General features: G+C 39.0%; 1 protein-coding gene across 1 annotated transcript; it reads left to right on the forward strand.

Annotated features, from left to right (window-relative positions):
* Positions 1-42,437: 42,437 nt before the first annotated feature.
* On the forward strand, positions 42,438-96,214 carry c9 (complement component 9). Its single transcript, XM_039750639.1, has 12 exons — positions 42,438-42,562; positions 48,165-48,279; positions 51,389-51,536; positions 61,772-61,919; positions 63,115-63,253; positions 69,352-69,567; positions 70,862-71,102; positions 76,164-76,292; positions 76,410-76,585; positions 85,071-85,299; positions 86,249-86,419; positions 96,065-96,214. The coding sequence occupies exons 1-11, from the start codon at positions 42,471-42,473 to the stop codon at positions 86,395-86,397; spliced, it is 1,782 nt and encodes a 593-aa protein (XP_039606573.1). The 5' UTR covers positions 42,438-42,470; the 3' UTR covers positions 86,398-86,419; positions 96,065-96,214.
* Positions 96,215-144,179: the final 47,965 nt, after the last annotated feature.

Below are 144,179 nucleotides of genomic sequence, written 5' to 3' on the forward strand. Positions count from 1 at the left end.
TAAGTACAAACAGTTCTACAAGGAGCAATTGATTGAGTGCATTTAAAGTTCTTGGGATTAAACTGTTTCTGAACCGCGAGGTCTGTACAGGAAAGGCTTTAAAACGTTTTGCAGTGGCTGAGACAGCGTGTCCTTAAAGCTGTCTACCGATAATTCTCTTTCCGATCAGCTGCTGCTGTGATTCACACTCAGATACAGTGATATAAATACTCCGAGTGCTGCAGTGAGAGAAATATGGAAAAAGATGATCCGCTGTGGCAACTCCTAACGGGAGGAGCTGAAAGAAGAAGAAGAAGAAGGAGAAGTGAGAGTAACAACGCTAAAGCAGTTATGGTATTTGGAATACTATGGCTGTTCCCTGGACCATTATATTGTTACGAGTTAATTACAATCAGATGCATTACACTCATAAACAATATGCGGTTAGTTTCTGTGTATTTATAAAGCCGCGTCATGAAAATAATGAGTAATCACACAGGAACAGTAGCATTGCTTTCACGCTGGGTGCCGCCAGTTTGCAAAACAGAGCAGAGAACTTGCGTACGACAAGGCATGAGGTACCGTGGAAAAGTGCGTGGCTTTACACCAAGTGTAGGTTTTATACATCGCGATTTGAACGTGGAAAAGTTCTTACGCAACATTTCTGTGCGTACGCACCGTTTATACATGAGGCCCCAGGTGTTTTCCAGCTTCTAAAACCAAAATGTGAAGCTTTGCTGTACTATTGTAAATAAATGCCTTCTAAACAACGAATGGCCATTTTATTAGGTACATCAACAAAATAGCCTCAATAACCTGATCAGAACATGTACTAATCAAAGTGTTGAAAGTGTAGCATAGGGTGCTGGCCTATAATGACTATAATTTTTCCAAATAGTGTGGTGGAGAGTAGGACCTTAGGGAATTTCAGATCCTGACTTGATGTTATTTTGGACAATCTAGGTGAATATTACAAATGAGTTTGTTGGGCTGAACGGCCTGTTCTTCTCACAACTTTAGTCATGTTCTAATGTAACTGTTATTGTGAATTATCACATATTGATAAACATAGTCCCTAGGTAGTCCAGGTTTTTAAGCTGAATTGATTTCTACGTCCTCTCAGTCATTGCAGATCATTCCTAGACTTCAAGGAGCTTTTTCTGTTGAAAAGGTCTACTCCTGCACTTTAATGACAGGTTGGACTAGTCTTGGAACACAGAGCAACTATAAAGGAAAGGACAAAGCAGACTCTTTTTTTAAAGGAGACTGTGCTCCTTTAATGTGGGAAGTGACATCATTTACATGTTCTACAACTCTTTGATAGCATCTGTGATTTTATATACTGTGGTCTGCTTCAAGAGAGGTCCACCAAGTCAACAAGCTATCGAAAAAGGAAGGATCACTCTCAATCTCATGGGGGTAATAACAAAGGGGAGAATAAAAGCAAAACTGATAGCCATTATAAATGATGTTGCACATCCTCTATCTGTCACATTAATACTAAGTAGCTATAGCCTACAAGTTATTCAGCAGAAGTGTCAAGGAACCCTACTGGAGCTCGTTTATAATAACCTCATAATACTGGTAGTTTCTTGTTCAGAAATGATATTTACAAGCTATTTTACGATGTGTGTGTAATCTCAAGATACAGATCAATGCTAGATAACTTTCTTGGCTTCAAAAATAGAAGTATTTGGTGATTTTTTAGGCTTTTGATGTTCCACAGGATCCATTATAAAACACCAAGATTGGCTACAGTATGTATTATTTAAATTTATAGAAAATGCTATATTTTAGAACCCAATTGCATATACATAATGCTTATTAAGAAATATCTTTGACTTGTAAAATACCAAACATATTCTTTAAATTGCTTTATAATGAACTAGCAAAATACCCGCGCTTCACAGCGGCGAAGTACTGCCTTTTTATTAAGAAGAAAAGTAAATCTTTTTAAGCTGAGGGAAAATATACCAATAATTATTTATTAAGGATCTCTTTGTATGCCATGTTGTCAGTTCGCCCCTCCGGTTGTAATATGACCAAGCTGTGCGCTGAGCTTACTCTTGAGCATGCAACGTACAGTTGGCCATGTGAACAGTAAGCTTGCCTCAAATCTCACAGCTTGGATTGCTGCTGTCATAATCGGTTTGAGTTTCATGGTTTGTTTCGATTACGTTAGTATTTGCAGGACTTGTTGTGTTGAAGTGACATTCTGAATCTGTCAAGCGTTCTAAGCATACGACAGGTTTCATTGATAACTTTGCATCCAGCTTTTGAGAGTTTAAACATTCATAAACATCAAAGTGTCCACTACTTAAACCGTCACCTGTGAATCCAAGATGTTTAAGAGGCATTGGCGGTGGTCCAAAGGTGTAAAATATTTGGCCATTTCGGTACACTTGAAAGCGACAACCGAAAAATTCAGCGGCAGCCATCAACTCACATGCAGAACCATAGGTGAAGGGCTTAAGCATTTCACTCTTCTAGTGCTCCTGTGTAGTATAATTATCTCCTGTACCGTCATCAGTCCACACCTTGAACCTGTCCCAGTCATTCAATACATAAGACACAATGTTCCTCATGATATCAAGAGTGAGCCTGATATGGCCGTGCAATATGTAACACAGAGAATGGAAAAGGCAGGTGCCATCTCCGGGCATGGAAACCACTCGGTAAGTGACAGTTCTTTGATCGATGGTGATCACCTCGATAGCCATGTTAATGGGGGTACGGTTGGAACGATAAAGGAAATGGGTACCTGAACAATGTAAAGTAAGTCTAAAATACCTACACAATAACTATAATCTCACCCTGGGGTGGTACTGAATACCTCATTAGAGCCGGCAAGGTGATCCTCAGACGTGCACGATATTTAGTGAAAATAAATCACCAGATGTGATATGTAACCGAGGTTATATAGCTTCCATTCACAGCTACCCAGTATCGTTTTTTTTGTAATTTTAAATAGATTGTAAGGTCTAAAAAGCCCATGGATATTTTGATATGCTTAATTTAAGTAGGTAACGGTGCCATTGCAGAAGTGAGAGGTAGTTAACACCGACACCCCTGCCATGTACATGGAATCTCCCCCAATGGAAAAGGGCATGTTAGTTTGGGCGCAGTCTCAGTTCTGTAATGACTGCTCTGAGGTGAGGGTTTTTTTTTTGGTTTCCTGTACTGTTTCATTTGTTAATTTAATAACATTTACCAAAATACTAAATGTAAATATATTTTGTATTAAAGAGCATTCAAGTGATGAGATTTGTATTACAGGTGTCCATTCTACAGTATTTAATGTTTTGAAAAGGTTTTTCTTTTATATATACAGTAGTTCTGTAATTGCTGTTTTGTGTTACAGCAAATTAAACAAACATGTCAGACAAAACCTTTTTTGTCCTCTGTCTTACAACTAAATCACAACACAGAGAGCTACCTGAGATGGAAGCTACATATATCTTCAACTAGGACAAGGCACTTGCTAGGTAACAGTGGAGGCAGTTTTCGCAGTGTGCTGAATTTTATTGAGTATGATGGTGGATTTTATTGTGTTTTCATGTTGAAAATATGTAGCAGTGATTTGATCTGCTGATGTGCTTTTAAGCGCTCAACAAATAAAATGGTATGGTATGGTATGGTATGATCAAGAGGTATTAATAGAATTGGTTTTACTAGTGTGGTAAAGATTACATGCATTAAGCAGCTGTACAACACAGAAGTTTGAATGAGGCTTTTATGGATCAGTATCCATTGTTTTCCACCCGAAAACAAAATAAAACTTCAAAATCTTTCCAGTCAGTTTTGTGTTTTGCATACAAAATTAATTTTAGTGCCAGTTTTGCAAAACTGTATGCAAATGAAAATGTACCTGTTTCTCTTGATCATCAATAATCACATTACAACAAGTAAAGCACAATCAAAAATAAACTCAATACAACATTTCCAAGAAAGAGTTAAGATAAATCAGATCATAGTCAACACTTAAACCCCCATCACTTCCTAATCTGGAGAACTGTAGAACAAAAAGCTCATTATAAAATAGCTTCTTGTGCAATTTAAAACACCAGTAAAAGAGAACAGAGGCAGAGACCCGAAAGACTTATTCTAGAATAACATATTTGTCACAGACTCAAAAAAATGTCATCATACCATGCATAGAAAATCTGATTTTTTCTGGCTTTAACTTAGTCTAATAAGATTCAGTTAGGAGCAGGAAATCACAGTAAGTAAATAGATAGATAGATAGATAGATAGATAGATAGATAGATAGATAGATAGATAGATAGATAGATAGATAGATAGATAGATAGATAGATAGATAGATACTTTATTAATCCCAAGGGGATATTCACATAATCCAGCAGCAGTATACTGATACAAAAAAAAATCAATATTAAATTAATAGTAATAAAAATGCATGTAAAAGCAGACAATAACTTTGAGAGGGGACTGGGCGGTCTCATGGTCTGGAATCCCTACAGATTTTATTTTTTCTCCAGCCGTCTGGAGTTTTTTTGTTTTTTCTGTCCCCCCTGGCCATTGAACCTTACTCTTATTCGATGTTAATGTTGATTTATTTTGTTTTATAATTATGTCTTTCATTTTTCTATTCTTTAATATGTAAAGCACTTTGAGCTACTGTTTGTATGAAAATGTGCTATATAAATAAATGTTGTTGTTGTTGTTGTTGAGTAATGTTAGCATTTACTCCCCCGGGTGGAACTGATGAGTCGCATAGTGTGGGGGAGGAACGATCTCCTCAGTCTGTCAGTGGAGCAGGACAGTGAAAGCAGTCTGTCGCTGAAGCTGCTTCTCTGCCTGGAGATGACACTGTTCAGTGGATATAGTGGATTCTTCATGATTGACAGGAGTTTGCTTAATGCCCGTCGCTCTGCTACAGATGTTAAACTGTCCAACTTTACTCCTACAATACAGCCTGCCTTCTTAACAAGTTTGTCCAGGCGTGAGGCATCCTTCATCTTTATGCAAGATCCCCCTCACACCAAGACATAGAAGAGGGCACTCGCCACAACCGTCTGGTAGAACATCTGAAGCATCTTATTGCAGATGTTGAAGGACGCCAACCTTCTAAGAAAGTATAGTCGGCTCTGACCTTTCTTACACAGAGCATCAGTATTGGTAGTCCAGTCCAATTTGTCATCCAGCTGCACTCCCAGGTATTTATAGGTCTGCACCCTCTGCACACAGTCACCTCTGATGATCACGGGGTCCATGAGGGGCCTGGGCCTCCTAAAATCCACCACCAGCTCCTTGGTCTTTCTGGTGTTCAGGTGTAAGTGATTTGAGTCGCACCATTTAACAAAGTCTTTGATTAGCTTCCTGTACTCCTCCTCCTGCCCACTCCTGATGCAGCCCACGATAGCAGTGTCATCAGCGAACTTTTGCACATGGCAGGACTCCGAGTCGTATTGGAAGTCTGATGTATATAGATTGAACAGGACCTGGAGAAAGTACAGTCCCCTGCGGCGCCCTGTATTGCTAAACACAATGTCAGACCTGCAGTTCCCAAGACGCACATATTGAGGTCTGTCTGTAAGATAGTCCACCATCCATGCCACCAGGTGTCAGTCTACTCACATCTCAGTCAGCTTGTCCCTAAGGAGCAGAGGTTTTTTATAGAGTTTATTACTACATAATCTTGTTCCATCTTGTACTGCCCTGAAAAATGCCATTAGAAGATTAAGATTAAGGAAATACCATTCCTATTGAGTTTTGGTGAATCCCAAAAGTTATGATCTAGCAAGATTGGTGTTAGATGATGTTGATCACAGTAGGGTCCGGTCCCTGGTATATTTTGATCCGTTTTAATTGAGTTGTATTTCAAAATATTTTGTACAGAATTGTTCTGAATAATAGAAATCAAATTCTTCCTTTGTATATTAACAGACAGGTCCTTTTCTCAGATTTGCCTAAGTTTGTGTAGAGGTTCAGACCCTGACCTTAACTGATAAAGCCTAGAAATACTGCCAATATTATACTCATTACTAGCCAAAATATATGTTAGTGTTAATGATAATGGGAAATTAGGCTGTTTCTTCTTACCTCAAACTTGTAATTAGAAAAAACTTAAAAATTGTTTTAGGAATTCCATATTTAAGTCATACTTACTGTAATCAAAGAATGCGAACACATATAAAAATCTTTGAGAGTAATTAGGTGAGTAGGATCGGCAAAATTTGTTGGGCTAAATAACCTGTTCTTGTCAAAATTAGCCTAATATTGTAATGTTTTAAAAGGGATTTGTTAATGTACTATATATATATATATACATATATTGTGGCGGGCAGCCGGGTCCCATACCCTTCTACATATGTTACTGGGGAGCAACCATGGGCTTTTCAGTACCTCCCCCGGGACGCTTGGTGACAGCCTCTCTGGCTGACGATGGTGCCTCAGTTTCCCTCAGGACTCCATGGGAGATGGAGTTCTCCACAGCCCAGCTGGAATCTGGGGTGGCCTCCAGGGGGTGCTGCATGGGTCCCTGAGCCAACTTGGACAACTCTACAGCCCCGCCTGGAAGTGCAATCAAAAGCAGGTGATCAAGCACCTGGAACACTTCTTGGTGGGCCACTACCACTCAGTAGCCAGAGTCGGGAACTGGAGGACGAAGCTAGATGGTGGTGCCAAGAAAAAGAGTGTTGTTGCTTGTGTTTTGTGCTTGGGACTGTGTTACGCCTGTGGGGTTCATGGGGAAGACATGCCCCACATTTGAAGAGAAATAAAGTCTTTTATTGTGTTTTACACGTGCCTCAGTGTGAGTCTGTGTCAGGTTGGGGACTATACAGCGTCCTAGTTCACTATATATATATATATATATATATGTATATGGGAAGAGTTTAAAAGAAAAGTAAGGTTTTGGAAAAATATTCATGTAAACCATATGAATTCTCCCAGCTAGACAGAGGTGAAGACTTGACCACCAATTAACATCTTGTTTGATGCTTCCTAATATGTTGCAAAAATTGTTCATACACTTCTTAAATTTCCTTGTGACTCTGACTCCCTATTGTCATTCATCAAATGGCTTTTCACCATATCTTGTTCTTTCTGCCTGGCATGTTTGCACAAGTCATTTTAATGCTCAGCGCATTCCCTTCAAGGTGGGCTCACTGTAAAGAAGAAGAAAGACAGCTATGTGGTTGGAGAGCATAGCAATTTGAATCAGTACTAAATATGATCATAGTGTATATAAAGAAGAATATCAACTACAAAATTAAGTTAAATGTAAACTAGAAACAGCCAATTATTTCTGAAAAAAAAAACATATAGAAGAATTTGAAAACTTTCCTACCATCCAGATAGCAACACATCACAAGCTGAACCAAGGGAGGCAGACAAAAAGGGTTGTGAGTTTCTTGAATTCCTCATGCATACCCCCACATGACAGTGAAGTAACACAGCTAGTTGGGGAGAGTGACAAAAGGAAGAAAGATAGGATGATAAAGAGCAGGGAGTACATTAGAAAAATGATTTGCGGTGGATTTTGGAATGAAACCTGAATCATAAGACTGAATCACTGTGGATGCATTGTTTCCAGTCCTTAGGGGTCCAGAAGAGGCTTTATTTTAGAGGCCTTATACCCCCATTTTGCCATGTCTATGATTCAAATTCTCAACATCATCAAGGAATGGTCTGACTGCTGCAGGAACCCCTTTAAAGGGAGCCTGGTGTGGAAGTGGCAGTAGCAGAGAGCTGGGCAGCGCCAGCTAAGGGTCACAGTTTAACTTCTGGGTCAGCAGAATTGACACAATAAAGGAAGATGACAAACAGATGACTTCTCTGTCTTCTACTGGAACCCTCTCCAGTGTTCCATTTTCCTTAGTCCTGATGGACTCAAACGAATAATTACATCCATGTTAATGGCTGTTTATTACAATCAATTTACTTTTTTAGAAGTAATATTAATCATAAAAACTGAAAAGTGAAATTATTCACCTGATATTGAATTTGCAGAAAAACACAGTGTTTGTGCTTCAACAATATTTGCAAAATAAATAGCATTTCACTTTTAGGAAAAATCATAACATTTGTACAATAAGAAACTCATTTAGGTCCTGTTTGAAAGTGTTTACATGCACTGATTTCACATGCATCTGCCTCTCATTTAAAGTTAAATAAAGATCTCTAGTAAAACAACAATCAACGCAAGCGTACATATCCAAAACTAAGATAAGGTCGTTGCTAGATGATGGTTGTTTTGGCAGTGGTGACTTTATGTGTGCCGAGTCTCCCTGTGGAGAAAACATAGTAATGTGCACAATTGTGCGCTTTGGTGTGTCTTTATATACAGCATATCACACTTATCAAAAACCTACTGCACACTTCCATGGGGATGTGAACGAGAGGCAGAAATACAACTGATTTTACCAGTGTGTTATGGATTACATGTGTTACATGGCTGCAAGAAAAGACACAGGTAAATATAGAATTGTAAATGAGGTTTAAGGAAGTAATAGTTCTTATTTTCCATTCAATTAGAAACTTTTATCATTTTTTAAAACATTTTTTATTGAGTTTTTCATTTCGTCATTGCTAAATCACCTGCAAAAGAAGTTTAGTGTCAGTTTTGCAAAACTTTCTTGTTTCATTCATCACTAATCATATACATATTATGGAATAAATATTTTCATGATAATAATTATATATTATTAAAATGTTTATTCAATTTATCCAACAATTAACAAACTTGGTTATTCATGGTTTTCTGAGCCCAGGACTGGTTTAACATAGCATCCCTAAATCCTACGAAAAAAATCGTAATGCTTGCTGCCTCTACTGATTGACACATTTGCCAAAGAAAGACATTGATGTAGAGGTGCGTAGGAAATTTAAGCGCTAATGGAGAGGTGCAAATGACTTTAAGGGCTGATGTAGAGGTGCAAAGGACTTTAAGGTGGCCCGGCATTACGACTTTTTTCGTAGGCTTCAAGGATTCTAGTGTTTAAGGAACGTGGCAAGACACAAACACTGGACAGAGCTTACTCACTTTAACTTGCATAAGGTTAGCTTAGAGAAGTCAAGTACCCAAATACATTGTCACAAGAATGGACAGGAGACATAAAAAGGTTTGGGGCAGCCACCCGTATATTATGCTCTGGCTGCGAAAGGGTTGGATTTTGTGGAGTTGTGTCTTGTTCAAAGTCCAAAACAGAACAGGGAGTGACATTATCATGGGTATCAGAACTGGAGGTGACATCATCATAGGCACTGGAACTGAAAGTGACGTCATCTGGGCAGGAAGTGACGTCATCACAGGCGCCGGAACCCTGTGGAATTTCCCTTTGAATGGTCTGCAGAGGATTGAGAGAAAAACTTAGTGCACCTTGCCACCCCCTGGTTAGACATGGAATTGTCACTATTCGAGCCCTTTAGCTGTCTCCCATGTGCACGTCCGTGGCAACACACATTTATGAGAAGTTGGAGGATAACTGTAGAAAAAGCCACACAGACACCACTGCATCCAGTGTTGCTAGAAGCTTTTACTCCAAACTATGCTAATTAGAAAACAGTTCCATAGTTAAAGATATCAATTAGATGGGGTGAAGTTTTGTAAGCTTCTTATAACATATATAACAGCCACAAGGAAATTCTTAAACATAAAGCAAATGCAATATGAAATAAATGTAAAGTCAACAGGAACTGCTTTAACAGTTGAGTTTGCAGTTTGGAGAGTGAAATTTAAAGCTGAGACAAAATATTGCAGTCATTTTTTTTGACTGCCCTGCTCCTGTATCTGAGTGTGTTTTGTGCATGTGGTCAAATTAGAGAAAAAGAGCACAGAGGTGGTCGAGAAGTCGAAGTGATGCAACAGGTGAGAAAGACTGCAGGAGAACTTTGTAAAATATAATTAGAACATTAGGACAAGGCAAGGCTCGCTAGTCCTGTTCACTTAATTCTTCCAAAATAACATTAAGTGGAGTTTTGAAAGGTCCCTAAAGTTCTACTGTCTACCACATTTCTTGGTAGGTTCTTCCAAGTGTCTGTCATTCTTTGTGTAAAGAAAAACTTCATAATGTTTGTGAGAAATTTACCCTAATAATAATAATAATAATAATAATACATGTTATTTATATAGCGCCTTTCCCATGCTAAGGCACTTCACATAATTTAAGAAAGAACGGCAGGGCATACAGTATATAGCATTGTACAAACCAGATAAATAAATAAAGAAGATTAAGACAGTGAATTCAGAGAAAAAGCCTAACAGACAACATTACTGATGGTCTAGCACAGACACACACAGGTTACATGAGCATCTTGACAGAGAGGTAAACTGAAAGAAGGGTAATAAAGTCAGGTAGAGCTAAACGCCTTCCTGAACAGATGAGTTTTGGTTTGTTTTTTAAAAGAATTCATGGAGTCAGCTGATCAAATTAATTTCGGTAGATCATTCCAGAGTCTGGGTGCTATACAGCTGAAGGCCCTGCTGTCACCCATGGAGTGTACATTAGTATGGGGTGCAACAAGATTGCCATAATAGGAGGATCTTAGTGGGCGGACAGGCACATAGTGATGGAGAAGGTCACTGATGTAGTTTGGCGCAAGGATATTTAAGGCTTTGTAGGTTATTAGTAGGATTTTATATTCGATTCTGTAAGACACAGGGAGCCAGTGAAGGTGGAGCAGGATGGGTATGATGTGCTCAGTGTTGCTGGTTCAAGTAAGGACTCTTGCAGCTGAGTTTTGAATAAGCTGGAGCTGTGATATAAGATTAGAAGGGGCCTGCCAGTAGGGAATTACACTAATCGATGCAGGATGTGATAAAGCATGGACAAGCTTCTCAGCATTAGAAAAGGAGAGGAAGGAGTGAACACGGGATATGTTACAGAGGTGAAAGTAAGAAAGTTTGTGATTTATGTGTGCAGAATAAGAAAGAGAGGAACAAAAATGACACCAAGATTCTTTGCAGTAGAGACAGGTCTGATGAGATCACCGCCAAGATGGACTGGGAAGGAGCTCATTTTATTAAGTTGCACTTTAATCAATAGATAGATAGATAGATAGATAGATACTTTATTAATCCAAAGGGGAAATTCACATAATCCAGCAGCAGTATACTGATACAAAGAAACAATATTAAATTAAATAGTAATAAAAATGAAAAAATGAAATAGCAGACAATAAGTTTGAGTAATGTAAGCATTTACTCCCCCAGGTGGAATTGAAGAGTCGCATAGTGTGGGGGAGGAACGATCTCCTCAGTCTGTCAGTGGAGCAGGACAGTGACAAAAGTCTGTCACTGAAGCTGCTCCTCTGCCTGGAGATGACACGGCTCAGTGGATGCAGTGGATTCTTCATGATTGACAGGAGTTTGCTTAATGCCCGTCACTCTGCCACAGATGTCAAACTGTCCAACTTTACTCCTACAATAGAGCCTGCCTTCTTAACAAGTTTGTCCAGGCGTGAGACGTCTTTCATCTTTATGCTGCCAACCCAGCACACCACCGCGTAGAAGAGGGCACTCGCCACAACCGTCTGGTAGAACATCTGCAGCATCTTACTGCAGATGCTGAAGGATGCCAACCTTCTAAGAAAGTATAGTCTGCTCTGACCTTTCTTACATAGAGCATCAGTATTGGCAGTCCAGTCCAATTTGTCAACCAGCTGCACTCCCAGATATTTATAGGTCTGCACCCTCTGCACACAGTCACCTCTGATGATCACAGGGTCCATGAGGGGCCTGGGCCTCCTAAAATCCACCACCAGCTCCTTGGTTTTGCTGGTGTTAAGATGTAAGTGGTTTGAGTCGCACCATTTAACAAAGACTTTGATTAGCTTTCTGTACTCCTCCTCCTGCCCACTCCTGATGCAGCCCACGATAGCAGTGTCATCAGCGACTTTTGCACGTGGCAGGACTCCGAGTCATATTGGAAGTCTGATGTATATAGATTGAACAGGACTGGAGAAAGTACAGTCTCCTGCGGCGCCCCTGTATTGCTGAACACAATGTCAGACCTGCAGTTCCCAAGACGCACATATTGAGGTCTGTCTGTAAGATAGTCCACAATCCATGCCACCAGGTGAGTCTACTCCCATCTCAGTCAGCTTGTCTCTAAGGAGCAGTGGTTGGATGGTGTTGAAGGCGCTAGAGAAGTCCAGAAACATAATTCTTACAGCACCACTGCCTCTGTCCAGGTGGGAGAGGGATCGGTGTAGCATATAGATGATGGCATCCTCCGCTCCCACCTTCTCCTGGTATGCAAACTGCAGAGGGTCGAGGGCGTGGCGGACCTGTGGCCTCAGGTGGTGAAGCAGCAGCCGCTCCATGGTCTTCATCAGATGTGATGTCAGAGCAACAGGCCGGAAGACATTTAGCTCACTAGGATGTGATACCTTTGGGACAGGGGTGATACAAGATGTTTTTCAAAGCATTGGGACTCTCCCCTGTTCCAGGCTCAGGTTGAAGATGCGCTGTAGAGGACTCCCCAGTTCCAACGCACAGGCCGTAAGCAGTTGTGGCGATACACTATCTGGACCCGCTGCTTTGCTGGCACGAAGTCTTTTCAGCTCTCTTCTCACACGGGCTGCTGTAATTGTGGGTGGGGTTGTCTCACCTATGTAGTACTCCGAGGTGAGAATGGGTTAGGGTGAGCAAACCTATTAAAGAAGTTGTTCATTTGGTTTGCTCTCTCAACGTCTGTCTCGATGTCGGCACCCCGCCTCGAGCTGTAGCCATTGATGATCTTCATCCCATCCCACACTTCCTTCATGCTGTTGTTCTGCAACTTCTGCTCCAGCTTTCTCCTGTACTGCTCTTTCGCCACCCTGAGCTGGACTTGGAGTTCCTTCTGCACGTGCTTGAGCTCATGCTGATCACCACCTTTAAAAGCCCTTTTCTTCTGGTTCAAAAGGCCCTTGATGTCACTTGCAATCCATGGCTTGTTGTTAGCATAGCAGCATACTGTTCTTACTGGAACTACAATGTCCATACAGAAGTTGATGTAATCAGTTGTGCATTCAACAGCCTCTTCAATGTTCTCACTATGTGACCCCAGCAATATATCCCAGCCTGTAGTTCCAAAGCAGTCTCTCAGAGCCTGCTCTGCCTCAGGGGACCACTTCCTGAATGAGCGTGTAGTTGTAGATAGCGCCCTCACTCTTGGTTTGTATTGAGGCTTGCAATTTGCAGGAGTTCAGTTTTGTTGCATTTTAATTTTAAACCCTAAACAGGTTTGCAACTGTGTCCCCATGTTCTTGATGAACTCATTTTAAAATAACAGTCTCGGTCCACTCTACTAATTCCATTCATAATTTTAAACGCTGAATGAGGAAGACATCAACATTGTACGGTATGATAGAAGTGTTCAGTTTTATTAGTAATAAATATAAGAGCTGACCAAAACAGAAAAAAGAAAACAAAACAACACAAGTATAAAGGAAGACTGAAAAGTAAAAAAAAGTGCCAGCAACTGGCAATATCTTGGCATATTCATAAAAGAGAATACAGGAAAAAAATCTTCTGCAGGTTTACAGCCATATTTATGTAGTAACTGAATGTATAAGATATTCATGTGTGTGTACAGTGAGCAAGTTGTTAACAAGGAGTTTTGTGTGCTCTCCAAGACAGGCCATTCCATCCTGAATTTTCAGTATCCCCCAGTAAAGTTGCCATTGTTAAAAGAAAAAAGTGGGACTCATTTATACACCCATACTAGATGGGATTTTTTTGTCCATCTTTGTTTTCTTCTTTTGTGCATTCTGTATATTATGGTATAAAAGATCATTTGTTGGGTTGGTTTCTAGCATTGTTAGGGGGTCTTTAGGCTGAGAATTTTTGCAGGACTTGACAACATCACTAAACACACAAATAGACTGAGACACTTCTTAATTTTGGGTTAAGATAGATGATTGAGTCAATAATCTTAAGGATATACAAACATGATCAGTGCCCCAAACATCTTACTACAGAAAAGCTGAAAGAGTTTGCCTGCTGGTAAAAAATGTGCTCAGACTGCCTTTCACATGACTTTATTTCTACTTGCTGTCTCAGATTCCTCATGGGTGGTCAGAGATCAAGTAGAAGGAACTAACAACACAAAGCAAATCTGAGCTTGCAAGATTTTCCTAACATCTGTGTAAATTCTAAACAAAATATTATTTTAAAAACAAGCACACACATAGTCTCTCACTATCAAAATGCACAATAAAGCTTTAAACAAAGAAGGAGACCATAGTTAAACTAATCCTTACACTTCACTTTTCACAGCTGAGGCAAGAAAATTTCCACAATTTATTTAGACATGCATTATTCTAAATGAAGGAGTAAAATAACAGTGACCTACAATTATGAGGCACACCTAACAATAGTATTACTGTATGTTAGTTTTAATTAAACAACAGATGACAGCTGCAAGATGTGGTTTTTCTTGCTTCCTTATCCGGAACCAGAGCTCCACTATTGGCACAAACCCAGTGAGACACAATGAGCTGAGGTAAGGCCCTGCTTTTGAACTCAAGCCTCCTAACAAGTCCACAAATATATTATGACTAGCTGACCACCTGGTACAGTCTGACAAGCGTTTGAATGGACACTGAGCAGACATAATCCTGGAAAAGGATTTATATAACCAGGACCCAACCAGCAAAATGCAAAGGATATCGGTTGTCACCAGTGATATGATCTGATGATCTGGTGCTATTTAACACAAGGTTATAGAGGAAGCCAGCTAAGGGACACCCCTATCATGTGCTATGACTTTAGTTGCATTTCGAAAAAAACTTCAAATATGTTAACTCTATTCTATTTAGAGGTTGTCCTCCGTAAGTATTGGGGCAAAGTTTTTTATTTTGTTAAGTAATTAAGATTTTATTTGAAAAGATGAAGATGAGGTAATTATACCAAGTATTAGAATGTTTTTATATTTCCGTCCATATGCTTTACCACATTATTGTAATCCTATTTTTTTGTGTCCCCACCACTCAGAGACAGTCAATCCATTCTGTAGGTGACCACCTAGGGCGCTGTCATCTGATGGACACCATTTACAAAAATTAAGGTGTTTGTGCTCCGGTCACTGAGGAAAAGGGTTGTAGAAGTATGATAGTGACGTCTACGAGATGTATACAAAGGGACGCATCTATGTTTCTGAATAGATGCCCCCTTCCCCTAATTACCGTGTTTCCCTGAAAATAAGACCTACTACCGAAAATAAGCCCTAGCATGATTTTCAGGCTACTCTGTAATATAAGCCCTACCCCAAAAATAAACCCTAGTCAAGATTGTCAGCTGAAAAGTAAGGCGCCTAAGGCCAGGTTTATACTTCACACGATGTGATGCCCAAAACATCCATTAAATTCCGAGCACACCTTGCCACAATATCTCTGAAAAGGTTGTTTAATGATTACATCCATCATTTCGGCGATGCGCCCATCTCTGCAGCATTGGCGCAAGGCAAAAACAAAATCTCTGGACGGGGCATCAGCTAATCGCAAGGTGAACACAAGCACACACACATACACTAACGTCATTGTTGCTTAACCAAATCCCCAAACCTTCATATCTTTGGATGGAAAACTGAGCACACTGTGGAAACCCACCAGGAAAACAAGCAAACTCCAGGCAGGGATCACAAGGGATGTGACACCCGCTACTGCTCTGCCACCGTGCCACCCTACATGTGTAACTATTAGCAGTGTTCATTATTTAAAGAAAGTTAACGATTTATCTGTAAATGTAAAATACATATTTTAATGATATTTCATCCTAAAAGTGATGTAAAGTATAAATCTAATAATTCAAAATGTGCAGAGAGATGGAATATTATAAATTTAACGTGTTCTGTGTGGCGATGCTGCTTGCCACTGCTGTCAATGCAGGAGGACGCCCCAGAAGCTCGTAGCGATTTAACAATGGTCGGTTTTAAGATGACGTTTACGACGGTCTGCTTAAATGATAAAGAAAAACTACGAGATTAAAGAGGACATTTCGAGTTTAAAGCTGACATTTCCACTTTCATCACAAAATAAACATTTTCATTATGTCCTTATTTTCTTTTTCTCTGTGTTTCAAATACCCCGCCATACATTCTGATGGTATTGTAAAGGTGCAAAAAAAAAACAGCACAGAAGATGGTATGTGAGAGTTTTAAAATGTATCGTGTCATTACTTTGGGGATTATTCCACGCTTGAATATCAAAGCAACATGAATACATTTGTATGTCTGCATTTTGGTTCACCACATCGAACCATTCATCAAACATTGAAGCATGCACATCGATCCTGGAGGATCCTAAAAGCGTAGCAAGAAATTCAGGCTGAAATTCAGGGTTTGAATGTGGAGAGTTATGACGATATTCCAGAAGATGACATGACGTATTTGGATACATGTATATTGTTATACATGAATAAATATAAGATATCCCCTGAAAATAAGCTGTAGTGCATCTTTTGGAGCAAAAATTAATATAAGACCCTGTCTTATTTTTGAAGAAACCCGGTACAATAATAATGAGTGGGCACCAATAACTAAAATAAACTCTCCTGGTCAGTGAACTCTGATGATAGTGGGTGGCATTTATTAAAGTGCTGACATCAAGGGGCACTTGCTCCTTAAATGAAAAGGGGTGCAATTGTGCTATTTAACAGGTGCATCGAGCTGTAATAACAATGACTACCTGCTATGGAAAACGAGAATCGACACCTATAATTCCCGCCCAGGGCTCCAAATAGACTCTGCCTGGCACTGCCACCACTTCATGAGCACATTTATGTCATCTTTTCTATAAAAGATGCTATTGATAATGTAAATGGCATGATATTAGTGAGTGTGAGTACACTGGGCTTCAGTTTGATTTGACTCTTTTTAAATACACCTGTCAGTGGCTTCCCTGAGAGTACTCCTGAGACCTGTGGGCAGTTTCTCAATTTCTTAATAATTAAAATCCTAACCATTTGATCCAGCATTATTCATCCAGGTCCTGGTCACTGTTTGCCAATACCAGCTCCCTTTAGCCCAGTGCATAGCTGTTTTACCTTTTTTTCAACCAATTTCCTCTTCTCAGGTAGCCGATATAGTCTTGCATATGAAAACTTCCAATTATCTGCTAGATATTTTACCCTCATGTATGTTTAAAAATACTTTCAGAGCCATGAGTCCAATGGTTTTGGCTATTATTAACAACTGCCTAAAATCAGGTATAATGCCAGTCAACATTAAACATTGTGAAAGAACAAGTCTCAAAACTCTTAAAAAAGGTTTGAGGCAGCCACCCGTATGTTGTTCCTAGCTGCAAAAGGATTAAATTCAACACAGCAATGTTGCTTGTTTGAGCTCCCACACTGAACTGATTTAGTTAGCCAAGATGGTGGATTTTATATTCTGTAACCCAGAAGGGACGTCAGTCTGGGTGCCGGAACAGGAATGACATCAGTCTGGGTGCCGGAACAGGAAGTGACGTCAGTCTGGGTGCCGGAACAGGAAGTGACATCAGGTCAGGCAGGCTTTCCCGTATTTGATCTGCAGAAATAACAGACAAAGGTTTAGAGCACCCCACCACCCCCTGTCCTGGCGGGTAATCGCCTCCACTTGGTCCATTTAGCTCGCTCCTAGTCGCACATGTGTGACAACATATAATTGTTCAGCCACTGCTAAAGAAGTCCACTGTTGATCTCACAGTTCTTTCAAACTACAGACCTATTTCTAAGCTTCTGTTTTTGTTCAGAATTATGGAAAAAATGGTTTCTTTACAGTAACTTTCATATCTGGAGGATAACAGTCTATGTCATGTGTTTCAATCAGGTTTTAAAAAAACTTCATGGTACAGAATCTGCTTTGTTGAAGTTGACAAATGATATTCTTTTAACCTTGGGCTCAGGTTCTTGGGCAGTCTTAGTTCTATTGGATCTTAGTGGTTCATTTGACACGGTGGACCAAGGCTTTCTGTTAAACTGGCTCGAGTATGAAGTCGACATTCAATGCTATGCATTGAAATGGTTTGAGACATACAGTAGATCTATGCCTGTTAGCATAGTAACTTCTCCCAGCCAGCATCTCTCATAATGGTGTTCCACAAGGTTTCATTTTGGCCCCTCTTTTATTTTATTTTCCTTATATCTGCTCCACCTGTGGAAGGTCTTTCAAAAACATGGTGTTGCTTACTATTGCTATGCTGACGATGCCCAACTATACCTCAAAATTAGACTTGACATCATTTCATTAGTAAAAAAAACTAATGGAGTGCCTTGATGATATTAAATACTACATGGCACAAAGATTCTATCAATTAAATGAAGATAAAATAAAGGTCACTATTTTTGGTCCTACCTCATCCACTGCTAAAATTGACACTCAGTTAGACTCTTTGCCAGTTTTGATAAACAAATTTCCATGGTAGTAAAGTCCAGTTTTTACCAACTGAGGCAAGTCTCAAAACTAAAAACTTTTTTCTCACTGAAGCACACTGACACTCACTGAAGGACGTGGAAACAGTCATTCACGCTTTTATCACAACTTGGCTAGACTATTGTAATTCCTTGTTTGTGGGATTGCACAATTCTGCCTTGTCACACCTTCAGTTGGTTCAGCTGGTCAAAATATGAAGCAGCTAGATTTTTAATGAACACTAGAAAAAAGATCACATCTCCCCTGTACTAGCCTCTGTTCACTGGCTACCAGTGAGATTTTGTGTTCATTTTAAAATGTTGTTGTTTGTTTTTAAAGCCCTGCATGGTCTTGATCCATAATACAGTGGTGTGAAAAACTATTTGCCCCCTTCCTGATTTCTTATTCTTTTGCATGTTTGTCACACAAAATGTTTTTGATCATCAAACACATTTAACCATTAGTCAAATATAACACAAGCAAACACAAAATGCAGTTTTTAAATGATGGTTTTTATTATTTAGGGAGAAAAAAAAATCCAAACCTACATGGCCCTGTGTGAAAAAGTAATTGCCCCCTGAACCTAATAACTGGTTGGGCCACCCTTAGCAGCAATAACTGCAATCAAGCGTTTGCAATAACTTGCAATGAGTCTTTTACAGCGCTCTGGAGGAATTTTGGCCCACTCATCTTTGCAGAATTGTTGTAATTCAGCTTTATTTGAGGGTTTTCTAGTATGAACCGCCTTTTTAAGGTCATGCCATAGCATCTCAATTGGATTCAGGTCAGGACTTTGACTAGGCCACTCCAAAGTCTTAAATTTTGTTTTTCTTCATCCATTCAGAGGTGGATTTGCTGGTGTGTTTTGGGTCATTGTCCTGTTGCAGCACCCAAGATCGCTTCAGCTTGAGTTGACGAACAGATGGCCGGACATTCTCCTTCAGGATTTTTTGGTAGAGAGTAGAATTCATGGTTCCATCTATCACAGCAAGCCTTCCAGGTCCTAAGCAGCAAAACAACCCCAGACCATCACACTACCACCACCATATTTTACTGTTGGTATGATGTTCTTTTCTGAAATGCTGTGTTCCTTTTACGCCAGATGTAACGGGACATTTGCCTTCCAAAAAGTTCAACTTTTGTCTCATCAGTCCACAAGGTATTTTCCCAAAAGCCTTGGCAATCATTGAGATGTTTCTTAGCAAAATTGAGACGAGCCTTAATGTTCTTTTTGCTTAACAGTGGTTTGCGTCTTGGAAATCTGCCATGCAGGCCTTTTTTGCCCAGTCTCTTTCTTATGGTGGAGTCGTGAACACTGACCTTAATTGAGGCAAGTGAGGCCTGCAGTTCTTTAGACGTTGTCCTGGGGTCTTTTGTGACCTCTCGGACGAGTCGTCTCTGCGCTCTTGGGGTAATTTTGGTCGGCCGGCCACTCCTGGGAAGGTTCACCACTGTTCCATGTTTTTGCCATTTGTGGATAATGGCTCTCACTGTGGTTCACTGGAGTCCCAAAGCTTTAGAAATGGCTTTATTACCTTTACCAGACTGATAGATCTCAATTACTTCTGTTCTCATTTGTTCCTGAATTTCTTTGGATCTTGGCATGATGTCTAGCTTTTGAGGTGCTTTTGGTCTACTTCTCTGTGTCAGGCAGCTCCTATTTAAGTGATTTCTTGATTGAAACAGGTGTGGCAGTAATCAGGCCTGGGGGTGGCTACGAAAATTGAACTCAGGTGTGATACACCACAGTTAGGTTATTTTTTAATGTTTGTGTTTACTTGCGTTATATTTGACTAATGGTTAAATGTGTTTGATGATCAGAAACATTTTGTGTTTGAATAAGAAATCAGGAAGGGGGCAAATAGTTTTTCACACCACTGTATATCTGTGATCTGCTTCATCCCCACTTGGCACTAAGGGAACTGAGGTAAATGTAAAATTTTGCGTGAAATATTGTATAAAAAAGCACACCTTTAAACACATTTACATTCCCTTTCTTTTAAAGGGCCAAAAAATGTCAAAGGAGCTCATAGGCCCAAACAATTCAAGGTCTTATTACTCAAAAACATGCATTGATGGAGTCACGTTCTTAGTAAGCCCCTTAGTTACCAGAGGTAACTGTGCATTTAATCACTGTGTGATTAAACAGTCACTTCACTACAGTGTATACAGTAACAGTCAAAAGAAAGTTTTCATGCAATGTTGGGCTTTCAAATGTAATCAGAGTGGCTGACAGCTCAGAAATGAAAATTAAACTATCACATTAACACTCCTAAAATAATATTCTTCTGTAAATGTGTAAGCCATCAGTGGGAGTAAGCTCTTTATAAGGAACATTGTGACCGCAAGATGCAACAATTTGTGCAAACCGGAATCATAGGCGTAACCATGGGGGTGGATTTTGAACTGGCATTTCCTCAATCTTTCATATACTTTATAACAGTTCCAACTGATTCGTCATAAATAGAATTTATGATTTATGTACTGTCTCATCCATCTATTGAAATTAATTCCTGGCCATGCACCTGACTGTAAGGTTTTGAAGAAGTGGTGAGCAGGGTTGGAAGAAGATGGGAATCCTCTATTTTTCTTTCACTGCTTTTTGATGTCTATGAAATACTCCTTATCCTTGGCAAGGGTAAACAATACAGTATGTACCCTGAACAAACAAGAAAAGTCATTGCAGTTTGTATTGGTTTTCTAAAAGGTTACTTGATGATTCACGTAGTAACCTAAAACATTGTTTCCCAACCAGGGTATTCTTACCACTGGGGATACATAAGCACTTACCTGGGGGTCCAAGGAAAGACTGTGGCTTAAATATACAAATGAGAGACTACTATCTATACTAATAAAAGGCAAAGCCCTCACTCACTCACTGACTCACTCACTGACTCATCACTAATTCTCCAACTTCCCGTGTGGGTGGAAGGCTGAAATTTGGCAGGTTCATTCCTTACAGCTTCCTTACAAAAGTTGGGCAGGTTTTATATCGAAATTCTACGAGTAATGGTCATAACTGGAAGCAGTTTTTCTCCATTTACTGTAATGGAGATGAGCTTCAACGCCGTGGGGGCGGAGTTTCGTGTGACATCATCACGCCTCCCACGTAATCACGCAGTACATAGAAAACCAGGAAGACCACAAAAAAGCGCTCAAGAAAACATGCATTATATAATTGAGAAGGCAGCGAAACAATAAGAAGCGAGCGAGTGACATATACAACCATATTCATGAGTTCTGCTACTGCGGAAACAAAGCACGATGTAAACCTACACTTTAAATTAAGTTCATAGACAGGCTGCGCTGGCGTTTGTAATTTAGTGCCTGCCCATATAAGGCCGTCCGTCAGCGGCAATCCAATAGCAAACTGCCACGGGTAAATATTCACGGGTGAAGGACTGTGCTTATGGAGAGGAAGATGAGATGGTCAGGGTGGTGTTTGACACAAACTCAGCGAAACTGCGAGAGAAAGTTTTAAGTGCCAGGACTAAGGTAACATTAAATAAAGCTATGGACATAGCACGAGATGGCACCAGCACAGCTGGGAACCTTCGATGCAAGTACACCGAGTGGCTCACGTGAACTGGCGCAGTGTACAGATAAAAGCAACAGTTCCAAAGAGCTGAACAAAACCGAATTACACAATTGAAAAGGCAGCAAAAAATATGAAGCGTCTGATAAGCATATTCATAAATGCAGCTACTGTGGAAACAAAGCACACGGTGGAAAAAGTCAATGTCCCGCTAAAGGAAGACAGTGTAAAAAACCCGTGCATGCAGTGTGTCAGGTCTCAGATAAAGAAGAAGACGAGCTGTTTATTGATGCAGTAAGAAACGAATCGATGAATGAAACCTGTCATCTTTACAGCGATTGACAAACACGGAATGTAACTTGAACACAACACATCCTACAAATACGAACCTGATTGAAAGAAATAATGATAATCAAATCCTTGATGACAGCAACACTCAGTAACACTCACAAAACAAATACTGTATATTGACAGTCATGTTACGTTATTTTTAAAATGTTCCCTTTTCTTTTTCTACCTTTTTTAACACACTACTTCTCCGCTGCGATACGCGGGTATATATATATATGTATATATATATAACCCGATCTACATACTCGAATAATGGATACTTTATTCGCCATCAATGATTGTTTTGGTAAAGCCATACTCAGTGTATTCATTAGATGAGCGGTAAAAAGTAAGAGCGAGGGAGGATGACTCATTGAGGCATGCAGGCTGTAGTCTTGGCGTCAACTCTATCTGAATTGCGCGATCACATTTGAAAAATATATCTTTTCAAGTTCTATTTAGTCCATATGTGTCAAACTCAAGGGCAGGGCCACATCCGGCCGTGTAATTATATCCGGCCCGCGAGATCATTTTATATACTGTATTATTGTTATTAAAGCCCGGATATATGAAGCGCTGGTAACACAATAAACTACAGATCCCATAATGCAGCGCTTCAGCTGCCTTGCCGAACACTTACCGCTTACTAGAGTTATTGCGCACTGAGTTTGCACGGCGCTTTGGTGACTTTGAAGAACAAAAAAAGTCCGCCTACATGCGGCTCGAACCTTGTGCATGTTTGGTAGCACATATCTGTGTGAGAAGCTCTTCTCAGTGATAAAGACTAACAAAACAGCACACAGGAGTCGCCTCACTGATGAGCACCTGCAATCCATCCTGAGAATCTCCACAACACAGAACCTCACAGCAAACAGAAATGAACTTGTGGCCAAAAAAAGATGCCAGGCATCCAGCTCTAAAATGACATATGAGCAAAGACAACTGAATGATTTGATTTGTTATTGCGTAAGAGCGGAGTCAACCGTTTTAACAAACAGCGTATTGCACTGATACTGAAATAGCTGTGTGTGTATATACTGTATGTAGATATGTATGTATATGTATATATATGTTTATATATGTGTGTGTGTATGTATGTATATATATATATATATATGTATTTGTGTGTATATATGTGTGTGTGTATGTATATATGTTTATGTGTGTGTGTGTATATATATATATATATCTCAACAACACTCATCACTCACAACAGTGACAAAACAATTACATTGACAATCAGGTTACGTTATTTTCAAAATGTTTCCTTTTCTTTTCATTGCTTCTTTAACACACTACTTCTCCGCTGCGAAGCGCGGGTATTTTGCTAGTTAATTATATTTGTGAAAAGAAGAAAAGAAAAATACCAAAAATTGCATGTTTACAGAGCAGTAAATTTTATATTGGTTAACAAGTATGGATGCCTTGGTTTGATGAGATGTGGGACCATGTCATGATCACTGACATCTGGAAGCGGATAGGAGTTGCATCAATCATGGAAAAGATGCATGAGGCAAGCCTACAATGGTATGGGCACGTCACCCACGGTGATGAGAACTCAATGACTAGAATGGCACTGCGCCCGCGAGGGAGACCGAAGACACGTTGGATGGACCGGATCAAGGAAGACATGAAAATCACTGGTGTCGCCCTGGAGTATGCTCTGGATCGCGCCAAATGGAGGAGATGTTGCAGATAAGCGGACTAACGCTAGGAAGAAGAAGAACAACAAGTATGGATGCAGTCCCACCGTAGCCACTATGTTTTATTTGTGGTGACATGCTAGTGTACAGTTCCAAGAAGTCATCCCAACTATAGCAGCACATAAGCACCAATCACCCATCCTGCATTGATAGGATGGGCATGTTTTTTCAAATGAACATTGTTAAAATTTATGTCAAGTCAAAATAAATTGATGAAAGCCATCTTAATCTGTACCGATGTTTGTGGCTAACTCAAAGAAACCTCATTCTGTAGTTACAGAACTCATTCTCCCTTCTAGCATAATTCTGGTGCAGATGATGATTGATAAAAAAAGCAGCCGATGCACTTAAAATGGTTCCAATATTGAGTAATACTAATTGTCATTGGATTGATGACATTGCCCTTAATATTGTTGGCCTTATGGTGGATAAACTGAAACAAGAAGGTCAGTTTGCATCGCAGTAATGCTAATCAACAGAAAATGCCCAAGGACATCTGATTGCATTTGTATGTTATGAAAAACAGTCTGACATAAAAGAGAATATTCTGTTTTGTAAGATACTTATGGGTAAGACTACTGGTGAATACAGTTTTAAAGTGACAGACTGTTTTTACCAAGGACAACAATCTGGATGTGCATTCACTTATGTACAGGGTGATTCTAATGGATGGAGCCCCAAGTTATGACGTCAGAAAAACAAGACTTGTACACTGGAACAATTACAGCAAAACATTGAAAAGGAAATTGCTGCCATCTCTCCTACAATGCTTGCAGATACCTTTGTCAATATGGAGCACGGTGTCGATCTGTGTTTGCAAGAAGAAGGTGTCCATTTTCAATACCGAATGTGATTGGATCATTTACACATCTGTCAAGGCGTGCACTGTGTTTATTTCATTTTATCGCTTCATTATTATGTGAGTAACACATCATAACTTAGGGCCCCACCCATTAGAATCTCCTTGTACTTAACGGGGCAATAGTGATGAAAGTTAGGGTGCATGGGCTGCTTGGGCTTGTCAGGATGGTAAGCCCAGACACAGAGTGGATGCACTGCATTAATAATCGGGAGACACTGGCCAGTAAAAGAATCAGCCCTGAGTTAAATACTGTTGTGAATGATGTGGCAAAACTGGTAAATTTCACTTAGTCTAGGCCCATAAACCACAAATTGTTTTAGTCTTTGACATAACAGTGGACCAATGCATGAAAAGCTACTACGTCATACTAATGTCTGATTGTTATCACAAAAGACTGGTCAGACTGTTTGAAATTCATGCAGAAGTATGTACTTTCCTGAAGGAACACGTTCACTCCACCCCTTGGTACACTTTATGAAGATTCAAAGTGGGTAGCATCAACCATATCATGCCAATGTGTTTTCCAAATTGAATGAACTCAGTTTATCACTACAAAGTATAAGCATACACAAATCCTGTACTACATGCTGACGTGATGAATAAGGAAGACTGAATTGTGTAAGAGAAAGTGTGAGGGTGGAGATGTGAACTCCTTTCCATTACTTGATGCATATCTTACCGTCACTGACACAGATACAGCTCTAGTAGTGAGAATAGTTCTAGCATATGTGTCCAAGCTTAAAAGTGAGCTTAACTCATATTTCAGCGACATCAAAGTAAGTTCTGCTAAACTGGACTGATTGGGTAATCCTTTCAGTCTGACAGCAGTCAGAACAACGAATGAATGTGACCTCAGACCGTGGGCTGAAGATGAAGCTTTAATAAAGACAAGGCACTGACACAGTTCTGGTGTGATATGGAAAAAGAAGGATCTGAGCTGGCCAAATATGCACTCAATGAACTTTCATCTTTTAGATCTTCCTACGTGTGTGAAATGACTTTCTCAGCTTTGACCAAAATCAAAAACCAAGCAAAGGAACAGCCTGCATATACAGTAGAGTCTCGCTTATCTTACCTTCGCTTATCCGACATTCCGTATTATCTGACGTCCCACCGGAAAAAGAAAAAAAAAATTATCAATCGGCAACAAGAACTGCAAGTTGCGAGCGTAGTCTATTTTTTGTTGCTCCCGACTCTACCGCAGCTAATTAAAGTGGAACCTCAGTTTGGGAGCATAATTCGTTCTGGAAATGTGCACACAGTCCAAAGCACTCGTACAGTATATCAATGCGAATTTCCTCATAAGAAATAATGGAAACTCAGATGATTCGTTCCACCACCCAAAACTATTCATATAAAAATGATTAATGCATAATATAAAGTAAAAATAAATAAAGCAAATTAACCTGCACTTTACCTTTGAAAAATCGTGGATGGTATGAGTGAGTTTCTAAACTCTTGTGGGATTCCACCCAACTGGACGACACGCGGAAGAGCGTCCCAAAGCAATCGCAGTCTCCCAGCACTGTAGCAGTTCGCCATAAAGGCCAATCCGAAAAGATCGCGGACATGCTATAAGCGCCTGCCATCGATGGGTGATACAAGGAACATTATAAATGCACAGAGTACAGTGTTACTTTCCCCCCGACCCTGCCTGACTGCTGTGTCTGTGTGTAGGAGAATGGCAGATCCCGCTAAAATAAATAACTGCGCTGTTGCTGTTTCAAGCTTAATAAAGCTGGTGTTGCTAAAAGTACTGAGACTCAGCTTCGAGTTTTCGGGTGCAAGACGGGGACTCGCACGTCACAGCACAAACACACACACACGCAGTCACAATGCTGTAGTAAACAGTATACGCTCGTACGGATGTTGACTATATGAGTGATGGAGTTAAGGCTCTAGAAACTGCAATTAATTACATTGAGCAACAAGAAGAAGCTACAGGAGTCGACATACTGATGCTGCAAAGATGGCGAGACTTGACAGCGAAGAAACGGCACTCGTCAGGAAAGCAGACTACGATGAAAAATGTCTTTAAAAATCATCACAAGAATGAATTTTTTAAGTACAGTACATACTGTATTTAACTCCAGACAATTTTTTAGTTAATTTATTCTGTTGTTTTGTTGTAAAACATGATTATTAGGTTCATAATGTGTAAAATTATAACATAGTTTGACGTTTAATAGGCTTTTACTTAACACCTGCCATTATCCAACATTTTCGCTTATCCGACGTTCTGCCGGCCCGTTTATGTTGGATAAGCAAGACTCTACTGTAGTGCTAAGAGCTAGAGAGTTCCTAAGTACTGTACAATGTTCCAAAAGAAAAGAAATTCAAAATTGGGAATCCATCAAACCCCAGCTAAGCAGGAAAGGACAAATGCTGGATTTTTATAAAAAAAAAAAAATAATAAAAAATGTTTACAAAAAGAAGCTCCACTCAGCCTGTGAAACGGTCACAGACCACTGACTTCACAGAAAGCCGATCTCACAAACCCAGTAATGTGTCATTTCTAATTCCATCATGTGTGTTTGAAATTTAGCTTCAGAGAGCCTCACCTCTAAATTTAAATTTTTAGGCTTTCAAGGGGTCCAACAGACCCCTAAGAGTCATCACGACAGCTTTGATATGACAAAACACTCATACAGTGCAGGAGTGACTGAAATGCCCTTCGAAGATACAACCTTTATTACAGAAAGCAGGTTTTGAAAATGGAGGGACCTTCAGGTAGGTGAGAGGAAACTGCAAAGAGACATTGCCAAAGCAATCAGGAACAAAATCACATACTGAGCTATTTGAGGGGCTCCTTAATTTGAGAAAGTAAGTAGTGTGTAAGACTCCATACTGTAAGTTGTATTTAGGCATTGTTGAAAAGTGCCTCACTATTTCATTTTACCTTCACATTTGTTCTTTTTAAAATTTCATTTCACACTGATAACTAAAAAAATAAATAAAAATTCCCAATTTAAAAAATATACCACACGCTGCAAAAGTGATTGATCATAATACAGGATATGCTTGGTCAATTAAATATAAAACAAAAATGCTGAAGAGATGCCAATGATTTCTATTGGAAATTGTATTTATTTTTATTTATGTGATATTTTGCTTGATTTCAACCTTGAATCCTATAGTATGCTTCTATAACTGATTCTATAACTAATCTGACCTATAAGTGATCTCGTTCAGATTACTGCTACCATTACCAGAACTCCAAGACATGTCATTTTTATTTTTAATTCCAGCAAATTTTGGTATTTTGATATACCACGTAATTTGATAACATTTTAGATTTAACCCCTCCATCTTTAATAACTGCAGTAGTTATTTCAGTGCAGGATCACAGGGACTTGAAGACTGACAGCAATGGATGCAATTTGCACTCACTCACACACACACACACGCATTCAGTCATAATGGACCAATTTAGATTCACCAGTCAACCTAGCCTGCATGTACATGAGGAAGAAAAACTGCAGTACATGAGAAAACTCATAGAAATATAAGCAGAACATACAAATGCCATGCAGAGCCACAGAGGCAGCCTTAAGGGTGTGAAGGGCCTAGGACTGAGCAACCCCATGCAGGGCCAGTTACGTCAAATGCTGTTACCGGTATGTGTGGACTGTACAAACTTGCACACGAATTTAATACAAAATATTGTTAACATACACCAGATTTTCTCATTACAGTATTAAGCTACATTTTTGCAAGATAACACGTGGACTTTATCAAAATATATCTGGAGAATATCACTTGACAAATCTGCTCAAATGGGACCTCAAAAGTGGGGCCCCCTTAGGCACGGGGCCAGGGGCAGTCTTCCCCCTTGCCAACCCCAAATGCCACTCTTGCAGATCCGAATAGGACCAGGGTTATAAAAACCAAGCATTACAGTGCCACCAGTGCAGAACATGTGTTAGCGCATCTCTCCATGCTCTAAGTAAATTCAGCGTCATGAGCGGGTTCTAAAAATGTATCTTAATTACAAATTATATTTTAATTAAAGCATTTTTATGTTTTTTGACCTATAATTATATGGAGGCTGTGTAACTAGTATAATGAAACTCTATTATTATACTAAAAATGCTCCTAAAATAACGACCTAATGTTAATGTTATATGTGATAATTACAGTTAAAGCATGGAATCGTAAAAAAGCAAGGATAAAAACAACACATTTTTGAAGGGCAACATTACAAATGTTATTTACTTAAGTAGATTTATCAAAGCATATTTAAGAAAGATGAGAATATTAGCCCCCAGTTTTTAAGACTTTTTTTTTAAACTCTAAGGACTTTAACCTACTTCTGTAACAAAACCTGAACTCCGTAATGCATAGCTTGAGTTCCCCCTGGTGGTGAGTTCAGGAATTACAGCTTGCTCTATGTCATTGAAGGATACATCAGTCCAAGTTAGTTCATGTCATTATAAACACTGTGCTGAAGATTTAGGTCAGTGCACAAAGACAATGCTGACCTTTGTAAAAAACATTCTTTGAAACTTTTTATGTAGAGAAAGAGATCAAGTGTGAATTAGTTCACAAGTTTTTACCTTGTGCTGACTTACGCAGGTTCAAAAAGTAAATAGATAGATTAGATAATTAAAAAAATAAGCATCACATTCCAACATTCACAATAAGGACATATCAAAAAATGTTTCCAAATATCTAGAATGACATCAGCTATATGAAGCAAAAAAAAAAAACTGACACAACAACTTGCTTCAAGTCAACATCCATAAAACATGTTCAATCATAATTTAAAAAGCTGTTACCGCACATCAGCTTTTATCGCTAAATTAAAAAACATTAAAGACAATAGGGAAGGAAATAAATTTCAAGCCTGTCCTCTGCCTCCCACTACTACTTTAAGTTCAAAACTCTGACAAGTGAACCGCAAATTAATTTTAAGCTCCCCTTCATGAACAGAACACAGTACCCCTTTAAGGCACCCATTACATTTTCAAACACTTCCATCGTATTCATCTGTTTATAATATTCAACTTCATTCTTATACTTGAATAGACATTCAACTTAAAAATAAAAGAAACATCAGTAGGTTCTGATCCACATTGCTTATTGTTACAGCTTTGCAAAATTACCAGCTTTTCTTCACTAAATAGAACGTTTAACATTGGCATCTTACGTCTTTTTTTATTACTGTATTTTGTACCAAAAATGAACATAACATCATTAAAATTTCCGATCAGTTTTGTACACAAATCTACAATGAAGTTGAAAAATATTCCTAGTCTTGTACAATACAAAAATAAATGAATAATTGTTTCTTTTTGTCTATAAAAAATACAGTTATCTTCTGTCTATTTACTTATTTTAAAAAATGGATTGGTGGCATCAATTCCATATACAGTTCTCCACAGCAAGTCAGTAGTTCTTTTATTACTAGGTGGCTTCGGTAGCTCCCTTCACTTAGGTCCCCTGTCATGGTGTGTCCAGAACAGGCATTAATGGAGTGAAATGAATCGCTTTGACACAGTTCTGATAAAGTTCCCTCTTTGATAAAGAATCAAACCCCACCACTGTTCCTTTTTAAAACTTAACAATTGAATGATTTGGAAGCAATGATAGGTATACAGCAGGGCAAACTTATTAGCAGTAAAGCTTATGGAGTCTTTTAGCATGTGATAGCCTTTAGCCATGGAGGAATGAAAATACCAAGTTATCCTGACTGACTCACCTTCTAGAAGAGAAGCTAAAACTTTAGCGTCAATAAATGACTTTCTTGTGTTGTCATAATCTATGACAGCTTCACTATCCGATGCTTAGAACTGAAATAAAGCAGTCGCTGTATGAAATAGGGCATGAAAAGATAGTGTTAAAATTTATAGGTTCACCTTGTAACCACCCAGACATGCCAAATTAATAGGACTACCCTGTAAAATGTTGGCACAGGTCTTCTTTCTTGGGCAACAGAGTTATGACTACTCTTCTGCAGCTCGATGGCAATACACCTTCTTATATATTTTCCATGAACACCAAGTTACACCTCTGCACCCTAAATCAATCTATCTATCTATCTATCTATCTATCTATCTATCTATCTATCTATCTATCTATCTATCTATCTATCTATCTATCTATCTATCTATCTATCTATCTATCTAAATGCCAGAATTTTGTATAGAATTCACTTGGAATCCCATCAGTTCTTGGTGTCTTCCCAGTAATTAAATCAATCAGTGCATCCTATAATTCCTGCTGGTTTATTTCAAAATCCAAATTTAGCTTGACCTTTTATGCAATGTTGGGTAATCTATCCAAATATTCAAAAATTGCTGAATTATTAATTAAATTATTCTTAAATAGTCAAGTAAAAACGCACAGCAAAGTTCCTGATCTCCTCCATAGTATTCCACTTGTAACATTCAGCATCATGCAGCTTGTGAATCGGTTTACTCTGGGACTCTTTCTTTTGTAAATTAAAGGAAAACTTTGAAGGTGTATCAAGGTGATTTAAAGTCTGAAAATGAGACTGCACTAAGGCATCTTGGGCATATAGCTCCAGGAGTTGAGAAAGTAATTGTTTTTGGATTTTAAAACAGCAAACATGTCTTCCTTAAAATGGTTTTCTAAAATGCTGTGTAGATTAGTAATGTCCTCCTCTAAACTCTTCATTTTGTATAAGCACCACTTGGTCACTTGCTGAGTGTACCTCAGACACATCCCACCATTGTCTAAGAGATGTAAATCTGGGCTTGGTTAGTGTCCACTGTCTCCAGAAAAACTCAAAAACACTTCAGCAGATGGAATTCTTCTAACAACGAGACATTAAAGTACCAAAGAGATTGTGAGAAAGACCTTTAGGGATAGTGACATTTATTCACACCAAAAAGCATTCAGACAAACCAACTGGACAAATATAAACATTTGTGATTGTGTCTAGCAGGTGACTCAAACAGTAAAAATGGTCTAAACACACCATCGAAATGCACCCTCCACCCCCCCTTTACCAAGGTGTACTATCTATCTGACAAAAATATATCTTGCAAAAATGTCCAGCAGATCCAACTGATCTAATAAGGTGTGTAAAGCTCATACAGACAGTGGATGTGGCTCAGCACCATGATGGTACAGTAGAAGATTTTCCTCCAACTAACAATATCTCCCCATTAACGTCCACCAACTTCCTCAAAACACTAAAAAAAAAAACAAATTCTGTCTCCTCCTTTAGTTATAGTGTAAGTGTTAATAAATACCAGATTTTGTTCCTTGTCTTTGAATTGAACTACTAACTAACTCCCAGTCACCACCTCACTAATGTTAGTAATTTGTAAGTTCACCATTTTTTAAGTATGGCAACCCCTGTGTGTGTGAGCCATGACTAAGGAAGGCCAGACCACCACCACCCATTCACACAACCAGTCAGGCTGATTCTTAACGCCAGTGTGAGTTTCTTGCCAGAAAGTTAACCTGACAAGCTTTGCTCTAACAATTACTATGACTCCACCGCTTTGTCCTGAGCTGCTCGTCTTTGCGAATTAAAGGAATCTGGCTTGTGTCACCTGCATGAGAGATGGCCAGGTTTCTGTTAGGCATAGTATCGTTGTCAATGTTGGGGTCTATAATGAATTTTACTAGCACCAGCACTTTGCCATTAAGAAATCTTAAGTTAAACAATGCAGTATTAGCTGAGCATGGGAAAGGCACTATATAAATAAAATGTCCATCCATCCATTTTCCAACCCGCTGAATCCGAATACAGGGTCACGGGGGTCTGCTGGAGCCAATCCCAGCCAACACAGGGCACAAGGCAGGAACCAATCCTGGGCAGGGTGCCAACCCACCACAGGACACACACAAACACACCAAGCACACACTAGGGCCAATTTAGAATCGCCAATCCACCTAACCTGCATGTCTTTGGATTGTGGGAGGAAACCCACACAGACACGGGAGAACATGCAAACTCCACGAGGGAGGACCCGGAAGTGAACCGGTCTCCTAACTGCGAGGCAGCAGCGCTACCACTGCGCCACCGTGCGCCCTTAAATAAAATGTGTTACTATTAAATTAAAAATCATCCTCAGAAACACAGTTGTTCACACTTAACTAATATAGTCATCCAGTCAAAGAGAATCTCTTTGGTTTGTGAAAAAAGCAGAAAAGATTGGTAAACAGCCAATTGAATACTTTGAAAAACATTCAAACTCCACACACAAAACTCCCAAGGTGGGGAATAATCTTAGTGTTTAAGCACTGAGATTACAATGCTTTATACTGAGCTGTAAATCATTTTACTTAATCAATAAAGACAAGGGATAAAAAAAACATAGTTTAAAAGCATTTCATTGAAGTTGCTACAAATGCAAGATGACACATTAGAGCAAAGTACAGTAACACAACTGCATTCCTTTGTATATACTGTATATTAAGTTAGCATGGCAAAGAAAAAGGCTGAAACAGCTGAGCTGCTTCCATATATTTTTGTTTTTTGACTTAATAAAACCATTACTCAGCTCAGTCATATATGTTGGAGAATTTTCAGGTAAAAAAGCACAAGTGAGATAAAGCATTGTAACATACTGTTTGAAAAGGTATAATAAATACTTTTTCAGGCAAGGAAGACTGAAGTCTTAGTTCAGGATAGTGGCGATGTTTTGCATGTTGATTAGCATATGCAAATTAGGAATCTTCCCATACTCTGTAAATGTGACAGAGCATGACAATAAATCTATAACCTAAATATTGGGATAACATGCAAACTCCACACACAGCCAACAGGGTTTATGTGAGGTGCAATTGTTGCTCATTGATATGAAGTGCATTAAACAGTAAATATCAGAAGATTTGGTGGCTTAGCAGTTAAGCAAATGCCTTGGACTTTGCATCCACTGAAGGCTGAAGCAATTGGTAAACATTCCTCTGATGTCCTCTCCACATGTTATGTAAATATTTGCTTCTCCCTTCCAGTAAGGTTTTATGTACAACATGGATTAACTATATATATATTTATTTTCCAAAAGATAAAAATATTTGCTGTGTGGCTTTGGGCTTGTTTGTCTCTTTCACATATTGAAGCTATAAAACTTGAATGTTTTGCCAGTCCTCTTAACTGCACATATTATGTTGTTGCTTTTCTTCAGGTTATACGATGACCTGGGGGTTACCATTGCTTCAGTTCACAGACCAGTCTCTCCCAATGTGAAGTTTACCCATTCTGTTCATCTTTTTAGTGGGTCCTCTGTTTTCCTCACAGATTCCAAAATTGTTAGTTTTAGTGGTTCCACTAAGTGGGCTCAGTGTGAGGGTCAGTGTGTGAGACTGATGTGGCAGCCTGTTAATCCATACCTCAGTGCTCCCAACCTTTTACCCACTGTTGCTGTGTTTGTCATTCCAGATCCCCCATAAGCTTTGTGGTGGAAAGCCACATCTGGAAGTGCTTCCAGAAACAGATGTGGGCATTCTGGGTTCCCTATAAAAGGGGCTGCCTCACTCCATATGAGGAGCCAGACTCAAGAGGAGGAGGATGAAGCTTTCTGGGAGTGGATTGAAGGCAGCAGACTAAGAAAGAGACAGGAAACGACTGGGTTTTGGTTTTGGTGCTGTATTGACTGTGTTGTAAGAGTGGGGAATGGGAGGAAATTGTTGCCCACGTGGAAAAGAAATAAATGTGTGAGCTGGACAGAACATTAGTCTTGTATCTGTGTTGGGTAGGGTAACTGATACGCCCCCTGGTCATCCACAGCTGACAGATACACTTAATCAGTAGTGTGTGCGACCCACGATTTGTGAGTTTGAGTGTGTGTGTGTGTGCACGTGCGTGTGAATGTGTGTGGTTTGGTCAGTTTTACTATAAAAACAGTTAAACACCCGTTATTTGTGAAGCAGGGATATTCTGATCATTTTGATCCCTGATCACTGATAAACATTCAGAAGAAACAGCACTATTCCAGTGTTTTCCTCCATAACATCCTTTCAGCAAACAGGGCTAATGTCCTTGATGAAACAGATCACCCTTTAATGAAATGCTGCCAATACAGAATAACAGAAATCACTGGGCGGCTTTCAGTCAATGATAAACCAGCGTCTGTTGAGGTGAAAAAAATGGGAGGTACTGCGGTTGCTATCAATGCTTCCTGGTAACTCAGCTTTTGAGAAGAATCTGTTTTATGGGGTGAAAAAATAGTCACCCTTGACAGATACGCTTAATCAGTAGTACGTGCGACCCACGATTTGTGAGTGTGTGTGTGTGTGAGTGTGTACGTGCTTGTGTGTGGTTTTGTCAGCTTTACTATAAAAACAATTAAACATCACTCATTTGTGAAGCGGGAATATTCTGGTCATTTTGATCCCTGATCAACATTTAAAAGAAACAGAGCAACTCCATAATATCCTTTCAGCAAATGGGAATGGGAAAGTTCCTTGCTGAAGCAGATCGTCCTTTATTGGAAATGCTGGCAATACCGAATAACAGATATCACCGGGGCGGCTCTTCACTGATGATAAACCAGCGTCTAATGAGGTGAAAAAATGGGAAGTACTGCGGTTACGATCAATGCTTTCCGGTAACTCGGCTTTTGAGAAGAATCTGTCATGGGAGGGACAAGAGGGAGTGAGTGAGGCGGGTGCATTGAGCCAGGACGTGACTGAGCGGGGCGAGGAGGCGGGTATCTGTGCGAGTGTTTTAAATAATGAAAGGAAAAAATGTTCTTTGAAATCGAGGACTCCCAACCAAGACGGCTTACGAAACAAAAAGCGAGAGACAGGCATATGCTACTTGTATAAAATATGCACAATAATGACGACAGTGTTGAAGCAATGATGAAGCAAAAGGGAAAAGCTAAACTTGGGTGGCCCCATTGTGCCTGCTCGTAAATCCCAACTGATGTACATATCTGAACGGATCTATCTGAACCAATATATGTATCTGAACAGATGTATCTGATGACAGATGGTGTTGTGGGGGATCTCCTCCCAGATCTGGACCAGGGCATCACTGAGCTCCTGGACAGTCTGAGGTGCAACCTGGTGGCATTGGATGGACCAAAACATAATGTCCCAGAGGTGTTCTATTGGATTTAGGTCAGGAAAGTATGGTGGCCAGTCAATGGTATCAGTTCCTTCATCCTCCAGGAACTGCCTGCATACTCTCACCACATGAGGCCAGGAATAGTCATGCACCAGGAGCCACTGTACCAGCATAGGGTCTGACAATGGGTCCAAGGATTTCATCCTGATACCTAATGGCAGCCAAGGTGCCTTTGTCAAGCCTGTAGCGGTCTGTGTGACCCTCCATGGATATGTCTCCCCAGACAATCATTAACCCACCACCAAACTGCTCATGCTGAATGATGTTACAGGCAGCATAATGTTCTCCATGGCTTCTCCAGACCCTTTCACTTCTGTCACGTGCTCAGGGTGAACCTGCTCTCATCTGTAAAAAGCACAGGGCACCAGTGGTGCATCTGCCAATTCTGGTATTTTATGGCAAATGCCAATCGAGCTGCATGCTGCTGGGCAGTGAGCTCAGGGCCCATTAGAGGACATGGGGCCCTTGGGTCACCCTCATGAAGTCTTTCTGGTTGTTTGGTCAGAGACATTCACACCAGTGGCCTGCTGGAGGTCATTTTGTAGGGCTTTGGCAGTGCTCATAATGTTCCTCCTTGCCCAAAGGAGCAGATACTGGTCCTGCTGATGGGTTATGGACCTTCTATGGCCCTCTCCAGCTCTCCTAGAGTAACTGCTTGTCTCCTAGAATCTCCTTCATGCCCTTGAGACTGTGCAGGGAGACACAGCAAACCTTCTGGCAATGATACGTATTGATGTGCCATCCTGGAGAAGTTGGACTACCTGTGCAACCTCTGTAGGGTCCAGGTATTGCCTCATGCTACCAGTAGTGACACTGACTGTAGCCAAATGCAAAACTAGTGAAGAAACAGTCAGAAAAGATGAGGAGGGAAAAATGTCAGTGGCCTCCACCTGTTAAACCATTCCTGTTTTGGGGGTCATCTCATTGTTGTCCCTCTAGTGCATCTGTTGTTAATTTCATTAACACCACAGCAGCTGAAACTGATTAACAACCCCCTCTGCTACTTAACTGACCAAATTAATATCCCATAAGTTTCATTGACTTTATGCTATACTCTGATTAAAAAGTGTTCCTTTAATTCTTTTGAGCAGTATATATACAGTATATCTAAACGTATGTATTAAAACCAATGTACTGTATATATTCAAACCAATGTATCCACACCGATATATATATCTGAACCAATGTATATATTTATGAACCAATCTTTTTTTCCTGAACTGCCCCTCATAATATATATATATATATATATATATATATATATATATATATATATCCATCCATCCATTTTCTAACCCGCTGAATCCGAATACAGGGTCATGAGAACGCAAATAGGAAAATATATATACAGTATATACTCAGCAAAAAAAAGAAACGTCCTCTGACTTTCAACTGTTTTTACTTTCAGTAAACTTAATGTGTAAATATTTGTATGAACACTAAAAGAGTCAAGACCATAAGACATAAACTAAAAATGTTTCACAATGTGTCCCTGAATGATGGGAGGCTCAAAATCAAAAGTACCAGTCAGTATCTGGTGTGGCCACCAGCTGCTTGAAGTACTGCAGTGCATCTCCTCCTCATGAACTGGACCAGATTTGTCAGTTCTTGCTGTGAGATGTTACCCCACTCTTCCACCAAGGAACCTGCAAGTTCCTGGACATTTTTGGGGGGAATGGCCCTAGCCCTCACCCTGCGATCCAACAGGTCCCAGACGTGCTCAATGGGATTGAGATCCGGGCTCTTCCACTGCGAGGATAATCAGCTGTCCTTCCTGTCTCCCTGTAGCGTTGTCTTAGGCGTCTCACAGTGCGGACATGGCAATTTATTGCCCTAGCCACATCAGCAGTCCTCATGCCTCCCTGCAGCATGCCTAATGCACGTTCACGCAGATGAGCAGGGACCCTGGGCATCTTTCTTTGGGTGTTTTTCACAGTCGGTAGACAAGTCTCTTTAGTGTCCTGTGTTTTTAGAACTGTGACCTTAAATGCCTACTTTGTGTAAGCTGTTAAGGTCTTAACGACCATTCCAAAGGTGCATGTTAATTAATTGATTATGGTTAATTGAACATGCATGGAAAACATTGTTTAAACCCTTTACAATGAAGATCTGTAAAGTTATTTGGATTTTTAAAACATTATTGTTGAAATACACAGTCCTGGAAAAAGGAACGTTTCTTTTTTTGCTGAGTATACTCCTGCTGAAGTCACATCATGGCAGCACATTGGTTAGTGCCTTCACCACTCAGCCGGGCTTCAGAGGCCTGAACCTGAATGCCAACCTGGTCATCTGTGATGAATGAAACAAGCAAATTTTTATTCATATGCGGTTTTGTGAAGCTGACACTAAAATTTGTTTCTCAGGTGATGTTGAAATTATGATACCTGAAACTCACCAAAAACAGTTTTTTTGAGGTTTCAACATTTTTTTACGGGCTGGTAAACAAGAATATTGCTCCATAAAGCCTTGTTTACACTATTTACACCATTGCGTAATGCATGTAATCTGACGCGCACCTGACAAATCAATTCCATTTACACCTCTGGTTGTCACATACAGTAGAGAATGTCAGAGATCTTCTTAATTTGACATGCTCCATATGTCATGTTTTCCATATGAAGACAGTCTAAAATTTCGAATACTTTACCAAAAGAGATATGCCAAACTAATACTGTGGAACATTTTAAGAAACTCCTAAAAATTTTGACTCCTTTTTTTCATAGTTGCATGTTAGTTTCACTTGTAATATATTTTATATACTGTGGTGAGTGGCTGGGGGTGCTACCCAGCCAGGACACCCAAGAGGACCGGAGGAGGGCTTACATCTCATCCCGACCACAAGGAGGTGACTGCCCTGGTGGCTTTGGGGATCACGGGAACGGAGCTTAAAAGCTCAACCCTATAGGGGCCCGTGATCACCGCCAGGGGGCGCCTCAATGCCTGAGGAGCCCTGGCCCTCAGCACTTCTGCGACACCCGGAAGTGCAGGGGGGAAGAAGACCAGGGACACCCAGAGTGCTTACGGGTGTGCAGCTGGTACTTCTGCCACACTGGAGAGTGGCACCTGGAGCACGGCCGGGTGTGTATACCTCCATTCGGGGGCTGGAGTCGGGAGAGCAGAGGACAAAGTCTTGGTCAAGAGGAGTGGAGGCGGCCTGAAGTACGAAGAGGCATTGTGTGAGGGCCTGGACTTTTGGGGGAGTTTTGGGGGTTGTGTGTGCACTATTGCAAATATTAGTTGTATATTAAACATGTGGTGGTGCTTTAAACATGTCTACCTGTCTGTGTCCGGGCCCTCGTCCACAATACATAGAAATATCATACACCTCTGGGATTTGCAGCCGTAATTAATCTATATGCTTCTCTGCTTTCTTTTCCAGTTTTTTTGTGGTGGTGTTTTGCACCTCTACCATCTCATGTAAGTTCTGTACAGCCACCTTAGATGTTGGAATAAAATTGATACACCAACTCACTACATCAAATCTTCTAGGAAAAAGCTTAAAAAAAACAGAAAAGAACTACTTAAGCACATTTATGATAGATAAAATGGCCGTTGGGGGCTGGGTGGTCTTTTGGACTTGGAACCCCTGAAGATTTAGTTTTTACTCCAGAATCTCGCCCCTTTTTTGTCCTCCTCAGGCATCTCACCATAACATCGGACTTATCATTAGAATCTGTATATAAGAGCTCTACTCTTTCTAATACGTGTATATTTGTACAGTGGAACCTCGGTTCACAACCATAATTTGTTCCAAAACTCTGGTCGTAACCTGATTTGGTCGTGACCCGAAGTAATTTCCCTCATAGGATTGTATGTAAATACAATTAATTTGTTCCAGACCGTACGAACTGTATGTAAATATATTTTCTTTAAAGATTTTTAAGCACAAAAATAGTTAATTATACCATAGAATGCATAGTGTAATAGTAAATTAATGTAAAACTAATGTAAAAACTTTGAATAACACTGAGACAAACACCCAGGCTCCCTGCTCAGCTGCTCTCTCGCTCTCTCTCTCAGCAGCACGTGAGCCTGTGCTTTCTCTCTCCTCTCCTCTCTCCTCTTTATTTATTTAGTTATTTATTTAAACTGGCCTTTTTGACAGGAGCTGTGGAGTCGCTATACCACAGGAGGAAGCTGGGTTGAGAAGAGGTTACAGTTTTGAGGGAGAGTCCCTCTGCGTGATGCACCGAGAGCAATGTACAGTACAGGGAGAGACTGAACACATGCGAAAATCATCGGCACGCAAAAACCGAAAGGGAAACTGGCTTCTTCGTATACCGAGTGTGTGGTCGTGAACAGATGCAAAAGTTTGGCAAACTTTTTAGTCGTAACCCGATTTGTACATGTTCCGAGATATTCGTGAATCGAGGTTCCACTGTATAATGTAAGTGTGTATTCATTAATTTTTAACTACAGTTTTCGTAATGTCACTTATTTATTGTTATTCTTATCTATTTTTAATTATCTTTTTCTCTGCTTGAAAAGCATTTTGAGCTACATTGTTTGTGTTAAAATGTGCTGTAGAAATAATTGTTCCATCGTTCACATTTCTCCCATTTTGTTTTACTACACAAGAAGCCGCTACCCACCCCGCCCCGCCCAGTCATTACCTAGCATGTACCCTTTCCTCTGTCTTGATTCCTGCAGAAGTGGTTGAGGTTGAATATATGCACATTTCAAGTGCCATGGAGTTTCAAGTGTCTTTTCTGTCTGCAGTTCATCTTTAGGATTGCAATCATCAAGATTGTCATAATTAGCACCAAACTATCAGAACATCCCTGGATTTTCAACAAAATGTCTACACATGAGAGGAAATGAATACTGTGATTTTTTAAACAGAAATCTTAAAAACTAAATGACAGGCAGATGCATGTGGAATGAATTCAAGTAAACACTTAAAGGCAGGACAGAACGTCTTTCTTCTTTTTTCAGTGGCACAACAAGTTTTGTTGCAAATTCAGTTTTGTGCAGATCATTTTGCTTATCATTACTGGTCACTGTTTATATGAACTATGCACATTCTCCTACGTGTATGTCACTATTTCTCATGGAAATCCAGTTTCCCTCCAATATCCAAGGACACATCTAATGTTGATTGCAAATTCTCAAATGGCCCTGTGTGATGGACTTATGTCTTGTTCAGAGCTGATCCTCACTTTGTGCTCAATGCCATCAAGATAGTCAGTAACTCTCCATGACCTCAAAAAGACTGTCAGATTTGAGAATGGATGGATAGATGACATAGACATGGCCTTTTTATAACTTCACTTTAACTTAATCCTGATACTCTGTATGTTCAGTTCATCATAATAACTATTAATGGTGGCTCTAACATCCGTACTGACCCCTACTCTCTCTCTCCTGTTTCTTTTTCCGGTTTCTTTGTGCTGGCCACCAACTCAAAGCATCATGATGCTCCAACAATAATGGATGGATTAAAAGCCAGAAGTCTACGTGTCCATCATCATCAAGTCCTTCCGTGAGAACCCTAAATCCAAAGAGGACTGTTTCATTTATGTTAGGTAGAATGCCCAGAGGGGACTGGGCGGTCTCATGGTCTGGAATCCCTACAGATTTTATTTTTTCTTCAGCCGTCTGGAGTTTTTTTGTTTTTTCTGTCCACCCTGGCCATTGGACCTTACTCTTATTCTATGTTAATTAATGTTGACTTTTTTTTATTTTTCTTACTGTGTCTTTTATTTTTCTATTCTTCATTATGTAAAGCACTTTGAGCTACTTTTTGTATGAAATTGTGCTATATAAATAAATGTTGTTGTTGTTGTTATAGATTGTTCATTTTTGGCAGCCTACTTGAAGCCTGCACACTCCAGGATTTGTGATTATCTATTTAAAATATACAATGCCACAAACCTTTTTCATCACACCAACCCCATTTTGTACATCTTCATTGCTAGCTACGACTAACATCAGGAAGAGGTGACGGGTAATGTCACTGGTGTCTTGATTTGTTGTGGCCTCATGAGCTTTTTCTTCCAGAATGGTAACAAGAGTTATTTCATCATTTTGGAGGTGGTTGCAAAATGCTTCAGTTTGAGTTAAAGTAGCTTATTTTTCCCTCTTCTTCCATTTTGTGTTAAAGTAGCTTTTCCCCTTCTCCTTCTTTATTTTCATGTTCTGCTGTGACACCATTTTGTTCAGCTTTGTGACTCCTATACTATCTAGAACACACTCCACATCACTCACTTTAGCCACTTCTCCTACATTTCAAATCTTCATCACTGTATTTGTATTCTCAGTCCATTATCTTTTACAACTCTACTAATTTAATTATTACAGCATATCAGCAGCATTTCCAGAAGACACAATAGAGTGAAAGGATCAGAATTCAGAACACCCAAGACAGTCTTTAGTTTGTCATTGTATACCTGTGTATTTCTGATGTTTCTTCAATGTGTTTTAGATTTTTTAATGCTTCTTTACCAGGCTTACACAACATTTCCTGTTTCATTCACCCTTCTGCTGTTAAAGACCACTCCATAGAGTGAAAATATAGTTTTGTCATTTAGGAAATTCCCAAAGATCTCCACATGAGCATAACCAGGAGGTATTTGTTGTACGTGTCTTCCCCCCATAGTGATTACTTTGTGTTAATCATTATGGTCTGCTTATCTATATATTGAGCAGCTTAGAGAGTTTTCGTCACATGCACTTCTGCAACATGAAGATCCTCATTGCAGTCAGTATTGCTCTTTGCATTTTGCATGGGGATATAGTTTCTTTTGCTGAAAATGAAGCGTAAGTACAATTTTTTAAAAATAATTTCTAGTTTTGTACAATGTATATTTTGAGGGCACTTAAAAAAATAAACTGATAATGAACTGATCTCTCAGGAAAAAAGAAGAGCATGTTAATGATGGGAATAAAATTGATGATATGCCTTATTTTTAACATTTCTTTAAAAATGTATTATGGTAATTAGTATAACATTACATTCTCATAGCTATTTACTACAATTCAGGGTTTTGGGATGAGCACTGGGCTCAAAGCAGGAAGTAGGTCATGGATATGATATCATTCCATAACAGAGCCCACCAACACAAAGCCAATTGGGAGTAGGAAATTAACAAGAAGTTTATCTTTTGGGAATGTGAGAGGAAAATCTATGCAGTCACAAGGAGGTAATGCATAGTCCACAATGCCAAGGTGTGAGATCTGAACCCCAGACACTGGATCTTTGAGGCAGTAGTATGTGAAAAACATGTCATATTTAAACCTATAATGTCAATTAATTCAATTCTGTTTTGTAATAAATTAAATATGAAGTGTGGATTGTTGTAGGTGATGCTGCTCTCCTACTTCAGACAGGGTGGTTTCTTACCAGTTTTAGTACTCCACCATCTACATCATTCTTGTCTGTGCAGATTGTGGTTCTTCTCTGGGTGGTTAGCTTCAGGGGACTGGCCTGGCGCAATCTCTACTGGTGCATTGTGTGTGCATTCACCTGTGCTCAGTACAGTTTGTCTTTGAGTACCTAAATATTCCTCCAGTATTCTAAATGTATGCAGGTTAGGTTATCCAGCAACTCAAAATTTCTCTTTCATTGAATGTACACCCATCCAGGGTTGGTAGTAACATCTGCAATGCTACATTTTAGTAAGCAGGTTTAGAAAATGAATGAAAGGAATATAAGAACAGAGCTATGATGCAACTGTATGCCTCACTGATGAGCCCAAATTAATATGAAACTGGTATAGGAACTCTTATACAGCTATTACTATTTCATTATTTTTTGAAGCCTCAGAAAAGTACAATTACAATTAATTTAGTTGTATTGATGTGATCTTTTGATTCAGTTTTTATATTATGGTGAATTTACATCATTTACAATACACATATATGACATGCGTTTTATTAAAATACACTTCAGTTTGTCCTTAATCTGCTTCTTAAAGTGTTTTTATTTACTTGAGACGTAACAAGATCTGCATCATTTGATCAAAGTGTACACTTTGGAATACATGCATGATTAATTTAGCAACTTAAAGAGGGTTAAGCCATTTAAGATATCTACCCTCAAATATTTATTATTTTACTATTCACTGAACAATCAAGGAGGAGGTGAAGAGGTTTAAGAACAGCAGGCAAACAAAGATTATGACTCAAGTATGTAAAATTCAGACAAATTTAAGATTCTAATCGGATAAGTAATTTCTTCCACATCAACAAGTGACAGGTAAATAAGCCACAGTTACATAAAGGTGAAATATTTTTTTTCCCCAAGGAGAAACACGGATGGATACATGACAGTATTACCTCTACTGCTAATATTACTACTACTGCAGTTATGTTTAATATGCACGTGAATGTCTTACTTTCTTTAGCAAATATTTGCAAAATGGTTTGCATTATGAGGATAATATACTAGAAATGTGCAGGAAAGGGAAACAGTGTACATTTTACAGACCAAGGGTCAGATTTATAAAACTTGCGTATGCATAAAAAGAGATCCGATATGTGTGTACATTAAGTTTCTATGCAAAACACATAATTTGTAAAAGAAAATGTGATGGGAGAACTGGTTTATATTTATATAGAGTAGGAAATTGCAGTCAAACCAGCCAAATGAGAAGAAAAGTCTATAATAGTTCATATCATCAAGTCGTTATTATAATATGCATTGACATGATAAATATATCAAACCTCAAAAGTGATGAACATGAAATACATACTGTATTTTAGTTCCCTTTAAAGAGGACCAATGCTACGTATTTATACTGAATAACTTTTTAAATTTTTTGTCAGTTTATAGCAGCTACTTGTTGTCAATTTCCAGAGAATTGGCCAGTACGTCAGGAATATCTTAGCTAACCTTCACTCCATCATGCCTGCTGTGCTGGAAGCCATTAACTGACTGATATGGCACTACATTCAGTTTCCATATAGTGTGAGTGTACATGCATAAAACATATGTTTTTGACACAATAAACAATCAAGAACATAAAAAGGCAATTTGTAGCATTGACTTCACTCATGGGCGGCATGGTGGTGCAGTGGTAGCGCTGCTGCCTCGCAGTTTGGAGACCCGGGTTCACTTCCCGGGTCCTCCCTGTGTGGAGTTTGCATGTTCTCCCGTGTCTGCGTGGGTTTCCTCTAGGTACTCTGGTTTCCTCCCACAGTCCAAAGACATGCAGGTTAGGTGGATTGGTGGGTCTACATTGGCCCAAGTGTGTGTGTCCTGCGCTGGGTTGGTGCCCTGCTTGGGATTGGTTCCTGCCTTGCGCCCTGTGTTGGCTGGGATTGGCTCCAGGAGACCCCTGTGTTTGGATTCAACGGGTTGGAAAATGGATGAATGGATGGACTTCACTAATATTGCAATATGGGCACCTAATGAGAATGACGCTGCTATTGTTAATCATAAGCAGTGACATTCCATTAACATACAAATTATCTGTGATGCCAAGATGAGACTGTCAAACATTGTGGCTGGGTCAACCCATGATTAATTTATCATAAGGGACAGTGGCATTTGGCAGATGACTTGCTGATGGTGCTGAACAAGATGGTTGGCTTGTTGCCAGTGTAACTGATTAAACCCTCTGGTTTTCCTAGGGCCTGTGGCATTGTAACAGCAATCACGTTGTTACATGTGACAGGTAGTAGTAGCTATTTGCTCAAACTCTGGCACCTTACACCTTTCCCTAATCCCGATAACGTGGTGCTACAATTATGCACAATCTTCTTGCTGTGTTCATATATGGAGCACACCACTCACCAAAGGCATGTGGTAGTGTCTCGATGTGTCAGGTGTGAGGCTGCCCTACCAGCCAATGAAGTTCTGCAGCATCATGACTGAATATGTATGAGGTTGATTAGCATAATGTATAGTTCTTATAAGGTGACAACCAGACAGAGTTCGACGTGGAAGATGAATGTGATTTATAAAGGGTAAATTGTGTAGAAATGTATATATGCTAAGTTTTATAAATCTAATTTTTTTGGTGTATGCATTTTCCTGCTTTGGTATATTCATACTTTCACACTCAAATCCACGCAGCGTTCTACAAATGAGACACCAGACCACATTTGCTATGAGCATAGTGTATATCTGTGGTGCCATCTCAAATCATAAACACAAATACCACAACTTTTATTTTCTTTCAGGATGTCATATGTATAGAAAACATAATAGATGCAGTCTTCAGCAAAGCCATTACTGTAGCCTGGGAGAACCAGCGTATAACACCCTGTCATAATCAGGGGATTCCATTAACGCTCTAGTGTTGATTATGCAGTAGCAGAGAAATATTCAGCTAAAATGTCTTTGTTTTGGAAGTAAATTGAAAATACACAAGTCAAGAACTTTGTTTTTTTCCTTTCCCTTATGAAAAAGAAATATATTACAATATACCCCAAATTATGTGGAAATATCTTTCAATATAATGCAACATTCAAATATATATTTTAAGATTATATTTAAAATACAAGAGAACCTATATTTTCCTCAACATATAATAACAGTAAAACAATCCAAATATATTTTATTTTGGACATACAGTATACTGTGTGTCCAGCCCTGTGTTTCTGAAAGATCTTTGTACCTGGAAAAAGCTAAACCAAATTTTCCCAATGATTCCAATTTACTTTGAACTCCCTGTAGCTCACGGAAAGCTGATCTCTCTACCAGCATATATAGGCTACAATTTACAAGCTTATTATTTATTTTCCTTGGTTAAAAATAGGTTTATAATACATGCTGAGTCACATTGTGATTTGATCTAAAACATATCTCAATATAAGAAGCACTTACTGTTTGAGATATCTATTAGCTGGTGTTTTCGGTGCCAGATTAATAAATGATCAAAACATACTGCAATATATATTGTACAGCATATTATAACTAGCATATATTGTATATTTAAAATATTTTGTTATAATTTTCTAAAATGTTTATTATAATATACAGGTATTCATAATATATTTGATGGATGGATGGAAGATGGATTAAGAATTGGGAACTATATTATAATATACTAAAAATGCAATCATTTACATGGTTTACCATACATTTCAATATGCACCAAGATATGATATATGCATCATTTTCTAACATATTTTAAAATGTATTCATACAGTTTAGGTAAATAGTATATTTTTTCAAAATATATTTTACATATATTTTATTTTTGTAAGGGTCCTGAGCTGAGATATGCTAAATGAAACATCATTAGCTAAAACGGCTATTTCATTATGTAATAAGGTAACCTACAGCACTGCAGTTCAGTTTACCTAAGGTAGGCAGCAGCAACCCGCTGAATCCGAAAACACGGTCACGGGGGTCTGCTGGAGCCAATTCCAGCCAACACAGGGCACAAGGCAGGAACCAATCCCGGGCAGGGTGCCAACCCACCGCAGGACACACACAAACACACCAAGCACACACTAGGGCCAATTTAGAATCGCCAATCCACCTAACCTGCAAGTCTTTGGACTGTGGGAGGAAACCGGAGCGCCCGGAGGAAACCCACGCAGACACGGGGAGAACATGCAAACTCCACGATGGGAGGACCCAGGAAGCGAACCCGGGTCTCCTAACTGCGAGGCAGCAGCGCTACCACTGCGCCACCGTGCCGCCCCCTAGCAATTATATTTTTTCTAAATTAATATTTGAACATACCCAATATTTACTTCTGTCAATCTCTCAAAATGTTCATTTTGAAGCGTTATGCAATTTCATGACTCTGTTCTTTCCAAATTCTGGTTGCTCTTCCTTTGAATAAGTTAGTCAGATCACAGAAAATTTACATTTCTTAAGAAAGTGTAATGGACAAAAGTTTGGGTCACACTTGTATCAGTTCTTGCCATAAATTCTGTTCACTGGAGAGTGGTTACATGGTGCCATTTGTCAGAGTTTCAAGTAACAATTCTGCTGTACTGAGTGTGCACGTTACAATGCTATTAGTATTACTACTGATGCTCACAGTATCATGAAACTTTTAGAGAATGTAGGACAGCATGGAAAATATGCAGCATTTTCAATATTACTGTGTATGGCAGGAGGCTAATTAAATTAGCAAGGTTCTTGATAAAGGTTTTGGAGTTGTACCTGAACACCTCCTTCAGACTGACCATGGCTGCTTTCATAGTATTGTTGTTATAATTGGCTAGGATCCCGTTCTTTATATTACAGGCTCAAACATCTTGACATTGAGCACATATCTGGCATTTTTGAACAGCTTAACATGCTTCAGAATGTCCAGAAAAAATAGCAGTCTTGTGATCTTTCTTTTAGCTATTACAATTTGCTTTGGACAAGCTCATATTATGCAACAGGTGTCAATTTTTGTAACTGTTCCATACTATAATTTGTAGTAAAAAACATAATAATTTTTCCTTGTAGGAAAGAAGAAGAACATTTTAGAAACAGAAGGGAAGTAAATAGTCTTGGATCTATAGACTGCAAAATGAGTCCATGGTCTCACTGGAGCAAGTGCTATCCATGCTCAGGCAAAAAAGTAAGTACATCAAGTTCATTACTTCCCTAAAAAACAGTAGAGCTTGGGTACTACTGCAAGACAATGTATGAATGAATCGATCAACCATACAACAGGTGCACAGCTTGCCATGCTAATGGACAGAGATATTGTCACAAGAACGAGACAAAAAACATCGTAAAGGTTTGGGGCAGCCATCCGTATAATATTCCTTGGCAGCAAATAGCAATAATAGTGAGATGATCACAAGACTGAGTCCAAAACAGAACTGATGATGTGGAGGTAAGATGGCGGCTTTAAAGGCCAGTGGAGGTAGTGGCGTCATCGGGGCCGGAACTGGGTGGGATTTCCCAAAAATGGTCTGCAAGGGATCGAGAAAGACAGTTAGTGCATCTCGCCACCCCCTGGTCTGGCCTGGATTTACTATTACTCAGGCCCTTTAGCTGTCTCCTATTAGTATGTGTGTGACAAGATCTAAAGAGTATCTAAGCAGTATGCATCTATTATAGAGCCCAAACGTTTTTCTTGTTGCATAAGAAGAAAAAAACATTTGAAGATTAGAACAATTTTGATGAGAACTGGTCGTTCAGCCCAACATACTTACTGATCCTATTCACCTAGATTCTCCAAAATAACCTGAAATCAATATTTTAAGTTCTCCAACGGCTTACACTCTGCTCCACTACTTGCTAAAAAGAATACAGGAAACTCTCAAACACAGTGCAGAATGTTAGGCCTCAGCCTGCATTTTTGTCCTCGCCGGTTTTCACAGTTGTGTTTCGTGTCTGTGTTGTTTAATTTTGTATGATTTATTTGTATTAATATATTTTTTGTTTATAATGCACCTTATTCTGTGTATGTGATGGGAATGGAGCATGGTCTAGATAATGTCCTTTGTTTTTGTGAGTGGCTTCTCAAGGAGCAGGGCTATCTGCCAATCGCTGCCAGGAACAGCCCTCCCATAATTCCTGGCAGTTCATTGAACACAGTTGGAGTGGAGGGTTATTGTAATTTTTGCTTTTGCTATTGTTTTATGATTCCCTGGATTTCAGAACCTGTGCTTTGTATTTAACTTCGTCTTTGGATTTCATATTGGGCCTATGTTTTTTGTTATTTCTAAACATCTGCTCTGTTTTCAAACTCAGTTTTGAATTATATATTGAGACTTTGTTTACTATCTATCACATTGCCTTTTCAGACATCTCGTTTGTGCTCTTCAAAGCTTTGGGGCTTGCCCTGCCTTTCTGCTAAAATGAACCTTTTATTTTATAAGGATTTCTCTTGTCCTTTGCGTTTCTAGCCCGGGTTTTTGAAGGTGTTTTCTCCCTTCAGCCTGCTTTGGGCTCTACAAAAATGTAACCTCTTCAAAAACTTCCTAAACCCACTCAGTTGTATTTGGATACTTGTGTGCACTCCAGGCAAATGTTGACATCCCACTTACCCTTTTCACTGATATAAGTGCTTGGGAAACCGTTCAGAGGTGCTTTGACACTTTCTGGAGGATCATTCTTACCTTCAGCAGCATTCTGAGGCACAATTTTATTTATAAATTCCAAAAGTTTCAAATCCTTTATTATAACTCTGGGGACATAACAACAGTTGAGTGATACATAAAATCAACAAAGAAAATGTATGATGTAGCGTAATGGAGTAACAGGATATTTTGTTAATATAGCCATGTCATAATTATTCAACCCCTATAATATTCCTGGTTTTAAAACATTCTACAAGTTTGCATGGCCTAAAGTGGTGTTAAAACATAATTAAGCCTTTGAAAACTCTATTATGATCTTTAATTTGCTCCAGCTTTGATACATAAATAAACCCCACCCATCAATATGTTCATATTTCCCATTATATAGTTATAGGAAATTAAAGTGAGGGCGGCACGTTGGCACAGTGGTAGCGCTGCTAGGAGACCTGGGTTCGCTTCCTGGGTCCTTTCTGCATGGTGTTTGCATGTTCTCCCTGTGGTTTCCTCCCACAGTCCAAAGACATGCAGGTTAGGTGCATTGGTGATTCTAAATTGTCCCTAGTGTGTGCTTGGTGTGTGAGTGTGTGTGTGTGCAAAACACAACACAAACGATGATGGAACTTCGTCAGCCAGAGGTCTTTTTTGCTCTACTAGTCACACCGTACTAGGCTCCTGATCAATTCTGAGATGGCACCTTTCTGGATCGCTGCTTTTTATGGTGAAATGACAGGAAGAGGCTTGGCATTTGCTCAAGATGTAACAGGTGGGTGCACATGCCCTCTGGGGTTATTATCCGGGCTGTGGATAAAGGAAAGGATACCGTTAGCGCCAGTGCCCCTTTTCATCTCGGGGTGATAATGCTGACCTCAGACAAGTTTGTCAGGGGACCCGTGGGCACACATGGATGATGATAAGTTGGATGAACTTTTACATCTCATGGCAAGTTCTGGTACTGCAGAGAGTCAGCTAAACCTTTCTATTTCAGACACTATTTTAATGCTAGATGGGGTAGGATGGGGGCAAGAGATTTATGTGAATCAGCAATGAAAAAAGGGAGCACACTGTAATTAAGACAAAAATGTGTTAACCACACTTTGACATATTATTTTCTTTTTTCTTTTTCTTTTTTAAAGCATTTTATTGAATTTATTAAAAGCAAATAACATGCCCTGCCTGGGGTTTGTTTCCTGCCTTGCACCCTGTGTTGGCTGGGATTGGCTCCAGCAGACCCCCCGTGACCCTGTAGTTAGGATAAAGCGGGTTGGATAATGGATGGATGGATGGAAATTAAAGTGTCAATTAGTGGTATCAAAAACAAAACAGAAACTAACTCTGGGCAGGATTCCCATCTATTACAGGAAACACTCATAAAAAATAAATTTCACCCACACTTAGGCACACACAGCAAAATTTGAATCGATTAGGAAAAAGTCTAAATTCCTTGAGAAAATGCTTGCTGCCGCAGGGAGATCATGGCTACTCCATGCACTTCCTTGACTGATAATTAAACCCAGGTTCCTATCGGTATGATTATGGAGCACTTTTCACTGACCCAGAATGCATTTATATTTTCAGTATAAGGGCTTTGATTTAAAAATTTTATGAAAGCCATTTCATAGTCACTTTCTTTGTTTTTTTTTCCACCACTGATTTTAGTTCCGCTCACGATCTATCATCGAATTTGGGCAGTTCAAAGGTTTAACCTGCAATCAACCTCTTGGTGACAGTGAACCATGCAAAACACCGGACATTTGTATTGAGGAGGTCCCACAGTGCAGTGCGGGACAGTTTACATGTGATTCAGGTAAGACATTAAACAATATCATCTATTCAATAGATCTGACAGTTCTACTACTGAACTGAACTTTCCAAGTTTTTGTTTTTGATGACACTCTGGCACCATGTCCAGGAATTGTCCGTGCTTTGCACCTTATGCTTGCTGGGATATTCTCCAGCTTCCATGTGAACCTGTTCAGGATACAGTGCATTTAGAAAAAGGATGGATGGATGCATATTTCTGATAAATAATATAGGAACACTGAGTTGAAAAAGAGATGCACCATCATCATGGTTGAGTTTTATTTGAAATATTTAAGCAAACACGGTTCTGAATATGCTTAGTTGCAAGGATGATGCAATTTGCTGATTTAAAGAATGAAACAGAAGCTGGGAGGTTAATATACAAGTATGATGCATTATGTAGATGTTGCTAAACACAATAGAGGACAATCTCCTCAAGTTAAGTGGGCGACAGCATAAGGGTTCATTAATACGGGGGATTACAAGCAGTGCGAGTGGAGAGCTTATAAGTAAGAGGAACACAAAGTTAGGAGAAAAGACAGAGAAAAGTAAAATTAACCTCATAGAAAGACAAATAGCAGGCAGCTGAGAGGGAAAAGGTGTAAAACAGCTGTAGGAGATCTTAGCGTTACCATTTAAGTTAAATTATTTCATTTTAAGAAAAAAAAAGGTTACGGCAATTTTACTAATCCCACATCAAATTTTAATAATGAGGCCAGTGCAATGCAAGTCCTGTTGGATGTTGGACTTTTTAGATGATGGTTTGGAAGAGCCAGTTGTCTATGAGGGCTACATCTGCAAGAGATGCCAGCTCATCCAGCACCTTGAGCTCAGGGTCACTGAACTGGAGGAGGAGTTGGCTGACCTGCATTGTAACAGAGAATTGGTGGACTTGACCCAGGTGTCCTTTAGAGAGATACTGTGCACCCTTAAGGTGGCACAAGAAGAGATTCCAGACCAGACAGATAGAAATAGGTAGGCCACGGTCACAAGGTGTAAGGTAAAGGGTGCACAATGTCCGGGTTCATCAACACCAGAATTAGAAGTGTCAAACTGTTATCATGTCTTTGCGGAGCTGGATGGTGTCTCTGATAATTCTAAAGTGGGAGGCAGGGATGAGGAGCCCCAATGGGCCACCTCAACACCAGTTCCCAGAAAGAGAGAGGTAGTGATAGTTGTGCTCCAGAGAGAGAGAGTCTCGCACGGTGTGTTGCCTTCTGGATGCACAGGTGGGAGACCTCCCTTGAAGGGTGGATAGGCTCTTGGCCAGAGTGGGGTTCGATCCAGTTGTCATTGTCCATGTTGGAACAAATGACATACATAAAGACAGTCTGTCAGTTCTGTGATCCAAATTCAAAGAGTTAGGTGCCAAGCTGAGGAGCAGAACTGACAAGGTAGTCTCCTCCGAAGTTCTGCTGTGCCACGCGCCAGTCCAGGTAAGACTGAGGAGATTAGAATGCTTAACGTGTGGCTCAAATCTTGGTGTAGTGTAGAAGGGTATAGGTTTATGGGGCATTGGGACTCCTTTTGGAACAGATGGGACCTGTTCTGCCGTGATGGGTTACATCTGAACTGAACGGGCACCAATGTATTGGGGAGGCGTATGTGTAGGCTAGTCGAGGATTGTTTAATCTAGGGAATGTGTGGGGGGGGCAGGGAGTTTAGGACAGGCCAGGTGTAGATCTATACATGGAGGAACAAACAACGGTATAGAAATAAAAATGCATAGTAATGTAAATTCTAAGCAAAAATTAAAATGTAGAATGAGTAACACATTAAAAATAGTTTGCCTTAATGCTAGAAGTATCAAAAATAAGATAAGTGAGTTGCAGTTGTATGTAGCGGAGCATAATTTTGATATTATAGCAATAATGGAAACCTGGCTAAATAACAAAGATGGGGATGAGTGTAACATAGAGGGATACACATTTTTTAGGGAGGATAGACAGAACAGAAAAGGAGGTGGGGTTGCTGTGTATGCCAAACAGAATTTAAATGTAAGTCCTCTTCAGTTGGATGATGAGCCCCATCTTACTGAGGACATGTGGTTTCGCCTGGAAAATATTAGGGAAAGAGGTCTTATTTTAGGAGTGTGTTATAGACCACCCAATTCAGACAGTAATTTCAACACACATCTTTTTAGTAATATCAAAAAGGCAAGTTTACAGGGAGATATTATAGTCATGGGGGACTTTAATTATCCAAATATTAACTGGGATAACCTTGCAGATGGAGGAGCACAAGAGCAGGAGTTTTCAGAAGTAATCAGTGACTGTTTTTTAACACAGCATGTTAAAGCGCCAACACGGGGTCAAGCCTGTCTGGATTTGGTATTCTTAATCAGGATAGAATTGAGGGTGTAGAGGTGATTGAACCACTAGGGTCAAGTGACCATAATATAATACAATTCTCAGTATTTTGTAAGAGTGCAGATGCAAAGACTAAAATTGTTAAGTTGAACTTTGGTAGGGCTAATTTTAACTAGATGTGACAATGACTAAGTAGGATACACTGGGATAAGCTTTTAAGTCTGGAGACAGTGTGACGATGTGGGTTCTGGCTCCACGCTCCCATGGCTGTTTGGGAACCCTTGAACCCAACACCGTCGATAATGAAACCGAGTGAGCCAGTCAATGGAGGCAAATTGAGCATCTGAGCAAGGGGATGGTTGAAAGTACAAAAGTGCTTTTATTAAAACAGTCAACAAAAAAACAGTGTTCCATAAATAGTGCAGTTTCAAATTCATTAAATAAATAATCCATAAAAAGAACGTGGAGTAAAACCAATAAATAGAAACACAACAATCCTTTAAAAACGAAGGTTAAAATCTTCTCCTGGAAGCAGACTTTAAAACAAAAAAACAAATCCGGTGCTTTTCTGTATGCGTCTCACCTGCTTATCCCGTATGGGCCAAGCAGCAGGCAAGACGCTCTCTACAGCTGCCCTCCTCAAACACACGCAAGACTGGAGACCTCCCGATCCCTGGCTTCGGTTTGGCTCTCATCCCAGCCTCGAGACTTGGAATCCTTGGTCTCCAGGACGCTCACACCAAGGACTGCCACTCCAAGCCTCCCGACTTCCGCTGCCTTTCTGCTGCCTTCTGCGGCTCGTCGCTTTCACCTTGGTCACTCCCGCTACCTGCTCGCTCAGCGGGAGCGACATCAACACAAACACGTGGGTGTCGGCCTAACACCCAGCTTCCATGCAGCTGCCCACGAGCGCTCGATCGCGCGCTCACCACACGCTCCGCGTGTCCGTCTCTCTCCTGCACCGCTTGCTTCCACGCTCCCTGTAACCTCCGTCCTCTCCTTTCCTTTCTCTCCGATCGATTCTCTCTTTCTTTCTCCCCAACCGACTTGCGCTTCTTTTAAAAACGTGAGGGGCCATCACAGCTGCAGCATTAGCCACGGGAGCAATCACGAATGTGGGCAGTTCCTCACCTGTGCACACGGTGAGAAACGCCCACATCGACGACTGCCCCGCGGCTCGCTACAACAACGCCCCCCTCACGAAGCCGCCTCGGTGCGATGATTATTTATTTAAAATCAATGGCCTTTTCTCCACGAGCTGTGGACCCATAACACCACAGACAGTAGAAGAGCAATGGAACAGGTTTAAAAATGTTTTACATGTAATGCAGGACAATACATACCTAAATTTGGAATTAATAGGAAATTTTAAAAAAGGTTACAAACACTCAGTACAAACTTCTGCACTGTAAATGCAATGTAAGACAAAGTGCCCATTCTGCTAGGCTTTAGTGGCCTACCAGGCATGTTAGGAAAGCAGATTTAACATGGATTCAGGCATCCAGCTGCACAAAACCCCCACTTGCATTCCAAACTAAGTGACTGAACTCCAGCTTGCACCATGACCTGTGTGGACTTCATCTGATAAGAAAGGAGTAAATCAGAGGTTACCCAACATCTCTCCAAAGGCTCCTCTGCACACCTCTTGAGCTTGGACTCAAGCAAGGATAAAGACTTATAATTCAAGGGATGACTGCTAAGATGGACAGAAGAGCTCATCTATTATAAGACAATGATTTTGTAACTGGAAATGACTCTACTCCAATGAGGAGAATGTTCAATCTTCCTTTAAAAACCACCTGCACCCCATCTCTCAAAAGAGAAGAAGCAAGGAGAATGGGAAGATGCGAAGAGAAGTTTGAAAAACTGGGAATGGAACACGCTGAAATTCTCTAGGGAATTGTAGGGGACTCTGGGACTCTTCCCAGGTACACTCTGTGCACATTCTCCAAAATGATTTTCTAAAATCTCTTAAACTAAAAACCTGTGAGCTGCCCTCTCCATAAGGAACTGAAAAAGTGAAATGTTCTTCTCTTTGTGGACCAGAAGCTGAGACCCAGTCTGTCAAGCCAAAGCTATGTACCAGTAGTCTGACGAGGCCTAGAAACCATGACTTCAAGAATGGAACTTCAGCACATAAACTGTTGGGCCAGAATGAGTAATGCCTTTTCCTTATGAAGTGGCAAAAGACATCAGAAGGCAGGATGAGGAAGCAGCAGCACAGCACTGACAATGCTGACACTGCAAAGAGAAAGAGTGCAATCCAACAAATGAAGAATCTTCCACTTAGAACTGGATCAACAACAAAGAATCAACTCCAAGAACGTCGAACATCATCTTTAAAGACTTGGTATTGGAAAACAATTTATCTATGCCAAGATAAAGCAGAGCTATGAATACCAGTAAACAGCCAGCCACTCAATGTTAAATGTTTGTCTGTCTAGTCTGTCCGTGTCCAGTCTTATATGTCAATATGTGTATGTATTTATCATACTTCTATAATCCTTGTGCTTATTAATAAATTGTATTCCTTAAAAATGTGCTTCAGTTATCTTGATATAAGTCTAAACTCTGGTGGTCTACAACTGAGAATTGTAACATAAATAAAGCAAGAGCCTTGGCAAATTTTTCAAGTATTTACCAGCATTGCAAAAAAGCAAAACTGATAATTAATTAACCAATTTAAAATTCACTCAATTCCTACATTTAACTTGCCTGTTTCTGGGTTGGTAAGTTAAAATTTCTGTTTCAAAATTTGACAGCAATATGTCATTTTTCTAAAGCTGAATACAAACAGGGCAATGAAAACAGCAGAGTATACCTTTGTTAACTTAAAGTCCATCCATCCATTTTCCAACCCGCTGAATCCGAATACAGGGTCACGGGGGTCTGCTGGAGCCAATCCCAGCCAACACAGGGCACAAGGCAGGAACCAATCCTGGGCAGGGTGCCAACCCACCGCAGGACACACACAAACACACCCACACACCAAGCACACACTAGGGCCAATTTAGTATCACCAATCCACCTAACCTGCATGTCTTTGGATTGTGGGAGGAAACCGGAGCGCCCGGAGGAAACCCACGCAGACACGGGAGAACATGCAAACTCCACGCAGCGAACTCGGGTCTCCTAACTGCGAGGCAGCAGCGCTACCACTGCGCCACCGTGCCGCCGTTAACTTAAAGTTCACAGGTAAAATCTTAAAAAAAATGCCTTTTTTAAAATCAAAAGTCACAAATATCAAGACTACAGGTAATGTAGATATCTATGTGCTTTCTTATCATCTTTCAAGTGCACCCTCTTTTGGTATACAAAAAACAAATGCCAATTATGAGACATTAACATTTAAATATGATCCCTTAATAAACCTACATAAACAGAAAATGGAAATAAATATTTTTTATAAACTCCCGTTTCTTAAATAATTTAAATGAAAAGTCCAAGAAGTGTATCATCATGACATGATCAACATCATAACTTGTAATGAAATTCAGATGCTTATATGGACGCACCATGAAACTCTCTTTTGGTTTGCCACCCAGAAGTAACTGACAAAAAGATACATTTGGAGGCTTATTAAATAAAATTTGCCACTTAAATGACACCCTACAACAACGTTAAATACAAAGAGAATACACTGTCTTCCTGTTTTCAAGCTAAGTTAAAATATTGCAACACTCTGGTCTTCACTTGAATCAACTACTCCACCCGCTCTCTTGGTAAGAGCTGCACTAAGACAGTGGTGTCAAGCTGCAGGTTTCAGTTTTGGCCACTTTCTTAATTAGTAATTAATTACTACTGCTGATGGACCTCACTTCTTTTGCCTTTATTTTAATTGATTTGTGTTTTAAGATTCAAAACCCTGTCTTGTTCCTTTCTGATAAATATTAATCTGTTCTGGTCCACAAAATATTTTGATCATGTTCCTGACCTTTAGGGGTTCTAAATCTCAATGAGCATGTCATTCACAATTAAGGCAAAATATGTCTTTTGCATAAGCAGTAACTGGTCTCTAATTTAAAAAGTGGCCTGAGTGAAAGCCTGCAACCACTGTGGGTACTCCAAGATCTGAGTTTGACACCCCTGTCCTAAGACAACAAGAACAAGCTGAATGTGAGCTGGATGTTGATCATTTTAATTACAATCAGCCTAAAATCAATTTGAAGTTTGTCCCAAATGTTTGAAAACACAGCATAAAAGTTTACTGCAAACAGCATAGACTGGCATGGCCAATTCCAATCCCGGAGAGCCACAGTGGCTGCAGGTTTTTATTCCAATCCAGTTGTTTAATTAGAAGCCAATCCAATTAAATAAGACCAATAACAGACCTTATTTAATTTCATAATATCTTAATGTTTTCTAACTCTACTATGTCAGTTCATTCTTAAATAATAGATTTTTTCTCCTTTTTAATGATACATGTGTCATCCAAATGATTTGAAGCCTAAAACAGAACAGTAATTTTCAGTTCTTCACTTTCTCTTCAGTTTCCTTCCGAGTACTTAACGAAAATTAAGACAAACTAGATGTAGAACTGCTATTTCCTTTGTCACTTGCATCTTATCTCTATCTTCTTATATAATAAGCTACCGTGGCTGTCCAGGATTTGAAATCACCTGTAGCTCGCAAACCGTTTCACCTATTGGCCTGAAATTTGGTACACATATACTACGTGACGTCTGCTATCCGCTTTCAGGGTGATGATTTTTATTACGCTTTATTTTTACTTTATTGTAGAATCAACTCTCGGCAGCGCGCAGAAGGGCGGCCGTGCAGAGCATGTGTATGTGCATCGTTCTCATTCCCTACCACCTTCGCGGTCACTTCCCCTACCTCTTCATATCTTTAATCACTCTTGAGGCAGATTGTTGTGCTTAAGTGAAAAATTAAGAAAAACGTACTAAGTAACTGCAACACAAAACTAACGTAATCAGTTTTAACGTGAAAAGATGCAGACGAAAGAAGAGAAGCAGTGGACCGCTAGGGTTGAGAAAAGAAGTTCTGCTCAGGAAGCAGCAAGCGCATCAACCTCTGAGCAAACGAATGCTAAACGTACAGAGAAAGAGGATGAAAACTAGGAATGCTCAAGTCAAGTGTATTCACTTATCGTGCAGTGTGCCGTTACTGGTATATACTGTATATATAATCCAGCTTCTGTCTGTCTGTATGTCTGTCCGCTTTTCATGAGAGAACAATTTCACAGATTTTTTTTTTATAATGAGAAATGAATATGCGGGCAAAAGAGTAATGGAAATACAAGTAAAAGGAATGCAAAGGTGGGAGGCTGAATCATAGGTGGGTGAATAAAGTAAAAGGCAATTTAAAAGAAAAGGGTCCAACTGTAGAGGTAGAGGTGTAGGACTGAGCTGTATGGAAAAGGTTGATCAGGCACTCAGACCCCACATAGAAGTGGTGAGAGGTGACGAGGAAGAAGCAGTAGTGTCAGTTTGTCTATTACCTCAAGTATACAGCGTTTGGTATAAGATTCTCAGCAGTCCTAATATTCAAGGTGTGCCGTCTTTCAGAATAAAAAATGTAATATATTGTACCTGCACTACGAAACACATTTCATAAATGATACATTGCAAACTTTGGCACTGGATACTCCCTGCACAGTGTTACTTCCAGAAGGAAAAAAATGGTTTATATTGCACAGATTCCTGCTATATTCTAAAGAACTTTTGAATGGCTCCTCAAAAAGTGTAGTTGATTTTTGTAATTTAAAGTAAACCAAGATACCCTTTTCTTATTTTACTAAGGTAGATGAGCTAGAATTCTTTCACCTGCGTAAGATAAGACAAGGTGCTACCAGTTCAGTGTACAAAATGATAATTATAAATGACAAAAAGCACTGGTAATATCTAAAAATATTTACTGACACCAAGGTCAGTATTCATTAAAACCAAGAAAGGAAGTGGCATGGGAAACTCAGTGTTAACTCATGTGCCACAGAATAGTTCCTGATCAATACCAGCCTGTTTTTTCCCTGAAGCCTCTCTTCTTGCTTTTGATAGGTGAATCTGACAGTAATCAACCTGAAACATATGGTTTCTCTTTTTCTGATGTTTCACTGCCTTGCATAGTTTGAGGAGTTTTCATCAAGGAGCGTTTATGCAATGTTTTCCTTGAATGACTTTCGATTTGGCAAGTGTTGCTACAAGTATGGACATCAGGATGGTACAATGATTAGTACCGGACTCTTTCAATTCCAGAATCTTGTGCTGAAATCCAGGCTCAGACATTATCATTGGTAGTCACAGTCACAGTGAGGCATTATGCAGGAGTATTGCTCTTGGAATAAAGGAGTCCTAGTCGTGTTTCTTGATGCACTTCTGCTGAATCACTCGTTGACTGACTAGTCCTCAATGTTAGTATGTTAGTAGACAGAGGATGTGGAGCATTGTTCAAAGTGGAACTCAGTTTTGTTTAAATTCTCTCCTTCGCTACTACCTCCAAGGGGTCCGGAGTTTGTAATATAATTGAACTTACTCTTTTAATTTTCTTGTTGACTTGTTGGACCTGTCTAGCACTGATGTTACCAGTCCAGCACACCACAGCACAGAAAATTGCACTGGCCATCACAGAGTTATAGAAGATGTAAAGGATATCACTTCACTAATTAAAGGAACACGGTCTCCTAAGGAAAAATAACCTGCTCTGCCCTTTCTTGTATACGGGGAAATTCACTTGAAAGAGGCTCAGAATATTCTGTTGTAACTCCCGTTATGATGAAGCACTTGGAACCAAAAAAATATGCTATATAACTTGACTTTATGTGTAACCGATTGCAATATATGCAATGCTAGAAGTAGTTTCAGTTTTCTGCCAGACACATTTCGAAGTGACGCTCCATGTTTCTGAACGGGGAATAGCAGCAATTTCATGTTAGATGTTTTCCTTCAGATCTTTCACAGTGCGATGCTTGTTCTGATAGACTTTTCCTTTGACCATACCCCAAAGGATGAAGTCTGTTGGTGTCAGGTCTGGCAACCGTGGTGGCCAAAGCTCCTTTGAAATGACCCTGTTGCCGAAAAAGGACTCAGTTTCTGCTATGCTTCTTGCCGATGTGTGACACATTGCTCCATCTTGCTGGAAGTAACCTTCTGTTCACTCATGATCATCCAGTTGATTCTGACATTGCTTAAACGAACTGGTTACCCAATAGGTTTGTACCATGAAGATGTGCTGCTCAATGCTGTACACCAAGATCCTGATGAGAAGTCGAGTGACTGAGTGAAGTGGAACGGACGGTATACACCCAGAAGTTGCAAACGGAGGTTAAATGTCGCAATGGCTGTCCGGTGCCTACCTCATTGTTCTGACGCTGGGGCATCCCAGCATATTCGAAGGTCCATATACTGAGGAGCACATTGTACATTGTTTCGTTCAGATTGCTTTGAACTAGCAAGAGTTATTGCAGAATATTTGGGGTCTCTTTCGAGTGAATCTTCCTGTAGTTCCTTTGTGTTCTGAGACCAGTTCAACCTGTCATTAATATGGAACCCCAAGTACTTGTAGGAGTTAATGGGTGACTCCAATTTAGCCATTTATGAGTGAGCATATGTGTGTATGTGAGAATGCCTTGTAATGAATGGGTGCCCCTTTCATTGTTGGTTCCTGTGGTACTACATATGCATTACAACCATAAACTGAAAAAAGCAAACACTATGATGGAAGAATATTACAAATATAAATGACATGAACCCAGATATTTTGGATTGTTTCTTGTATTTTTATTCTGCAAGAATTATTAAAGACATTACTATAAATAAGCATATGACAAAAAAAGTTAACTTGAGACCTAATTTAGACAATACATTTAAACGAAAATCCCTTTCACTTTATTTTTTTTAGATCATAACATTTTTCTTTTGCAATAAAAATATGAATGATTGCCTAATGACTTCTTATTATATTTAACACAAAGGACGTTGCATTAAGCAAAGATTGGAGTGCAATGGAGACAATGATTGTGGAGATTATTCTGATGAGAACTGTGATGAAGAAGCAAAAAAGCCTCCATGCCGCAATTTAGATATTGACGTCTCTGAACTTGGAAGAACAGCTGGATATGGGTGAGTTTTGGTAAATAAAAATGGAAAGCACCGATAGTTGAACGTTTTTAGGAAAAAATGGGAAAATGTAAGAAGTCTGGAAGGTTTATAAACCTCCCTCCAGTCTTGTAATAAAGAGATGTTCAGGAAACTGATAGATGGAGGCTAGGTGGTGGAATGTTTTTTATTGAGTTTGTCATTGATCAACACATGTTGCCCAAACTTGTTCAATGTGAGCAATATCTCCAAATGTTGACATTGTCAGTCTAACAGTAGTTTACAGTGAAGCACAAATGGCAATACAGAGAATAAAAGAAATTTGGCCTGTGAAATGTAGAAGAACAAGGGAATTAAAGGCAGATACTCTGCTTTTTAAAAGGGCTTTCTTCCTGACAGTGAGGTAAAGGTGTCATTTTTATTCTACAAAAATAGCATTAGAAACTAATCAATTCTTTGACTAATTAATCAGTAAGCAGTATACAGTATAAACCCATTAAGCATCTATCAATAAGACATTTAGGACCTTGGAAGAGAGTGGAAATTATGTTTTATAAGGCAAAAAAGACTTTTACCTGCCAGAATTAATAATTTTGTCCTAAATAAATGCAATAGAGTTTTTCTTTTTTGTCTAAATTAAAAGTGTTGGAGTTAGCATTAAAATAAATCATTAACATGTATGAAATTACTTGCGCAGTATTTTAGCGAAGAGTGAATTTTCCTTTCTCATTGCATTTAAACCGTATGATTTTAAATCAGTCATTTCAATAGGCTAGATTCACCTTTCTTGGCCACACCTATTACTAATACTTTTATTTGATTTGTGTCTTTGTTGAATTGCTTCTCCCTAGTGTGTGCTTGGTGTGTGAGTGTGTGTGTGTGTGCGTGCACCCTGCGGTAGGTTGGCGCCCTGCCCGGGGTTTGTTTCCTGCGTGGTGCCCTGTGTTGGCTGGGATTGGCTCCAACAGACCCCCGTGACACTGTAGTTAGGATAAAGCGGGTTGGATAATGGATGGATGGATGAATTCCTTCTGAATTTCAACATCTATAATCATATGTGCAGAGCTTTCTGTTTAAAAATAAAAACAAACTGGTTAAAAGACCAAGCCTCCCATTAGCTTGAACCTGTATAAACTGTAAAACCAACAATTAATATTTCTTTTTATTCTTGTTTTCATTTTAATCTATTCATTTTTCTTTTTTTTTTTTTGTTGAAAAGTATCAACATACTTGGAATGTCTCCCCGGTCCCTTCCTTTTGATAATGAGTTCTATAATGGAATCTGTGACAGAATAAGAGATGGAAACACTCGACAATATTTTCGAAAACCTTGGAACACTGCAACTCTATTGTATCAGGTATTTTATAATATTGTAGAATATAATGCTGTCTAGCTGTGTATGTTCTTTTTATTTAGTGAACTTTTACATTCTTTATTAAATAGCAATTAATCGTAAAGACTAATTTTGCATATACTGCATTCATTCTTGTTTAGGAGCTTATGCTTCAAGGTGAGGATAATCTTAAATCAACTTTGAACTGTAAAGCTAAATGAAATATTTTGAGACATGGTTGGTTCCCACATAGGTGATACATATTACATGCCATATAATATCAATAATATTTTGTTGATTAAATACAATTGCCAGTTGCACAATTTGAGTTTTTTGGAAGTTGTTTACCCCAGAGTAAATTGTGGTAATGTTAATTTATTGAATGATTATGGTTTCTGTGGAGCATTATTGATTTTTATTATGGTAATGTTTTGTGTTTCCCATGTTACCAATGTTTTTTTGGATGAGCGTCACAATTATAAGGTCCCATAATTAAGTCAGAAACCTTGTTCCTGGGAGCATAGTTCTCAGAAGTCACACATTTTGACATTGCAAACATGATGCTTTATAAGCTGATGCCACATGTCTTGTGACACCCAAGATTGTTACCACCCCCAAAAGACGATCGATTATCGATTTCACATAAGTGCCATACCAATGCATCATGACAAATGTACAAGTGCACAATAGTATTCACATTATAGTTAAACAGCAGCTACAAGGAGGAGTAGATGACTATAAGTGAAATATAATAAATGTCTGGTAAAGAAGCAAAATCCACTGATAAAACAGCAGATGGGGAAGCATGGTGGCGCAGTGGTAGCGCTGCTGAGTTTGCATGTTCTCCCCGCATGGGTTTCCTCCGGGTGCTCCAGTTTCCTCCCACAGTCCAAAGACATGCAAGTTAGGTGCATTGGCGATCCTAAATTGTGCTTGGTGTGTGTGTGTGTGTGTGCGTGCGTGCCCTGTGGTGGGCTGGCACCCTGCCCGGGGTTTGTTCCTGCCTTGCACCCTGTGTTGGCTGGGATTGGCTCCAGAAGGCCCCCATGACCCTGTGTTAACATATAGCGGGTTGGATAATGGATGGATAGATGGAAGACAGCAGATTTTAACGATACTCAAAACGTATTTCGTTCCTATAGACCTTTACAGTATTGCCATTTGTGATCTTATTTGCTACTGGTTTACTCTTTTCATGTGCATTACCAGTTGTTCAGTACAGAGAGACAGAGACAGTGAGACCAGTGAAACAGGCCTAGAGGAATATTTTGAGATGATCAAGTATTTGAACCACTCCACGTAGTACACTCTTAAAATAAAAGTGCCAGAGGAATTCTTCAGAGTGATGCCACAGGGGAACTATTTTTGGTTCCGAAAAGACCTATCAACATGACGGTTCCAGAAAGAAACTTTATATGTTTAGATCTGAAACCGGCTCCATACAGTAAATATCCATGAATAGATAGTAACAGGTTTGTGAAATACCACTGGGTCATGATTTTGAAAGGATTCTCATTGTATGGCTGCACTCAGATCCTAATCTGGGATCCTGGGTTGCTTTGTCATGTGGTGGGTACAGCAATACACTCTTTATCAGCGCATGTTCCTAACACCTCTCTCTCTCTCTTAGTGTGCTGTTAGGCAGCCTACCAAACCTTCAACATTTCAGGTTTTTTTTCTACATATTAGGAAGTTTTTCAAAGCACAAATAATCAACTTCATATGCAAAGAACCCATCCCGTAATGAAATGGTGCTTGATCCAGCAATGTTGTTATGAGGAATCACACAACCCAATAAAGAACCATAAAGTGACATTAAAGATGTTATTTTTCAGAGTGTGCAATAGGGCTTAAGACACAAATAGTAAAGCCCAAAAAGGTACTAGGGTTTGGTTTTATTTAGTATTAGCAAAATACCCGCGCTTCGCAGCGGAGAAGTAGTGTGTTAAAGAAGTAATGAAAAAGAAAAGAAAACATTTTAAAAATAACGTAACATGATTGTCAAAGTAATTGTTTTGTCACTGTTGTGAGTGATAAGTGTTGCTGTCATATATATATATATATATATATATATATATATATATACACACACACATATAAACATATATATATACATATCCACACATATATACATATAGACATATACACATATATACAGTATATACACACACACATATATACATACATATATATACATATATATATATATATACATAAACACACACATTTATAAACATATATATACATATACATACATATCTACATATATACATACACACACACACACACACATATATATATATACACATATATACACATACATACACTCTTTGGAGTGCGAGCAACTGTTGCGGTGGGTGGCAGAATGCATCAAGGAAGAAAAATGAAAAACATTATTTGTACAAAATCTTAATTTATTTATCCATTCCTAAATAATTAAATGGGCAGGCTATTTCGTATCAGTGCAATACGCTGTTTGTTAAAACGGATAACTCCTGCTCTTACGTGCAAGTCTGTGTGGATATTATGAACTATCGTATCTGTTCAAGTTCTATTTCAATTTTAAATAGAAGGAATTTTTATTTAGTCGACAGAAATATCTTTGGTAGGAATGGAAGTTAAATGTAGGCATCATTGCATAAATTTTTCTTCACCATACAAATGCAAAGAGTAAATTCGCCTTACATTCCAACCAAATGCGAACTCAGTGCGCAGTGCCATCAGTTTATCAGCAAAGTGTGTATTTGGGAACACCGTAGTGCCGACTTGGTTCAACATTACTTGGCAACAGGGAAAATAGGGCAAGTTGCACTGCTGCATTTGTGTCTCCCATAAAAGCAGCTTCACTTGAAATCACTTTGTGATTTTGCACGGGTAAAAACGTCTGCTGAAGTGTCAGATTCTTATTTAATTCTTCTGCTTTCTGTATCTTGTGCATTGCATTTAGGTCTTTCAGGTTATCTTGATGTTTTGTCTCATAGTGCCGTCTTAGATTAAATTCTGTAATTACAGCCACATTAGCTCCACAAATGAGACACACGGGTTTACCGGCAATGTCAGTAAACATATACTCAGCCTCCCATCGGTTTTTAAAGGTTCTATTTTCAGAATCAACTTTTCTCTTTGGCATCGTGTGGGCTAGCTTCACAATAACTTGCAGCATCATAAGCTAGACTTGATTAACGCGGTAAGTGTTCGGCAAGGCAGCTGAAGCGCTGCATTATGGGATCTGTAGTTTATTGTGTTACCAGCGCTTCATATACCCGGCTTTAATAACAATAATACAGTATATAAAATGATCTCGGGCGGATATAATTACACGGGCGGATGTGGCCCGCGGCCCTTGAGTTTGACACATATGGACTAAATAGAACTTGAAAAGATATATTTTTTCGAATGTGATCGCACAATTCATATCGACTTGACGTGCACTACAGTACAGTACATCGAGCAGCGAAGGCTTTACCATTGCGCCACGGCGTGTGGTTTATCTATTTAAGTGTATGCAGATCGAGGTATATATATACTGTACATATATATATACCCGCACTTCACAGTGGAGAAGTAGTGTGTTAAAGAAGTTATGAAAAACAAAAAGGGAACATTTTAAAAATAACATGAGTGTCAATATACAGTAATTGTTTTGTGAGTGTTAGGAGTGTTGCTGTCATCAAGGATTTGATTATCATTATTTCTTTCAATCAGGCTCGTATTTGTAGGATGTGTTCAAGTTACATTCCGTGTTTGTCAATCGTTGTAAAGATAAGAGGTTTCATTCATCGATTCGTTTCTTACTGCATCAATAAACAGCTCGTCTTCCTCTTTATCTGAGACGTGACACACTGCATGCACGCGTTTTTTTTTACACTGTCTTCCTTTAGCGGGACATTGACTTTTTCCACCATGTGCTTTGTTTCCGCAGTAGCTGCACTTATGAATATGCTTGTATGTATCACACGCTTCATATTGTTTTGCTGCCTTTTTAATTGTGTAATTCAGTTTTTGTTCAGCACTCTTTGGAACTGTTGCTTTTTGTCTGTGCACTGCGTCATTTCACATGAGCCGCTCGGTGTTCATGCATCGAACGTTCCCAGCTGTGCTGGTGCCATCTCGTGCGATGTCCACGGCTGTATTTAATGTTAGACCCGGCACTTAAAAGTTTCTCTCGCAGTTTTGCCGAGTTTGTGCCAAACACCACCCTGACCATCTCATCTTCCTCTGCATAAGCACAGTACTTCACCCGTGAATATTTAGCGCCAGTGTTTCTATTGGTTGCCGCTGACGGACGGCCTTATATGGGCAGACACTAAATTACATGGTTAAGCACAGTTCTGGCAGTGGAGGCAGAAAAGGTTCGTTTCTGATATTGGCTGAGGAGAGATAAGAACTGGGGAGCAGATGTGTTGTGAGGACTCCATGATTTGCTAATTGGAGCTAAAGAACCATGCTGTGGACACAGAGCAGGTTTAACATCTGGAAGAAATACATCCTGAGGCCAATGTGGTGATGTGCCTTAGTGGCATTACCAGCCATTAAATAAATTTAGCTTTGTGTCCTCTGAAGTGTGAAGAGTGGCAGTAGTTTTGTTGGGCATAAAGGATTTACAAAGTGCAGAGGGACGACTTCGCTGACAATATGAGCGGCAGTTCTCACGTAGAGTGGAAAGGCGGCTCTGCCATTGGCGTTGTCTGTCTTCCACTCGTGCGCGTGCTTCCTGCGATCTCAAAAACACTAGAAGAGTGAGAGAAAGGGCGAAGTGTCATAGTATCAGCTTAGAAATGGGGTCCCATATCGGCAGTTGTCTGGACAGTAGCTTGGGGAAGCAAAGAAAAAAGAGGGGCTTACTTTCACTTTTGGGAGAAGTGCAGTACTGCTCCCATTTTTATAATAAATTTTGTGGGACATGAGACAGCACTCTTTATAGACGCGCCCATGTCGTGGAGGGATGACGTTTAGCGCTTAATTGGCCGAATACAAAAGGTAATTTCTGGCCTCTAGAGGGTGTTCTCTGGCTAGATCTTGTTGAGAGAGAGGTACTTGGTAGAACACCGTCTTGAATTTACAAAGCACTATTGCTTGTTACGGAAGCGTATTAGGGTCCGTAGCTTGTGCCTTGATATTTTGTAAATATTTTTTCTTCTTAAGTAAATATCTCTGCTTTGTTGAGTAGCTTTGGTGGAGGTATTTGGGTTGTGGTAAATGGTGCACTGTTTGTTTTTGTATATGCACTTTTTTCTTTTTCTATATTTTGAATATTCTTGCTTTTGGTAAACCCTGTATTATACACTATTTGGAGGAGCTGCTTCCTGACTTGGATTACTGTGGAGCAAGACAGCTTTATTTTTGATTTTTGTGTATATATGGGTTTCATTAATTTGTGTGCAATTTTCTTTTTTGTTTGGTACTTTTAGTCAGCACTGTAAATACTCTAAATAGTCATCATTTTTGGGCCACGATTTATAACTGTTTTGTGTGTCCTTTGTGGTATTGGACTGTGTATTGATATATATTTGCCATAGGACATTATTTTTGTTTTTCTTTATTTGCACCTGTAAACAAAATTTCACTTTATTTTGGCAAAAACCCAACCCTATTGTGTCCATGTCTCCCTGTCTTACACCATCATCCTGGTCACGCTTGGTCCCACATACTAGACACCTCGATTGTAGGCTGGTGTCCCTCAATTCCCACTACCCAGGGTATCACAGCCAGTAGCATGGGGAAAATCTCTGCTCCTGCCCTGCCACCAGATCATGTTCCAGGATTACAGGGGTGAAACATTAATGAAAGGTGGTTCCTAACTGTTGCCCTGCAGGCGGGCCAAAAGTACAGCTTGACAAAACTATAAATAAAATTATAATTACCTGTATATTTGAACTAGTCTACAACATTACACAAATGTAGTTTGAATTTTAGCAGAAATCACTGGATCTTCAGCTAATTTGTAGCTGCCGTTCCGACAGTAAGTTTATCATTTACCTATTCGAATAATTTACAGTCAGAGGGATTTGATGATGAGATAAATTACTGATATTAGTTTGCTGGTTTGCTTCTCGGTAGCTAAGTATCTGTCTTTTTACAAAATTTAAAGATGTAACAATAATTCATATCTCATTTCACAGACTCAAGTGGATGATTCATTTACTCAAGAAATATATGAAGATACGACTTCATTGGTTAAGGATATTTTACAGAAATCTAGTCACTCATTTAACATTGGATTATCTTTCAAATTTGAACCAACAGAGAACTTAAAATCAAATTCAACAGCTAACATCAACTTCAACTACAATAAATCTGAAAGCTTGAGAACATTTGAGCAGTACACCAATTCTAAGGTACGTTCACAGACACCGGAGATGGATCAGAGAATAACTGTTTTGCTTAAAATAAATCCAGAAAATGATATCTAAATATTTTGAGAAATAAAAGGGATCATATCATCACACAGTATGTTTTCTGGTTATTCCAATAATCATACAAATTTTAATTGTCCTCAAAGATATTTAACATATCTGTTATAAATCAGCTTGAATTAGCAGACCAGAGAATTCCACAATTGGCAGCTCCGCCATTGGAGGCCCATTTCCTTTACAGATGAGAACAGGTTCACAGTGAACATATGTGACAGACATGAAAAAGTCTGAATGAATGTTATGCAGCCTGCAACATCATCCAGCACGACCAGTTTGGCAATGAGCGTGTGATGATCTAGGGATCCATTTCCTTAGTGGGTTGCACAGACCTCCAAAGTGTTAGGCAATGGTACCCTTCTTACTGCTGTTAGGTACAGGGATGAAATCCTCACAGCCTTTGTCAGATCTTACACTGTGCAGTGGGACCAGGGTTCCTCCTGGTGCAGGACAATGCCTGGCCTCATGCAGCCAGACTGTGTAGGCAGTTCCTGGATGATGAAGACATTCATGCTATTGACAGGCTCTCACGTTCCCCAGACCTGAATCCAACTGTAATGCCACAGACTGCCCAGGAGCTCACTGATGCCCTGATCCAGGTCTGGGAAGAGACCCCCCAGGACACCATCTACTATCTCATCAAGAGCATGCCCAGATGTTGTCGAAAGTGTATGTAATCGCATGGGGGCTATATACACTACTGATTCACATTACGAGTTGCCGTGATGAAATTCATGCAAGTTGGATCAGCCTGTGACTTCAATTTTTGTCTTTGACCTTTAGTGTGAATGTTGAATCCTCAGTGGGATGATGATTTCAGTTTCCATTGACCTTTGTTACATCATTTTTTTCTTAACAAATTTTACAGTTTTACTCAGTAAAGATTTTCCACTTGAATATTTCGTTCATCAAGATCTGTTCTGTGATATAAGTGTTCCCTTAAGTTTTTGAGGTGTATATTTATTTATAGTGGGTTGGCGCCCAGCCTGGGATTGGTTCCTGCCTTGCGCCCTGTGTTGGTTGGGATTGGCTCCAGCAGACCCCCGTGACCCTGTGTTCAGATTCAACAGGTTGGAAAATGGATGGATGAATGGATATTTATTGCCCTTGCTTTTTTTTTTCTTTAAGTTCTAGGCATGTAGCAGATACACATGTGATGTTAACTAATTACATAAATGTGTCAATAAATGAATTACCATGAATTTCTTTTAATTTCCAGAACAAGGCATTTCTGAGGGTGAAAGGAAACATTCAGCTAGGAACATTCCGTATACGGACCCGCGAACCTATGTTAACAGACACATTTGTAGAGGACTTAAAATATCTTCCACCGGGATATGAAAAAGGAGAGTACTTCCGTTTCTTTGAAGACTATGGCACACATTATGCTAGCTCAGGAAAGGCTGGAGGCCATTATGATCTTGTCTATGTGTTGGACACAGAAAAGATGAAACAATTCAGTAAGTGTTTTTTTTTAAATACACAGCTGCATCATATTTTAAAGTGAATGTGTATATATATATATACTGAGTATACTTTATACATAAAATATATGTTGTCATACCTTGCATAACTGAAAAACCTTTATGACAATAACAATTCAGTACATTTATGGTCATTACAGTGTTTGGATTTAATAATCTTCATGTGGGAAAAGGCTGACTCACATAAATAAGTAGATCCGAATAATGCAGTCAAGGAGGTAGCACATTTCCTCATGTTTGGATGCTTTTCCTCTGAGTCCAAGAGCCCCAGACTTCAGCTGAATATCATCCTGTAGTCAAAATCTCATCCTCCACTATAGAGGAGTTTTAGGTGAAACAGTGTTACAATTTTTGATGAGAGTGAATCAACCTCAACATCTTCTCTAAATGGATGGCACTTAAATGTACCAATTGGCTCAAGTAAAGCTGAGTCCTGAAACCGTCTGTGAAAGTCTGACAGGCAATTTTCAATCTGTCAGTATGCTGTCAATTTGCACTCACGCCTTCCATTGCGTCTCCAGCTCTAATGCGAGGTTTTGGATGTTCCCAAAATCAAGGTGCTGCAGCTTTGAGGACAGATGTTGTATTTTTTGTTTGAATGCATTAACTGAGCTAATCATATTGACCATGGAGTTCTCTTCTCCTTGTATCTGTAAATTAAACTCATTCAATATGTTGGTCAGATCGGAAAAAAATGTCAAGTCTAGCGGCAATTGATCGTTATTAAGTTGCTTGTATTCTGCATATTTAATGACAAGGAGAAACTCCTTTTTCTCCAGCCAGTGGTCTTGAAATCTCAGCAAGAATTTCTCCCTAGCCATCTGTCTCGATGAAGGCAGCTTTTATCATCTCTCCTTCTTGGAAGGAATTCTTATTCTTAACGATCGAGTGACTCACCCGGAATGATGCTTTGGTGTGTCTGCCTTTGCTTTTAGCAATTGAATTTAGCCAAGTGAAAAATGACGGCTGTCCGATTAACTGTGATTTTAGTTCCCTGTCCTTTCTCTTTCTCAGAACGCTTTTCGGAAGGAAGTCAGTTTCGTAGTTTTTATGAACAGTTTGAAAGTGCCTTTCCACATTTTCCTTCTTTGGAATAGCAATGATAGATTGACAGATCAGACAAACGCACTTCGATTGTGACATTGTGAGAGAAAAAAATCCTCTTCCAATTCCACATCCAGCCCATACCCTCCCCAAACAATTTTTTTTTTAAATCCCTTCTTTAGTCGATATAAATTGGAAGGCTAATTAGATCACAGCCGGAGTTTTGCAGTAGCTCACGCAATTGATCGTGCGTGTGGGATGACCAGTGTGTTAGAAGAAAAGAGATCTCAGACTGGCTGCCCTGTATGCCAATCAAGTGGCAAATGCCATAGAAGGATATATGATAGACTAACGTTTAAAAATTTTTTTTTGAATGCAACGCAATCTACCTGCACTACCTTTCCGATCGATCGCGATCAACACATTGGGCACCCCTTATCTAGTATACAGCCCTTTGTTTGGTTAATCGAATATATAATTTTAAAAGTTTTTTTTTTTCTTTGGAATTGTTTCAATTTCATTATTTGTACTTTTACTATAATACTGTAGCAGGGCTACAGTGTTTTCAATGTTTGTACTGAGTGCGTTTTATTTCCATCGTCCCGTTTGCTGTTTATAATGTGTGCGGCAGTGGATGTCGTCCCCGTAAATACAGGGGGGACAGATGATGGAGAGAGACCACAGCCCCAAGATGGAAAGCACCTGTTTACAATCAATCAATTACTATATAAACAATCAGGAGGGAACAGAGGGGAGAAAGGAGAAAGACGGAGATTACATTTTCATGACAACGAACCAACTTTACCTGCTGTTTTCCACATCGCACTTTTGTACCAGTTTTCAATTCAATCATCACCAGAGACCGTGGGGTTGGACTACATTATCCACCACACACCGAGGATTCACGGTGAGGTTGTTCCATTTTTTCCGGGAAATTCAAACACATCACTTATCTGTTGATCAGTCATCCATATTCAGGACAGTTGTATACTCCGACTCAAGTTCACTGTCATTGGCATTTTCCTTATTCATTCATTGTTATTAGTGTTTTGTGTTTGTTATATGTTACTGGGACAAGAGAGGGTTTGTTATTGTATGTATGGTGTCACGTTGTTGCTTTGGTGGAGGGATATACATACAGTAGGACCTTGGTTCACGACCATAATTCGTTCCAAAACTCCGGTCGTAAACCGATTTGGTCTTGAACAAAAGCAACTTCCCCCATAGGACTGTATGTAAATACAATTAATCCGTTCCAGACCATACAAACTGTATGTAAATATATATATTTTTTAAGTTTTTAAGCACAAATATAGTTAATTAAACCATAGAATGCACAGCATAATAGTAAACTAAATGTAAAAACATTGAATAACACTGAGAAAACCTTGAACAACAGAGAAAACTAACACTGCAATAGTTTGCGCTATAGCGCTACTAACCGCCAGCTAAAAGCACTTTTTAAATGAGTTTTAAGCACAGGGAAAAAAATTCACATTTGAAAAAATCCGTAATTTAATAAACCACCAAGAAAAATAACATTGCAACAATGCACGCTACGAACAGATCGCTGGAAACAGAAGTGAAAACAAAATCAAGCCCAGTGCATTCTTTAACTGCCTTCCTACCTTAATGCGTCCAGCTCTCTCTGGCACTGCCTCTGTGTGTGTGTGTGTGCGCCTCTCTCGCACTGTCTGACCTCACTGCGCTGCCTGTGTGTGTGAGCACTGCCTGTGTGTGTGTGTGTCGCGCTCTCTCTCTTGCTCTCTCTCTCTCTTTTGCTTGCTGCACAGGAAATGCACAGGGAGAGACTGAACATGTACAAACTGAAAGGGAAACTGGCTTGTTCGTATACCGAGTGTGTGGTGGTGAACCGAGGCAAAAGTTTGGCGAACTTTTTAGTCGTAAACCGAGTTGTACATGTACCGGGACGTTCGTGAACCGAGGTTCCACTGTATCTATATATATATACTTATTTTCTACGTATGTAATTTGCATTTTTTGTTATTGTTTCATTTAATATATTTATCCACCTATTTTTACCTATCTGCTTTTGTGTGCTTATGTTTAAACCGTCGATTGTGGGGAAAATTTTATTTGTTACAGGTACGGCTTGGTATTTATAGATTAGCCTCAGTAATTTATCCAGGCCACAGGTCTTGGAAGTGTAGCTGCTGGCTGGGTAAGGGGTCGGCCGTTGCAAAGTTTCATTAAAAACAATATTTGGAGTTACCTTTTCTTCAAGATCGCATTGAATTTTGATTCCGTTTTTGGAGATACATTGTGACAACGCAACGTATAACTGCCTGTGAGTGAATATCATTTCTTTTTCTCTAATAATCTGACTTTTTCTAGTGTTTGTCCCTGTGATTTGTTGAACAATAACTATTCTCACGGGAAACTGCAAACATTTTAATACGAATGGTATATCAAGATCTCCTTTTGTGTGTAATGTTATTTGCAGAATATATACTACATTACCTTTCTTGTCACCTGTTAAAATTTGCATCATTTCTCCATGATCATAAATATACAACTGACCAAATTGTGTTTTCTTTGAAATTAAACTTGCTTTAACTGTTGCGTGACCACAGATTCTCATAGCGTATGGTCCATTATTGTGTAAATCTATGTTTTGTGCATTGAATGATGAGAAGGCGAAAAGATTATTGTAGACTCGTATTTTGCCTGTAGTGATTTGTGGATTCTGCGGTGGGCTGGAGCAATGCCCAGGGTTTGTTCCTGCCTTACACCCTGTGCTGGCTGGGATTGGCTCCAGCAGATCCCCATGACCCTGTGTTTGGATATAGCGCGTTGTGAAATGACTGACTGACTGACTGTGGATTTCACTTTCCTCAAACATCAAATCTTTTAATTCTCTTGGATAAGCCTCCTCATTGTGTAGAAACACTACTTTTCCCTGATGGCAACACGAATTAGACGATCTACAAGTCTCTGACTTGAACTTCAAAGCCTTACAATATTTTCATACTTCTGACATATCACCTATGTCCATATATTCAATCTCTAATAATTTCTCTTTTTTAGCACTAATGCAATCTTTATCTGCTATTATATTATGTAACTTGCTCTGTATGTATATCACACCTACTTTTTTTTATGTCTTTTGAATACCACTGTTTTGATTATCTCTAACCTGCTCTGCATGTGTTTCGCCCATTCATTTTTGAACCTCTTTATGACGTTTTCCTTTGTTTTCTACTCTTTGCCTTTTATTTCTGACCTCGCTTTGTCCTGCTATTGTTTCAAATACACCTGGTCCTGATGATTAGTTTCCTTTTGTTTGCAATAATGCAATCTTTACTATGTTTTTTTTTTTGATACTATAGCAACCTCTGTGTCCGGCTCAAAAAGAGAAGTTAAAAAAAACAGACTGACGTAATAAAGTCTCACAAAAGTTTTACTTGAACAATCGCCGACTTCGTAACCCCAAATAGAACTTTCTAGCACCCTCTCCAACTCCCCCCGCCCCCCCACTGCATCAATCAATACCCTGCTGTCTGTCTTCCGTTCTGTACTCCGCCCTCCGTCAATCGGACCTAACAGTCATTTAAAAAAAAAAGGCTTCAACCTGGCTGGGACGCTACAATATTTTCAAATTTTACTGCTTTCATATTCTTTACCTTTCTCTGCATGTGTATCGCGTCATATTATACAAAGTTATTGTCTGTTTTACCTGAATTTTTATCGCTCTTTAATTTGATATTGTTTTTTATCAGTATGCTGCTGCTGGAGTATGTGAATTTCCCCTTGCGATTAATAAAGTATCTATCTATCTATCTATCTATCTATCTATCTATCTATCTATCTATCTATCTATCTATCTATCTATCTATCTATCACCTTATTGCTATAATAGGATGTGCAAAATGTTTAAAAATGTTTTTGAAGCCTCTTTGGACTCATTTCATAGCAACAGCAAATGATCATCCTGAAATATCCTGTCTAAGTTTATGATTTAATTTATTTCAGAAACTGAAACAAAAGAAGTTGTTGAATGTCTTGGATACGGTCTTGGTTTGAATGTAGACAAGATCTCATCTGATTTATTAAAATTTCATGGAGAACATTGCCCCCATAAAGATAAGATCTACGCAGAAGGTAAGTTGGCCATTTCTTATATTCACTGATTATCAAGTACTTGTTCCTGTGTCACCCTGCTAACTTCAAGGACATTCCTCCTGTTGTCGACTTACATATCTATTGATCAAATTACAGGGTCACACAATACATCAGCAATCATTGGTGATATAGTTTCTTTAGTCCAAGGTGGCACTGTAGAATTTGCAGCAAGTTTCAACTCGAAATTAAAAGAGAAATTTGTGGTAGATATGGAGACCTATGTGAACTGGGCTAAATCCCTTAATGATGGACCAGTATTGACAGAAACTACAGTAAGTGATTATTTCTTCAATAAGTATCTTTAAAGTTATTTTGCTTTCTGATGACATAATGTCCTAAAACCCACTTCATCCAACTCTGGGCCATGGTGACTGGAGCCAGCCTAGGTAGCATTATCTGCAAAACAGGAATCGGCCTTAAATGGATCACAAGGCTCACTCTCATACAAACCTGGACATTTACAAGTTAATTCAACATGCACACACATCTTTGGGGTGTGGGAGAAAAACGAGAACACCTGGCGAAAAGCCCTCAAAGGCAGGTGGAAATTGCACAAATTCCTCACAGCAACCAAGTTCAGGGTTTAAATACAGAAGCACAAACCACTGCATCTTGATACTGAAAACAATATACAAAATAGTGCTCCATATAAACAAAAATACCTTTCCTTCTTTCAATTGCTGGTAGATCCCTTAATTCCAAATCTTTATGAAATGGCAAAAGACACAATCTTAAACATGCAGCATTAATTCGAAGTAGGTTTGATGGTGGGGGGTCTCTACCTGATATGGTGTACCACCACTGGGCGTTCAACCTTTGTCATTTCTCGTCCTGGCGGTCCCTTCCCTCTCCTCCTCCATCATGGTTGCATATTGAATCCTCCATTGTTGCTCCTCACTGTCAAGCAGGTATTCTACTTGCTTCATTGAAATTGCAGAACTATATGCATTCCCTTGGCCCTCTTGTCTCCTATGTAGTCCTCATTTGGCATCATGTGGAGAGACATACTGGTGCAGCAGGGAAATGGCATACTCCCAGCCCTATTTTTCATAACCATGCCCTCTGTTTACCCTGTAGGTAGGCTGCAGGAATTAGTGAACTTGATGGCAAATTAAATGATGCTTGGCTCCTGTAATAATAAATCTCTTCAGTTACATTTCCTCTTCCTTTCTCATGTTTTGTCTTATATTTACAAATTCTTTCATTGTTCAAAACAAATAGTATCTCTCTTTCTTCTGTTCTTTCTACTCATCATTTTGACTCTTTATTTTGCTCATTCTCCCTTTCTAAATGCCCAATCTCTAGCCTTTATACTGTATTGTGTAACTCAGTCTTTTAACCTTTCCTCTCAATTTCAGTTTGGCTCAGTGACTACTATCTTTCCTCTACTCGTCCTGCTTGGATAAACATATTTCTAATGTGAAACGTTGACCCTGAAATCTTAATTATCAACAAACCCAATTAAGGCTTGTTAATAAACTTTATCCTACTCCCCGTAATCACTAATCTGATGGATCTTGAACTTGATCCTGATTGTCATTTTTGCATATTGGGAGCCCAAGGCACTTTCCCCACATCTTCGGGTTCTGCCATCCTGTTTTTGTTTTTTTTTTTCCCATTTGGACCTTTATATCTCACTCCTTGTTTTTTCCCCTCTTTGTTGATATACCACTATTACCTGAAACAGTAATCCCTTTTGGTTTGACCTCAATTCATCTCATATTATATATATAAACAGAACCTTATCTGTTTAGGCGGTTTTACTGCTAAACTTTTACTTGCTTCATAATGAAAATCCATTAAGTGTTATGAGCAGTTCACTATATTTTAAAATACATGTTTCTAAGCAAAAACATGGGTTTCTATTACTTTGGATCATTTCCATGTGGTTACCTTAAATTATAATGTTTCTAGAACATAGTGACTATTTTGCTGTACTGCAGCATTATTTTGTTTTGAATATGCGTACCAAACATCACAGTGTCTTACATCACCAGCATGATTCCTTTAATACTGGTGTGACAGTTCACTCAGTATCATTGATCTGGATATAAACACAATAAAACATTGTGCAAATTTCTCTTGTAAATTTCTGGTTTTTGATCTAACAATATTCCCACTGACTTTACTGTCTGATTAGCAAATAGGCTTGGTGGCAAAACTTTCATCTTCTATGGTTTGTCTTGTTTCTAATTTTGACTACATTTCATCTCCAGGGGCCTCATGTATAAACCGTGCGTACTCACAATGTATAACACCTAAACTTGGCATAAAGCAATGCACATTTTCATGCTAGCTCAAACCCTGGCGTACGCAAGTTCTCCACTCAGTTTTGCAAACTGGTGGCACCCAGCTTCAAAGCAGTGCTTTTGTTCAAGTGTGATTTCCCTTTCTTTTTTAGATGCACATCTCTGATGTGGCTTTATAAATACACTGAAATTAACCGCATATTGTTTATTAGTTTAAGGCATCTGATTGTAATTAACCTGTAACAATATAATGGTCCATGGAATAGCCAAACTATTCCAAATACCATAGCTGCTTTAGTGTTGTTCCTCTCAATGAACCACTCAGACTATTTTATCTGAGTGTGTAATCACAGCTTTACATTAGCTGATTGGAAAGAGAATTATCGGTATACAGCTTCATAGCACACGCTGCCATGCTGTCTATTGAACTACTCTCATATGGCAAACACTTCAGAGCTTTTCCTGTAGGGACATTACCGTTCTGAAACAGTTTCATCCCAACAACTATAAACGCACTCAATCAGTCCATCAAGTGCTCCTTGTAGAACTGTTTGTACCTATAAGTGCAATTACCTCACTGTAAACTTGCACTACAGTTATAATATTGCACAACCTGCGCCACTTTATAAAGCGTGTATTTACATATGATGATGATATCATTTTTAATGCAGCAAAATATGTTTATTACATTATACAGAAAATGTTAACATCATTTAAAAAAATCTATATTGTTAATAATTAAAAATGTGAGGACACGGTGTCGCAGTGCTAGCTAGTTCGGGGATTGTCTCTGCCTCGCGCTGTATTCTTGCTGGTTCTCGCTTGATACTGGAAGAATAGATGAATAGAATAATTAAACATGTACTATGAAGATATTTCAATGTTCCTTAAGTTTTGAAGAATCAGCGTTCTAAGCTTACAGATGGCTTAACATCTACTACAGAGCTGATTGTGTGGCGATTGGGTACTTGGAGAAAGAAAAGAGAGGACAGGAATTGGAGGTTAGTACATTTTAAAGAGACAGTACTGCTGCAATAAATTATTTCATTGAAGGTCGCACACGGGGCAGCAAGCATCTTACGGGAGGCAGGAACAATCTCTGGACGGGGCACCAGCTCGTCACTATCACTGTGCCACCGTGTTCCCATGTTTATTAACATGCTTTAACTCCAATCATTATGAAAATGATATCAAGTATATGTCTCAGTATTTTAATTACTCAAAGAGCTGTAATATCATGAATATAATACATTCTGTGTCTTGTCGGAGGAAAAGAAAGCCTGTTTAAGCACATAGTGATTCACACACATAGAGCACATAGATGTACACATGCAAAACAAAGCATTTAAAGTGCTACTTTAGTTACGATGGGATTTGAGAAACTCGTGAATTAAATGATTTAAAGATGAAGTTTATGATCTACTTTAATGACAAAATAAACTACATGATTAAAGTGGAAATTTCGAAATTAAAGTTGACATTTCAAGCTTTTTTCTCAATGTGTCCCTATTTTTTTTTCTTTTCTCTGTACCCTAATAAGCTTAGACGGTGAGCAACAACTCGCCTTTTCATGACGAGTTGGATATCTGACAACTTCTTCTTTTATTCAGGCACTGTGTGACTTCCTTTTGTTGTTTATACCACGTTATAGTACATTTTTCCTTGCCTCCACTTGGTATTCGCTGAAATTCTTCTATTTTCCTGCATGCTTTTGCCATTGCCTTTTCACAGAATGCTGAGCTTAAGGGCTATTTATATTGATTTGCATATTCAAAGAGGCGTAATTCTGGGAGGAGCTGGGTTGGGGCAGCAGGCACGTGCACGTGCATTACTTTTCACGCTGACCGGGATTTATGGAGTGGAAGAACGTGGAATTTGGCAAGTGCACAGATTTATGCATCTGGATTTTTTTGTCCATATGCACATTTCCACTTTTATCCTTACACCATGTTTTAGTGTGAATTCTATGCACGGTGTTATGCATGAGGCCCCTGTTCCTCTTCCAGCCTTCATTCAGAATTCTGAGACTATCATTTAGATGTAAGCACAAGTATTTTCTACCTTCCTGGCATTGCTGCCTGTTGCATCTCCACTGGTGGCATCAGGTCAGCTGCAGGGTCATCAGCTGGGAGCCACCGTTTGCAGATATTTCACCCCTTTAAACCCAGAACACCTACAGGTGGTGGGGCATCTCCCTACCACACCCTTCAGCTGACCTTAAAATCCTTGCATTTTTCCTTCTGAGCCACAGCCAGAAACTCTCTTGGTTTGCCTCCACAGACAGCTCCTTAAGTGTCTTCTTCTGTCTGGACCTAGGGATTCTGAGTGCCTTCAGAAATTATTGGGTGGGTTTTCCAAAAAAGCCTCTGCAGCCAAACTCTACTGAGCAAGTAGATGTCTCCCAACCTGTTTCTGTGCATATCGTGGACAGCTCACTGTACTTCTTCCTCTCAAAGGATTCCTGCATACCTTCCTCCCATGGATGAGGAGCTCTACTATGACCACTGCCCTGGCAGAGTTGAACCACAGGAAGTTACCTGGTCATAGGGAAGTTGTGGCAGTCTCACATGGTAATATCAGCTGTTGGTCCAGGTCCAGTTTCATGTTCCACTCGTACCCAGGTGCCAGGAGAAACCACTGCTTCTGGTTGGTGTTTTGTGGGCTGGCTCCACAAAATAACAAAGAGTGTGGCTTTCAGAAATAACCCACAAAACAGGTTTCACCTCTTTGAAGCCTGGTACCAGGAAAATGGAAGGCTATAAGCCTCAGTAGGCCCCAAAATAGAGGTCATCTTTTAAAATGCAAAGGGAATTGTCAGGAGTATCAAAAGCTTGAAGTAAATCTCTCCAAAAGAAGAAATGTCAAACACCTGGCTGACGGTAGACCCATGTCCACAACAAATCTTTACAGAATTGAAGATTTATTAATCAAATAAAGCCAATCCTCAGCAAAAAAGTCTTAAGTTAGCTGGGATTCTTCCTCTGGGTGGAGTTAAAATTAATTTTGTATGAACTTTCTGTTCATTTTTGTTTGCCTTGTTTGTATTAATATTATTGATCACTTAGTTTCTGTGTATATTCTATTGTGTTCCTTATGTTTTGTGGGTGGTTCCTCAACAGTTGGGGCCACCTGTTAATCACCTTCAAGCGACTGCCCTTAGCCCTTGTAAAAGAATAGACTCGACACACTTAAAAAGGTTTGGGGCAGCCACCCGTATATTATTCCTGGCTGCAAAAGATTCTTGCAGTAGTACAGAGATGTTCTCAATACCGAGTCCAAAACAGAACTGTCGATGGTTTGTCAAGATGGTGGTTTTAAGGGATTGGACAGGAAGTGACGTAAGGGAACCGGAAGTGTTGTTCTTCAGATGTCAGAGTAGGTGCTGGAAGTGATATCCTTCTGGGCGTCAGAACCAGAAGTGACGTCATCTGTTCTAAATCAGACAGGTTTTCCCGCGGCTAGTCTGTAGAGATAACAGGAGAAGGTTTAGTGCACCCCGCCACCCCCTGATCTGGTGTGGAATTACTTTTGCTTGGACCATACAACGCCTTTCTAGTCGTACTGTATGTGTGTGACACCCTATAAAGGCTAGTAAAATCCACAGTCAGTCCCTTGCAATTAACTGAATGCGCTGGCATTGGTGAGCACTTTGGTGATTTGTTGCTTTTTTTTCATAATTGATTTGTTGGACTTAACCTCTATGCTTTGTTCTTTGATCATTCTTGGGATTTATTTATTGACACTTGGCTCTGAATTACCTACTTTTTGACGATGGCTCCTTCCGCTTCTTTTGTGGTAAATCTTTTATTAATAAAGATGTTGTGTTTTTCCCTGTCATTACTAGCCAGGGTTGAAAAATTCCTCCATTTCCCACTCTAGTGACCAAGTCCAGCCCCGCTGACAGAAAATCTTGGAACCCTTACAATTATGGCTGAGCAACTGGGCCCCCTGGCTCCGTACTACAATAAATTTGCCTCCCCAAGTTGATCAAGTGATGCTATACTCAAGTTTAACGTCACATTGAAATTTTGCGCAACCGTAAATAAATTTATGTAATACTGTATATTGCATGTCATGTCTCATGATGCGTGGAGGGTCTAGTAGCTCTGAATAAAATTACTAACAGAGTCAAAGTGTCTTTTTGCAACATTTTTATTTCTGTATGTGTATATCATGATATGATATCAATGATCACAGCGCCCACCTTTGGACCTTAACATTTGTGTCATACACGTTATTGACGTCAATCACCTCATTTTTCAAATGATGTGACAGACTCTTTGAATATTTTGTATTCTAAATTTGCACAAGAGGCTGAGATCTCCTCCGTGCTCATGCTCCTAAAGTTAAAAATTGGACAAAAAAGGCGACATATATTATTTAGGCTTTCAAAACACTCGGACAATTCTGAAATTAAAGAATCCATCATAACATTAAACGTGCCTCTTCTGAATTTTGCATCTGGATCTTGGGATTCCTGATCATCTGCTTCTGTGTCAGAGCCATTGGACTCTAAAAAAAGACTTTTTTGTCTTTTGCAGCACCAACACCGACCTGATTTGAACACTGTAGGGATTTCCATTTCATCTGCTGCAGCATTAGCTTAGTGCAAGAGAGCCTCCCATTGCTCGGGGCCCCTGACAGGTGTCATGGTTGCCTACCCTTGGCGGTGGCTCTGCCAAGTCCTAAAATACCTCAAAAATGCCTACTGGGGAGGGGAGCCACCACACCCCTGGCTAGTCATGAAAAAGTCAAACACAGGATCTTTATAAATAAAAGAGTTATTGTCACAATTTGCTCTGTGGCACAAAAAGCTATGAGGACCAGAAAAGGCACAAAAAGAGTCACCTTCAAAAATTAGACAATTCAGAAGCAAAAAAGACCAATACACAAATCACAAAAATGATCAAAAAACAGAGAACAGAGGTAAAAAATTCAGCAAATTCAAAAGGAAGCAATAAATTACCAGAGAACTCACCAATGCCAGAGCCATCAACAAAACACCAGGGACTGTGAGTTTCCTCAACATTTATAGGGCAGTGGGCAGTCCTTTAAAGATGACGGACAGGTGGCCTTGTCTCTTGGAGAGCCACACGCAAAAAACAAGAAATACAATAAAAATGCATAGGTACATAGAAACTAAATAAATAAATGCATTTGATCCACAGCCAGGGGAGGGACCCTTTCTGAAACATAACATGTTGAAAAACTCTTTACCCAAAATCATAATCCTTTAAACCGTAGCAGAAAGTCAGAAAAAATAGTAAATCCATCCATCCATCCATCCATTATATAACCTGCTATATCCTAACTACAGGGTTACTGGGGTCTGCTGGAGCCAATCCCAGCCAACACATGGTACAAAGCAGGAAACAAACCCGGGGCAGGGCGCCAGCCCACCGCAGAATAGTAAATCTAAAGAAGCAAAAATCAAAAGAAGAACTCATCAGTCCTCCATGCATATTCATTGAATAGTGAGGAACTGCATTTCCCATCAGCCTTTATAGGATAGCCCTGCCACTTTGGGAACCGCCCACCTCAAAATACAAAAAACATCATCGAACAAATCTAAGCATAAACAAACTAATTAATTTAAAAAACCAATATAAAATACATATTTACAGAAAAAAAGTAAAAAACTTTATTAACATAAATGATTGTAACAAATGAATCAATAAAAACAAAACAAGACATTTAAACATAAACCAGAGAATAAACTCATTCTCAGCTAACACATAAAAGTGAATGTTACTGTTAATTCATTGCTTCTTGACTCAGGATGGGGTGGATGGAATGAATCATCAGGGTATCGAATCTGTTATAAATGTTCTTTACAATTATGTTTAATTTACTATATTGGAATTGATCACAAAAAAAACACCTTTTCATAAAAATCCAAAATGTTCATATAAATGCATGATTCATTTTCTTCATTCCAACATTTTGTATATCACTTATCTCAATACAGGGTCTTTATAGGCTGTAGTCTGTTCTGGCAAGCTATGGTTATGAAGCAGCCACCAGCCATGGATTGGGCGCCAGTCCATCATAGGATACTGCCCTCAGCCACCCTAGTCATATTTAGAGTCACCATTTAACCTAACCTGTATATTTTATGAATGTGGGAAGAAGCCAACGTTTTAAGAGGACATCCACTCAGTAATAACATGAAATACTAAGACAATGGGTGACATTAACCCATAACTCAGTAGTCACCAGGTTGCTTGCTCTCATTCCTCAATCTCTAACATATGACAGGCTTGTTTGTGTGTTGCGAAATGGATGGTGGGTTTGTGTGTCTAACAGGAAAAGCCTAATGCAAAGTTTCGTCTCCAGTATTTAGTGGCTGCCACTTTAAAACTGACTTTAAATTAGGTGAGGTAAACTACAGTATCATTGATCTAATGAATTCAATGGAACCCAGTGACCCATCTATTAAATATGCAATACTACAGTGCCCAATAACTGATTAAATATCATTGTGTTTTTTTTTTTTTTTCCTAAACAGCCATCTCCAATTTACACTTTGCTGCCACCTGATATGCCGCATTTCTCTGAAAAGAAGGCAAACATTCAGCGAGCTCTGGATGACTACATAGCAGAGTACAGTGTGTGCAAGTGCAGGCCATGCAAGAATGGAGGCACAGCCACATTGGTGAATGGTGAATGCATCTGTCTCTGCACTTTTCATTATAAGGGAATTGCATGTGAAATTAAGAAACCTGAAGTCCCAAAAGGTAGGCTACTAAATTGTGGAATAATCAATCAATCTCACGTGTCTGTCTGTCTGTCTGTCTGTCTGTATTAAACAACTTGGTTAACAGTACACTGATTTTAATTAAATTTGGTCCACTTATTTGTCAAGATAATTTGTCAGGTGTAGCAAAGGCGCTATATAGGCACTGACCAGACACAGACTGAAACCAGAGGCACGTATAAAAGCAAGTGAACTTTTATTTTTCTTCACCTGTGGGGCATGTGTCCCATAGCCACAACACAGTCACAAAAGCACCAAAACACCCAAAACACCACACTCTTCTTCTTTGCACCACCACTCTTCCCAGCAAGCATTGTCCTCCTCCTCCCAACTCAGGCTCTCGGAGTGGTGGCTGCTGGCCCCCTTTTATAGTTCACCTGGAAGTTCTTCAGGTGCTTGACCATCTGCCTCCAATTGCACCTCCAGGTGTGGCTGAACTACGGTCCAGACAGGCCCAACAGGGCTGGGGAGAACTTCATCGCCCATGGAGCCCTGCGGGTATCTTAGGCACCACAGTCACCCAGGGGGGCTGCCACCAAGTCGTCCGGGGGAGGTACTGTGCAGCCCATGCTTGCTCCCCTGGCACATACACAGAAGGGGCATCCCGTCCGTCACACAGGAAAGTTCTGTTCTCATTGAGAGAGCTTAATATCACAATTTGAAAAACTCCCAATTAAAAAGCAATTTAAAACATACCTTAATCACTGAATAAAAGAACAAAAAATTAAAAGTGCTTAAATTTTGAAAACAGTTAATTAAGCCCCTGAAAACACCTGAAATTATGCCATACATACATTTTCAAATTCCTTTAAATTGTAATGTACTTTTCCTCATCTTCATTATTGACCTTGAAATTCCTTTTTCATATAATTAACCATGTGGTTGATGCCAGGTCTTTATACAGTAAAAACTCTGTTGTTGACCTTTAGATTCTCCAAATGTCCAAATGGGAAACTGGAACTGTTGGTCTAACTGGTCTGAATGCAAAGGTAGTCAACACACACGCTCTCGCACCTGCAACTCGGGAGGATTTGGAGGCACTTGTAACGGTGAAAGTGTTATGTCTGAATACTGTTAAAGACAACATTTCTGCTTGAAAGGTAAGATCATTTTTATGTCCAGAAGGGTAGCATTGATAAAAGAAACCATGTGCTGACAAAACAGTGTTAGAGCTGTTAGAATCATCACATTAATGCTCCGCTCAGTTGCAGACTTGAGTGCCGTCTACGTGTATTTAGCTTGTTTTTGTTTACATCTGTTTACATTTCTATAATGGAGTCTGGTTTCTTCCCATAACCCAAACTTTACCAAGAAAGGCAATGTATGAAGAAGTACTAGAAAGGTATGTTGAAAGTAAGTGGTGTGAAATGAAACTCCTTGACACCACAAAAAAAATTGGGGGCAGCCTCTCCGTATACTTGGAGTATGGCTGAAAAATGGCAAAGTAGCAACTGAAGGTCTGTAGAGTCCAACACAGAACTGAAAAAAAACAAAGATTATGGCAGTTTATAAGGTCAATCGGGTAAGTGATATCATCAGGCAAGGAACCGGAAGCGATGTCATAAACCCCCCGGGACTGGAAGTAATGTCATCTGAGTCGGAAGTGACATCATCGGGCCCAGAACCAAAAGTTGTGTCCTCAACTCCAGGCAGAATTTCCCGGTTTTTCATCTTCAGGGATAAAAGAGAAAAGATTAGTGTACTCTGCCACCCCTTGGCCCAGCGTGGAATTACCTTCTTTTAAGCCCTTTAGCTGCCTTCCATGTGCACGTGTGTGACAGTGGTTACATATAAGTGTTGCCTTTAATACAATTAACCAATTAATCTCTTGTTGTGTATAAATTATTCTAAGACCTATTTGGTGATAATGGTTCTACATTGTATCTTGAAAAAAAGAGTATGAGAAACATGGATGCTCTATGGGGCATATTTAGTAGAAGTGTCCATGAAGAAGACTGGAGAACTTGATGGTGTTTCACAAGATGTACTGGTCCAAATATTTTGTAAAAATGGAAATACATAAACAGTTAGGGAGAAAGTGATAGCAAAAGCATAAAGCCCATGAAGATGGCATCCGTGTAAGGACTGGAGTCAAATCAGGATCATTTGTCTCCAAATCACAGTCAACAGATGAAAAAGGCAGTGTAACCAGTAGAAACAGGCAGGAATGCTGTGGTCTGTTTGTGATACAGAAACCTTTATACAGATGGATCTCACATTACGATGGTCTCAATTTATCACAATTCCATAGTTATGAACAAGCAAATAAAAACCCCAGATTTTTATTTTCCAATGAATTTTCATTTATTTACATGCAGTGATTTTTCTTTTAATTTAGTAATGAAGGAATCTAGTTTTGCTGTAAATGAACATGTAACAGACAGGTGAGGAATAGTACACTACAGTATGCCTTGCTTCACCATTTTCAAACACTCCCTGAATGTAATTGGCAGCTCCTCAATAAGCCCCATTACAGATAAGCTGTTAGAGCAGCAGCCGTCCATTGAGCTTGGTGGTTGAATCTTTTGTTTGTAATTCCCTAGGTGTGCATCCCAGCATACTGTTTCATTAAGCACAGCTGCTGGCAGTGGGAGCTGGCATTCTAACAAATCCCTCAGCACATGTCACAAAATCGCCAGTTAGTGGTAGGTTTTCATGCCATCATTAGTCGTTTTCTAACTCAATGAATTACCGTCTCATTATCAGATCTGCGGGATGTTTAAGCATAAAATTGTGATTCACATTAGTTTAAATTATTTGCAGTTCCTGATTTAAAGTACAGTAATATTGTTTCAATGTCGTTTAATTAACAAGTCTGAAAGGTTTTTCTGCAAAATAATTAACGTGTTAAGCCTTTTTGCTGATATTTCCACTTTTGTACATTTTCTGTGCAAGTTCCAGCTTACGTACAAAGTTAGGTTAGAAATGTCCACAGGAACAGAACTCATTCGTAACTTGTCACCCACCTGTACTTCATGTAAAAGTGCACATTAATGGGTAAATTGATTCCAAACCCTGAGGAGAAGTCGACTGAACTGTAGAAAAATAGTCATCTTGTTAAGTGAGTCACACAGTAAATGTTTTCAGTCCTGAATGCTTGTTACACACAGTGTTGTGATTCTGCTGTTGTGCAGGGTGAATTTTTCCTGCATTGGCTTAGGTGCACTGGCAAAGTAAATCCAAATAAGTGTAAAGTATTTTGAATGGTTGCATTCCTTTCTTGTAGAAGCACTACTATCCTTATCTTTGAGGAATATTCCAGGATCATAAATATAGAGAACATTCCTTGTATCATGAATAATTCGATATTCCTTTACAAAAAAAAAAAGAACCAAAAATCCACCCATCCATCCATTTTCCAACCCGCTGAATCCGAACACAGGGTCACGGGGGTCTGCTGGAGCCAATCCCAGCCAACACAGGGCACAAGGCAGGAACCAATCCTGGGCAGGGTGCCAACCCACCGCAGGACACACACAAACACACCCACAAACCAAGCACACACTTGGGCCAATTTAGAATCGCCAATCCACCTAACCTGCATGTCTTTGGATTGTGGGAGGAAACCCACGCAGACACGGGGAGAACATGCAAACTCCACGCAGGGAGGACACGGGAAGCAAACCCAGGTCTCCTACCTGCGAGGCAGCAGCGCTACCACTGCGCCACCGTGCTGCCAAAAAAAAAAAAGAACCAAAAATGCTAATGTTTAATGTTTAAAATTACTAAATCTAAAACAGTAGTCTGAACAGAGTAGCGGTTGATGTAAAAATTCCATGAAATCTGTACACAACCCAAATGGATGAGATAAGTGTAAACTAATCCACAAAACCGAATCAAAATTTTAAATAAAAAAGAAAATACCTTGAAAAGAACATACCAGACAACCCAGTCTTCTCTGGGTAAATAAAGAGTCTTTCCTTTGAAGTAAACTACGGACAATGACTGAATATGTGGCTTGCTTTTAAATAAGACGGCCACCATGATAGCAAAAACATGAGATTTCATAGTGATCATACTCAAACTGATGTAGCTGATGATGTCGTCATCGTGTGGCACAAATGAATAAAAATGATGAAATATACTAAAAGTATATTTAAATGTATCAAAATGATATGATCTCCAACAAAACAAGCTTTCTTGTCTCCAGAGCTTGAGTTTACTGAGCACTTTTGAAAGATTCGGGAGTGATCAATGAAACAGCATTTTTTACCATCATCGCCAAGGCAAAACACACACAGTATTTCCCTTGGATGAATTTGGTTGCATTCCTCTAATACTGTATAGAGTTCCAGACACCTACAGAATTTGTGCCAAGTTGTACTGGTGGCTCAATGTTACTCCACATCCTATTAAGACAATCTGCTTCAACACTTCATTTTTTTCAGTTACCCATACAAAAAAAGCATATTAGATCACTCGAGTATTGGGAAACATTTTCTTTACAGGAGACATTGTGTTTTGTCAAATATACCCGAGAATATATATAAGAACTCTGGAAATCAATACACTTCTTCCTTACAACTACTACACAAGTCAACGGAGTTTCGCAAAATATATTTTAAATGGCCTTAACACTTTCTATATGAGTGGCGTTTCTGCATTAAGAGCTAGCGGGCAGAGCCTCAGCGGATGTGCAAAACAAGTAATAAGCTTCTATATAATTTCTCACTTACTCTGTCACCTGGTTGCAAACCCGTGTCTACATTAGATGCAATGTTTTGTAAGGCATCATATCGCTCACTGTCGATTAAGTCAGTGTGGCTTACAGATTTTTCTTCCATGAAATTTAGGTCTTAAAATTATTTCATTGGTTTCAAGGAAACCTTATCATCAACAAACTAAATTTAAATTTACTGACCAATTATGTGTTACCCCCGGTAAATAATATGCTTTAGGATTGTCATCTGATCCAAATTGTCACTTTTGCTCCCTGAACACCTCAGGTACATTTATGCACATATTTTGTGAAGGTTCCATGTTTAGGTTTTGGTCTTAATACCAAACTCTCTATGAGCATCCCTTTGCTTCCCCACATTTTCCTACTTCTAGACTTTCCTTCACTTCATTTGTCTATTATGCATTAGGGACAATTGCTAGCAAAATTGCCCCGGCTTCTTGCTGGAAATCACCTGATTCTTTTCTGGTCTGTAAATCCCCCTTTCTTGTTGACTGCAGCAAAGATCAGTGTTTTCATGACTTTCTTATATTGATAAATGGATGGATGCGGTACAACTTGTCCAAGCTCGGATGCACCCAGGTCCTGGCCGCAACCCTAATCTATAGCTTCTTATTTCTTTAATGCGGTTGATGCTGTGCTGTTTGCTCACTTGCTAGTTCTCATGGGCTCCTTTATTCTTTTGTTGCCACTATTAATGTACCAGGGTTAGGCTGTGTTATGGACCAAGCATGGGGTTTTGTTTTATCATAAGGATGGCTTGTGTTTGTTTTGTATTCCAATATAAATTTGAGCACTGTTAGAGACGGATGGTAGCTCAACCCGGCTGGGACGCCCTAGTTATGGAAGGAAGGTGGGAAGACAGCTTCTTTAGGGCACTGCCTCCCCCGAGACGCTAGATGGCATCTTCCAGCGGTGCCCCAGATTCCCGCAGGGCAATATGGGACTTGGTGTTCTTTATCTCAGCCTTGTTAGGTGCCGTGGGTACCACCAGGAGGTGCTGTGGAGGACTTATATGGGACAAGGTTTTCGCCTAACCTATAAGTACTGGCAGACCACGTGGGTGGAAGAACGGAAGCACTTCTGTGTTGGATTATATATAAAAGGGACCACCATAAACCCAGTTGAGGAGCTAGAGTTGGGTAGATGGTGGACAAAACTTGCTGGGAGGAGCAGAGGAGGAAAAAAGAAAGAGAAAGAAAGAATAATTTGTCTGCTTTATTGCCTGTTTTACTTGTGGCTGTGGTGGTGGAGAGCATTGTGAACAGTCTGACTAAATAAACAGGCTTGTTGTGATGTTAACCTGTGTCCGCAGGGTCTGTGTGTTGGGATTGAGGAGCGACAGTGCCCTCTAGTGTCCACAGCACAAATAAACTAATGTAATTTAAATTGTTATCGAGATGTTCATAACAACCTACAACTTTGCCTTCTTAAGCATTTTTCTTCAAGTTTCCTCTCAGATGTTTAAATTTCTCATCTCAGAAAGTATTGCCTCTTGTAGTATGTGAAATATCTTCATGCTGGGTGCTGCAAGCCTGTTTCTGGTTCATGGGACTAGCTCTATTATCCCTGTAATTTTTTCAATTTACCCTTGGATGTATTTGCAGCCTGAACTTTACTGTTTGACAATGCGGTTTAAAAGCTTCTGCTCCTATTTTTCAGCGTTAAAATAAGGACCTTTTTTTCTCCTTTTTTTATATTCTACATTTGCACTTCTGGTTCAAACCTTTCATTTAATCCCTTAAAGGTAGTCACAGTAATATAAAAAAAAGAAATCCGATCATTGCATCTGCTTGATATTATATATCTATATTATATTTTATATTATATATTATTATTATATTATTATTATATTATTATATCTTATATATCTATATTATATCTGCTTGATATATCTGCATGATATTATGCTAATCAGAACAGGACTGAGCAGCATCTTGATCTTCATCCTCAGCTAAAGATAAGTGCCTGATGGTGATTAATATGAAAAAGCCACCATGGAAGTCATGCATGTGCTTCTTCTACTTTGTGGTATTGTATGTAGTATCATATGTAGAAAATTGTTTTTTCTACAATTTGCTGTCCTTGTGCTCTTCAACAAACACCTAATCACACGATGGTTAGTGCCACACCAGGCAGAGTCTTATGTTTGAGTCATGCATGTAGTTTGTGTGTCCTTTCTATGTTATTGTAGCTTGTCCTTTTCTCACCACAAAGCCTTTTCATTCTAAAATTGACATCTTATTGTTTCAGTTTAGCCAGTTTATAGTCAATAGATTTTTTTCTGAGCAGCAGGTGGTGGCGAGTCTGAAGCTTTTTTTTTAATAGCATTTAAATATTGTGACGTATGGCCAGGGCCAATGCCCGGCCAGGACGCCCCTTCTGTATATGTTCCAGGGGAGCAAGCATGGGCTGCACAGTACCTCCCCCGGACCACTTGGTGGCAGCCCCCCTGGGTGACTATGGTGCCTCAGATACCCGCAGGACTCCATGAGAGATGGAGTTCTCCACCACTCTGGGAGCCAGTGTCAGGAGCAGGGAGACAAAGCTGTCAAGGAGGAGTGGAGGACTTGAAGAGTTTATTTGTGCTTGTGACTTGTGGTTTTATAGGACTGTGTTTTGGCTGAGGGACACAGGGAAGACATGGGTCCCCAGCTGAAGAAGTAAAATAAATTCTTTTGGTTTATTTTAACGCGCCTCTGTTGTCAGTCTGTGTCGGGTTGGGCACATATATAGCGCCTTATTACAATATATATGGCTGTCAGAGGATGATAATATCAGAGGGTATCACTGTGATGTGATGTCAGTCGAGACAGACTGGGCACCAAAATCCCACTGATCAATTATTTTGTGATGCAAACAGTGTGGAGCTGGCACGTTTTACTGGTCATTAGCAACAGACAGATGTTAATGTTAAAGAAGAGTGGACTCACATGGTAAAATTATGGTTTCACCTGAATTTTCACACAAAAAATGCTACCATTCTGGATACTGTTGTGTACATCATACATCACTTGCATGAAAATGTGGTATATAAATAAAAGCTGTTGTTGTTGTTGTACTCACCATTTGAAAAAATGCAGTACCATGGTACTGGCTGGTTTTCTATTCATTTAAAATAATATAAACCAAAACATTTATCACCTATATCACTAAGGCTCATAATGTCCTTTAAAAAATATGGATGCTCATGTAGGAGGCCTTCCAGCTCAAAATATGTACTTTTATTTCCATGTTAAATGGAAGTTTGCTGAAGGGGTCAAAAATTCTTTATCAAATTAAGTTAAATTTCTGGGTCTACAATGTTTACAACATCAAGAAAAGTTGATTTTAGCATGTTGTCAGTATGCTTGGTTGGGCGTGTATATGCCACTGTGTAAATTGAAAATGATGTGGTTTGTTGCGTAGAGCTCCTGGATGATTATATCCCAGCAATGACAGAACATTTTAGAACAAGTGGTTTCCACCTTGAATGGTGAGGCCTATGAATGAACGTATCTTCTTCAAACAGTGCGTATCATGTTTATCTTGTAGGCCAAATGTTATTGGTTTTGGTCAAGTTTGGTCTAATACTTATTTCCATATTCTTCAAAAACAGTTTGACCTATGTTCACTGCTAACTGCCATAGTCTGCTCTGTTTAGTCATAGGACAAGGCTTATTGATTTCCAAAATTTTTTGCACAAGATATTTTCATTTATATAATTTATTTAAATATATATTTACTAGGGGGTTCGCCCCCTTGCTCGCTTCACTCACTAACTCCCCTGGCCTGTGCTACGCACCAGCCACATTGCATCTCTGCCACTTGCGTTGGGTTGAACGCACCCCAATGAGATTTGCTCGTTCCTCCGAAACCCCCTCTTAAATGGTGATATAATGGGAAACAAATACAGTTTTTTTTTTACTTCCTCTTTGCTCGATCAGCTGCTGGCTTGCTGCTGCTGCCGTGCCACATGATCTGCACCTCACCCAGTGCTTCAAACAATTAAAAGCCTGTACATCATCTGTCCTACTCTTTGTCTTTTATTTCCGGGCCGGGCATAGTTAAAACCCGGCACAAAGTCTCGTCTCGTGGAACGTGAGTTCTTGGTATTTTTAAGTTTATAATTTAAAAACGGAATAAAAATCTGAAAATCTAACAACATAAAATTAAAGTTCGATAAATTCTGAAAAAATTATACCAAACATATATATGTAGGTTTTAAAATAAGGCTTTTAAATAATTAAAATCTTGACATTTTTAGGCTTAGTATTTTATATATACATAGAGTAGATGTACACACTGAAGCATACACACATGCATACACTCATAAAATGTATAAGTAAATTTAGTTGACAGCTTGTTTGCTCTACCAGAACACATGCTGGATGATAAAGAGAAAGAAATTAATTCACACAAACACACACATTTAGATCTGTAAAGGTTGACATGGACAGAGGCATTAAGTCACCCTTGTGCCAAACTATATATCTATGCAGCTTTTTCATTTCAGTTGGGCCAATATGTTTAGTAATAAATATTACTGAACTTGTTCATTTGATTCACTTTTCTGTTTCTTTTTACTCTAGTTTGATTTGTGTACATAATAAATATTTAAATGTATTTGATGCTATATCATTAAACAGTACAATCGGTTGTAATGTAGTATAAAACCTTCCATTGAAAAATTTCTTGTGGTATCACTAAAGTGTAATTTGGATGGCAAATTTCTTACCGATTATCGATTATTTTTTTTAAGTATTATATCCCATCCTGGTCACTGTTTAGAGTTTGAATGTTCTCGGTTTTCTTGTGGGTTTTGTTCGCTTCCCAAAAATGTGTGTATTAGGTTAATTGTCATCTTTAATTTGGTGTTTTATTGGTAAGTATGTGTATAAACAGGAGAATGTTCATAGTGGTTCCTGACTCTTGACCAATTCCAGTGGGATAATTTCTGGTTGTTTATAAGTTTGTTTGACCATTATTGCTATGCAAATAAAACAAACTAACCAAAGAATTGTTTTGTCTGTTTGGTTCCCAATTTCTCACTACTGTAAGTGTGCATAATGAAGTTTCAATAAATGTGTGCTTTCTGCAGCACTGCTTATCACTCCAATGATTAGAACATGGAACAGGCCAGAAGCGTGAACTTTGACTAGTAAGGGTTTAACAAAAGAATGTTTCTTCATTTTCAATAAAAAAAAAAAAACATGTCTGCCTATCTACACTGATTTGCATAAGATAACAAAAACATAAATATAATTTTTCACTGCCATGCAGGATGCAGGATGGCCCAGTGGTTAGTTTTCTGCCTCATAAATCTAGCATTCTGAGTTCAAACTGTGCCCCTGGTTGTTATCTGTATGGAGTTTTCTCTGTGTCTGTGCTGTATTCTCCTCTGGGTACTCCAAAGACCTGTGTGTTAGAATAATGGGTAATTCTAAACTGACTCTGTGTGGGCCCTGAAATGGAGTGTCGCCCTGTCTTGGACTAGCTCCTGCATAGCACCCAAATCAATCCAATTCCAGTGAGGTTACAGCCCTTGGAGAGCCTTGTCCACTTTAATGATTCTGCCACCATGTTCTCTAGCTCTTCCTTTTGAGTTTCCTGAAATCAACCTCTAATTTCTCCAGCAGGTACCTTCTTAGACACTTCTGCTGCCTTGTTGGTTACTATTTTTTAGTCTCTTAAGGGATGCACCCAATGCTGCCAGAGTAGCTTCCAGTTCAACTCAGATTACACTGGTTTGAGGATGGTATCTTATGTTGCTTGTATCCATTAGTTGCACATTAATAAGCACAGTTTCTCCATCTGTGGGTGTGAACTTGCAGCATCTGTTATATTTGCATATCACCACTGACTGTGCTTTAATTTGTTTCTCTGCAAAAAAAGGGAACAAAACTCAGTTTCTTTAAACGATTGAAACAAGGACTGGAATTTGGAGGTTAACTCAAATAATCTTTGCTGAGCTGGTAGTTTTTGCTGTGAACAGTCGTCACCTTCTATTGCATAAAAAATCAGACACACAATACTTGCTACATGTTTTTAGTTTGCTTTTTTTAATTATTTTTTTTTTTCCAAACAGAATTACTGTACATCTTCAAGACAGAAAAAGAAACACAAGGATAATGAAATCAGGAGTCATCAACAAAAACCAAAGCTAATTTTTTTAAAATAATAAATAGATATACGTTGTGTCTGTTTTTGTCAGGTAATAAAAAAGTACCCAAATTAACTGTTTTCCTTGTTTTTTTATATATACACTAGGTGGCTCTGCCCCCTGCTCACTTCGCTCGCCAACCCCCGGGTTTGGTCCTCTAATAATACAATTTAAAGTGTCTTTTTTTTATGGGAATTGTTACATGTGCATTTTGTCCACTTTTGATAATGCAACATATAACTGGCCGTGAGTGAATATTATTTCAATAAAAATAAGACTTTCTGATAAAACAATCTACTTATGAAAGTGGGAGTATCCAGAGCTGATGTAGCTGGTGGCATTGTTCTCAAGAAGCTGTGGATTTCTGACTATTGTGGATTGCACGTCATTGTAAGAAATAAATCTGGCCGTCGTTAGTTCTGGATATTGACATTGCATCATGATATAACTGTTGCAATGCTCTCGGACTAACTTGATATGATGATGGTAATATTACTGCTTTACCTATTTTGAATTTGTCTGAACTATTGATATTTGAATTTTGAACGTCATCAATGAGACCTTGCATATGTTCCGTTCTAAGTTTAGCTTGATTTAATTTAATAAAGAAGAGACGATTAGCTGTGACTTTAATATACGAATTAATAATGTAATGTTGCGATAGAGATGATAGAAGTGGGTTAAATACATGGGAACGCATCGGTAATTTTGACCCGAACTATTGTGTGGGTGCTATTCATTTTGCTGAATGCGTTTGTTTCATATTGTACGACCATCCTGTTTCACCATCTGGGAAAAGCAAAGGAAAAAGTAAAGGGTCAGTATGTGGTTATGAATTTGACATAAATGATAAAGCATGCTTTGCCTTTGGATATACACAAATATCTATTCTGTCTTTGATATCTACGTCTTTCGAAAGTATTATCGCTGACAGTTCTGCACATATGGGTTTATTATAAATGCAACTGTGATCTTTCAGATTCATATAGACATCAAAAAATGTCTTTGTCTGTGTGTTGCTGCTTAATCTTTTGTAAAGTGCGCTACGTTTTGGACGTATGGATTTGTATCCATTATTGACTGTATAATTTCTATTTTGATCATTTAACTGTTTTGATTCTATGTTGCATCGCTTCTCCGTGATCATAAAGATACACCTGACCAAATTGTATTTTTTTCGAAATTACACTTAGCGTAGCTGTAATTGTTGTGCGAACACAGATTCTGATAGCATATGGTCCATTATTGTGTAAATCAACATTTTGTGCATTGAATGATCATGAACATGAAAACATTATTGTAGACGCATATATTTTGTCTGTAGTGTTTTTGGATTTCGCTTTCAACAAACAACGAATCTTTTAATTCTTGCGGAAATGCCTCTTCATTGGGAACAAGCATTACTTTTCCCTGATGGCAACTAGACGTAGACGATCAACAAGTGTCCGACTTAAACTTTAAAGCCTTACAATATCTACATACTTCCGACATATCACCTATGTCCATATATTCAATCTCTTTTTGCTGTTCTGTTATTTCACCTAGTAATGATTTCCGTTTGTTTGCGCGAATGCCATCTTTATTCTCTTTTTTCACACTTTCGAATTTTAGTACTGTCATATTTTTGAACTTGCTCTGCATGCGTGTCATGCTAAGGTTTTTTGTGAGCCTTTTAAATTCCACTACTGTCATAATCTGTAACCTGCTCTGCATGTGTATTGTGCAAACGTTTTTGAACGTCTTTATGAAGTTCTACTGTGTCTTTTACTCTTTTGTCTTTTATTTCTGACTCCATTTGGACCTGCACAGTTTTCAATTCCACTTGTTCCGGGCTGATTATTACTTTCCTTGCCTAGGTCACCGTCTCACGGGAACATGCTTCCAATAGATGTCAGTATGACGTGACTTGACCGTGTCGCGGGAAGTGAAAGTGTCTCTGTCTCTCTTCAAAAGATCATGCCTCATCACAAGATTTTTTTTATAATAGATATATATATATATTTTTTTTTTCAAGCTCTTTACCTCATGTTAAACACTACTAGAATGTGTGTATAAAGGAGATGTACCTGAAGACATAACCTTACAGGGGAATCACAACAATCAATATGTAAAGTGACAACTTTACAAATGTAATAGTATGTATTTCATTTCAGTATAATAATAAACTTTTTGTGCAAGATATTCTATTTCTAAATGGTCAGTAGGTAGCAAAGGAACACAGCATCATATTGCTTTTGTTAGAAAACATTAGGAATTGTAATTTTTCCAGGATCAGGTCATTCAGCCCAGGAATCTTGCCAATCCTGTCCATTTCATTTCTCCAAAATAACATTGCATCCAGCTATGAAGTTCCCTAAAGTTCTGCTCTTCACCACACTACCTGGTATTTCATTCCATGTGTCTATGTTTCTTTGTATGAAAGAAAAACTTTCTAATGTTTGTGTGAAATTTGTACTTAACAATATTCAAACTTTGTCCCAGGGTTCTTGTTGAAGAATTTGAAAGTAACAGCTGGGATTTGCTGTATTTTGCTGTTTTTTAACACTTCAATCATTTCACCTCATAATCTCTGTTGGTAAAGGTTCAGCTCCTTCAATCTGTCCTCATAGCTCATACCTCTCTATCTTGGAATCAGGCTAGTCACTCTCCTCTGGACTTTCTCTAGCGCTTAGTCTTTATTGCAATATGGAGACCAGAACTGCTTACAATACTCCAAGTGAGGCCTTGCTAGTGCATTATATATCGTAATACATATCCTCCACACATCATATTATATAACCTAACATCCTATTAGCCATTTTCATCGCTTCTGTACGTGGTCTGCATGTAATTAATTATTTATGTAGGCACAGGAAGGAAACAAAACCTCAAAGGAGAAAGCTTATGCTTTGGTCACACTGGTGTGCTTCCATCACTTGCTGGTCTATTTCTCTGTTGCTTCAGGAGACCAGAAGGGCTGATGCTACTGGCACTCTTCTGGGTCATGGTCCTTATGGCAGTAGATGACAAATAGCAAGTTTACAGTGTTAACTCAATATCCTTCCCCAGTGCCTCCTATAATCCAGTTTTTGTAAGGCTGGTGACTTGGCTCCATGTATGACACTTAAATTTAAGAAGGTGATCCCTAATATTGCCTAATTGAGATGGGTGTCTGTAGGTGAGTTTGGGATGCACAGGCAGAAGGCAGATGAAGGGCAGACCTCTGAAAGTAAGAAGTCAAGAGGACCTGAGTGGGAGGATTTCCGTACATTTATGGATGTAGGGGTGTTTTTTAATTTAAACTTTATAGCAAGCTTTACTTTGATCAATGGAACTCTGTCAGCATGCCACAAAGAGGTGCTCTGTTAATATATAAATATTGGAACTGAAAGAGGAACAAATGAGGATATACAGCACAATAACGGAAGAGACCTAGTGTACATTCACGATAGAAAGAGATAGTATGTTAATGGGAAAGGACCAAAAGATGTGACATATTCAAATCTGTGACAAATTTGTTATCAGAAAGTCAGACAAATCTTTTGCCAAAACCAAAATGATACCTAAAATCAGGGTCAGAAAAAACAAAGCTTGCATCTTTTGCCAGAAGCAGCAGTCAAAGGCATATGCACAGCAATTTGTTTTCTTTAAACTCAAATAACTTGGGAAGTAATTGCTGCAACCTTTTTATGTAGCAACATGAGACAGAATGGCGGCACCCATTGAGGTGGAATGAATTGAACACTGATCACCTATAATAACTAACAAAAACAATTCTCTCCCTCACCTTGTGTACCTCCTGCAATCAGCTCTAGCTTGTCTTGTTCCATGCATTCAAGTTAACAATACACTTCTTCCTTATCCTAAGCCAGAAAGAGTATGGTCTAAAACAGGGGCTTAAGAGCTGACCAGGAACCACTTCCATCCTCGGGATTAATTATGTAGCTCATGTTGATTGCAAATGTAGACAGAAACACAGAGTCAAAGTCTTTGAATTCCTTGTTAATCCTATCCCAATGGAATGTCAAACTAATTTGGCCAATTTCACTTCAACCAGTTTCTTAATGAGAAGCCAGTTCGTGCTGTTAATTAAAGCCATTATTGAATATCATGACTTGTTGCTGCTCTCATTCTGCAACAACAGACTGTTGATTTTCTGTTTTATGTAAGACCACCGTCAAGATGTTTTGGTGACGTGAGCAGACCAACATGACTTAGACCTTCACCTTTTTTTATTTTCAGGTTAGTTTCTTATGTTTTGTGTCTCATTATTGTTTGGCTGCTCATTCAGGAAAAAGAAACAACTAAGGTGTCTGAGTCACGTCAATTAAAACTAAGGCAAAATAAGTTAATCAGCAGTAAAAACGACTCACTAATTAAGAAGATGGTTAGAATGAAAACCTGCAGCCACTACAGCCCACTCAGATCACAGTTGGATACCCCTGATTTAGATGATATCTTTAGAGAGGAGAAAATCTAGGTCGTATGAATGACCAGACATTGCAGAGTTAAAACACTAACAAGCCATGGAATTTAAAAAAGATTTGTTATTTGCAGGAATGTTTTCTAATTAAGCGGCTGAGGTAGAATTAAAACCTGCAACCACTGCAGCCCCCCAGGACCGACGTTGCTTAACCCTGCTGTATGTGAAGCAAATTTTGCATTATTTTAATCTCACATTTCTCAGTCAACAGATGTCAACTGACAAGGATCAAAGTCTTGATTTCAAATTCCAGTCCAGTCAACATTTTTGCACATCTTTCCCATGTGTATGTGGATTTTATCTGGGTACTGCAGTTTTCTCTGTGAGAGAAAACTTATCTATATACTCTGCTCCCATATCTATTGTGACACTAGAGTGTGCTGTTGCTCCTCTATCCCAACAGACAGACATCCAGGACACCAGGTAAAATTACTAAAATGTATTTTAATTCCTTTGTCTTTTTTATAAATAGTGCCTCTAAGCACCCCAGCCACCATACAAAGGCAAGTAATAATAATAAATACAATAATTTTACGCAATTCTCTCCTCTGTACCTCCAAGCAAGCTCTGTCTTCTACCTCCCAACTCTAGCTCGCTTGCTGGGTTTACAGCAGTCCTTTATATAGTCCTTGACTCGGAAGTGCTTCTCCTCTTCCATTCACGTTATTTGCCAGCACTTCCAGGTCAGATAGAGAACTTGCTTTTTCTTCAGGCTGGAAGTACTTCGGGACTTCCGCACCTGTGACTTTGGAGTACTTTCAGGTTATGTAGAAAGTAGAGACTCCCGGGTCTCCATGCAGTGTCTCCTGGCAGCACCCACGGTACCTGGCAGGGCTGTGAAGCTGAACTCCAGATCCAATGGTGCCCTATGGGAATCCAGGGCACCGCTATGCTGCAGGGAAGCCGCCATCCAGTGTCCTAGGGGAGGCAGTGTCCCAAAGCAGCTGTCTTCCCCTATCCTTTCATTCTTTGGGCGTCCAGGCCGGGTTGAGCTGCCAAATAGCGTCCATCACACTATGTTTGTGTAGCACCTTCAATTTTCTGTGATATAGTGCCTTTCATTATATTTCTATTGTGAGGGGAACTCATATGCTCATGTTTGCTGATGCTCTAGTAATAAGTACTTTTATTTTATTATGAATTTTTTATGTATCAATTAAAGACCTTTTAGAAGCTTATGAGGCACCTTTCCCTGTACTGGTGCCTATTTACTTTTGTGTGTGGGAATGAAAAACCAGGAGCAAACTGTTATCACCTAATCAAGAGCCACATACGTCGTTGTTTACTTGCCAATATATAAGTAGGGACTCAGTTCTTCAGGTTAGTAGAAAGAGGAAGCATAATGCAGGTGCACACTTTGCTTCTTCTTCACAATGCTGTGTGGGATATTTGAGATTCTTGCTTAAAGATAAGAAACCATATGAAAGAATAAATATTATATTAACAAATCCATTGTGAGCCCTCAAGTCTGAATTTTTCTTCAACCTAAAGTCTTGCAGGTTAGGATGACTGGCAGCTTTTAATTAACTGTGTAAGAATTTTTTTGTGTTTGTATGATCTCAACAGACATTGAATCCAATGTTATAAAATACCATAAGTATTACCAATAAGTGAGACCAGGAAGTGTGTTATATCTGCATCACAAGATCTGGATGCAACAAGAGAGCTGGACACATTTGGAAGTTCTGATTTGATATACTATATAGTCAAATAGCCCTTCTAGTATGGCCTTGAAGAAGGGGCTGAAGATTCCAAAATGTGATGGTTTAGAAATTGAAGTTTAGTATTTGTAAATGTGTGGCCTCAAATTTTATAGCAGAGTGGATGCCAGCAAGACATTTTTGTTATAAAATCAGAGGTTATTGAAATTTGGAGGATTATAAATTGTTTATTGAAAGAACAGGGGGATGTTTATAGAGCAGAGATACTAATGAACGTAATGCGTATTTTATATATGCAACAGTAGGCAGTGTGATGTGGTAAGGCTTTGGACTGTAAACCTTGAGGTTGTGTGTTCAGATCTCATTACTGACACTATTTCACCATTAACAAGTCACTTCTACTGCCTGTACTTCAATTGAAAAGAAGCAAAAAGAAATGTAAACAGTTGTATCCCTTAAATATTGTTAAGTCACCTTACACACACATTCGGTGTTGACTTTTTTGTAGTGTTTAAGCAGATAAACTATATCAGTGATTCCAGTCTGTCGAAACTAATACTAAACATTGTTACAGTAAACCCTCGTTTATCGCGGTGAATCCGTTCCAGACTCTACCACGATAAATGCAATTTCCGCAAAGTAGGATTCTTCATTTATAAATTGAATATTTTCGCAGTTAGAGCATAGAATACCTGTTTATGACCTTCTAAATACGTTTTTTAACATTATTAGAGCTCTCTAGACATGAAATAACACCCTTTAGTCAAAAGTTGACAAGAACATGACAAGACAGAGATGACAGTTCCGTCTCACAATTAAAAGAATGTATCTTCCTCTTCAAAGGCGTGCGCGTCAGGAGCAGAGAATGTCAGAAAGAGAGAGAGAGAGAGACAGAGAGTGAGAAAAGCAAAGAATCAAAAATCAATAGGGCTGTTCGGGCTTTTAAGTATGTGAAGCACCACCGAACAAAGCAGCTGCAAGGAAGGGAGCAATGTGAAGGTAGTCTTTCAGCATTTTTTAGAGGAGCATCTGTATCCTCTAGGCCAGTGTGCGAACAGCCCCTCTGCTCACACCGCCTCTATCAGGAGCAGAGAATGTCAGAGAGAGTGAGAGACAGAGAAAAGCAAACAATCAAAAATCAATACATGCTGTTCGGGCTTTCAAGTATGCAAAGCACCGTGCAGGAAAAATATTGTATATCATTGAGGAGTTTTATTTAATACGTAATACATGCTCTGATTGGGTAGCTTCTCAGCCATCTGCCCTTAGCGTTCCTTGTATGAAATCAACTGGGCAAACCAACTGAGGAAGCGTGTACCATAAATTAAAAGACCCATTGTCCTCAAAAATCTGCGAACCAGAGAAAAATTCGTGATATATATTTAGATATGCTTACATTTAAAATCCTCGATGGAGTGAAGCCGCAAAAGTCGAAGCGCAATATAGCGAGGGATCACTGTATATACATATTTATTTTATATTTTTATCAGTATCAGCTGCTGTTTTGTTTGTTAGGATTTTTTTGGTAGTGTTATAATTTACGGGCTGCCTATGGGAAGATTATGTTACTGTTATGTAACAAAACCTTAACAAGCTTTGAATTTGCTGTTGATAAGACTTACAAAGCACCATTAACAACATTGTTACAGAACAATTCCTTAAGAAAGGCATGTTCATGTTCAATAGCAACATGCTCACCATAACAAGCTCCTAAAGCCCCTACTGTAAACTGTAACTTTTTAATATTTAAAATGGACTCCCTAATGGGAAAAATCCTTAACAGGTTTCAAGGATTTTTTAAATAGATTTTGCAATAAATAGCTTGTGACATTATACTACCATCTTGTGACTTGGGAAACTGAAAACATCTCTCTATTATAAAAAAAAATCCTGGGAGGGAGACTTGGGAGACGAGACGTGATCTTCTCGGAAGACAATTTGGTGTCTCATGAGAGACACTTTAACATCACGCGAGACAAGGCAGTGAGACAACATTTAAAACATGTTCACGGACATCTAACCTAGCAGTTGTTGGAATGCTTTTGGAAGACAGACATCATGTAATCCCAGCTCTTAAAACAACAACAAGCGACAAGCAGAACACACAACGCGAGAGGTAGAGACGCAAAGTGGCAAAAGGACAGCTGCTGTACAGGCTTTTAAATGATCGACGCGCAGCGCAATAAGCAGAACACGCAGTGCGCCAGAAGCAGCAGCAATAAGCCAACAGATGATCCAACCGCTTCTCCTTAGCATGCGTTCAACTGCCCCCTCCCTTTTGCAACGCGAGCAGCATTATACATCCTGCGAGACACATTTAACCATGCCCGAGGCCGGAAATAAAGGACAAGTATTGTTTTTACAAATGTTTTAAAGTAAAAGTGAAAATAATGCAAATGTAATAATTCCCATGAAAATAACAATCTCTTTAAATTGTATATCCTGTAACCTAAACCCGGGGGTAGGCGAGCAAAGTGAGCAGGGGGCGGAGCCCCCTAGTATTAATAAGATTTCTCCTATTTTAGATTTCTTTGATCCAGCTGGTTGCATACAGTGTTTATAACCCTGATGTCTTCAATATATAACACTAAAAAATGAGCAGTGGCTTTTTTGGAATGCCAGTTCTGATAAAGCTGAACCAGGATGTGTGTATATGTGTGCAGACTTGCCAAATGTTAACATGAAATTACTTAACTAATGATATTGTCCCTCTTTTTCTAATGATTACTGAGACTTATAACTTTTTTTTTATTATTTGTGCCTGAAAAACTCAGTCAAACAATGGGATTCTGGTGTCTGGTCTGTCTCAACTGGCATCAGATCAATGTGACTTCATCATTATCTAAAATAATGCAGCCATGTAAATTTTAATGATATGTAAACTGGGAGTGTCACAATCACTCACTGCGCAGGAAAATATATTGGCTATGAACTGCCTAAACTGAAACAGCAACATCTCAAGTTTAGATTTGAAATGTTTTGAGGTGAAAAAGATAAGACCACAATAGCATGAGAAGAACACATGGACTACAGCCACTGCACGACTTGAACGCAAGGCTCTGGGGCTCTCTGGTGTAGCACTAACCATCGTGTGTGGCCAGAAGTTTGTTGTACAGCATGAAACCAGCAAGCAACTTACCACACCAAGACGCTGCTCTTCTTTGAAACAAAGGATTCATACTGCTGGCTTCTTTTGCACTACGTGGTGTACATGTAAGTCAGTTTTGGTAGCTTCTTCAAATTTAGTGCTTTTAAAAGGTCCTCCTTCTTGGGGGTAGAAGATCACAATGTCATATATGTCTTGTGCTCAATGCACTGCTTGACATTGCTCTGCTTTCTTTAATTATTGTGGCAACCAATAACTAAATAACAAATACATGTTTCTGGACTTTTTGTAAACTCTTACTCTGTCTTGCATAGACTTACCTGTGAAAAGGTAAAAGGTTTTAATACTTAGAATAAGGACCTATAGCCTTCAGGCTCCATCACTAAACTGGAAAGGTCAGGTTGCACATGCACAAACATCCAAATATAAACTGAGAACACTGCAGGGCCAATTGGTCCAGGCCCTTAAACAGAAACAGACTTACAATAGCCCAGCATGAAGACAATTGTAACAGCAATATTTTTTCCAGATAAGAAATGTCATTAAGCATATGATGATAATTGGAAACGATCTGTATTAAAAAGAAAAAGATAGTAATAGTTATTTATTTTATACTATTTATATATAATATTTTATTTATTATACAAACATTTTAATTAGAAGTTAAATTACTGAGAAAAGCATATTTCTTTATTTTGCAGTGTCTGTTCTGCTCCACTGGCTCTTAATACAAAACACAGACAATGAGCAGTCAAAAACAAAACAAAAACAAACTTCATTAATTAGTATTAGCATTTGCATGAATGAGAAAATTTAAAAAGTTGTACCATCTTCCATGCATCCTGGGTTCAAATTCCAGCAGCCCAAAGAAGTACAGTTGGATTAATTGGAATTCCTCCTGTGAGAGTTAAGTGTGGGTCCCATGATGGACTGGTGCTCTGTCTCTGGGCTGTTTCTTGCTTTGCACCGAGTGCTGCCATGATATTATAAAGGCCTTTGCAGCCCTAAAATGAATTAAAAGGGTGCAAGCGTGTGATGAGATGACAACTATTTGCCACTGTGTAAAAGGACATCTCTGGTGGAGAAGAAGGGTCACTCGTTTCTTAGTAGCTTCACTTAAAAGTAAATACAAACAATGTCTGTAATGTGATGAAGGCTTAAATTGTGCCCTTCTCTCTGTGACATTGTTGTAGCTTCCTAAAAAAGAACCAACAATTTATAGAAATACACTCGCAACAGAGCATTACTGCTATTTTTGTCATCGGTATCAGAAAATAGGAAGTAGCTAATATATCTGTTAGTGTAAGGAAATTACGTATATTTTAAAAAAAAGAGCATAAAGTCTTCAAACAAGAAAAGTGAAGTTACACAATGGTGATATTCTGCAATTTTATACTTCTTTTAATTCTCTTGACTAGTGTGGCAGAATAACATTTGCAGGCAACTCAAATCTGGAGGACAATTCCAAGCAAACAAGTCCAAAATATACAGAATATTTAATTAATGGAACAAGGAATGGTTAGTTCTGGAAAACAGACTGCGGTTGGCTGGCACCCTGCCCAGGGTTTGTTTCCTGCCTTGCGCCCTATGTTGGCTGGGATTGGCTCCAGAAGACCCCATGACCCTGTAGTTAGAATATAACGGGTTGGATAATGAATGGATGAATGGATGGATGGAAAACAGGCCGAAATCCAACAGGCAAATGAAAGGCTGCGTCAAGAAGTACAACTTGAACTTCGACAGGTGCTGGGTAAAATTGAAGAGCGCATTGAGAAAAACTCGGTTAAACTGAGCACGCTTGCTGATCAATTGGAGCATCTTAGTGAGACATTCACGAATCGGATCGAAATAGCCGAACATCTAGCTGCCAGTGCCGAGGAAAGAGCAGTAAATGTCAGTTCGGAATGTAAAAAACTTGGAGACAGACTGGCTGCTTTAGAAGATGGGAGTAGAAGGTATAATGTCAGAATTGAAGGCCTGCCGGAGAATCGAAAGTTTAAACCCTGTGAAATTCGAACTGAACTTTTTCTAAAATAATCGGGGCGACTTTAAAGCAGAATCTGAGATAGCAGCGCTTACACGACGCTGATCAAACACCGTCAGACCCCGACCAAGATCTTTTATAGTTCATTTTGAACGATTATCATTTAAGTTAGAGGTGATGGAACTCCTCAGAAAAAGGAAGATATTATATATGAAAATTGCCACATTCGTCTTCCCTGACTTCTCTCCAGCAACAGCTATCAAACGCCGCCTTCTATAATATTAAACAGCTGCTACGCAAGCCAATGTCAAATACGGCCTCCTGTATCCGGCAAAACTGAAAGTGGAATGGCAGGGTCATTTCTATGTCTTCGCTAGCAAGGAGGAGGCAGAAAATGAATTAAGAAAGCTGATCCCGGACTATTCTGATACATAATTGTGAGTCATGGCGGTAAATGATAAAGCTAGGATTAATAATCTACTGTCTGATCTATTTGTTTTAAAATACGGGTTTTTATCAGCATATATTCTCATATTCTTATATTATTATTACTTATTATTACTTATCATTACTTAGTATTACTAGGGCTAAATGTTTATGTTTTATTGTGCTTAATTACGTTTTCCTCCTCTTTTTTCTTTTCTAATTATTTCATGTGTACCCTAAATGAGACTGTTCAATATCATACCCTTGGTTTGCTGTTATTGCTATTACTGCATTAAGACTTGTTATGCTTGTTTTGGACACATCTTTAACACCATCACCTGGGTTTATTATCTGGGGATATCATCTTAATGCACTAAAATTGCTGAAGATATATATATATATATAGTGCAAGATTCTTTTCTTTTTTTTTTTTTTTCCTCTTTTAAAGACTATATTGGTAACAGATATCTCTATCTTTTAACCTTAAAGCGCCACTGCATGGGGGCTTGATGTGCTTTGGACGTGCTCTGTCTCTGGGTATGTCAGAGGACTGGGACTGCATGAAGTGGGTTTTAGCCTCACCTGGGGAGGCAAAAAGGAGGGTGGGGGTTAAGGGGAAGAGAAAGAGATCAGGATTGATCTATATCTAATCTATCATCTCAATCTTTATAATTATAACTATCAACGTAATAATAAGCTGCATGGCAACAACTCTTGGGGGAATAGGAAATTAAGACCTAAACTATTTCACTTCCAGTTAAGACTATAATATGACACCAAAAACTCAGAATCAGTGTCTCCATGATGGGACAGTTAACTTCGTAAGCTGGAATGTTAAAGGCCTGAATCACGAATTAAAGAGAAAGAAAGTACTTTCTCACCTAACAGGTCTAAATGCTAAAATAGTATTTTTACAGGAAACCCACTTACTAAGTAAGGATCAGTTCCGCTGCAAAAGACTGGACTGGCCAAATGTTCCATTCTAGTTTTACAAAGAAAACTAGAGGGTGGGAATTCTCATACATAGAACAGTACCATTTGTAGCATCAGATGTAGTATTGGATCCTGAAGGGAGATATGTGATGGTCATGGGAGACTTATCTAACTGTAAAATGATTTTGATAAATGTTTATGCACCTAATGTTGATGATAAGGAATTTATACAAAATTTATTTGCATCCATTCCCAATCTGAACACTCATAAACTTATAATGGCTGGGGACTTTAATTGTGTTCTAAATCCACTTTTAGATAAGACTTCCTCCACAGGGGGAACAGCAACTAACACCGCAAAGATAATTACAAAGTTTATAACTGATCACAACTTATCAGATCCCTGGAGGTTTTAAACCCAAATTCAAGAACATATTCTTTCTACTCACCAGTACATCATTGCTACTCAAGGATTGATTACTTCTTTATAGATAATAACTTCTTGCCTAAGATTAAATCTTGTAAATACGATGCTATTGTTATTTCAGACCATGCTCGATGATCTTGGAGCTGAAATTACTAAGCCCCATACACTCACCCAGCAGATGGCGCCTCAATCCGCTTCTATTAGCTGACGAGAATTGTACTGAATTTATATCCAAACAAATTGAATTCTTTCTAGAGACAAATACATCCCCTGAGATCTCTGCAGGAATACTCTGGGAAACTCTTAAGGCCTTCTTAAGAGGACAGATTATCTCATATCTTTCCCACAGAAATAAATCCGCGAAGAAAGTAGCAGAGATAAAAAGCGAAATTACTAAAATAGATGAAGAACATGCCAGACTACCAAGCGAGACTCTACATAAGAGGAGGCAGGCTCTACATTCAGAATTAAACCTCTTGACAACTAAAGAAACCGAACAACTAATTTACAAATCCAGACATCATTATTATGAACATGGAGAGAAAGCTAATAAGCTTTTAGCGCAACAAATTCACAAGCAAGATGTACGCAACGCAATCTCGTAATTACTAACACTAACGGAGATAAAATCATCGAACACAAAAATATAATGTACACTTTTAGAGACTACTATAAATCCCTATATACTACTGAGTTTAAAGAAGACAATATACAATCTAATGCATTTCTGGATAAATTACAGATACCACAAATTGACGCTTTTAGTGTGGAGGAACTCGATAAACCTCTGTCATTATCAGAATTACTGGATGCTATAAAGTCACTCCAAGGTGGAAAAGCAGCAGGCCCTGACGGCTACCCTGCAGAGTTTTACAAGAAATTCTCCGCTCAGCTAGCTCCCTCCTATTAGCAACATTTACAGAAGCCAGAGATAACCAATCTCTTCCACAAACCTTTCGCCAAGCACTAATCACTGTCTTTCCAAAACAAAATAAGGACTTATTACAATGTGCATCATACAGACCAATTTCACTTCTGAATAACGACGTTAAAATACTCTCTAAAATCATAGCTAGAAGGATGGAGAAAGTGCTCCCTCAGTAATATCACAAGACCAAACTGGATTTATTAGGGGCCGACACTTATCTTCAAATCTTCGACGCCTGTTTAATGTAATATACTCACCAACTAAATCAAACACCCCAGAAATATTATTATCATTGGATGCAGAAAAGCATTCGACATGATTGAATGGAAATACCTTTTACTATTTTGGAGAAGTTTGGGTTTGGCCCGAACATTTGTGCATGGATTAAATTACTGTATACTAACCCAGAAGCTTCAGTTTGCATCAATAACATTTGCTCAGACTACTTTAAACTAGAACGTGGCACAAGACAAGGATGCCCTTTGTCACCACTGTTGTTTGCAATTGCCATTGAACCACTGGCAATACATTGTCGAAATACTGATCAGATAAAGGGGATTAGCAGAGAAGGACTGGAACAGAAAATCTCATTATATGCAGATGACATGGTACTGTATATATCGGACCCAGAAAATTCTGTGCCTGCAGTCTTAGCAGCACTCACAGAATTTCAAAAGCTCTCTGGTCTCAGAATTAATCTGAATAAAAGTGTACTCTTTCCGTGAATTCGCAAGCATATAATATTAGATTAGACACCCTTCCTTTTATCATTGCAGAACAGTTTAAATACCTCGGGTAAACATCACAAGTAAACATAAAGCTCTTATCAACAAAATTTCGTCGTCTGCATGGAAAAAATTAAACAAGACTTGCATAGATGGTCAACCCTTCATCTCACACTAGCTGGAAGAATTAACACTGTTAAGATGAATATTCTTCCTAAGCTCCTTTTTATTTCAAAACATACCAATATACATTAATAAATCGTTCTTTAAGCAATTAGATTCAACAATAACCTCATTTATTTGGAATTCTAAACATCCACGCATCAAAAGAGCGACCCTACAAAGACAAAAGGCAGAAGGGCATGGCTCTACCTAACTTCCAGTTTTATTACTGGGCGCAAATATACAGTCGATAAGAACCTGGACACAAATAGAAGAACATACACAGGCATGGACCGCAATAGAAGTAAAATCCTGCAGTACTTCTTTGTATTCCTTGCTTTGTGCTCCAATAAACACACGCTATCGGCAATACACTAATAACCCAATTGTGCTCCACTCACTTAGAATCTGGAACCAATGTAGAAAGCATTTTAAGACGGAGAAGCTTCTTTCTGTGGCACCCTGCAAAAGAACCACCTCTTTCAACCCTCACAAACATATGCAGTTTTAATATCTGGAAAAATTTGGAATTAACTTGCTTAGAGATCTTTATATAGACAACGCCTTTGCATCCTATGAACAATTACATTCCAAATTTAACATTCCAGCTACAAATTTCTTTCACTATCTTCAAATCAGGAACTTTGTTAAACAGAACCTTCCAGATTTTCCTCATCTTGCACCCTCATCCACGCTGGAAAAATTATTGCTCAATTTCAAGGAGTTAGACTCCATCTCTACAATATATAAAATCCTTTTACAATCCCTTCCTTTCAAAGATCCAAGAGGACACTGGGAAAATGACCTCTCAATTAATATATCAGAAAAGGAGTGGAAAGTAGCAATGCAGAGAATTCACTCAAGCTCCATATGCAAAGCATACAATTATACAACTCAAAATTATATATCGAGCACATCTGTCTCGACTAAAACTCTCCAAAATGTTTCCAGGGCATGATCCAACCTGCGAACGTTGCAACCAAGCCCCAGCCTCACTAGGTCACATGTTCTGGGCCTGCACCAAATTAACATTATTCTGGACAAAAATTTTAATTACCTCTCAGACAGTCTTGGACTCACAATCCCTCCTAACCCATTAACAGCTGTGTTTGGGGTTCTTCCAGAGGGTCTTAAAGTGGAGAAAGACAAACAAATTGTGATTGCATTCACTACACTGTTGGCACGCAGACTTATTCTGATAAACTGGAAGAACCCAAACTCTCCTCTTTTAAGTCAGTGGGAAACTGATGTGTTATATTATTTAAAATTGGAAAAATCAAATACTCAGTTAGAGGATCTGTGCAGACTTTTTTCAAAACATGGCAGGATCTAATCAGTAATATTTTGAAATGATTTTATAAAGCACAGAGAATTTGTTGATTTAGGTATTTTTACAAGCCTTAAATTTTACACCGTTTGGCTTGCTCTCTCTCTCAAGGGTGGGGATCGATCTGTTCTTAGCATAATTCTTTTTTTTGTAAAAACTTGATTGCTATGTATTGATTGTAATAAAATTAATAAATAAAAAAAAAAGAAAACAGGCCGAAAAAGGTGCAATACTGCTTTCCTAATGGGCGTTTTCTCTGATGGGCTCGCATATGCCTACCAGTTGAGCCTTTGCCAAAATGATTGAAGCTACACTAGTTAAACCCTTTCAAATCTGAGCCTGGTGTTTCTTCTAGGATAGTAAGTAAAACTACTTCTGGGGTCAAAGATGCTCTACAAATATCAGATCCACCAGGTCACAGTGCCCTCTAGCTGCCCCTGGAAACACTTCTCAGGATTTGTCAAAGGTACCCTCTCTGGCAGCTCCTTGTTCTTGAAATTTGTGCTTGGCTCCTCCTATCATTGTCTGTTACCATGCAACATTACTCTGGTGTTGATGGTAGGAGGAAATCCGATGTCACATTACACAACTTACAGTTGTGAGTTAAGTCAGATTTATGTTGTGTTACTGGATCATGTAAATTTAAATGACAGGAGATCACTTGACATGTCATATTTATGGATTGTTTTCCCCTTCCAGCACAATCATGCTTAACCCTTTTTGTGACAACTAATAGCCTGCTTTCTGACAGAGCCCATGCTGTATAAAGGGTTAGCAGGTATTGTGAGTCCAGCCATAATTTCAGCCCTTTTTTTCAGTCTCTCGTGGTACGTAAAACAAGAAACATCAGCTTCAAATGAACTTCTCTTCTGTTTGTCCATTCCAGAAGATCCATATTCCTTATTCCTCATTACTGCATTATATATATTGTGTTTCTGGCTGAGCATTCAATGGTTCTCAGACCTCACATGTACACAGATACTGCCCCTTCAACTAAAGAAAATATCAATCAGAGTGAGTTGCAGTCTAGATGAAAGTCAGTCGCTGGGCATGTCACATTATGCAATCAACTTCATGGCGGTGTGCCTGTTGACTGCTTCCAACCCGCTACGATTAAGTAAATGAAACTATAACTGAAAATAACTGGAATGGTCATGTAATGTGACACAGCCTTAAGAGGAATAAAAGAAGGAGCTTCACAGACACTCTTCACTTTAGCATTGTGCTTAAGTGTTCTGCAATAATCTTTAATGAAGTGCCTGTTGTATTTTGGAGAATTTAGTGATTTTTAATCTTTTACTTGTGATTTTCTGTTAACCTACTTGGATACTTGGGTCACAATAGTTTTACTCCTTTAGCCAGGCCACTTTTGAAACAGGCTCATCCCGTTCTTCACCAAAAACCAATGTTTAAGCTGCCAGCTGCTTTTTGCAGGGAAGGATGCTGTGCAGCAGTTCTGTGGTTTTGCTTTCTCTTCTTGTGCCAAGAGGCTGTACTGCACCTGCCTCTGTGGGTGTGACGAGCCAGGAAGAGCCTGGTAACACTGCATTACTAATCACATTCTTTCTGTTAAATGAATATTTCTGGTCTTCCTACCTTCTGTACCGTACTGTGTACCTGCCATCCACTTTTACCAATTGAGATACGCTGTTATGAGCAGGTTAACAGATCAAAGGATGCTAAAAAGAAATTTTGGGGCATTAGCCAGGCTACCCTGTTTACACTCTCAAAACAACAAAACAAATAGTGCCCTTGGCACACAAATAACTATGGCTTCCTTTCAGCCTATTGGTAACATAATACAGTATTTCTTCCATGGGAGATCTGTCCTTGTTGAGGGCCACTTCCAAAAAAATATTACCTTCCATGGACAACCTGTCTTTATAGTCTATGGGATGGAAGGGGTGGAGTCTACTCTGGGAGCTGTGGGTGGTGCTAGGTGTTCTCTGTGGTGGAAAGAGAAGATACAGTTAGCACCCAGCAACCCCATCATCCCAGAGTGGTAACACTTACCTTATAAGGAGCCAGGAAGGTGATTCAGAGGTGCAAATGCATGACACTATATTTTAAAAAGCAAAGACCAGGATAAAATCAGACACTAAAATTCATTTAGTGGCTGAATACAGTTTTTATTTGGGTTCAAAACCCCAAAATATTTCTGCCTAAAGACTTGTTCACATCTCAGATGCATAATGTACACTAAAAATGTATTCTATTTATGTCACTCATTCACATTAGCTTGTGAATTTAGTCCAAAAATGAAGATAAACATGAGCAAGTACAAAAAGTAATAAGAACAGCAGGGTTTGGTAGGAAGCCACTTCTCATGTTTCAACCAGGGTTCCACTCTGGTGGAGGTTAAAAAAACTAATTTAACCAATTTTTTTTTATTTTTTAATGATAACTGTGTTGATTATTAAGTTCCTACATGTCAAAGTACCTTCTGCAATGTTACTTGCGTTTTGTGGGTGGTTTCCCAAAAGGCAGGACTATCAGCCCATCACCACAAATGAGACAAACATGAGGAAAATCCATAGTCCCTTGCGGTTCATTGTGAATGCACTCATGGTGGTGGTGAGTTCTTTTTTGTCAATTGCTTTTTTATTCTTGTGATTTACTGGATTTCTGTGACCTCTCACTCTGTCATTTGACCATTCTTTGCATTTTGTATTAGAGCTTTGATTGATTTTTTGTTTCACTATTTTGACGGTATTGCCTTTTATGTATTTTGTGCTCTTCATAGCTTTAATGTTTCAGACATTTTTAAAAGAAATCTTTTATTTATAAAGATACTATGCTTGGCATTTTCTGTCTTGCCTGGGTTTGACATTTTTCCCTCCTGTATTGGCATTTTGAATAATTTCGGGGCTCTGTGTGCTTAGGAACATTCTAGTTCATAACAACGCAAGACTGAAAAAATTAATATTCTAGCAAAAACTGAAACCAAAGCCAAAAGATAGTTTCAAAGTCAAAAATCCTGGGTGTCTTATCCCCTATTACCAATACTGAAATTTGAGTTTTAGATTTGATATTCAATGAGAACACCAAAAAAAGTGCCACCATTTTATGTAAGGTTCACAAAACAACATTACACCTTATGATCCCAGCTATTTCATGATTGGCCGTGAACATTGAAATTAAAAACAATATGGCCATGCAAAAAATGAAAATGAAAATAAATTAATTCCATATATTATTCAAAATCATAGTGCTAGAATAATATGATACTGAATGATGACTTCACTGAAACAATGCTAAAATTTTTAAAATTAAAAAGGAAGAACTAGAAAGCAAAGGAATGTAAAGATTCTCAAAGCATGCCTAAAACAATGGAAAACAAACACAAGGAAAAAAATATAACAAATTAAAATATAAAAAATAAACAAAATAATCCAACCTTATGCCAAAAGTTTTTAACACTAAAGATTAGAGGCATATTGCTATGTTGGTGTGGCTGCTGAGAAACGAGTCATGGGGTTTATCTCTGTCACGTGGTCTCCGTGAAGGTACACTAAAGGTTTGATTGTTGAAAGGACAAATGGTTCATTGTCTCAGGTTGTTCAGCCTTGTGTCCTAACTATCCTGTTTTCTAGGGCTCTTAAACAAACAGTAAATCCATGTGAACACCTTAGCTACAAGTTGGAGAAAACGAAGCTACCCGATTTGTCCGAGTTGTGAGTTAACACTGACCTTTCACCTTAGCCAGTCATATAATATACTGTAACTAACTGTCCCCTGCAGCTCCGCCCATGTAGTAGTGAAACAGGACAAATCAATTAAAAAAAATTTAATTCTGGCCAAGTGGAAGTGGTACACTCCAACGTCAAACGTTGGCACTGTATCTGATCGTGTTCAGCTTCGACGGGAGAGTGTCCCCCATGTGGGGAAAAAAGCACGTGGCCGTGATATCTCTGCCAATCAGCAGCTGCACTCTAAAACACATAGCTCTGATCTCTCTCTCTCAAAAATGTCAAATGTTACTCATTAACTAATCTGTAGATGATAACGTCTGTTGAACAAACATGTATCGCTAGCTAAGCGGATTCAAGATACGCTCCAACACATGGCGAGAGTAAGAGGAGGCTGACACATGAGGGAGGAGGGCCCCGCCCTGTCTCTCTCGGATTTGCACAAATGAATCGGTGCTGCATGCGAACTATGATACTTAGCGTGATGAGAGAAGTCACAAAATGAACCAGAATGTTCAAGCAAATTATAGAAAAAAACCCAATCAAAATCCATTAAGCAGCTCTCTTGTGAAAAGCGGACAGACAGACATACAGACAGGCAGACAACTGTTGGATATTATATATATATAGAGATAATGTAGCCTGTTCAACCAGAAATGCAATTTTTTTGGTTGAATTGCATGTGGAGTTAAGTAATACACATGTAATTTGTTTATTTCTCTCTTTATTTTTGTTTCCATGACCAAGTAATAAATCAACAACAATCTTGCACTTCCTTGAATAATTCCAACTGAACTCACTGAAGTGAGAAGGTGAAATAACACAACTCATAGCTCTGCATAGTCGCATAAATCTGCAGATACTGCATCAGTACTATATTGGCCTTAAGTCATTTTAAAAAGTAGTTAAAGAAGGTGACATGAAACAATTTCAGTCTTGAAGGAACAGTCAAAAACATTGTTTCTGATTTGCTGTTTTGCATACTAGCCTCAGACTTTCTTGACTGCAACTCTCTTGAATAGAATCTGACCATATGCAAAGTAGGTGCGTAGGGAGTGGAGGGAATCAGGATGAAATAAACAATGAATACTTTGGTTTGGAAATTAAAGGTTAAATATGGTTGAATGAACCTAAAAGGGCAAAGCAGGAGTATTACCAACAGACAGGAAATACTTGAATACTGTAAATTTAAGAGGCCAACAGAGAAATGCTAGGCAAGAACATAGTTGAAACAAATTACAAACCAAAACATTCTACACTGATTTATATTTCTTTCCTCTAACTAATACTAGTACAAGTAGAAAAGTTGCTGTTACAAATTTGATTCAGTTCTATGATACTAAATGCTGAAATGTTTTATGGACTGAACAAAATGACCAAATATGTCACATGACTTATATGACAGGCATCAACCTCTAATCAACCTCTAATCAATATGGCTGCTGCATTGCAACTAAATCAAAATGACTTGGATTGCAACAAAGAAATAATTCAAGATGGTGCTGCGAAAATGTCACCATTATAAGGTAAATAATAATAAACAACGCTCCATAACATAGCATTCCGTATTCAACTGAATCTAATTTAGAATCGCTTGGCACAAAGGAAAAAAACAACACCCGTCAGAGTGCTACTTGATCACAGGTACCATTCACACAGGGCCGGATCAGAGTCACCTAACCTGTATGTCTTTGGGGATATGGGAGGAAAGCTATAGTACTGAAAGGAAAACCCATGGTCACAAACACATTCCTAGGAGACAACTTCAGGGCTTATTAACTTGTAATTCCACCCCGAGCCAAGGGTTGCCGCTGCCTTGTAACGCCTCTCCTCACCTTTCCTCTGCAGATCGAAAAACCAACATCTCGAAGGCATGTGACATCACTTCTGGGTCCTAGGGTCCTGAACCTGCCCCTTCTGCCTCACAGACTTAATAACTGGCACCATCGCCATCTTTCTCAAGTCTAATGATAGACTGGAGAAGACATTACGCACAATACATGTTAATTTGTGTTAATTATTTTGATCTTTAATATACGGGGTTTGCTTGAGGGTGTTCCAACCCTTTATCTTTGTGCTGTGTTTCTTTTACACCACACAGAAACTGGAAGAATCTGTACAAATCTATATGGATAATTTAAACTCTCTGTACTACTATGCCATATGCTATAAAGTGTGTAACATTAAATAGTTAAAAAATGGCTGAAAATGAATGACAGTAATCTATTAATGCAATTGTTCAAAGCAAACCTGGATCACTTTGTGGATGTTAAGTGCATCAAGTGCCCTCAGTCTTAATTACTCTCACAGCGATGAGGATTTCTAGAGAATAAAAACCAGTTGCAATTCAAATTTTTGACTGGAAAGACTCTTTATAACAGGCTGTCATGGTACACTGTGTGGTAGCTTGGCTGTGAGTAATTCTTTTTTTTCTTTTGATAACTAGTAAATGTATCTGTTTACCCATTACTCAAACAACCAAATGATGAGGAAATAAGGGTGTCACTCTACACAGTTATCTGTCTATTAACCAATCAGAATTAATTTTGACATATTTCAACATAAATATTTATAACTCCTAGGCAAAACTAAATGGAGGGAGTCGGGTGAAGAGGTGTTGGCCAGTTTAGGTGTCGGCACCTCTCTGACACTAAAAATAAGAAACTGAATTCACACATCAATTTCTTCAGGTTTCTAGCCACAGATGCTATCAGATAGACCTTTAAAAGTCCTGCCCTTCTGCATAATTCTTAAAGAAGTGCCAGTAAACACCATTAATGTCAACTGTTAGAAAAGTCAGCTGTTAAAGTATATAAAGTTACAATCAGGTGAAACGGTAAGTACACCCCATGAAATGTTTTTTCTTTTTTAACATATGTGGAAATATCAAGATTTGATCTTCATTTAAATAGAATCTATAAATAAAGGTAATAAAAATGTGATATAATATAACAAGCAACAGGCAAATTTGGATGTTTAGTCTGTTGTATAATTTAAATACATTTTAATTCAGATTTCACTTGTGGAAAGAGAAAGTACACACATATACATCAAATATGCAAAATTTGAATCAGGAGCACCAGATTAAGGAAACTCTTGTCTGAGCCTGTCCTCTTATTTAACCCTCAGACATTTAGTTTAGATTGCTCTTTGTTGTTGAAGTGTGTGTTATTGCCATTCCAAGATCAAACAAGCTCTCTGAGGCCTTCAGAAAGAAGGTTAAAGATAACTAAAAGTCTGAGAAATGATTTAAAAATATCTACAAACAACTGAAATCAACCATTCCAATGTCTAGAAGACCATCTACAAGTGAAGAAGATTTCAAATGACTGTCAATTTGTCCAGGCCAGAACGCCCAAGCAAGTTCAGCCCAAGAGAAGAACACAAGATACTGAAAGTTACTAAGAACCCTGGAATTTCATAACAGGACCTACAGTTAGTTTTTGCCATTGTTGATGTCAAAGTACGTGAGTCTACCATTTGAAAAAGGTTGCACAAATTAGATCTACATGGTAGTTGTGCCATGAGGAAAACTTTACTGTGCAGAAAGAACATCAGGGCAAGACTAAAGTTTGCCTGTGAACACCTAAGCAAAGAAAAGGACTTCTGGTACAACGTCCTCTTGACAGACAAGGTAAAGGTAGAGTTTTTTGGTCACAGTACCAGAGGACATGTTTGTCAAAACCAGTATTTGACCAAAATAATCTGAAACCAATTGTTGAGCATGGGGGAAAATGTTATAGTTTAGGGCTGCTTTACTGCATCAGGACCTGGGCATCTCACCATCATAGACTCCACTATGATTTCTTCATTGTAGCAAAGTGTGCTTGAGGTCAATGTGAGACCATCTGTCAGAAAACTAAATTTGAATTGAAAGTGGACCTTGCAATATGACAATAACAGGTCAGGTCAGGTCATGGAGCTACATGGGTACAGTGTGTGGCTATACCCACAACATGATGAAACAGCTCGAGATCCTAGTTTGGCAAGGGGCAGACACAGTTCCATCCCCCAGAAATGACCATGTATCTGCCACAGCCAGGTGTTACATGGGTGTCTTCTTGGCCTGGTCCAGCCACTTGAGTCCTCAACAATGAGAATCCTGCGAGCCCGATCACCCTTGGGGAATCGTGCCACACAACTGTAATGCTGTAACTAACGCTCCCTCACAATGCAGGTAATGTGCCTCATTCGGGACTCCTTCAGTAACCGCTCATTCAACACAAAGTCAAACCATCAGTACCCAAGGAATTTCCGGAGAGACACAGTACCAAAGGAGTCCAGTCTTCGTCTCAGGTCACTGGATAGCATCCATGTCTCACAACCATATAGCAAGGCAGGAAGCACCGGGACTCTAAAGGACCTTCGTCCTTTTGCATAAGTTTCAGGAGCACCACACACCCCATTCCAGCGACCTCATGACCCCCAATGCTGTCCCAATCCGTCTACAGACTTCACAGGAAGAGTCACCAGAGACATGAATGTCACTGCCAAGGTAAGTAAACCTCTCAACAAGGTCAACACATTCTCCGCAAACAGACGCACTGCTGATGGCTATGCCCAAGAGGTCATTAAAGGCCTGGATCTTGGTTTTTATCCAGGAAAGCCGCAAGCCCAGATACTCAGACTCCAAGTGCAGTCTCTTGAGAGCCCTGATCAGAGCCTCCATTCACTCCATGAAGATGATAGGATTGTCAGGAAAGTCAAGATCAATGAATCTTTCTTTGCCAACAGATGCCCCCTAGCTGCTGGACCCATGACCTTGCCCAACACCCAGTCCAGGCAAGCATTAAACAGAGTAGAAGCAAGAACACACCACTGATGAACCACAGAATCGTCTGGGAAAAACACAAAGGTTTGGCCTCCACTTTGCACAGTACTCACAGTACCAGTGTACCAGCTGGCCATTATATCCAACAACTTTGGGGGGAACCCATGAAGTCTCAGGATGTCCCACAGGGCAGCTCAATCAACTGGGTCAAACGCTTTATGCAACTTGACAAAGGGTGCAAAGAAACTCAATATTTGCATTTGTTTAATGAGAACCCTCAGTACCACGATGCAGTCATAAAACCAGACTGCTCCGGTCACTGGTAGGTGAGCAAGTGATCATGGATCTTATTTAGGATAACTCTAACATGTTATCTGAGAGCAGTGTTAACCCCCTGTATTTGCCACAATCCAGGCAATCACTATTCCCTTTCCAGATAGGGATGACAAGTCTTGTATTCCAATCAGTGGGGATAATGCCTGTCTTCCAAATGGAAGCAAAGATTGCTTGCCATGCAATGAGGACAGATGCACCACCAGCTGGGAGAAGTTTACCCCGGATACTACCAATCCCTGCAGCCTTCCCTGCCCTTAGCTGGTTCACCACCTCTGCAATCTCAGTGGGATTGGGTGTTTCACAGCTAATTGGAGGATCAGTCTCAAGAACCGTGGACCCAGAGATGTCCAACATCCTAGCCGAATGATCAACTTTAAACATTTGCTCAAAGTAGCCAGCTCTGCGAATCATATTGGCAGCGTCATCCATAAAGAACATTCCATCACTTGCCCTGACTGTGACTCTCCGAGGAACAGATATCGATAAGTTGTGATCAATTACAAACCGTGTAATTGTTTTTGCAGTGTTACATGTCTTTGCCTCTTTGGCAGGGAACCTAGCTAGGTCTGGATTTAAAACACAATTAAAGTCAGCATCCATTATAATTTTATGAGTGTTCACATTGGGGATGGGTGCAAATATGTTTTGGATGAAGTCCCTATCATCCACATTGGGTGCATAGATATTTATCTAAATCACTTTACAGTTAAATAAATTACCAATGACGATCACAATTTACCCTTCAGGATCAGATTCTTCATCTGATACTGCAAATGAGATTGTTCTATATATAAGAATTCCCACACCTCTAGTTTTCTTTGTAAAGCTGGAATGTAATATTTGGCCAGACCAGTCTTTGTGCAGCTGAAATTGATCCTTGCTTAATAAGTGGGTCTCCTGTACAAATGCTATTTTAGCGTTTAGACCTGTTAGGTGAGAGAATACATTCTCTTTAATTTGTAATTGAGACCTTTAACATTCCAGCTCAAGCGAGGAACAGATTTCGGATGTATGTAATGCTTTGATTCCTCTTTAAGCAGGACATGGGTCACTAGACTATAGATGGTGTGTCACTTTCTCACAGATTCCTCTAACAAGTTTGCTCAGTGGGCCCTAAAGCATCTCCTTCCTACTGCCAACACCTTTAGGGCAGGGAAATCACCCAAAAGCATTTTAAAGTTTCTCTTCACAACTTCCCTGTTATTTCACCATGTTTAATATCTGTTAAGTTCTCCAATGTACCTCCTCCTCACTATCTTTACACCGATTTGACATTTGAAGACTTTGGGTGTCCTTCTATGTGACTGAAAAACTCATCCTGTGATCCGTGTGATGCATCTTTCACTTTCCACAGCACAAAATTGTGCTAAAGCATTGAGCTTTTTAGATTTTCACCATTCCACATCCATATAATGTAATAACAATGTTCTGAAAGATGTTTAAACCAAAACAAGATCATGGGGTACCAGGAGCTGGCCAATCTGATACTATCAGGAAAACAGGGATATCCAGAGGAATATCCGAGCAAGCATGGAGAGAAAGAGAACACTTTACATAGACAATGACTAGGCAAGGCTTTGAAGCGGGAATACTCTTTGCCAGCAATGACAAGATAAGCATTTAGGCTAGTTATGTATAAAGACTGGGCTTAGTTATAAACTTTGAATATTTCAAAATTTCTCATGTGTCATTTATTACTTAAAACATACCAGATAACATCAAATAACATTTTCAAAAGTCACTTAATGCAAGTCAAAGTCATGGAGGCCCAGTATCTATACAAATGGTGCTGGACAAAAGAAGGAAACCAACCTGGAATGAAATTCTAGTGTATCACAGTGCCAGCTCATGTACATAATCAGTTTAGAATTGGCATGTGTTGTGACTGATTCATTCTATTTTAAGAAGAATCAAATACTGTAGGTCAGAATAGTTACACAAGTACGGCTTGTGAAGCTACTTGAGGTAGCAACATTATTTATGTTCAGCAGGGGGTGCTACAAATACAGTCTTAGGTAAGCAAAGACCCTAATGTTATTAAAACTAGACCTCCTATAACCACTAAAGGACAGTATTGGACATACCTTCAAGGTTGCTGGAAAATAACCAAACTGACACTTCTAGGCATATCTCAGTGACATGGGGCATGTTCAGGAACATCTGTGGGTGTTCCTCAAAGGGTCAACTGCAGCATTTCGATGAACATTGGGTAAGCCAAAAGTGATCACAGCTTTAAGACCTTTCCTGTCAGTTTGACACGATGCTTGAAGGAGGCAGCTGGACAAGAAATCCCAGAGGTGAGAAGAATAGTGATTTGGAAAAGAAGGTGAGCATTAGTAAAGAGTGAGTAGGAGCATCAGTCCACCCCACACGTCAGTCAGTGACAGTGACTGTTCAGTGGGAACGTTAAGGCTTAAACTTTTGTTGTTTTACCCTCTTGTTTATGTATCTTTTGCTTTGCTTATAATTACTCCATTATCTGTTAATAAATACCCATTTTCTGTTGCTATTCTGAGTTCTTTGGTTATTATTTGGGTTTAGGGGTGGCTGAGGCAATTTAAGAAGAGTAGTACAGAGCAGGGCCAATATGCTAGTGTACTTGTATATTCTAAATTCTGAAAGGTGTCCAATAAAATTCTGGTGGACTGTACAATACATACACTCCTTTCCCAGTAACTTCTTATATGACAGTTTACTTTGCACCTTGGGTGTACCATGGAGGAATATGCAAAAAATAATTCCAACAATGACTGTTTTCTCATGCCCCATGGTGTGAGCCACCACCTTTAAAGTGGTAGCTATTCCATAAGACATTCTTGAGATCATGCTCCTGAAGGTCCTGCTGATGTCTCCTGAAAGCAAACACCCATGAGTCTTCTATATGTAACACTCTCTTTGGTGGATTGTCTCTTAAGTCCCCATATACGGTAGATGGACAATAGAGTTTGTTGGAAAGTGAAGAAAAATCCTTTCAAGACTGGGAAAGGCAATATCCAGAAGTCTCTGAACTGATATTGAGAATCACAGGGTCTATTGCAGGCATCTCTCACTTTACGTACTAATCCTTTCCTGAAAATCTCTTTGTAAGGTGAATTTTTATAAGTAATTTAAATAGTAAACACTTTTAATCATTCCCTGGCCCCACAAACTACCTACATTTTTGTTCAAATAACACCGAAATACATGAATTTGACAGAATTAGTTTAATAATGACATCAGACATCAAAACAATCCCCAGTAAGATATTGCTGCCCGTTACCTACTGTTAAATAAAGCTGTTTAAATTTGATTTATCACTATATGTTTAACATTCAAAGGAATGGAGTTTTGATCTTTCTGAGGCTTTTTTATGAGTTCAGCATGTTTTCTGGAGTTTTGATGCTTAGGATCCTGTGAGAAGATAGATGAGCAACACGCATGACAAGTTGAGTGAAATGCTGCAAGTGAATGCACAAGTAAACCACACCGGAACCTGCAAATCTACCTCTGTCCCAAACTCCCAGCTGTTTCACTGGCTGCCAAGATGTGTACTTGAAACCACGATGAAAATGATTGAGGTTTTGGTGCCAGTGGCGCACAACTGAAAATCGTCCCAGACTTTGTCAGTAAGTGAAAATTTAGCTTGTTCATCAAGACATAGAAGGGCATTAAGACACTTTCTTCATAACTACAAGCTTTCATAAAGCAGTTGTTCCTAAAGTGGGGTAAGCCTGTAATTTTTGAACAGACAGATTGTCAAAATGTTGGGGTACCACCCTGGTGACTCCCATATAACTGAAATAAGGCAACAGTGAAAAACATGCAACAAGTTGCTGAAAAAGTCAGACAGGAGCTCAGAATTGAACTGACTCAAAATGGCTGCACTTCCAGTTATATGGGTTCCAGGCAGGAAAGGGCGGGTCCAGGAGGGCAGATAATGGAAGTGACATCAGTGGTGGAATGGCCGTCAATCATCTATTCTGCAGGCATTAGAACATAGCGTCAACCCCTGGTTCGGTGCATAGTTACTATCCCCAGATAGATAGATAGATAGATAGATAGATAGATAGATAGATAGATAGATAGATAGATAGATAGATAGATAGACTTAATATATCTGGTAGGTTATGAAAATGAAATTAATTCCATTGTTCTTATCCAATAACTTTATTGACCCTAAAGGGTTGAAACAACTGTATGTAAAGCAATGCTTAGGAAAACCTTTCAAGGATGCTGAGTCAGTGTTTCAATCATTGGCAAGGTTCCTAATAACTCAGTGGCACAGAAAGTGTTAAACCTCACTCAAATAAGCTCCAGGGTAAAGGAGACATTTACAGCTGGGATAAGCAAATATGTATGTATGAAAAAAAGATCAATATGCTGATAGTGTTTCCTGTAATGGCTTTGCAGTGAAACCTCACATTCAGAAAGGGAAGTAGAAATTGCAGGACAGACCAAGCATCACAAGGGTCACTTCAGTCTGAAGCCTGCAGCAGCTGTGAAACAATGGTAAGACTCTTTTGACAATTTTATATTATTTTTGCGCTGGGTTATACAGTATTAGGGGGTAAAAAGTCGCTCTTGTTGCTATTTACTATATGAGGCACTACTAAACACTTACAAGGTAGTGAAGGAAGTTCACCCTGGCAGATGAATGCCAAGTATAAACAAAACACTCCCTGAATTTTCAAGTTCAGTTTTTCAAAACTGTTATAGCAAAAGACGTTAGGACTCATAATGTTTTCCTGAACTTGCTTAATATGAATCATTTATAATTGCTTCTTTCAGCCCTTTTTAGTATCTTTTTTCATTACCTGTATGCGTCTCTCTCTCTCTCTCTCTTTATATATATATATATATATATATATATATATATATATATATATATATATATATATATATATATATATATATATATATATACAGTATATATATATATGTATGTATAGATTTATTTATGTATTTATTATTTTGACAAATATCCTGGATACCAAGTAAATGGACTAGTGTTTTAGAATATCTCAGCTGTGGCACTACTAGAAAAGGCGATTACTGTGAGTGAGGAACTCAAAGAAGCGTGAGGTCTGAGCAACAAATCATCATGTGCTTGGGATTCTCTGTGCTAAAAGAGGATTGTGGATTTCTGTTGCATAAACCGCTCTTTCCTGAAATTGCTAGACAAGCTCTCTCTTCAAGCTTATTTTTGATTGAAGCTAGACAAGAAAATTCCTTTTTCTCTAAAAAGAAACATTTCTTCAACACTATTCATTCATTCCTTAAACACTAAAGGGAGTCGGGTCGTTTTCATGTTTTCCTAGGTTTGCATTTAATGTGCATGAGATGTGCACAAAATGTATAGATAAGTGTTTGAGTATTGTATTCAGATTTATGAATATGTGAACTGAAAGTGCGGTCTGAAAATGTATATATATTTGGAAAGAGCTATTTATACTTTTACAAATATGTATTTTTATTAGAAACATAACATGTAGCTCTTGTTCTTATTTCAATGACAGGTGAAAGAGCTCAAGTCTCACCCAGTTAGTGCTCTTCTACTTTTCATTCATTCTGCAAATGTTTGCTTCTGTACTTGTGTTTCCCTCTCACATTTCAAAATCTTGCAGGTAGACTGATGGGTGACTCTAAACTGCTGAGTGTGAGTGTATGAGTAGACCTTCAGTGGACTGGCAAACCATATTGTGCCTTCCTACACTTTGGCTCCCCATTGCCTTGAATTGGGGTAGATATTTTTGCAAGATGAATGAATTGTAAATTGTTATGCATGTATTCTATGTAACATAAGCATTTATGGATTTATGGTGATACAAAATATGAAATTTCCTAATATGTGATGTACAGTACGAATTGGTAAATTTTTCATATCTGATTTTATGAATGTATAAATACATACAGGAACAAAAGTATCTCCATCTGAGTGGTAATCAAGCAACTGTTTTGTAAATGTAATAGATATCAAATCCCATGCAGGTGCACTATATAAAAGGAAATGTGCACAGCCATTGTGTGTTCAGTCTAGTACTGATGGCTGGGTGAGCAAGTCCTTGGTAGAACAGTAAACTGTAAAAACAGCCATGAAAAGAGCTTCAGTCCGTATGAGCCTTGTGTGCTGCCAAATACAATATACAATATGTGTATACAGAGGCAGCCTTAGGAGTGTGCGGGGATTAGGGCTGACCAACCCCACACAGGGCCAGTTACGTTAAACGCTGTTACCAGTATATGTGGACTGTATAAACTTGCTTGCGAATTTAATAAAAATAATGTTAACATACACCAGATTTTCTCATTACAGTACTCAGCTACATTTCTGCAAGATAACACGTGGACTTTATCAAAATATAACGATATAATCTAGTAAAAAAGTGTAATTCATAATTCATGACAATACCACGACAGTGCAAAATGTGATGCAGTGTCATGTGGAAATTAGCAGGGCCTCTTCTAGAAAATTACCCAAATTGCAAGTATACTGATTATGCAGGATGTCACAGTCATAACTCACATTGATGTCATATCAGCCGGTTATTATTAGAGATGCATGTTTTTGTGCATTAATATTTGGACTATGGAAATTTTTCAAAGACGTACATGTATGGAATTTGACCTTGAAGAGGGATGTTGAAAGGGTTCCTCTTAGAAGCATCTCAAATATATATATACTGGAGAATATAACTTGACAAATCCGCTTGAACGGGACACATGCACCTTAAAAACGGCGCTCTTGTGTGTATATGTACACATCCTTCTATCCAATTGTGGAATCCACTTAGTTTACTACAGGGTCAGAGAGAAACATAACATATATCAGCAGAATTTGCACTTGGACAAAATTGTAATGCCAATCATTGGCTCAGGTCAGTTTAAAAACACCAATTGATGTGGCACTCACATCTTTGGCATGTGAAAGAATATTTGAGTATCTGGAGAAAATGGAAATGTGACCCAGGCAGTGTTGCCTTTGCCTGGATTTTAATCCAGAGCTGTGAGTAATCAATATAAGCCACTGTTACCTGATATTTGTACCTGTAGGCTCATATTTTTGAATTTTAATAGCGCTACCTTTAGCTAATAACTAAACATACTGAACAATATTGTCTCCGAGCTGATTTCTTCAGATGGTTACTTCCACTATGTGCTTTTTGCCATTGCTTATTGATTTTAATTATACACTTTCACCTGAGGACTTATAATTCTGTTTTCCTGTGTCTGATGTCCTCTGGCAGCCCCTCTGTATTTCCTGCCTTTGCTTTTTCTGCCACATTGGCTGAAAGGTTAATGTCTACTGTGCTTCTGCTTATTGGTCTCAGCTACATGTGATGGTCATGCTGCCACCCAACTTAAGTCTGAGAATGGAGATTGGAATCACACTTTAATTCTGTACAATTCCCATTGATTTACCTTTATTTAAATGTATTAATTTAGATATCATCATTGTTAAGGTTCTGGTCAAGCTTTTAGGCAGGGTGGTCCAAAGTCCAGTACAGTATGTATGTGTGTGCAGAACCAAAACAGCAACATAGCACAGCATATTCTTATTAATGGACCCTTGACTCATAAAAACTCATCAAACTCCTGTCAATCATGAAGAATCCACTTCATCCACTGGACAGTGTCATCTCCAGGCAGAGGAGTAGCTTCAGTGACAGACTTTTGTCACTGTCCTGCTCCACTGACAGACTGAGGAGATCGTTCCTCCCCCACACTATGCGACTCTTCAATTCCATCCGGGGGAGTAAATGCTAACATTATTCAAAGTTATTGTCTGCTTTTACATGCATTTTTATTACTATTTAATTTAATATTGCTTTTTGTATCAGTATATTGCTTCTGGATTATGTGAATTTCCCCTTGGGATTAAAAAAGTATCTATCTATCTATCTATCTATCTATCTATCTATCTATCTATCTATCTATCTATCTATCTATCTATCTAAAATGGTGCTGACAAATTAACTCTTAACCCGCATTTCTGTGAAACATAGGAAGTCCATTACTGGAAAGCCCATTGCTTAAAGCTTGTGGAATTTCCACTCACGCTTGTCACATCAGTAGGATTTAAAGATGACACAGAAGTGAAAGGAGTAAAGTCATTCATCTTAGGAGCACATAAATCAATCAATTCATCAATTAAATAATATCCTCCTACAGCATAGAAATGTAACCCAGAATGCAGTATATGTGGGGAGTACAAATATTTACTTGTTATGTACATAATTATTTGTTTATTAATTTTTTTATTTACCATTTGGGTCCCATTCAAAAGATTGCTTTTGTTTTTAAAACCATAACTATGGGGCCACATTGGTTGGCATTGCTACCTCCCAAATCTCCGGCGTGGGGTTAGACCAAGTCAAGTCAAGTCAAGTCATGTGATGTCATGTGTTCATAGAACAATGAGATTCTTGCTTGCCCGCCTTCTCAGTTGACAAAAACACAATACAAAACATTAAATTAATAAATAAAAAGTATACCTAGCATGCAACAGACAGATTGGGGTTTGAATTCTAGCTATGCTCACCAAATGACATGAGTCACCTAATAACGCCTAGTTTGTCTGTGGCTGCCTTCAGATTGATGTCGAGTGTCTTACTTGGCCTATGTGTTGCCTGTTTCACCTTCTGCTCGCACAGTTTGCTCAGTGATGTCACAAAAGGGAGTGCAAAGGATGAAGGCCACACGATGTGACAACTTTAGAGGGGCTGATGCCAAAATGACTGTCTATAAAATTTCCGTGCAGTGTTTCAGGGTGAAATCACCAAGGGGGAAGCCACTCTATGAAATGAGCAATTGTCCATTTGCCAATAACAGTGGGAATTACCAGTCTCCATTAAACGGCCAGGTGTCCAAGTGCTGCACTGTTTAAATTATGATAAGCTTTCTGCTAAGGGTCACCCAGGGCCCTGTGGAGGGTCTCAATCTGGCCATGGTTCCAGTATTGGGTGAAACCAACCCTAGTGATGCCATTGATATTGTAAATAAAAATCGGCACACCTCCTGCCCTGTGGGTGTGTGTGGTCATGCAGCCTCGGGGTGCTCAATAGGGAAATTGGAACTGATTGCGCTTGCACGTGAGTGCACAATTGGTTTGAATTTCCTCATTGACTCTCTTCAGGTCACAGTTAGGACACTCCACCCATGGCAGTATAAAAGAAGCTAATGTAAGCATGAAGGAAAAAGAAGAAAAGTTGAACGAAAGACAGAATTGGGAGTGTGAACCAGCTGTGTAGTGAGGAGGCAGGCAGTCGGTGGCCCCATTGAGGGAGTGAGGGGAACAGAGTTCCAGGGGTGGATTGTTCCCCATTGAGCACAGAGGAGGAGTGGGAAGTGATTAATTGACCTCATAAGGACCCTGCAAATGCTGAGGAGGGTGGATGGAAGACACAGGTCCAGCTCTGAGTATCCCAGTGGACATCAGAGGAGAGCCGGAGAGAGGAGCTGCAGCTGTCGGTGTCACTGCCAGGCTGAGCAGACCCAAAAGGGTGAGCAGGGGAGAAAAGGGGGAATAACTTGCTGGGCTTGGAGAGTGAAAATGAAATGGAGCCTGATTCTTAACTATAATTTATCTTTGGATTTAAACTAATTAGAACTTTATTTATTTTTCAATTTATCTTTCACGGAGGAGCACATGTTTTTATGGAAGTATTTATGGAGTATTTATTTAATGAAACTGCTTTGCACTTTGTGAGCACCGTGCTTATATGAACTGCACACTGCACTCTTTGCACCATCTCTTGACGTGTGTGTGAGTGTCCTCATGTCAGTTTATGACTATCAATGTCCTGGGTAAAAGGGAAGTGTGCCAGTTGTGCACAACCCAGGTATTATAGATCACAGGTGGCCAGAGACTATTCTTGAAGCATAAAGCAAAATACACAAGCCAGTCCATCACACAGCACTCTCATTCACTTCCACACCCAGTCTCATTCACACAGAACAATTTAAAGTTACTAATCGACCCAACAAACACCTCTTTAAAAGATGTACGCATACAGTCTTTTTCCACATAACCAGAAAAAAAAACATGTAAATGGTGACAATGTGAAAACTCCAAACAGAGAGCAACTGAGCTGGGCTTCAAACCTACAGCGAGCTCGAGCTCCCAACTGATCCATAAAGAGCATCCTCAGATCTGCCTGATCCAATTCATACTAGCAGTTGCATGGAGTCTCTTTGTGGATCCTTATTCCTTGTGTATCTTATTTAAGACCCTAGGGGCCGTTATCACCCCTGTAACCCCAAAAGACAGGTTTGCTGGACACAGGTTAAAAGCAATAAGAAGTTGTTTTTAATTTCTTCTTTTAAATAGTGCCCTTCAAGCACCACCGCCACCACTAAACAGGCAAATCAACTCAACAATATTCACAATACACACAAATCTCTCCTCCACACCTCCCAGCAAGCTCTCTCACACTCTCTCCCAACTCCAGCTCGCTTTCTGGGTTCACAGCAGTCTTTTAAATAGTCCTTGACCTGGAAGTGCTTCTGTCCTTTCGTCCACGTGACTTGTCAGCACTTCTGGGTCAGGCAGAGAACTTGTATTTTCTTCAGCCCGGACTTTACGGAACATAAAAATCCCAGGTCTTCCTGAAGCATCTCCTAGTGGCACCCACGGTACCCAGCATGGTTGTGAAGCCGAACTCCAGTTCCCTAACCCTAACCCTAATGTCCTGCAGGAATCCGGGGCACCACTATGCTGCAGGGAAATCGCCATCTAGTATCCTGGGGGAGTCAGTGTCCCAAAGTAGCTGCCTTTCCCCGTTCTTCTACTGTTTGGGTGTCCCAGGCCGAGGTGAGCTGCCGGCTGTCCAGCAAACTTATCAAATCTGTGTACCAGTTCTGTGTTTACTAATTAGTGTAATCTGTACTTGTATTTTAACTGAGGATTGTTCACAGCAATCTACACCTGCAATAAAAATACATTTTTTTGTATGTACAGTATGTAATACAGCATTCCTGGGCACAAGGCTGGAACCAGCCCTAGACAGGACGCCAGTCCATCAAAGATAAACACACTCACACTCATATCTGGAGTCATTATTCAACCTAACCAGCATGTAATAAAATGGAAACGAGCCCATGTGGACCTTGGGACAAATCTGCACTTCATATGATCATCAGCTAGGTACGGGATTTGATCAGAGAATGCTGGGTCTGTGAGGTGGCAAAAAATTAACATATAATGAATAAATATTGTGTGCAAATTATTTCCCTTGAAAGATTATCTTTAAGTCTTTTTTTTTCAGTTTTTTAAACAATGAATGTTTCAGTAGTTACACACTTAAAAATTATCCGAGAACTTTGCAAAAAAAAACATTTACATTACCATTGATTTAGTCTCACTGTGGTAACCCTTTAGAATAAGGGGAACTGCAATGTGACAAGACTTTAACGGACACCTTGTTTAGTGTTTAAAAGACTTACAAAACACCAATGACACTTTTGAGTGTTTCTGTTAGTCTATTAGTTATGTACTGCTATGCCACATGGCCGAGCAGGCTTTGTGTTACATTGTAGTAACCGTCTCTTCTAAAGTGCTGCTGAGGCTGTCTTGTACCAAGTGTGTTATCAGTTCTAGAATGTGTCAGTTAGCACTTGGTCTGCCACTATAAGCTCTGTTGAATTTATTATCAGCAGCTTTACATTAGATAACGTTACTTGTGTATATTAAGACTTACAGAGGCCCTGAAAGTGTTTGCTAGAACAAATGTTTTCAATGTAGTGCATATGTTTCATTTTGATCAACATCTACTAACTGTCAAACTATACCCAATGTCCTGTGAAATGGGGTGACCTAAAAAGGTGATCGCCTGAGGCAACTCTTTCATCAGGGCAACAACAACAACAACAACATTTATTTATATAGCACATTTTCATACAAACAGTAGCTCAAAGTGCTTTACATATTAAAGAATAGAAAAATGAAAGACACAATTATAAAACAAAATAAATCAACATTAATATTGAATAAGAGTAAGGTTCAATGGCCAGGGGGGACAGAAAAAACAAAAAAACTCCAGACGGCTGAAGAAAAAAAGGGCAGCATTTTCATGTAACTTTTTTGTTTAAACGTTATGAAATAATAGGTTGTAATATAAAAAAGTTAATTGTGAACCTTAACAATTACATTGCATAAGCCAGTGCCTTATTTATATCCTGTCTTTAAAAATTGTAAGAAATATTTTCACTTTAAATGTTTTAATTTCACATAAAGCAGTTTACAACACCTCACCACTCTTTGAGACATCCGAGAATCAAAACGCTGCATGCGTATTTTGAAGCCCTGTGTCAATATATAGTATTGCCATTTATTTTCCTGGATTTTACATGTGGGTGCCATCAATAAGGGGGACAATGCTGAAGCAATGCTAGAACAGAAAATTTAAGATGGTAAAAATGAGTTGAAAAATCCAGTCCTGCATTAGAATCTGTATATTGTTATGGCTATACTCAGACTACAGAATATTGATTTTTGTTTGACTGTTCAAATTAATTTTGCAAGCGATTCAAATCTAATATGACCGTGAATCGGTATCTATACTGAATCTGCAAAATTATTTTATCAGACAGATGAATATTTTGAGAGATCATTCCTGTAGAGCTATCAACCCATTGGTTATTTCTTTTATTTAATGGATGATTACTCTTTGATTGTGTAGAAGAAGAATAGGTATCCCAGGCCAAGAAGAAGGAAGGTTTCTCACCTAGATGGGGGGCCAGAACAGAAAGACAGACAAATTGGCCGGCTTAAAAAAGAAACAACTTTGAAATAGTACTTGGACTAGCGGAAGCTGGAAGTTGGGAGCAATTCTATCTGCCATACAATAGGTGGCAGTGGTCTTCTTGTGGCAGCCCAGGTGACATACCCACAGGGGTGCTTGGGAGTTGGAGTCCAGAAGTGTAACCCTGTCAGAGTCCCTGGGTGGCAATAGAGGGCACTGTTGGTGAGGACCTCCCTACTTTGTACATGATTCGGAAGTGCTTCCAAGAACACATGGCATGGTACTGGAAGTTTTCCCAGGTCCAGCTTATAAAGAAGCCTGCCACTACACGTCAGTAGAGTCGGGAGGCAGTGGACAACACTCAATGGGAGGTGAAAAAAGAGGAAGAACTGGTTTGATTTATTGTTAATTTAGCTGATCTTTAAAGGGTGATTATTGTGGCAATGTGTTGGATAAATACGTAAATATCTTTTATTTTATCCCAGAAATGTCTGTGGTTTGGGGCTCAGTGGTGACCCCTGGTGGTTTCAAGTGTTTTATCAGCATAAAATGAGATTTGTTCAACATAGGCTGGAAAATGAGACCCACATGCAGTAGGATGTAAGGTGAGATTTGACTGAAAGCCATTCTTCAGAGCTGAGGAGAGTGAAGGAAAAGCGGCAAGCACCTCCTGGCGGGCATTCTATTGCACACCTTTTTGGCTCTGTATGCAGATACAGAGACTATAAAAAGTATTCACCCACTTTGGAAGTTCCCATATTTTATTGTTATGGAACATTGAATCACATTGGATTTAATCTGGCTTTCTTGACACTGATCAACAGAACTGAATGTCAATTATTAGCATCACAACTACGACCAGGTACAAGGAAGTTGCTACCTTGTTGGTGCTGCTGGAATATAATCTTGGAACAGACCGATTGATTCATTTTCTTGTTTGTTTTTTTTAATCATTTTTGATTTGTCCAACACTTCTTCTACATGTTTTGCCTATTTTTTTTTAAATTTTCCTACTAACATTAGCAACTGGACCAACACACAAATACAAAGACACATAAACAGACACTTCTCCTTTTATAAAGATGGATAAGCTGATTTGTGTCCTTTTGTTACTCTCTGTTGGATGTCGTACACCATCTACTGGAATTTATTTTGCAATACATGTAGTAATAAAATGCATTGCATTTTGCCTTTCAACAGATGGCACATCACAAACATTAGCACTGTTTTACAAATCCCTTAACAAATGGCTTTTAAACAGGGATAAGGCAACCATACATACACACAGATACACAGACACACACACAAACTTGTCCTTTTATTAAGGTAGATAGTTACTTCTGGAATAATAAGAGCACATCATAAACAGTAAACTGAACCTTAATGGGATGGACTTTTTGATTTGAAGACCTACCTGTTCTCATTCTTTGGTTAAGAGTCTTGTCTTCAGTTGAAAGCATGGCTTCCTTGAGGGTTTAGCTTACTGTTTATGATGTATTGTGATTATTCTGGAAGTAACCATTTAACAATATTTTAGCAAATAAACAATTGCTTTGCAGATTTTGAGCATACAATTGGATAACAGATGTGGATTATGTGACATTCATTATTTTCCCTTTTTAATGGATGTTTTTTAATATCATTTTGTCATTATACATCATTGATCACTATTGGTTTCTATTACGTCATGAACACTTTTCTTGCCATTATGCATGACAACACGAGATTAAAACATTTTTCTCAGCTATTCTTACACACTACATAAGGTAAGTAAAATATAAAAAAGATATCTTTTTCAGTGGAGTACGTCTTTCAAAATGTTTTTCTGTTAGGACATGCTTAAATCTGATTTTGCTTCTCAAAATATAAAGGTTCTATATAAATAAAATGTATTATTATTATTATTATTATTATTATTATTATTATTATTATTATTATTATTATTAAATTGAAGGGCCAGCACCTTGATTTGGGAAAAATAAGATTGCACAGCTATAATTCATTTGCAATCCACAACACCTCAAGTCACTTGACATTGATTTTGATTGTGCAGATATAACAAATGTGGTAAAAAACTTTAAATTAACAATCCATATTAGTAAAATGCAGTCCCACTGTAAGCTAATTGTATATGTAGCTGTGCTTTATTAAACAACTTCTTACCAGAAAGATAAAACAAGCATTATATTTTGATCAAGTGCTGTACAAATAGCTGAGTTCTTTAAAAATTTGATGTATTAATTAGAAAAATGTGTGTGATAAAATATGAAAACTTAATATACGGTCTCTGACAGAGTGAGTAAAATGGTTCTAATGATGTGTACATTCATATGATGTGAGCATAAACAATAAACAGGCTGCAGCAGCTGATCTAAATTTAGGTCTAGTTTTGATGTACTTTTTTATTGCAGAAACAATGCTATAGGCTATTGCAAGATGAAAATTCAGGTCATAGACGATGGTTTTTGCATGCATACTCATGAGGTTAGGTTATACTTCAATTCAGCTCTATCTAACAGTGAAGTCTGAGGAAAGCCAAGTCTGTACAAAACCACAAAAACAGCCCAAATCACCTCTGGTTTAGCAGGTTTGTCATTTGTTCATAAGAGAAAATTTTGTCTTTTAGGTTTATTGGTTCATTTTAAGGTGAGCAAAGGAAACAGAGCCACTACAGAAAAGAGTTATAACTTTGTGTTTTTTATTTAATTGTACAATATATGTACATTTATTTTGTCCTGTTCAGGAAATCATCTGATGATTTTAACTTATAGAGGGGATGAATTTCTTTGTAATTTATATTAACTACCGTTTCCTCTGGTGGCTATGTTAAGCTTATATGGTGCCTAGTCAAATTCATTTACAGTGTAATTGCACGTATGGTATATACTGTATAACAAATGCACAAAGTGCATAATAATGTGCTTTTTTAAAATGTTACAGTATTTTGATGAAGTGTCTGTCATTTAGCATTAAATGTCTCCCATTAAACCATTTTTATTTGCTTAGAAAAAAGATGTCTCTCTATTATAATAAAAAAAATCCTGGGACGAGACCAGACTTTTAGCCTGGGACGACACGTGACTTTTTCAGAGAAATACTTTCATGTCCCACGAGACGAGACTTTGTGCCAAGAAATTTAACCACGCCCAGGGCCGGAAATAAAAGACAAAGAGTATATGACAAAGTAGAATGTCACAAAGAATTCAAAAACATTGGCATGATACACATGCAGAGCAGGTTAGAGATTATGTAAGTACTAAAATTCGAAAGTCTCAAGAAAATGATAGCAAAGATCTCATTAGTGCAAACAAACGGAAATTATTACTCGGTGAAATAATCAAGCAGCGTAAAGAGATTGAATATATTGTTCAAATTTAAACTTTAAGTCGGAGACTTGTAGATTGTCTAATTTGTGTTGCCATTGGGGAAAAGTAGTGTTTCTTCACAATGAAGAGGCGTTTCTGCGAGATTTGTTGTTTGGTGAAAGTGAAATCCACATACGCGAGCAGCAGAGATGCGAACTGGCTGGCATACAGCGTAGGCCTGGGGTGTTGGTGAGCGAAGCGAGCAGGGGGCAAAGCACCCTAGTCACTATATATGATTAATTAACTAATGGTTTTGGAGTTGGATGTTATTATCATGTGCTGAATTTTGTTATTATTTTTGTGGACTGTATTTAAATTATCCATGGCATTCTTGCAAGTGGCATTTGCAAACATTAATAGATACAGTTTTTCACAATTAGTCCCAAACTATAGAACCTACCTATTGTGGATGACAGGGGCATCACTGAGCCCCAAACACAGTCACAGGTTCAAATATAATATAATGTTTTATTTTTTTCCTCAAATACCTTTACTGGTCCTCTAGAACAATTCCACTGTACAGTACGTACAGGGAGGGTGAATCCTTCCTCTTTCTTCTGATTACTCTTCCTCCACACAAGTGTTGTCCTTTTGCCTCCCGACTCCCAGAGGACCTTGGAAGTACTTCATGTGCTTCAGCAACTTCTGGATGATGTAATTCCATGTTAGGTGGAATTGTCATAAAGTGAGGATGGTCCATCTCTGAAACTCCTTCTGGTGGCCCCCATTACACCTAGTGGGGCTAGCCCACTGGACTACGATTCTCAGCCTGCCCCGTGGTCTGGAAAACACAAGATACAAGAAGGCTACCCTCTAGTGTGTCGGGGGGAGAGTATTCTCTGAAAGGATAACTCTTTTAAGAACATTAGGATAAAGGACAATGCTTTTAAGTTACATTATTAAAAAGGGTGCATTTGGGGAATAGCAGGATTATTTCTTCGGTCATCTACATTTCTATATGGTAGCAAGAAGTTTCAAGAAACTAATACCCAGTATTTTTTTTCCAAATGCTGATACAAAGGGAGCTATTAATGTTCATTAACCATTTGTGAATCCAAATGATATTAAGTTCTACCCTTTGGATTATCTGCCCATTTACATTGTCTAACAAGTGGAACACCAGCAACAAAGTCTGCACCACCCTTGCTACAGTAATATTATTAGTATATCTCTAAAGGGCATTGTTGGTTCTAGGAACTCAGATCACAAATAAATCTACATTAACCAACCAAATAACCATCCAAAAGGAGAAAGTTAAAAGATGGACCACTAAAGTGACTGGGATACTCCAGGACTGCTTGAATATGCACTCACAGAAGACAGAACATCAATGAGTCAGTGGTAACCCTCTCCTGATGCATAAAATATACACACAGTCCATGTTTCTGTGAAAATGTGCAGTAGATATTTAAGAAAAAGAGTATCAAGAAAGTATGCCAAATTCCAGTGGCTTCAGGTAATAAAAAATTGTGATGTTAATAGATCGTAATTAAAATTATGGCCCAAACTGACTCAGTTGCAAAACAAAGTGAGTATTTATGGACCAGTTAGTGTGCTCTTGTCAAAAGCTATTTCAGGGATCAATAGGTAATAGAATTATCGGAAACCACTTGAAAAGATCAACAACTCTCACAGTGCCCAAGAACAAATAACCAAAAGTGACAAATGATGCACAATACTGTTGTTCTGTTTATTCAGACTAGTGAACTGTTTTGAACAGTCTAAATCAAACCATCTGTGTTAGGTTAAGCAGTCTTCTGATCTTCATTCCTCATAGCTGGTACTTCTAGCCATATCTTTTCTTTTATTTTGTTTGTTGGTCATGAAATTGAGTCGCTTGCACAGCACTTCCACATAGTATTGTAGATGGTTGCCATTTCTTTAGCGTGTGTTGCTGAGAATACCTGTACAAGCTTCAAGCTAGGGTCTTGGATAATGGATGGCTTTTTGATAAACAAGATCTTGCTAAAAGGTAAGCTGTTAAGACTTCTACAAGTGTGGAAAGAAAGATCAGAGTGCTTTAGCTTTTGACTTTTCATCAGAGCATTGGTTTAGTGGGTCATTGTGGCTTAGGGTTCTACAGGACTGGATTTTAGGTTTTATCTGTTCTTTGTGTTGTTATTTTCTTTTGCTCACAGGAGCCAGATATTGTAGGCAGGCACCTAATTATTATTACCACGCTTATTTTAACTTCACCTGTTTGTTGTCTGGTACAAATCTTGTAATCGATATTTAACCCACTTCCTATTGTCCAAATGACTTGAAATTTTGCACACTTACTCACTTCCGATGACAATACATGAATCAATAATCAGTTTCACTAATTGATCGATTAATCCATGTTAATTAAGAAATGAAATTTTCATATGAATAATAGTTTAATATTTCACCGATAGATGGCGCTAGTAACTGCTAGAACTATTAAAAGAAGTGTTAAAATATCCATCCATTTATCCATACTACAGGGTCATGGGGGGGCCTGCTGTAGCAAATCCCAGCCAACACAGGGCGCAAGGCAGGAAACAAACCCCGGGCTTGGCACACGCACACACACACACACACATACTGGGAACAATTTAGAATTGCCAATGCACCTAACCTGCATGTCTTTGGACTGTGGGGGGAACCCGGAGGAAACCCACACAGACACGGGGAGAATATGCAAGCTCCACACAGGGAGGAGATGGGGAGTGAACCCAGGTCTCCTTACTGCGAGGCAGCAGCGCGACCCACTGCACCACCGTGCCGCCCTGTTAAAATATTGATAACAAAATTATACTAAAACAAACCCAAGACTAAAAAGTTGAAAATAATGTACAGTATATGTAAAAAAATACTTTTTAAAAACCACACTTATATTAAGTTAAAAAGTGTACCAAAAAGTAAAAAATAAGTACAATACAATACAGTTTATTTTTGTATAGCCCAAAATCACACAGGAAGTGCTGCAATGGGCTTTAACAGGCCCTGCTTCTTGACAGCCCCCCAGCCTTGACTCTCTGAGAAGACAAGGAAAAGCTCCCAAAAAATCCTTGTAGGGAAAAATGGAAGAAATCTTGGGAAAGGCAGTTCAAAGAGAGACCCCGTAAGTCTCTCATACATCCTTTGTAAAATAAAAGTATGAACGCTTTTCATCAATCAACATTCAAAAAACACTTCTTAAAATCTTAGCAACCCACCTTTTATTTTATGAGTGATGTATGAGAGACTTGTTTTTTACTTTTTAGTACACTTTTTAACTTAAAAGCATGGTTTTTAAGAAGTATTTATACATATATATATATAATTTTTATTGTTTGGGAAGCCTTTATGAGATAACTCATATTTTACAGACTAGGTTCCTGTTACTTGCAAGATTTAACTTCAAATCACTATTCCTGTCAAGCTTTGAAGAGAGTTGAAAATGATTTGATAAACATCTGAACAAAGAACATAATCTAGATAAGATACTTTTTTGTAGATGTCACCAGTGCATTAAATACTATTTAGCCACATCTGCTGACTTAGAAGGTGATACAACTTAGAGTTTATAGTGATGGCTGAGAAAAATGTTTAATCTCATGTTGTCATGAGATAACAATGTTTCAAGGAGGGCCAGCACGGAACAATGCTGAACAATAGCAAACACTTTTAAAACCTTCATGTTGCATAATCCAACATGTCAGTTATCCCTAAGTACGCTCACAGTGTCCAAACCATGTATTCTTGCTAAAATATTGTTAAGCAAATACCTCCAGAAATGTGGGTTCAAGATTTTGAATTGAACATTCAATTCTCCTTTGGAACTCTTGGTTCGCACATTAATAATAAGTACAATATGGTTAATTTGTGAGGGCTTGCCCTGTAGTTTTCACTGCAGTCCTGACCCTTAGCATTTTACCTTCTTGCTGGATTAGTTCAGTTCCACTCACTTTTTCATCTACTTTGGATCCTCTTTTATCGTCATTACTGTTTCAACTCTGCAGGATTGGTTTGGGAATAGAAGCCTGGGGGGTGGCCCTTTAAGTATAGGGCTGTTATGTTACTTCAAGTAAAATTAAATTTGCTTTTGAGTCCTGTAAGACATTGGAATTTTAGATCGTTCAAAGAAAATGTAATTTAAAAAATGGTTTTCAAATGTAACTGTATTCTGTTTTCATTAACAACTGTCAACACTGGTGCAGCACCAGATTGTGTTTGTCCCAGTCATTGTACAGATTGAACACAGTTCTAGCCTTTATCTCCGACTTGTACATTTTTTAAAGATGCTGGTAGAAGTTTTTAATATCTGACAGTTCATCCCTAGATTGCTAGGCCTTATATTTTAAGTGCTGGTCTGATAATTTACTCAAGATAAATGAGAAGAAAACAATGTATGTTATGTCTGGACTACCTGAAAACACTATTGTTTTGTTATTTATTTATTATTTCACCATCATGATAGCAATGTCATCCTAAACAAAGTTGCACAAGACTATTCTTTGTGTTGTTGTTCATTTAGGAAATGCCATTTTGTGTTTCTGGTCATTATGAAGGTACATGGCTGCTAGGTGTTCACAGTTTAAACATATCAACACAAAGAGAATAGAAAATCCCATCATACACCTTATGACACTTGAAGGTACACCTAATAAACTGCTCAAAAAAATTAAAGGAACACTTTGAAAACACATCAGATCTCAATGGGAAAAAGAAATCCTCCTGGATATCTATACTGATATAGACTGGGTAATGTGTTAGGAACGAAAGGATGCCACATCGTTTGATGGAAATGAAAATGATCAACCTACAGAGCCCTGAATTCAAAGACGCCCCAAAAATCAGAATGAAAAAATTATGTGGCAGGCTAGTCCATTTTGCCAAAATTTAATTGCAGCAACTCAAAATTGTACGCAGCACTTTGTATGGCCCCTGTGTTCTTGTATACATGCCTGACAACATCGGTGCATGCTTTTAATGAGACGACAGATGGTGTTGTGGGGGATCTCCTCCCAGATCTGGACCAGGGCATCACTGAGCTCCTGGACAGTCTGAGGTGCAACCTGGTGGCATTGGATGGACCAAAACATAATGTCCCAGAGGTGTTCTATTGGATTTAGGTCAGGAAAGTGTGGTGGCCAGTCAATGGTATCAATTCCTTCATCCTCCAGGAACTGCCTGCATACTCTCACCACATGAGGCCAGGAATTGTCGTGCACCAGGAGCCACTGTACCAGCATAGGGTCTGACAATGGGTCCAAGGATTTCATCCTGATACCTAATGGCAGCCAAGGTGCCTTTGTCAAGCCTGTAGCGGTCTGTGTGACCCTCCATGGATATGCCTCCCCAGACAATCATTAACCCACCACCAAACTGCTCATGCTGAATGATGTTACAGGCAGCATAATGTTCTCCATGGCTTCTCCAGACCCTTTCACTTCTGTCACGTGCTCAGGGTGAACCTGCTCTCATCTGTAAAAAGCACAGGGCACCAGTGGTGCATCTACCAATTCTGGTATTCTATGGCGAATGCCAATCGAGCTGCATGCTGCTGGGCAGTGAGCTCTGGGCCCATTAGAGGACATGGGGCCCTTGGGTCACCCTCATGAAGTCTTTCTGGTTGTTTGGTCAGAGACATTCACACCAGTGGCCTGCTGGAGGTCATTTTGTAGGGCTCTGGCAGTGCTCATCCTGTTCCTCCTTGCCCAAAGGAGCAGATACTGGTCCTGCTGATGGGTTATGGACCTTCTATGGCCCTCTCCAGCTCTCCTAGAGTAACTGCTTATCTCCTAGAATCTCCTCCATGCCCTTGAGACTGTGCAGGGAGACACAGCAAACCTTCTGGCAATGACACGTATTGATGTGCCATCCTGGAGAAGTTGGACTACCTGTGCAACCTCTGTAGGGTCCAGGTATCGCCTCATGCTACCAGTAGTGACACTGACTGTAGCCAAATGCAAAACTAGTGAAGAAACAGTCAGAAAAGATGAGGAGGGAAAAATGTCAGTGGCCTCCACCTGTTAAACCATTCCTGTTTTGGGGGTCATCTCATTGTTGCCCCTCTAGTGCATCTGTTGTTAATTTCATTAACACCACAGCAGCTGAAACTGATTAACAACCCCCTCTGCTACTTAACTGACCATATTAATATCCCATAAGTTTCATTGACTTTATGCTATACTCTGATTAAAAAGTGTTCCTTTAATTCTTTTGAGCAGTATATTAAGAATCTAGGGGTCATAGGACTATCTACATATATACAGCGTACAGATGCAGTCAAGAAAGTTCATAGAATGTTAGGTTATACATTACAAGGTGTGCAGTACAAGTCAAGGGAGGTTCTGCTTAAGTTGTGTAACACTATACTGAGGCAACATCTGGAGTATATTACAAAAAAGACATTGCAGCACTAGAGAAAGTCCAGAGAAGAAGGATTAGGATGATTCTGTGAATAAGAGGTATGAGGAGAGAATAAAGGAATTGAACCATTTCAAGTAAATAGAGAGTAAGAGGGGACATTAATGAAGTGTTTAAAATTCTGAAGGGACTTAATCCTTTCAAGGCAAATGTCAAATTTTGTCAGCAGGGAGGGGTTGAGAGCAGTAAGCAACTGCAAACGGTGACAAAACCTGCCATTACGTTTTAGTTCGACTCTCTTTGCTGGAAGTAAAGTTTGCTTCATTGATTTGACTGAGATTCCCTGCGCTTGCAGGAGCAGTGAAGAGCAAACAAAGACAAAAATGGCATCAACATATGGTGAGAAATCGAAGGGAATGCACAAGGCAAATTACTCTGTGGACGACATTTTGTATATTATCAGCATCACCTGATTGATCTCCAGCTAATTGTGGTGCTGAACACATTTGTGTAGATGAAGACTGCCACTCATAGTGACACCAGGTACAAACTATATTGCATTGCGCTGTGACCTTGGCTGCTACTGTCGTCCCTGCCCCTGTCACATGAAGTCAGCCTGACAGCCAGCCGCCATGCCACCCGCGAGCATCTCGAGCCACAAGAGACTGTGAACTGGTGGCCACAGCACCCAGCAAGTGATATTT

Source organism: Polypterus senegalus, chromosome 4, assembly GCF_016835505.1.
Source record: "Polypterus senegalus isolate Bchr_013 chromosome 4, ASM1683550v1, whole genome shotgun sequence".
NCBI lineage: Eukaryota > Metazoa > Chordata > Cladistia > Polypteriformes > Polypteridae > Polypterus > Polypterus senegalus.

Bases quoted from the DNA above. Each gene is read 5' to 3' on its own strand.
- c9 (XM_039750639.1), top strand. From the start codon at position 42,471: ATGCACTTCTGCAACATGAAGATCCTCATTGCAGTCAGTATTGCTCTT. The intron at 48,280-51,388 runs GTAAGTACATCA...CACTGATTTTAG, and splicing joins ATCCATGCTCAGGCAAAAAA to TTCCGCTCACGATCTATCAT. The intron at 71,103-76,163 runs GTAAGTGTTTTT...AATTTATTTCAG, and splicing joins AGAAAAGATGAAACAATTCA to AAACTGAAACAAAAGAAGTT.